The sequence below is a fragment of the Scardinius erythrophthalmus genome, assembly GCF_964197995.2.
Source record: "Scardinius erythrophthalmus genome assembly, chromosome: 10".
Taxonomy (NCBI): Eukaryota; Metazoa; Chordata; class Actinopteri; order Cypriniformes; family Leuciscidae; genus Scardinius; species Scardinius erythrophthalmus.
The window spans coordinates 15952232-16083717 of NC_138230.1; the positions used below are offsets into that span (position 1 = coordinate 15952232).

Consider the following 131486-nt stretch of genomic DNA (forward strand, 5'->3'; position numbering starts at 1 on the left):
GCGACTGCAAGGTATATATCCATGTAAACACACAACTGCCATTGTAGTGGTACTGTGGCACTCACCTGCACATAGTCATAGCGAAGGTTCTTGACTGCAACACTGTTCCTCTCAAATGGAACCTTGTAAAGTTGTTTCATGCTGACGTGGTGTTCCCGCAGGACCCGGGCGAGTGTCGTCGTACTGACACTGTGCACATTGTGGAAAATTGCCTGGTCTTCGAGGATGCGCTCACGCAATTGGCGCAGGGGGATGGTGTTGTTTGCCACCACAAGGTTGACAACGGCCAGTTCCTGGGCATGGTTGAACACTCGTTGCCTCCCTCCCACGGCAGGTCGCCTGGCAGTTCTGCAAACAATGCATGATTAGTGTCGATGGTTAGGTTCTGTTCCCCATCCCGTACTGTCATACTGTACGTGGTGAAATACTGTATTACCAGATTCAGCCAGAACGCTGATGCACAGCAAATTTGAAAACGCAAATTTAACACTCTCAGAGTTACAGTCAAATTATGTAACACTCCCCCAGGGTTTATATGTAAACCACTGTAAAAGTGTTAAATTACTGTAACACTGGAAAATCTACACTAACACTAGACAATTTGCTGTGTGGGTACTGTGCAGTCCTTTGGCGTTAATTCAGGACATACCTGTTTTCTTGTCGGTATGTCCGAATGATGCTGGCTACCGTGAAGCGGCTGAGGTTGGGCCGGACCCTCTGCCCGGCCTCCCTCATAGTCAGGCCAAGGTTGATGACATGGTCCACCACAGTGGCCCTGATGTCGTCAGTGATAGTTGTGCGTCTGCCTGGTTCCCGTTCAGGTTGGTGCCATTCTCCTCTCCCTCTTCCCACGTCTCTTCCTCGTTCTCCTCTCCCTCTTCCCCCATCTCGTTCTCCTCTCCCTCTTCCCCCATCTCGTTCTCCTCTCCCTCTTCCTCCATCTCTTCCTCGTTCTCCTCTCCCTCTTCCCCTGTCTCTTCCTCGTTCTCCTCTCCCTCTTCCCCCATCTCGTTCTCCTCTCCCTCTTCCCCCATCTCGTTCTCCTCTCCCTCTTCCTCCATCTCTTCCTCGTTCTCATCTGCCTCTTCCCCTGTCTCTTCCTCGTTCTCCTCTCCCTCTTCCTCCATCTCTTCCTCGTTCTCCTCTCCCTCTTCCCCCGTCTCTTCCTCGTCTTCTCCTTCCCCTTGGTCCTTCGGCCTCCATATTCGCAATTGTATCACGACAGGTGCGCATACCTGAGTTCTATTTATAGTGCTACAGCTGTGACTGATTGGTGTTCAATTACCGGTTAAGTGTTTTACTGTGTGTGCGGGGGTGTTGCTATTGTCGCATGTGTTTTTATTATTGAATGGATGTGCTGTATGCAAAGTGTTTCCTCATTTTCCAACGTGTGTAACATACAACACTGTGTGTGTAGTGTTTTGCACCGTGTGTTGCACAATTGTTTGCAGTGCAATGCCTACAATGTGTTTATTCATTTGGTGCCTGTGTGTAAGACATGCATGCAAACGGTACGGTTTTGACGCTTTGATCTGGGCATTCACTTTTTGTGTTTTAGCAATTGGGAAAAACTGTAAACATTTAATTTAAAATAAAATAATGTCATTAAAGACAATACGTTTTCCAATATATTTTAATCAGAATTAATGCACCACTTCAAGGACAAGGAAATGGTTTAAGAAAGTGGATGAAATGCTAAAATTAGTTAAAACTAAAAATAAATATTGTAATCATTTTGATATAATTTAACTGTATTTTTTTATTTTCCTATTGTGGACACACTGGGTGGATATCTGCATTCACTGAGGCTTAAAATAGCATGGTATGTTTATTCAGATCTGCACTGATCTTCTTTTGTTTCCTGAAGGATAACAATTAATGAATTGTAATGAAAGTACTTACAAATACGCAAAATCATGTGGCATGAATAATAAGAAAAACTCCTTAATCCTTGATAAATAATTACAAATAAATAAACTTTTAGTTTAAAATAAAATAACTTTATTTAAAGTTATTATTTGGCTGATTGGAGTATGACAGAGTATTCAAACCTGTTCTGTATGAAAAGCAGTACAATGAGAATAAAGAGCGTCAGGACTTTTGTCAAACGCAGGCACTGCCTCAAAAGAGACCGATTGTACACACACTGGTTTGAAGGTTAAAAGGCTAAATGTTTTCTCGGTGCTAAGAACGTCTGACATTTGCATCCAAATACACACATGTAAATCTTTATTTTGGACTCATCAGGAACAAACAAAATAATGAAAAGGCTAAATAAAATATTGTGATTACTGAGCAATGTATTGTGATACCCAGACATTTCAGTTGAAACTCCCATTTGAACTGCGAGGAAGATCATATGGGTCTTTGATTTTGTGATCATCAAGATATACTGTATATGAAACCTTACTTTTTGCATTAATTTTTAGTTTTGTAAACGGATTTGCCCTGCCCACTTTAACAAACTACAATATCAGTTGATTTATGACAGTTGTTACTGTGGCAATAGTTTAAATAGCTGATTGTTGAAACAGCTGATATTAAATCTTGCTATTCTGTTTGTAGACTTACCCATGACACCTTACTGTACCATCAAAAAGTTCAGGGAGAAGTACATTTTTAATCTCAAAACAAATTTCATATTTTTCCGTCATTGTCTTTTGATGAACGAAAACGTTCTATCAGCTCAAAATTGATCAGAAATTACTCTGCTTTGCTCTTTGCAATTTTTTTGTTGTTGTTCTTCCTCCTCCTTGTACCCATATTTTTACAGTACTGTACCCTGCATCTCACAAACTTGTCCTTTGTCTCTGTGATACTGTAATCCTTGTTCTTTGTTGATATGAATCTGCAACCAGTCAAAGTCTATTGAGCAGTCAGTACTGTTAACAAATGGAGAGCACAATGTTCAGGGCCATACAATGTGTTCATTGTACAGTATACAGCCTACAATGCACTGTACTACAGTATACAATACTAAAATCAAAGGACTAAACATGTGATCAATGTGCTTCTTGTCTTTGGGCATCATTTGAAACAGGTTAAATCAATTTTGAGTGGTTGTGTTCAATCAGTGACGTGTGTTCTCTATTTGTATCTGATCGTTGCCACTTGTGTGTACCAGTATGGATGATGTGCATTAGAGTGCAGAATGTGTTTTGAGAATGAGAATGTGTTTAGAGTTTTGCTGAAAAGTCTACGTGAGATCTGCAAATTGTGTTTTACCATGTGAAATGGTTTAAGGTATTGACAACAGACTGCACAATTAGCTAAATGAGTTCAGGCAACTGAGAACTTTATTCAGCCAATGGGTTTTAGTGTTTTAGCAATTGAGAAAAACTGTAAAGCACAGGTGTGACCACTTGAACACAGCAACTCAAAATTGATCACACTTGTGGCTAATGATGTGAGGGAACATATACAGTAAGCCAGTTCAGAGAGCACTGGTTTGTGAGGCCCTACAATGGATAGAAATCTGAGAGGAAGAGTTCGTGTGAGAGGAGGTCGAGGTGGTCGAGGTGGTCAGCGAAGACAAAGAACAGTAATATATGATGAAATCAGAGCTACTGTGATTGACCATGTTCTTGTCCATGGTATGAGCATGAGGGAGGCTGGACAAAGGGTACAACCAAACATCAGTAGATTCACTGTGTCCACCATAATCCGAAGATTTAGAGAAGAGAACAGGTAATTACCTTTTTTTGACATTATAGTACAGTATGTAAATGTTGACAGCAATTACTGTATGACATACTATATACTGTACCACAGTATACTGTAAGTAAATGTTTCAGTACATCACTGTACCAATGTACTGTAGTATTGTAATGGAGGGTTGGTCTAACTGTTTGTAGGCCTATATTCCATGTATATTTTTTGTAACTCCATGTTCTCTTTTTGTAGAATTGAAAGACTGCCACATGGGGGTGGGAGGACAGGTATGTTCTCCCCACACCAAGAGACCCTAATTGTTGATATGGTCCGTGAGAACAATGCCATTAAGCTGAGTGAAATTCAGCAGAAGATCATTGAGGACCGTGTAAATTTTGAGGGTATCAACCTCTCTACTGTTGATCGTGTCCTCAAGCGCAACAGACTGCGCATGAAACAGCTATACAGAGTGCCCTTTGATCGCAACTCAGACAGAGTCAAAGAGCAAAGATTCCAGTATGTACAGGTTGGCATATATCCAGACACATTCAATGTTGATTACTCTAAGTAGTGATTTACTGTAGTGGCCTAAATCACTTTTTCCGTATCACTTACAAAACTATATCTATTTCTACAGAGGGTTTTTCAACTGGATGCAATGGAAAGACCCCATGAATACATCTACATGGATGAAGCTGGGTTTAATCTCACCAAAAGGAGAAGGAGAGGCCGTAATGTGATTGGCCATCGGGCCATTGTTGGTGTTCCTGGGCAGCGTGGTGGCAATGTCACATTATGTGCTGCCATCAGCAATCATGGGGTTGTCCACCATCATGCCAACCTGGGGCCCTACAACACTCACCAGCTCCTCATTTTCCTCAATCACATGCGAGATGCTCTGTTAGGGCAGCAGGATGAGCATCCCATCTATGTTGTTGTTTGGAACAATGTAAGTTTTCACAGAGCCCTCCAGGTTAGAGAGTGGTTCAATATGAAACAAGGTTTTATCAATCTTTGCCTTCCACCGTACTCCCCTTTCCTAAACCCCATTGAGGAATTCTTCTCCTCATGGCGGTGGAAGGTATATGAACGCCAACCTTACACCAGGGTAAATCTCCTGCAAGCCATGGGACTTGCCTGTGGTGACATAGGTGTGGAGGCATGCCAAGCCTGGATACGGCATGCCAGGGTTTTTTTCCCCGTTGCCTGGCCAGACAAAATGTGGCCTGTGATGTGGATGAAGTCCTGTGGCCTGACCCAGTACGGAGACATGATGCTGTGGCTGAGTAATGCACTTATTTGTATATTTTTGTACTTTATTTTTACATGGGCTTACTGTACACAAGTGTCAAACGCATAAGATTTCTGTTTGTTTTTACAAGTGCTACGTGTAAATGCACAAGATTTCTGTTTTGTCTTTTTGTATAAGTGCTAAATGCACAGGTTTTTTTTGTTTAGCAACATGCATTTAGCCTACAGTGAACAAACATATTTCTCCAGCTTCATGTCCTGAGCATTGTGTTTTCTATTTTTCTACGTAGTGTTTAGTGACTGTTCAGTAGTGTTTTTAATTTTGATTGACTCGGGGCACGATTTGACAACATAGTTCAGTTTTGAGCACAGATTGAGGTGAAAGAGTCTGAGGTTTTGTGAATGTAGCTTGAAAATTGGGTTTTGTGTTCACAGTTTAGAGAAAAGGAGAGCAGCTTTCAAGAAATGTGTCTTAGCAATCAAGAAAAACTGTAACAGTTTTTCACTGTAGCACTTTTACTGTTAAAATCACGATCATTTTTTACAGTGTATAGATATCTTTCGAGAACTATATGTTTTAAACAATGTGTTTTCTAGTTTTTGGTGTATTGTTTACTGACTGCTTGATAGTGTATATCATTTTGTTTTTAGGCGAAAGCTTCATTTTGCAAGAGGAGTCAGAGGTTTTGTAAATAGTGCTTGAAGATGAGGTTTTGTGTTTAATGTTTTCAGAAAAAGGAGCAAGGTTTCAGAAATTGTGTTTTAGCAATTGAGAAAAACTGTAATCACATCTGTATTTTAAATAAAATGTAAGTTGCTTTGGATAAAAGTAACAGATAATTAAATGCATGTAATGTGAATACAACATGAAATCTACATCATACGTCTATTGGATATTTTGTAGCCTATTAAATGTCATACATGTTTTTTGTCTATAAATACCCTAATAGCAATTAGTTCTAAACGCTGTTGAACATTCTTGTCTTTTACACTTCAGTCTCCAGTGAAGCCATCAGCACGTTCCTGGCATCATCAGCGATGTCATTCAGAGCTCTCTTCAGCATTCTAGAGACAGTCAGATAAGACAGTCCTCCTGCCACCAAACTGCCAATAATAGGAATAAAGCTCACAAGTAACTCAACAGTATCTTCTGATATAAGAACAGATGCAGCACCCAGCAAGGTTAATATTGAATTTGTGTCTATCCCTTGATGCAGAGGAGACTTCATCAGACTCTTCAATTCCTCTACGGATTTCCCAGATCTTTCACAAAGCTTCTGAAGGGATGGATCATCCAGACCAAACGCACTGTAGTACTTTCTCAGCTCATCTGCTATGATGGCTATATCTGCAGTGATCGAAAGACCAGGAAGAGGAATAACAGCTATACAAGCAGACAGGAAAGCAACTTTTCCAATGTTTTCCTCTAGAGCTTTCTTCTTTTTCTCATTAATATTGTGTGTAATATTTGGCACAGCCAACATCAGCACACGTCTCTTATGCTGTGGAAGCTCTTCCTCCATCCTCTCCTGCAGCTGATTTAAATCATACTTGCCGAGCTCCCAACCAGAGATCAGGAACACGACAGGATCCTCTATACCGATCTTTCTCAGACCTAGACAGAAACAGGAAATATTTAAAAAATAAAGGATTATTACATATTTTATAATCATAAATTAATAAATAATATAGGCTAATAAATTATTATCAGTGTAATTAAAATTATCATTGTTTTTACATGAGAAAAACATATTGGTTTAATACATTAATCGTAAAGATAAATCTCTTAGATAAATCTAAATCTCTTAGATAAATCTCTTTGTTGCTCAAAACATGGGAACTGAATAAACTAACCATTTACACAATCCTTTCGGATGGTATCCAGTGTCTTTTTCTTGTCAAAGCTTTTCTTCCTCTTTTCAGCATCAATGCTTGAGTCAATCTTAGAACAAACAAAATAAAATGTTTTCCCCATTCTCATGATCTCTTTGGCCAGCTGAGTGTGGCATTCTCTGAACCGATCTGAAGCAATGATGATGAAAAAATCATAGCGTTCAAACGGAACCAGTTTAAGATACTCGCCGGCTTTGAAGTTTGGTGTTCCAATGCCAGGAAGATCCCACACTTTCACATTTTTGTATTTAGGGTGAAGGTAAACCTCTGGTTCTGTAGTGGTTTCCACTACCTGTTTTGGCAGAGCCCTCTTCTTCATCCCCTAGACCCCTGAATGCATTGACAAATGTGGACTTTCCAGAACCTGACTCTCCCGTCACACCAATGTTAAGTTCTACAAGATCTTGCTTTTTGAGGTATTCTTTGATTGTGTTTATCGCTGATAGGAGATCCTGAGTAGATATGGAATCTTTAATATTCTCCGGTTCCTGGTGAGTTATTATACAGCGATCTTCAGACATAGCCATCCTAAAAAAGATCTGTCAACAGTGTTATAAAAAAATGCTTTAGGAAATATGTACAAACAACAGCTTATGCCATGATATTTAAATGTCTGAAGTCCCTTTCCATGCTGGAACTCAAGAGTCCTTTATTTTGCTTATCATAGTTGGTCCTATAAAGAAAATCAAGATCAGTTTCTCAATCTCATATTATGTTTCAAAGCACAAAAGATGCAAGAAGTGCTGTCGTTTCCTTCACAAATGTGAAATTCACTGTTGTAAGAATTCATTACTAATAATGCAAGGTTCATCTGCCATTTTAAATGTTGTATTTGATTGCTAAAATAAAGCACACAACAGTATTGCTAGACACATACATAGCCTACTTGATAAATGTTTGTATTTTGCTGCCTCACACTGGTCATGTATTTTTGACTTTCAGTTTACAACATTAAAGGAGAACTCCGGTCAATTTTAACATCAATTTGTCATTACGCATAGGTTTAGTTACCTATGATCACGCGCATGAACTCGGCAATCGACTACTTTGGACTTCAACCGAAAACAGGATGTAAACACAGGTATTTGCGCTGGCTTAAATAACATAATTTTTATACATATCTTTCACATCTACTGCAGTCAGATTCACTCGTGTTCACTCTGAAGGAATCACTCACATTTTCTGTGCACTTGTAATGACACATCAAGGATGTTAAGAGGCTAAAAGCAGGTTTAGTACTTGCCCCATTGAAGTCAACAGGGTGCAAATTTTAAAAATAGAATAACTCGGTGTAGGCAACACCGATTTTTGTCGTTGTTCTCTGTATTGACAGCACTCCAAATGTACAAAAAAATGAGCTCAATGTTAAAATTGACCGGAGTTCTCCTTTAACGTGATTGCTGTCAAAACATCTGGATGTGCAGTGAAACAGTAAGAATTCATTACAATGGCGACCGTAGAGACCTTACCCAAATGTTCGGTGCAATTCACACAGCAACAACTTGAACCCTTTGTTTGAACTTGAACTTTTCCACTGCAATACTGTCACTTTCACTGCAGCTGAAACAGGCAGAGACTTGTAAATACTTGTCAGATAGCCTATATATAAATAGTCTATATATGGCCAAAATAGATTCTATTGGTTAATATCTACGCATAAACACCACGATAGACCTAACGCGACACGATATGATACAAATAACAGCCAATCAGAAGTGTGTGCAGTTCTCACTCGCAACACGCTGCACAGATGAAGTGCGTAAAACTAAAAACACAACTTGCACATACACGATTTTCGCGATGCGTCTCCATATTATGGTAGGCTATTACTTGTGGAACTTCAGGGATTTGTCATATAATAATCAATGTTTCTCAACTTACAGTTTCATCATGCCTCTAGACGTCTTGAATATTCCAAAATGTTCCACCAGAGGTCTCTGTCGCATTAGGGTTTTACATGATAAACGGTCTCAAACACTTCTTCAGATGTGCTTTCCCCCCCAGAGATGTCTGAGGTTGTGCGCGCGCATCATAGGCTCAGGTGGTATTCTATGCATTTACAGCAAAGATGACACAATGACCTTTACTGAAAAGCTTCTGTTAAATGGAAAGTCTGTTAATAAATTAGTGTGAGGGAGGCGAAATGGGGTCATAGCCTGTGACTACCTTGTTGAAAGATAATTGTGGAACAGATGTGACTGTTTTATTGCAAGATAAACATCATTGTGAGATCTGGATCTATTCGCACAACATATAGGCCTATTTGCTGCTTGCTTTTCTATGCAATGCCCTCAGAAGATAACGTAGAAGCTTAAGAAACCAGGTTACATGAAAGGGCTTGACCAGGCACTACAATAAACTATATGGTTAACTTGTACAAAAATGACTGTCTTCAAGTTAACATAAACCCCCAAAAAGTATGCTGATGTTAACATAACAATGTAACACTGTGACAACCAGTTCATTTTGCTTATAACATCTACATAGTTTCCTGAAAGATAGTTCAGATATATATATATGTTTGATTCATGAATACAAACAAACACATCTTTATTTCTATCTTTTTACCTCTCAGGGAGATGTTTTCCTTATTGGTTACTGTATTACAACCATCTTTCCTTGCTGTTGATGGTGTGATGCTCTTCAGATCATGAGAACAACAAGAAGAGAAACGAGGAAATTATAATCAGTGTAGCTTCGTCAGCAATGTCCTTATCTGGCGTTTCTGTTTACTGAACCTCTGTCCACCCATTATTTTCCCCACAGTTGAGATTTGAATGTTTGTGTGCCCGAATCAACGTGAAGACTGTTATGTTTTATTTTGAAAACTACATTTTTTTGTCTAGAGGGAGTGTTAAGGGATAGTTGAGGTTAGATATCTCACTAAAACAACTTTGAAAGTCTATCGCTCTCACTCACACACACAACCATACACACACACACAAACTCACACGTTTGTACACTGTGTTCCAAGACATGTCTAGCTCTTTAGAATGTTCTGTCCTGCCTCAGCACTATTTATCAACTCCCCACACTGTGTGACACACGTAACATGAAATCTTATACATCTCAGAAAGATCAGTTACATATGCTGCAGCTGCTGCAATGTACACACCAATACAAATACACAATGTATTTGCAGGTGGATAATAATAGATATAACACTAACACATGTTGGGTTTCCATGTTTAAGGGACATTCCCCATAGACATAATGACTTTTATAGGTCTACTGTACTATGTATTCTATCCTCTATATAACACAACCCTCACAAAAAAAAAAAAAAAATGTTGTTTTAATTTTTACATTTTCAAAAAATAAATAAAGATAAGCTGTTTTCATCATGGGGACCAAGATGTCCTTAAAACATAGGAAATACCAGAACCACACACACACACACACACACACACACGTTTGTTTCACTCTATTTGTGAGGACATTGCACAGACTTCCATCGATTTTATATCAGTTTAATGATATTTTCGCCTAACCCAACCCCCAGACTTAACCATTACAGAAACATATGCAAAACACTACATTTAAATGAATATTGGCCCATTAAAACTGTTTAACTAGTGAGAACTTAAAAGTATACTTAGGTGTTCTACATACTTTATATTGACTGATTGGGGAGATACTATTGCTTGTCCTACCCTAAACACTGTGTTTATTCTGTTTGTTTTGAACTGGAATTTCATATAGGAATTTACTTCAAATCTACTAAAAAAAAAGTATATGTATATTTCAGGTATAACAATTAATTCCTAAATAGGAACATTGTAGTGTAAAGTGCAAAATAATATATAAATACTAAATTATAAGTTTAGAATAAAAAAAAATACAAGTACACTTGCAGTATAAAACTGCTAAATTAGTAGTTAACAAAGCATAATTCAAAGTGTACTTTCATAAACTACAAAATGTGCTACAAGAATCAGTATACCTATAAGTTCCCTTGTATTATAATTGCAGTACAAAAAGTTTAGGCCTACTACTGTTACACTTAAAGTATACTTAAAAGTATACTATTATACACTAAAAAGAGGGTCAATTTAGTCCCAAGTATAGTACACTTACAGGTATACTACTAGTACATTGATAATTACTACATCACAGCTGCATCTGAAAACGTAGGCAGCTGACTTGTTGCCTCGCTGCCCTATCAGGCAATGACCTATGGCAATGACTTTGTAGGCAGCATTAGCGCACAAAGGTTCCTCACAAAACTGATTTCAGACAGACTTCTGAGGCAGCGTAACGGTTTAATGATCTACAGCAAAACAGAACGAGCTTTGGTGAAAACTAAGTGAATATTTAAGGACTACAATAGTGATTTATCGCTAGAAATGACATCATAAGTGGAAAACATTGATAAAAAATTTACATTTACAGACAAACTGACGACCAGCCGCAACTTTCAGATGGCATCTTTATTTTTCTAGCTCAACTGTCACAGAATGGAAAGCACAGGATTGTGGGATATCAAAGGCAGGGAAGGATACATCTATGCAGCATTCAAAAAATCGATCAGATGAAGGTATCTCAGGAGACAGCAAGTGAAACTAGCACTGCATTCAGACGCCTTGATGCCTTCCGACCTTGGATTGTGTCTTCCAAAGGCAGCATTTATCAGTTTTCGGACGCAGCCAAAGTATAATAAATACTGCATACTTGAACTTTACTTAAAGGGATAGTTAACTTTGAAATAAAATTTTGGTATGTTTTAGCTTACCTCAAGGGCATCCAAGATGTAGGTGTCTTTTTTCCGCAGTAGTTTCAATTTTGATATTTTTAGGCATCTTACCCATCGTAAGTACACATTGATGGCCTAAGACACGAAACGAGTGGTTTGTGTGAGAAAACGAACAGTATTTATATCGTTGTTACCTCTTGAACACAGCCGCGTCCAAGTGATCTGAGGGCGCGGGCAGGTATAGATATATACACTAGATGTCGCCTTGGCTACTGCAGTTCATTGGAACGAAACTGTAGCCAAGGCGACATATATATCTATACCCGCCCGCACCCTCAGATCACTTGGACGCGGCTGTGTTCAAGAGGTAACAACGATATAAATACTGTTCGTTTTCTCACACAAACCACTCGTTTCGTGTCTTAGGCCATCAATGTTTACTTACGATGGGGAATTGTTTAATTTGGACGATGTGGAATTGTTTTAATTTGGACTCTGTGCTTGCTCTTTGAGACAGTGACCGTATACCTGCATTATATGACTGACAGACAAGAACGGTTTGGCCTAAAAATATCAAAATTGAAACTACTGCGGAAAAAAAGACACCTACATCTTGGATGCCCTTGAGGTAAGCTAAAACATACCAAAATTTTATTTCAAAGTGAACTATCCCTTTAAGTATACTTAAAATGAAGTATACTTATACTTGAAATAGGCGATACTTATTTTTTTGTATATGTCTTCTATCAACCCGATCTCATGAAATGCGTCTCTGCATTGTATTTATAGTGCAATTTATATGCGAAGATGAGTTTTTACATGTGAAGTAGCTCATTGTGTGCGTGCAGCTTGTGAACGAGCAGCACACTCTGTACTGCAGCCAGGAAAGGACCATTTATAACCATCTATCCAAAACATTATTAAAAAAAAGCAGTATCAAAATACAGGGAAACGTTTTTGTTGGGGGATGGGGGTCTGAAAGGCTACAACAGAACTTTATTGACTCATAGTGTTTCAGTATTATTAATAAGAGTTGTTTATCTGACCATCTGACCTCCCTTTCAGTTTTCTCATGAAAGTGAGCAAGATAATGTTTGGAAATTGTATTTATTGTCATTTAAATAAGGCTAAAAAATGCCTGCATTTGACCATAGAGAGGCGCTATTGCAGTCCATACTCAAAGGTCTGTTGTAAAAATCCCAGCTAAAGTCTTAATTAACATATAGGTTTGAAGCATTCTTTAAAAAATGTTTTGAAAGTCAGATACAGGTCCTGCGCAAGTTTGTGTTTTTGACGTGTGCTCATCGAATGATGTGGCATGCAGGATGTGTCAGAGTTGGTCTGCACACCGGGCCAAAGGATCAGGCACAGAAAGAGCTGCTGGAGAACAAGGAAATAACAGGCGATAACCTTCTATCCTGTTCTTATGTGAATGACGTTAGAGAGTTCATGCAAAGGCACACTCATTTACTTGCCCGATAACCTCTGAGTGAGCTGTGAGGAAAAGACGGGAAATCCTCTGTGTGAACTTACCAGCTGAAGAGTTTCTGCAAAAGGAGTATGACGTCTGTTTGTCACAGATATAACCAACTCAGACATCTAGGTAACACAATCTATAAACAAAGTCTCTGCCAAATTAGGTCTTTACTCAATCTCTGGGTAGGCCTACAATTTTACATTTGCCTTCAGTTAAAATACTGTCATAAGCCTAATAGTAAATCTTTTGGTGGATTTTTAACAAGTGATTTTCTTTATTGTTGCTTTTCAGCAAGTGCATTGCATTTATTGTTTTTCAATTTAGTATAAATAGCATTATTGCATATTAAATGTGCATACTTTGGACCTGTCATAATTTTATGGTTTAATGAATGATTTAAATAATATTAATAATAATAATCAATCCATCCAATTTATAAATCCAAACCAATTTGGGATGCTGGAGCCTATCTCGGCATCTCTGGAAGAACATAAATAAATAATAATAAACAATTATGATAATATTACTTATATCACACACAAATTATGCACAATTTTTAAATAAAAATAAATAAAATATTCATCAAGACATTTAGCATAACAAGACAAAAAAACTTGTAAAATTAAATATATTTCATATTATTTCCATAAGCATAATAAAAATATATACTGTGGAAGAGTATCTCAATGATCTAAAAAAAAAAAATAATATATTAAATATTCTTAGCTAGTAGCTACAGTTCATGATAAATTATGTTTGTCCTATGATAAATATAATTACTTGGCTTGGATTAAACGTCTAAAATAACAGCCAGAATTCCAACAAAGCCTGCCATAAATCCTCATTGTAAAACTTGATGGATAATATGTCACCAGCAAAAAAAAAAAAAAAAATTAGTCTTGGAGACCGTAATACATTCCTGAGCTGATTATTACACAAGTCTTTTTTATGGCATCTTTTTCAGCCGTGTTGTGAAATGACTTGCAGGTGCAAGAGAAGGTGCGTTGTGTTTTACGGTCCTGTCAGAAAAACACTGATGGTGTTCTTGTGTTTCTCAGTACTCTATTCTTAAAAGCCCGGTTTAGCCAGATGGCAGGCAGGGTGGTGCAGTGTCTCCCTCTCATGAGCCAAGTCAAACACTGGCCTCGGCCGTATAGCTCTCCATTTCTGCGGGCCTTGTGCCCCGAGCACGAGAACAATGTGGGTTTGAAGCCTCCTGAGTTTTCCTCTGCCAGACACCAACAGGAATGAGAAGAATTCCAAGTTATTAGAGAGAGAAAGATCATGTTCTGTGGATTAGCAGAACGGCTAAAAATACTTTGATCTCCTAACAGACTCCACGTAGTCTTGTATCTTGGAGGAAACACAGTATGCCGCACATTTTTAAGCCCATAAACTTTAGTGGAGGTGGAAGAATTTTGGAGAGCGATCAGTCTGGAGCTGGGTGGCCATAAGCAGATAGAAATCTCTTTGTGTGTCAGCACACACTGATATGGGATTTTATGATGCAGCACAGTTAGCGTTACTCACTTACTTACGTCCAAGTCCTCCTGACTTCAAATGTCTAATTAAAACTTGAACAAAGAGATTATATTAGGCCCTTAAAGATTAGTTTCTTGATTAAAGGCAGTGGTGCATGTTTGCATTGCCTTTTGATTGTAGGCACTCCCGAATCTTTACAGCTAATCACCTTTATGCTTGAGTTTAGTGGTGGATAATCAAATGGTGCGTTCAAATGACTTTGGTCGGAGCAAGATGGTGATGTGCCTTTTCTACATACCGCAAGATTTTTTGAACTCTACTTCTACAAAATGATGGATTAAGAATGCACTTCAGGTGTGTTTTTGTTTAATGTTTCTATTTAATTTATGAGACACTGTAAACTGAATTATTGTATAATTGTACAATACTTTTATATTTTGTACATGCAACATAGCTCATTTAAATGTATATAAAAATGAATAATTTCATTAATTTCAACAAATTTACCATGAATACAGATGCATCGTCCATCATATTTTCTCACTGACATGCCTTCAATTTGGAAACTCTGGGCTAAAAGTACTGGTGTATTCAAGTCTTGTATTTTTGAGTTGAATGCACAGGAACACCGCATAATTTCAAATACACAAATGTAATGTAATTACAAGTGGAACTTTCTTTAACCCCAGAGTTTCTGAGTTGGGGGCGTGTCAGTGAGAAAATATGGCGGACGCAACAGGAGATGCAAAGTGTATTGATGGTAAATTATATATTTTTTCATTTTTAAGTCACTTATTCAAAATATGATAGTATTCTATAATTATGATAGCCATAAATAACGATTAAATACAATGATGAAATTGTAAACATATACTGATGTGCAAAAATCTTTTTTTAGAATTGGTACATTGCCATCTTGCGCCAACCTAAGTGTGTCAATTATGACTTCCCAACTCATAAATACGAACTTCCCAGAAGGACTTGAACACACCAAAAAAAGAGTTTCCCTATGCACTTACTGTATGGCATTCAGGTGTGATCAACTCAACGTAAATAATTTCTTTCCTACATGATTTGGACACACCAAAAGTTTTTAAAAGTGTTGATAGCACATTGAAATGATTGTTTGAAAAGCTTTAACTGAGATGTCATTAAATCCATAGAAGAACACTTCACCAGCACACCAATATTTGACTGAAGGCTAGCCTTTAGTAACAGCTGTTGCAAGTAACGCATAGCAACACATTACTGTGTTTCATTCTATAAAATGTGCATGGAGCATACCTCAACGTTTTGTAGATGCTGACACATATCCCTGTGGGTCACCGATCACCCCAAATAACTTGAATAGCTCTGGTAATGCACTGCCCTTTGTGGCTTACCCGTCAACGTACTTGAGAAAGAAGTAAAACAAGAAATGTTTTCTTGTCAGCCCCTTAAGCATGGCTAATGTGTAATTTGTGTTTATAGGGGAGGTTAAGACTGTGGCTCTCCTCTGTGGTAACACTGAAAGTCACTCACTTAAGATTTTCTCTGATTCCCGTGGAGGGGAAAAAGAGAAACAGGGTCCACAAAACATCTATCCTCCATTTGTCAAAGTAACCAGTGGAATTTTTACATAACATGGCTTCCCAATGTAGGAAATGAGTGTGTTTATGTGGTTAAACTATTTTCATTGGAGATTTTCAGTGGGAAATTTCAGTTCGGAGAACCTTCAATGACTTTTTATGTTAGGGATGAGTGAAACCACATTTTATTTTCAACCCAATTCCAAGGCCATTTGTTTGTTTTATTGATACCTCTATTCAATCATTTTTTCCCCTGTAATATCCAAGGATAAAATGGATAAAGCCATTATTATAGCATTTAACAGCCATTTTAACAAAGGCCTAGACTGTGCGTTTGTGTGTGTGTGTGTGTGTGTGTGTGTGTGTTCCATTTATTAACCCTTTAAAGCCTGACATATGAAATGATAGTCAGAAAAGTCAATTTTTCTTTTTAAATGGAACAGTGTATTGAGCCTTTAGACCAGGGGCCGGTTTCACAAAGATAGACTTTGACTATGGCTTAGATATAGTAGATAGTCAGACTTCAGATAGACATCTAAATCAGACCGTTGCACAAAGCACTTAAGACTCTGACTATCTTAAAGGGATAGTTCACTTTGAAATTAATTTTTGATATGTTTTAGCTTACCTCAAGGGCATCCAAGATGTAGGTGTCTTTGTTTCCGCAGTAGTTTCAATTTTGATATTTTTAGGTCAAACCGTTCTTGTCTGTCAGTCATACAATGCAGGTCGATGGTCACTGTATCAAAACACAAGCACAGTCCAAATTAAAACAATTCCCCATCGTCCAAATTAAACAATTCCCCATCGTAAGTACACATTGATGGCCTAAGACACGAAACGAGCGGTTTGTGTGAGAAAACGAACAGTATTTATATCGTTGTTATCTCTTGAAAACAGCACACGTCTAAATGATCTGACGGCGCGGGCGGGTATAGATATATACATAGATGTCGCCTTGGCTACTGCAGTTCATTGGAACGAAACCGTAGCCAAGCGACATCTAGTGTATATATCTATACCCGCCCGCGAGCGGGTGTAGATGTATACACTAGATGTCGCCTTTGCTACTGCAGTTCATTGGAACGAAACCGTAGCCAAGGCGACATCTATGTATATATCTATACCCGCCCGCGCCGTCAGATCATTTAGACGTGTGCTGTTTTCAAGAGATAACAACGATATAAATACTGTTCATTTTCTCACACAAACCGCTCGTTTCGTGTCTTAGGCCATCAATGTGTACTTACGATGGGGAATTGTTTAATTTGGACGATGGGGAATTGTTTTAATTTGGACTCTGTGCTTGTGTTTTGATACAGTGACCATCGACCTGCATTATATGACTGACAGACAAGAACGGTTTGACCTAAAAATATCCAAATTGAAACTACTGCGGAAAAAAAGACACCTACATCTTGGATGCCCTTGAGGTAAGCTAAAACATACCAAAATTTATTCATATAAAGCGAGCGTTTGAAGCGAAATAGACGGGCATTCAGAACTATGACTTCACTATGGCTCTACTACCCCCTGTTTGAGCAGTCACGGTGTATTGCATTTGACGCATCGCCCGTGACGCTTGCGTATGAAAGGAAGCGCGTCGATCGTTGCTCGCGTTGGCTATGTTACAAGGACATTTTACTTGGGAATGTAGTAACAAGAAGAAATGTTTAACCCTTTCATGCATGAATTATGATAACCTCAGTCAGGATTTTTTTTCCTATGTGTTTTTATTGCTCTTAGGGCATGAAAAACAAGAATTGATTTTTATTTTATTTTTTTACAAATTTTTCAAAGAGATCTTCAGATGTCCACTTGAGTGGACAGCATGCGGTTGGTTTAAACTGAAGATATACTGTATTAAATATAAGACAATAATCAAACAGATAAAGTATGTGAATTTAACAAACTAATCAATGCAATTATATCAAATCATGTGAAAACTATAAAATATACACAAAAAATATAAATGCAAAATATTGCAATGGCTTCATACAACTTCATACAAGTTGCACTTCGCATATCTATGATATCAGAACATGAGGACGTGATTCCATCAGAATTTTCTACAGCCTGTCAAGGTACAACTGTGGAAACCACTCAGATGCTCCCTCCAGTGCACCAGAGTATGGAGATTTACCCTTATTAGCTGATAATTCTGATTATGTTCAAGATGGACATGCACATTTCTATCATAGCCCTCCTCTGAGAAAACCTAGCGATGCGTTTTTTCAATCTCATCTGAAATGATCAGTGTTGGGGGTAATGCATTACAAGTAACATGCATAACCCATTCAGATTACTTTTTTGATGTTACAAGCAAAGTAATGTGTTACAAGTAACATGCATTACCTAATCAGATTACTTTTTGATCTAACAAGTAATTAATTACAAGTAATGTGCATTACCTAATCAGATTACTTTTTGATGTAACGAGTAAAGAAACGCATTACAAGTAACATGCATTACGTAATCAGATTACTTTTTGATGTTATGAGTAAAAAAACGCATTACAATAACGCACATTACATAATCAGATTACTTTTTGATGTTATGAGAAAGGAAACGCATTACAAGTAACATGCATTATGTAATCAGATTACTTTTTGATGTTATGAGTAAAGAAACGCATTAAAAGTAACATGCATTACGTAATCAGATTACTTTTTGATGTTATTAGTAAAAAAACGCATTACAATAACATGCATTATAAAATCAGATTACTTTTTGATCTAACAAGTAAAGTAATGCATTACAAGTGTCATACATTATGTAATCACATGACTTTTTTCGATGTCAATGAAAATTACATTCTAATAATACAAATACATTTATTTACAGTAGAAAAAGTCAATGCATATTAAGTTTTAAATTTCAAAAACAATATTCACATTATAATTATGAATTGTAGCTGAAATAGAGCCATTGCATGCATGACGTCCACTACAGTGGACATGTGATTAATCAGAGTTTTCTCTCAATCTAAAATCAAAACTTGGAAAATTTTACTGTGATATGACTCATTAGATATTGCTTGATGCTGCAATATTTTTTTTTACCTACAAGAGTCTCCTAGGATAGAAGGAATGGGTGGATATTCTGGAGCAACTCGGCATGTCTGACTGACCCTTGGCCATCTTGGTTTGGAGGGGGGAAAAATCGAAACACAACAGCTTGCCACTTGGTTGCAATTTATAGGATGATGCACCAGGGTCCAATGAAGAAATTGATGTGCAACTTTGCCATAAAAACCCGCGCAAATTCAAGAAAATGCTTTTTTAATAGCTGTCCACTGTAGTGACCACTATGCGTGAAATGAGCCATTTTCCCTTTTCTTTTGGCAGTTTGAAATGTAACTGATTGTTACTGCTGGTTGCCAAGGTAACATAGAGTCTTAGACCTAAGTTAGCCTGGGGGTAAGGTGTCTATTTTTTTTGGTCTAAATTAAGTCAGTCTTTATTTTTGTGAAACAGTCTAACTTGCATTAGACTAGTCTATGAGCAAATTTTAGACTTGTCTAACACTATAGACCGGTCTAAAATAGCTTTGTGAAACCGGCCCCAGGGGTGTCCAATCCTGCCAATGGCACCTGTCAATGTGTGGGATATATTCTTGAATGTCATGTGTGGAAAGCAGGAAAAATGGGGAAGCAAAAAGATCTGAGCGACTTTTTCAAGGACCAAATAATGACGGCTAGATGACTGGGTCAGAACATCTTCAAAACGTCAAGTCTTGTGGGGTTGTTCCCAGTATGCAGTATTTTGTTAGTAGCCTACCTAACAAAAGTGGCTCAAGGAAGGACAACCGAACAGGCATCAGGGTCATGGATGACTCTAGATGCACATGGGGAGCGAATGCTAGAATGTCAAATGAAAAAAGTAATGCTGCCCATGATAGAAAGGTGTGAGAACACACAGTGCTTCGTATGGGGCTGCATAGCTGAGAGTCAGATCTGGACCATGAAGCAGAGAAAGAAGGTTACCTGGTTTGATAAATCACCTTTTCGGTTTTTAGATCAGGTGTGCGTCGTTTATTAGTCAGGCCAGCAGAGGCAGTGTTATGCGGATTATGTGGATATTACTTTGACACACACCACCTACCTAAAGATTGCTGCAGACCACATACACCCCTTCATGGCAACGATGACAGTGGCCTCTTTCAGCAGGATAATGCACCCTGCCACACTGCAAAAATTGATCGGAATGGTTTGATGAAAATTTGAGCTCAAGGAGTTGCCTTGGCCTCTAAATTTTCAAGATCTCAATGCGATTGAGCAGCACCAACAAATTCAATCCATGGAGGCCCCACCTCGCAACTTGCAAGACTTAAAGGATCTGCTGCTAATGTCTTGGTGCTAGATACCACAGGACGCCTTCAGAGGTCTTGTGGAATCCATGCCTTGACGCATCAGAGCGGTTTTGGCACGATGGCACCATGTGGACATACACAATAGTAGGCAGGTGGTTTTAATGTTGTGGCTGATCAGTTTATACTTCAGGATTTTATGGCCCCTATATTGAGGATATAGAACACATGCTTGAGGAAGAAAAAAAACTTTTTTATTCAGAGGCCATGTGCAATTGGTTATTTATATGTTCAAAAAGTAATATGAAATTCTGATAGCTTGTAATGTAAATCAGTGAGATTTATACAAATAAGCACAGTGATAGTCTCTTGGTTAAATATTTTAGTACATGCAGATGTGCTTGTGCTTTTGATAACTATCTTGTAAATATGAAACATTTATGATGTAAATAATAATTATTACATTATATATTTCTCTATATACTGTGTTTGTGTTTATTTTGCATTAGTAAATATATCTGTAATATATTACACATGCAGTACCATATCTGATCACATATACATCTATATATTATGAAGTGTATTACTGAATATAAAATTACATACATTATGATATATTAGTAAATATATTGTCACATATTTTTCAGTATATGAAAAGTGTTCAATGTTCGACGTGTTGTGCGTTCAGAGATACTCTTCTGTATGCCTCAGTTGTAATGAGTGTTATTAGAGTTACTGTTGCCTTTCTATCAGCTGGAACCAGTCTGGACATTCTCTTCTGACCTCTGGCATCAACAAGGCATTTTCGCCCACAGGACTGTCACTCACTTGATATTTTCTCTTTTTCAGACCTTTCTCTGTAAACCCTAGAGATGGTTGTGTGTAAAAATCCCAGTAGATCAGCAGATACTGAAATGCTCAGACCAGCCAGTCTGGCACTAACAACCATGCCACATTTCTTCCCCATTATGATGCTCAGTCTGAACTTCAGCAGATTGTCTAGACCACCTACATGCCTAAATGCATTGAGTTGCTGCCATGTGATTGGATTAGATATTTGCGTTTGAAGGCACACTATGCAGTTTCCGTTTTTCTCAAACAGCGACCCCTAGAGTTGCTGTGGAGTACTTGTATTTAACATTACTGTTGTAAATACCACTCACGCAGAGTTGTCTCTGCACTCTTCCAACCACGCTTTCTTCGTCGACTCATGCATGCTAGTGTCTTCCAAAGAGGCTGCTTCATATGTTGTTGATGTATGTGACGTCGTGCCGTAAAGCAAGTCGTGATTCTTGCGAGATTTGTCGGGGCGCCACCTCTCAAACTTGCATTGCTGGTTTTGGCAGCGGCGTCCCCCCCCCCCCCCCCCCCCCCCACACACACACACATCTGCTTTGCTATCGGGATGGTTCACCCTACTACGAGTTAATTTACCATCAAAATGATTTCGAAGCTGTTATATTAAGGTACAAATCTTGCATAGTGTGCTTTTAACAAGCAGTTGAACAGGTGTACTTAATAAAGGGGCCAGTGAGTGTATATTTCAAGATTGAGCCACCCATCTTGACTCTGTCACTCAAGAAGATTCTAAGACTGATGTCACTGCACCCCTTCCCCCCAAAAAAAATATCTCCAAGAAAACATCTTTAAATACCTTGCCTATAAATGAGGCTTCAACTGGCAGATGAGATGCTGTCTCCATATGAATTGTGTAATCCCAGTGTTGAGTATCAGTCCCATAGGAGCATCTTATAACCACTTCTCCAGAAATTCTAGAGGCGTGTCCCACCAGGTTTGGCTGAAGGCCACATTTCATGAGATGGCTGTGTAATCCAAGCAAACCCGCCCTGATCCTGTCAACACCCAGTGTCCAACGCTCCTGGAACTACTGTCTCAGTCTCCAGTGTGTGACGTGTCAACTTCTGGAAGCGATGCACTCCTCAGATGGATTGCTGTATTGTGTTGTGTAGCAGATTCAGAGATAGATGGTAGATGCTTAAGATGTAACCTGATTACCAAGTGTAGATCTTGTGCGCTGTAATGGACAGAAGGTACTGGTGGTGGTGATGGGAATGTGATGGGAATTTCAGTTCAAAGAGAGGAGAACATGAGACCATATCACTTACACACTGCATGTGTTCTGTGTACAGTGTTGTGGTTCACCCACAAGATAATTGGCTGGGAAGAAGTTTGTCCTAAATAAATGTTAACAAACAGAAAATGTGGTAACATATTTCATTCCTTTATTAATGTAAGAGTCATTTTATGACTCATCCATTTGTATGAGAATCTGACTATTCTGGTCGTGTTGTGTGTTTTTTTATTTGTTAGAACTCATAAGAGTTTGAGAATCAGACTAGATTGGTTATGCTGTAAATTTAGTGGTAGTGCGCCGTCACTGTGTAAAAATGCCACAGTCTTTCAGAGTATTTTAGTATGCTGAAGAATGCATGTGCAAAGAAAAAAAAAGTTAATGGAACTGAACATCACTGAAACATTTATGAATAAAGGCCTGTACACACCAAGGACTATAACTATAGCTATACAGTTTTAATAATCGTTTTAATTCTTTAGGGAAGTCCACACCACTATAGCCAAATGAAAGCACACAAAGGAACAATATACACTGCGTCAGTATACACTTCCCTACTATGTAGTACACCAAAAACAGTACACCAAAAAGTAGTACTGTATGTCTGAATACATATGCTGAATTCGGAACCGCATACTAGCATATACTCTTACTATTTCTGCCATAAAAAGATGTGGTAAAAGTAGTAAGAGTAGTACGCTATATGTGCTTCTGAATTCAGCAGCTGTATTCGAAAAACAGTAGATGAAAAGTCCCTGGATGACCTACTACTTCCGCCGAGATTCTGGCTGCGTCCGAAACCGCATACTCACTGAGTACTAGGTACTTAATTTCATAAGTACTTACTAAACTAGCGCTAAAAGAGTAGGTACTTTATAGCCTGATCTCGTTATGTATGAATGCGAGCCGTACATCATCCGCCATGTTAACGTTATCATGTGACCTACGATGTTATCACAAGCACAACAACTTAAAAGATATGAGCGACAGGTTTAACTCATGTAAATATCTTGTAATGCCTATACAAAGGAGACGGGCAGCTGTGCGAAGATCTCGCCTTTGCAGAAAAGTTGATTTCATTCTGGGAAAATGTAAGCATCACTCCTTAAAAATTAAGATTACCTTAAAATGAATTCCATTGCTAGCCCACACTTATGCACAATAATAATGATAAAAGCTGACCAAGACTTAATATTACCCCTTTTTTGTTTTACTGAAAATTATATATTTTAGTAAAACAAGCTAAATGTAATTTGTTTTGTCATATGCATTGCCATAGCTATGCATGACTACACTAGATAATTGCAGTGAATACATCTCAATTTTCAGTGAAGCTATGAATTAATGCATTATTTAATTTAATTAATTATATTTTATTTACTGACAACAATAGGAAACAAGAATAAATGAGTGAAAGATTTAAAAAAGTAACCATCACAATAAATATATATATATATATATATATATATATATATATACACAAGTCAACAACACATGAAACAGCTTTATTCATAATTATTGTTCTAACAATCACAGGCGGTGACACCTACATCCTACTGCCATCTCAACACAGCGGTTCTCATTCTGCGGCTTTATTCTGATGAATCAGCTGACCACCGTTCCTACCTTCACCTGTCTCTGCTGTCCATCATGTCCCTCATTGCTGCAGTCATACTGGAATCTGATCATGGAAAGGGACATCGGGGCTATCTTTGCCTGAGTGCACCGTCTCCCTCATCACCTCATACAGAGAGCCTGTACAGAACCCTGTGAGACTCGTCTCCACAGCAAACACTCCCGTGAGAGAAGCATAGTAGAGCGAGCCTTTAACATGCTGAAAACAAGCTCTATTTTCTTCATGGCCAGGGGTGAGCCATGCCTTTGTACCTAAGGTTGGCAATAAGGGCCGGTGGAGTGATGGAGGGTCTCGTAAGGGCCGGTGGATTGATGGAGGGTCTCATCCATGGTACCATTTCCAGGATTCAACTCTGGTCTCCCCATCCTCAGTGATGATGATATACCAGTCTGCAGAAATTTCAGAATCCTGCTACCCTGGTAATCCAGAGTTCTCGCGAGAGCACAAGTTGAATTTGCTCAGTGAGTTACTCTGGTGTCGAGTAATGATGCTCATTAAATATGCCCCTCGATCTGAGCTGCACCAATCACATCGGGTTATCTGATATAGGCGGGCCAGAGGCGAGCTAAACAGATGACGACAGTGCTGTGACGTCGAAGTCATTAGTAAACATTGCAAGATGGCTATGGATGAATAACAGTTGTTTGAAATGGCTTTGGCCGCTACAATGAACGAGTTAGACTTGGCTTTTTATCTAAAACAGGAACAGAAGACGCCGCTCGAATCGTTCCTTTGCAAGAAGGACGTTTTTGCTGTTTTGCCGACTGGATACGGTAAGAGTATAATCTACCAGTTAGCTCCGCTGGTAGCTAAGCGTATGGGGTTTATTGTTGTGATTGGTCATAGTGTTATTCAGTTGCGTGCAGTGAGATTTTCAAATGCATGCTTGGTGCCGCCCCTCGAGCTGGGCGATTTTCATTAGTCGACGCCTGACCATTAATCTTTTAGATTTAGGTCTGGATTTCCAGGCTACAAAAATGCACAAAACCTAATAAAAAACAGAAATGTTAACAGCACAATGTCATTTATTTCTGTATAACAAAATGATCTTTTTATTTTTATTTCAGGTTTACCTTTTATCCCCCCATAAATGCCACCATCACCCTGCCTTGCATCCACTGCTCCACCACAAAAGCTCTGCAGCAAATGCGCAGAAATCAAGAATCAGAAAGTGCTGTAATAACTCTGTGTGAAATTACAATCATTAAAATAAACTACAATTTAAGATTTAAATAGATTTTTTCATTCATTTCTGTAGTATACTCACTCAAAGCCTTCATGAGCTACTCTCCACCAGACAAACGCACACGTGTTCATCTGTCCCTGTAACATCCAGACAAGATTCACCTTACCTCTGTGATTCATGAGCTCAATAAACACACATGTTCATATGTCCCTGTAACATCTAGATAAGATTCGCATTACCTCTGTGATTTATGAGCTCAATTAACATTTACATGTTGAGGTTGATACTGATGTGTTAACTCACTTTTTATGCAACATAAATGTTCCTCAATTTATCAACAATACCAATGGACAAAGAAAATAGATAACATAGGCTATGTTTAGTTACTTTATGTGGATTTGTTTATCATGTAATATAAGCAATGTTGACAACAGTAAATTCTCCTTCACAATGTCACTCAGATGTCTATTTCATGTTGTGATGTCGACGATTTTCCTGTCAGATGTTAATAGACATTTAAAATAAGCGTCTTTAAGATGTATATGGTTTATGTAAATCCAATTAAGAGATGTAAGTGTGCTTACTGGAGCTCCTCTGTTAGCTATACACAATAAAACGTGTTTTTACAGCAAATTCACAAGTATACTATACTGTCTAATGTCTTTACACCTTCAACAGTTCAACTGTTTACAGTAGTTCAACACATGCCGTGGCCTGCTGGGATAGAAAAGTATCGATCTATGAGCTCTTCAGAATCTGGGCTGAAGCAGTAGGCCATCCGGGAACTTCTCGCCTACTCTTTTATAAGTAGCCTACTGATGTTTTGGACATACTACTCCTTTCACGTGTACTGTTTTCTCCTAGTAGGAAAGTAGGAATATTTGGAAGCTCTATTAGTATACGCACATCTGAATCTCGTGAGGATTAGTACGTCACCCAGGTAATTCTCGCCTACTCTTTTATGGATACTAAGGATTCGGACATACTTATTCGCTCACCTACTGCTTTTTCCCTACTATATAGTAGGGAAGTATACGGTTTCGGACGCAGCCTCTGCAGTGCGCATTCGACGGACATAGTGCACACACGGGAGGGGATTTATGAATGGAAGTGAAGCGATGGAACTGACACTGATAAGTCATGTGACCATAACATCATGGCAGATGTAGTACGTCCAACTTTTATTCATACTACCCATATTCATACTATACTGTAGAGCGTACTTTTTTAACGGTAAATTGAAATAGTAACAGTCAGTACGTGATTTTGGATGCAGGGATGATCCATGTTGCTCAACGATATGAACATTGACGGCCAATCAGAATGCATATGACTTTAAAGAGCTCAGATGGGATAGAGTGCACGCTTAGAATAAACATAATGTTATCTTTTAGTTATCTTTATCATATACCACTCTTGGTGTGAACCTTAAAGTCAGCATGAAGTGGAAGTTGCAATATTTTCTTCCCAACTGTGACGTATAGTGAATTCGGGTTAATTGGGACACCCCAGTCATACCAATGTTAAAAAGTTTACCAATTAACCTATTCGAAAACGGCTTATCTACAAAAAAAACTAATTTAGGGTGGTACTTGATTGTGATTGGATCCTTGTCATTTGCTATTGTGATCTCATGTGAGTGACAGGTTGTCCCGCCCTCGTGCTGGTAAACACGTCATTAGAAAAGAGATGTCATTGCAAGAGGGAGGGGAAGCTATTTTAATTCAAAATGTTGAGGGTACATGAATTTTACAAAATAATAATGTACACTCATTAATGATTTTTAATAAACACAATATTCCATAAAATTTAAGAATTGTCAATTTTGATTTCATGGTGACTAGGTTTTTACATTGTACTGGAAGGTTGAAATTCTTCCTGATTGTAAGCTCCTTTTCTTATTTAGAAGATGTGCTATTCCTCATGATGTGCTGCTCATCCTATACCCAGAGGGCAAAGGGGGTTTAGCAGACATGGGCTGCTGTAAAAGGTTGTCATATAAAAATGAAATCTATGATGTCTGAGGATCACAACCTGGGTGGCCAACCCAGTCAACAAGCTGCTGGAAACTTGTAATTAGGGTCAAAACAATGTTACCTCAAATTCGGCTTTAACTCCCAGAATCACCCAAACATGCTAAAACGGTTTAATTATATTCATGAATCGTGAGCCATATCTCCCTGATACTTTATGCTAGAAACAAACTGAGCACACCTTTAGAAAGAGTGGAAGATAAGCTTTTATCTGATGCCTTGATTGTACATGTAATTAGAATGTAAGAGTTAACAATGCCTCTTAATTCATAGGTAGGCAAAAAAAAAAAAAAAAAAATATTGAACATTCCATTTGTAATCGGTAGCATTCTTTTCCCTTTGTTGTTGTTACAATAAACAAATTACCATGTAAAGTTAACTTTTACTGGATGAAATCATATTTTGATTTTTTTTTACTAACCAGACAGTCCTCATGGCCCATAACACATTTAGAGGGAATTCAATTTCAAGCCTATAATAGCCTGTCAATTCAAACAAGATCCAAGAAAGAAGTTTACCATTAACTGGTGTTAATTTTATACTGCTCTGTTTCTGTATGTACAGTATATCGTTTGCATATTTATGCAATATCAATTATTTGTATTGCAATGTCTATTTCTAATATTCTTTCACAAGTGGGATAGCTTTATTTATTCTATTAAAATAAAAAAAAGGGATTTGAGGATTTTGGGTTAGGCTGGTTAGTGTTCAATCCTGGTGTTTGGAGTGTGAGACAAAGGTACTGACAACTAAATGCTGAAAGACTAAAACACACAGGAGTCATGTGTGGAGTAGGTTTAAAAGTATTTACTGATTAAAACTGTTACATTAAGTAGCAATTTGTACCAAAAAACAAAACAAAAAAACGAAACAGACAAACAGATTACAATTCAGGGTGATAACTAATTTCTGTAATAATGTTTATACAATTTGTTTAGCTGTTTCGGAATCACCGCTGCTGTCGCTGCTCTCTAGTGTTTCAGCATGCTGTGTCCTGCTACATTTGGTTGCCAACCCCTAGCAACGGCATCCTATGTAGCATGGAGCAGTTCTTCTGACAACCTTTAACCAGAGATGGGCACAAATACATCAAAAAGTATTTAATGAAAATACAAGTAATTTGTAATTTGAAAATACAAAAATATATTTTTTACAGTCTTCTGTAGTGTAAGTGTGGCGTTAGGTACATGTAAGAGTCTAGAATATTGCAATATTATTGTTTAGTGCAGAAGATGCGCTTTTAACGTACATGTTGCCACATACTGTCATAATAAAATATAATTACGCATATAACACTATATTTGTATTATTTACACAAAAACTAGTTAACGCTGCTGTGAGGGTGTTTCTAATAGCGCGGCTGTGACAAAGTTGACAACTTTCTTTCTTCCGACTGCCATTATCTATTTTTTTACTCTTTTTGAAAGTTGTGAAAACACTGTTGTGGCCTTTTTCTTTTGCTATTTGAGCAAATTGGAACACAAAAATATATATTTAATGTAGTCTTTCATTCACTGCTATAGAAGTTAACCCAACTATGATGCCTTACACTTCTGAGAAACCCAGAAATGTGAACAGGGTCAATAGGATGTGTCACATCACGTGATTTACTTGCCAAAAACTGTGATAGGCAATTTGGTAGTCCTATTTGTATTTTAGGTCTATGGTCCTAGGGATAGTTCACCCAAAAAGGAAAATTAGCCCATGATTTACTCACCCTGACGTCATCCTAGGTGTATATTACTTTCTTCTTTCACAAGAATACAATCAGAGTTATATTAAAAAGTGTCGTGGCTCTTCCAAGCTTTATAATGACAGTCAATGGGTATATTTTTCATCAAAGTGCATCTATCCATCATAAAAGCATATCTATCCATCATAAAAGTGCATCTATCCATCATAAAAGTGCATCTATCCATCATAAAAGTGCACGTGTCAATCATAAAAGTGCATCTATCCATCATAAAAGTGCATCTATCCATCATAAAAGTACATCTATCCATCATAAAAGTACATCTATCCATCATAAAAGTGCATCTATCCATCATAAAAGTGCATCTGTCCATCATAAAAGTGCGTCTATCCATCATAAAAGTGCATCTATCCATCATAAAAGTGCATCTATCCATCATAAAAGTGCATCTGTCCATCATAAAAGTGCATCTGTCCATCATAAAAGCATATCTATCCATCATAAAAGTACATCTATCCATCATAAAAGTACATCTATCCATCATAAAAGTGCATCTATCCATCATAAAAGTGCATGTGTCAATCAGAAAAGTGCGTCTATCCATCATAAAAGTGCATCTATCCATCATAAAAGTGCCTCTGTCCATCATAAAAGTGCATCTATCCATCATAAAAGTGCATCTATCCATCATAAAAGTACATCTATCCATCATAAAAGTGCATCTGTCCATCATAAAAGTGCATCTATCCATCATAAAAGTGCATCTATCCATCATAAATGTGCATGTGTCAATCATAAAAGTGCATCTATCCATCATAAAAGTGCATCTGTCCATCATAAAGGTGCATCTATCCATCATAAAAGTACATCTATCCATCATAAAAGTGCATGTGTCAATCATAAAAGTGCGTCTATCCATCATAAAAGTGCATCTATCCATCATAAAAGTACATCTATCCATCATAAAAGTGCATCTATCCATCATAAAAGTGCATGTGTCAATCATAAAAGTGCATCTATCCATCATAAAAGTGCATGTGTCCATGATAAAAGTGCATTAATCCATCATAAAAGTGCGTCTATCCATCATAAAAGTACATCTATCCATCATAAAAGTGCATCTATCCATCATAAAAGTGCATCTATCCATCATAAAAGTGCATGTGTCAATCATAAAAGTGCGTCTATCCATCATAAAAGTGCATCTATCCATGCATAAAAGTACATCTATGATGGATAGACACACTTTTATGATAGATAGATGCACTTTTATGATGGACACATGCACTTTTATGATGGATAGATATGCTTTTATGATGGACAGATGCACTTTTATGATGGATAGATGCACTTTTATGATGGATAGATGCACTTTTATGATGGATAGACGCACTTTTATGATGGACAGATGCACTTTTATGATTGACACGTGCACTTTTATGATGGATAGATGCGCTTTTATGATGGATAGATGCACTTTTATGATGGATAGATGCACTTTTATGATGGGTAGACGCACTTTTATGATTGACACATGCACTTTTATGATGGATAGATGCACTTTTATGATGGATAGATGCACTTTTGTGATGGATAGATGCACTTTTATGATGGATAGGTGCACTTTTATGATGGACAGATGCACTTTTATAATGGATAGACGCACTTTTATGATGGATAGATGCACTTTTATGATTGACACGTGCACTTTTATGATGGATAGATGCACATTTATGATGGATAGATGCACTTTTATGATGGATAGATGTACTTTTATGATGGATAGATATGCTTTTATGATGGATAGATGTACTTTTATGATGGATAGATATGCTTTTATGATGGACAGATGCACTTTTATGATGGACAGATGCACTTTTATGATGGATAGATGTACTTTTATGATGGATAGATGCACTTTTATGATGGACAGATGCAGTTTTATGATGGATAGATGTACTTTTATGATGGATAGATACGCTTTTATGATGGACAGATGCACTTTTATGATGGATAGATACGCTTTTATGATGGACAGATGCACTTTTATGATGGATAGATGCACTTTGATGAAAAATATACCCATTGACTGTCATTATAAAGCTTGGAAGAGCCACGACACACTCTGATTGTATTCTTGTGAAAGAAGAAAGTAATATACACCTAGGATGACGTCAGGGTGAGTAAATCATGGGCTAATTTTCCTTTTTGGGTGAACTATCCCTAGGACCATAGACATAAAATACAAATAGGACTACCAAATTGCCTATCACAGTTTTTGGCAAGTAAATCACGTGATGTGACACATCCTATTGACCCTATTCACATTTCTGGGTTTCTCAGAAGTGTAAGGCATCATAGTTGGGTTAACTTCTATAGCAGTGAATGAAAGACTACATTAAATATATATTTTTGTGTTCCAATTTGCTCAAATAGCAAAAGAAAAAGGCCACAACAGTGTTTTCACAACTTTCAAAAAGAGTAAAAAAATAGATAATGGCAGTCGGAAGAAAGAAAGTTGTCAACTTTGTCACAGCCGCGCTATTAGAAACACCCTCACAGCAGCGTTAACTAGTTTTTGTGTAAATAATACAAATATAGTGTTATATGCGTAATTATATTTTATTATGACAGTATGTGGCAACATGTACGTTAAAAGCGCATCTTCTGCACTAAACAATAATATTGCAATATTCTAGACTCTTACATGTACCTAACGCCACACTTACACTACAGAAGACTGTAAAAAATATATTTTTGTATTTTCAAATTACAAATTACTTGTATTTTCATTAAATACTTTTTGATGTATTTGTGCCCATCTCTGGTTAAAGGTTGTCAGAAGAACTGCTCCATGCTACATAGGATGCCGTTGCTAGGGGTTGGCAACCAAATGTAGCAGGACACAGCATGCTGAAACACTAGAGAGCAGCGACAGCAGCGGTGATTCCGAAACAGCTAAACAAATTGTATAAACATTATTACAGAAATTAGTTATCACCCTGAATTGTAATCTGTTTATCTGTTTCGTTTTTTTTTTTTTTTTTTTTTTTGGTACAAATTGCTACTTAATGTAACAGTTTTAATCAGTAAATACTTTTAAACCTACTCCACACATGACTCCTGTGTGTTTTAGTCTTTCAGCATTTAGTTGTCAGTACCTTTGTCTCACACTCCAAACACCAGGATTGAACACTAACCAGCCTAACCCAAAATCCTCAAATCCCTTTTTTTATTTTAATAGAATAAATAAAGCTATCCCACTTGTGAAAGAATATTAGAAATAGACATTGCAATACAAATAATTGATATTGCATAAATATGCAAACGATATACTGTACATACAGAAACAGAGCAGTATAAAATTAACACCAGTTAATGGTAAACTTCTTTCTTGGATCTTGTTTGAATTGACAGGCTATTATAGGCTTGAAATTGAATTCCCTCTAAATGTGTTATGGGCCATGAGGACTGTCTGGTTAGTAAAAAAAAATCAAAATATGATTTCATCCAGTAAAAGTTAACTTTACATGGTAATTTGTTTATTGTAACAACAACAAAGGGAAAAGAATGCTACCGATTACAAATGGAATGTTCAATATTTTTTTTCTCAGCTTTTCACTGGCATGAAGTTGGTTTGACGTTGGACGTTCGATATTCGCATATTAAGGGACCGTCTCAAAATTACATGCGACATTGGTATAAACGTTTCTAACTTCAATAGCATTTGAAGACAATGACTTACAGTCATAAAACCAACTGTACATTGTTCACCCAGGTCTCATGTATGATGCACACCTTTTAGATTTTTGATATTTATGACAATAAACTGTTAAATCATATGCAAATATTATTATGTATTTCACTACTGTATGGGGTCATACACAAAATATGACAATATTTAAAGCTCAATAGCATTTGAAGACAACGACTTACAGTCATAAAACCAACTGTACATTGTTCACCCAGGTCTCATGTAGGATGCACACCTTTTAGATTTTTGATATTTATGACAATAAACTGTTAAATCATATGCAAATATTATTATGTATTTCACTACTGTATGGGGTCATACACAAAATATGACAATATTTAAAGCTCAATAGCATTTGAAGACAACGACTTACAGTCATAAAACCAACTGTACATTGTTCACCCAGGTCTCATGTATGATGCACACCTTTTAGATTTTTGATATTTATGATAATAAACTGTTCAATCATATGCAAATATTGTTATGTATTTCACTACTGTATGGGGTCATACACAAAATATGACAATATTTAAAGCTCAATAGCATTTGAAGACAACGACTTACAGTCATCAAACCAACTGTACATTGTTCACCCAGGTCTTATGTATGATGCACACCTTTTAGATTTTTGATATTTATGACAATAAACTGTTAAATCATATGCAAATATTATTATGTATTTCACTACTGTATGGGGTCATACACAAAATATGACAATATTTAAAGCTCAATAGCATTTGAAGACAACGACTTACAGTCATAAAACCAACTGTACATTGTTCACCCAGGTCTCATGTATGATGCACACCTTTTAGATTTTTGATATTTATGACAATAAACTGTTAAATCATATGCAAATATTATTATGTATTTCACTACTGTATGGGGTCATACACAAAATATGACAATATTTAAAGCTCAATAGCATTTGAAGACAACGACTTACAGTCATCAAACCAACTGTACATTGTTCACCCAGGTCTTATGTATGATGCACACCTTTTAGATTTTTGATATTTATGACAATAAACTGTTAAATCATATGCAAATATTGTTATGTATTTCACTACTGTATGGGATCATACACAAAATATGACAATATTTAAAGCTCAATAGCATTTGAAGACAACGACTTACAGTCATAAAACCAACTGTACATTGTTCACCCAGGTCTTATGTATGATGCACACCTTTTAGATTTTTGATATTTATGATAATAAACTGTTAAATCATATGCAAATATTATTATGTATTTCACTACTGTATGGGGTCATACATAAAATATGACAATATTTAAAGCTCAATAGCATTTGAAGACAACAACTTACAGTCATCAAACCAACTGTATATTGTTCACCCAGGTCTTATGTATGATGCACACCTTTTAGATTTTTGATAAATATGACAATATTTAAAGCTCAATAGCATTTGAAGACAACGACTATTGAGCTTTAAATATTGTCATATTTTGTGTATGATCCCATACAGTAGTGAAATACATAACAATATTTGCATATGATTTAGCAGTTTATTGTCATAAATATCAAAAATCTAAAAGGTGTGCATCATACCTGACACCTAGATGAACAATGTACAGTTGGTTTTATGACTGTAAGTCATTGTCTTCAAATGCTATTGAGCTTTAAATATTGTCATATTTTGTGTATGACCCCATACAGTAGTGAAATACATAACAATATTTGCATATGATTTAACAGTTTATTGTCATAAATATCAAAAATCTAAAAGGTGTGCATCATACATAAGACCTGGGTGAACAATGTAGAGTTGGTTTTATGACTGTAAGTCATTGTCTTCAAATGCTATTGAGCTTTAAATATTGTCATATTTTGTGTATGACCCCATACAGTAGTGAAATACATAACAATATTTGCATATGATTTAACAGTTTATTGTCATAAATATCAAAAATCTAAAAGGTGTGCATCATACCTGACACCTAGATGAACAATGTACAGTTGGTTTTATGACTGTAAGTCATTGTCTTCAAATGCTATTGAGCTTTAAATATTGTCATATTTTGTGTATGACCCCATACAGTAGTGAAATACATAACAATATTTGCATATGATTTAACAGTTTATTGTCATAAATATCAAAAATCTAAAAGGTGTGCATCATACATGAGACCTGGGTGAACAATGTACAGTTGGTTTTATGACTGTAAGTCATTGTCTTCAAATGCTATTGAGCTTTAAATATTGTCATATTTTGTGTATGACCCCATACAGTAGTGAAATACATAATAATATTTGCATATGATTTAACAGTTTATTGTCATAAATATCAAAAATCTAAAAGGTGTGCATCATACATGAGACCTGGGTGAACAATGTACAGTTTGTTTTATGACTGTAAGTCATTGTCTTCAAATGCTATTGAGCTTTAAATATTGTCATATTTTGTGTATGATCCCATACAGTAGTGAAATACATAACAATATTTGCATATGATTTAACAGTTTATTGTCATAAATATCAAAAATCTAAAAGGTGTGCATCATACATGAGACCTGGGTGAACAATGTACAGTTGGTTTTATGACTGTAAGTCATTGTCTTCAAATGCTATTGAGCTTTAAATATTGTCATATTTTGTGTATGACCCCATACAGTAGTGAAATACATAACAATATTTGCATATGATTTAACAGTTTATTGTCATAAATATCAAAAATCTAAAAGGTGTGCATCATACCTGACACCTAGATGAACAATGTACAGTTGGTTTTATGACTGTAAGTCATTGTCTTCAAATGCTATTGAAGTTAGAAACGTTTATACCAATGTCGCATGTAATTTTGAGACGGTCCCTAAATATGCGAATATCGAACGTCCAACGTCAAACCAACTTCATGCCAGCTTTTTTTTCGCCTACCTATGAATTAAGAGGCATTGTTAACTCTTACATTCTAATTACATGTACAATCAAGGCATCAGATAAAAGCTTATCTTCCACTCTTTCTAAAGGTGTGCTCAGTTTGTTTCTTGCATAAAGTATCAGGGAGATATGGCTCACGATTCATGAATATAATTAAACCGTTTTAGCATGTTTGGGTGATTCTGGGAGTTAAAGCCGAATTTGAGGTAACATTGTTTTGACCCTAATTACAAGTTTCCAGCAGCTTGTTGACCGGGTTGGCCACCCAGGTTGTGATCCTCAGACATCATAGATTTCATTTTTATATGACAACCTTTTACAGCAGCCCATGTCTGATTTCCTAAAAAACAGGTGTTTTGCCCCCTGGGTACTAGCACAGATTAAACAACCAGTCATAGATAATCCTAAAGGTCTACCCTTGAATTTTAGAACAATGGGTTAAAGTAGGCGGGTTGTAACATAGGAGGGGTGTCTTGTGCTAAGAGGGGGCGGGGCTGGAAGAGTTCGTCACCCTCGTGTGTTTGAAGCAGTCAGCTGAGCACAACTTGTGCGGACGCGGCTCTAACCTCGTACAACATGCGGGATCACAAGGTTTACGTTTAACTGTGCACAGTTTGTCATTCCAACGTGTACAGAAAACAATCCAATTTAACACCCTCCCTTTAATTCAACTTCTCCGTTCTTTTCCCGTGAAGATTGCCAGTTTGGAGGTGAGTATACCAGACTGTTTGGATGGATGTGTTGAGAACATATGGTTTCGTGCTCATGCTATATCTAGAGATATCATATGGGGATATAATTTAGGAACATGGATTTATAGTGTTTTGTATGGAATTTACATTAAAACATACCCGTCAACAAATGAGTAGCTTACATTTGCAATTTGGTCGACTTGAAGTAAACTTGCACAGATAGGCTAACGTTATAGGTTATGTGAGTGAAAAGGTCTCGAATAGAGTCGGGTCTAATAAACCGGTAAACTTTGCGCAGGCGTGTTTACAAACAACTTCAAGAGTCGATGTATTTTTAGATCGTATTTATAGATTGTATTTATAGATGCACTTCTAGGTCTTGCTGTGAAGTTATTTTTTTAGGGTTGGGATTTGAGAACCGGATATATTTTAAAACATATTACTGGAACCGAATGATTGTCATGATGTGATTTTCATGTTTGGTTAACGGTTATCGGACGTGCATTCTTCCGCCGATGCGGATATTGGCCGTTTTAACGCGCAATTTAGCACCTCTACAGCGAAGACATCGCGAAACACCAGGGTAGTCCGTGCGAATGGCTTTCTTTGTATTGAGATAAAAACATAAGAGAGCAACCAATGTAGTCCAGCTCGCCAAATGAATGACTCCTGTGAGCCGGTTCTTTTAGGATCAGAAACATTCAAGCACGACTGGGTAACTTCAGTCCTGGAGGGAAACTTTAGCGCCAACACTGATGAAAACTCACCTGTAGGCTAAATTTCAATCCTGAAGACATTGACTAGCTTGTTCATATGTGTTTGATTAGAGTTGGAGCTAAACTCTGCAGGAGAGTGGCCCTCCAGGACCTTATTGCCCATCTCTCATATTCACGAACCAATGACTCTCGTGAGCCAGTTCTTTCTTTCTTTCTTTCTTTCTTTCTTTCTTTCTTTCTTTCTTTCTTTCTTTCTTTCTTTCTTTCTTTCTTTCTTTCTTTCTTTCTTTCTTTCTTTCTTTCTTTCTTTCTTTCTTTCTTTCTTTCTTTCTTTTTAGCGAATCATAGGGGCGTCATTGGTCATTGCCATTAGTCAGAGCGAATGACTCCTTATGAGCCGGTTTTTGTACTGATTCAAAAGTGGTAATGAATCGTTTGGTTATTGAATTAATCTGAATATTACTTGCTGAACAGTTGTTACTTTCGTCGGTCTCGTAAGTAAGCGAGAAAAGTTACTGTGTTATTGCGGGGACGTGCGAGAAGGTTAATCACTGACTAGTTGTTATGACCACTTGTAGTTAAAGGTAGGCTATAGCCTACATTGATTTTTATTGTAGGCTTATCAGTTCTAGTTTATAATGAATGAATGTAACGTTTCCACGTTTGTTTAGTATTTTTATGTTTAATGTATTGGGACAATTATTGGATTGCATTTATGCCAATTTTTAAATAGCACACCTTGAATGATTGCATCCCTTTTATTTTGTGTTTGATTTATGTTGAAGTCCTATGATTCCCATTCTAAATTGATGCAGAAATTGCACATTTGGTCATTTTTTTTCACCTTAAAAAAAAAAAAAAGTTGTGTTTCTGACTTTTAGATTTGGTTTTAAGATAACAGTTCTAATAATCTCATATGAGAGGAGTCTCAGGCTTATGGAAGCTTGTTTTCCACCACAGAATAAAACATTTTAAAAGATAATTGTGACTTTTTATCTCACAATTGCGAGTTTACATTTAGCAATTCTGACTTTTTTTCTCATAATTGAAAGATATAAACTCATTTTATAAACTATTGCATGTTTTAAAATCAGAATTGCGAGATTTAAACTCTATTGCATGTTATAAAGTCAGAATTGCAAGATATAAACTCGCAATTCTGACTTTTTTTTCTCCCAATTGCGAGTTTATATCTCGCAGTTCTGACTTCTTTTCTCCGAACTGTGAGATAAAACTCACAATTGCGACTAGAGTTATAAATTCCAATTCTGAGGATGATTGTCGCAATTTTTGTCTCGTAGTTGCGACTTTATATCATGCAATTCTGAGATGATCAGAATTGGAAGATTTCTCTCGCAATTACCTTTTTTATGTTGTATTCTTTGGCGAAAACAAGCTTCCATACATGCTTGACATTGTTCTACAGTCAAAGTCCCTATAAGAAGTCTGTATATAAAAGTCTTTGCAACAGTGTGCTATTAGACCATCAACTACATCATTATCTTACATTATGGGATTGTGCAAATGTTTGATTTGCATGTGTCACAAAAGCAAATGAGCTGTTTTTCATTTCAAACAATTGCTTAAAGATATTGTCCAGAAAAGTTATGTAATATTCTTGTGCGAGAACTCTCTCTTTCTCTCTCACACGCGCTAACACAAAGGAGGTGTATCTTTTTTCTTTTGTCAAGGAAGGAAGGGAAGTTGTTCGGTGGTTCTCTAACAATAGACTGGCCGAGTGCAGGGGTTGGATTTTAAAAGGCATGTTCAGGCACACATATATATGAGTTTGTCATTCTCTCTCTCTCTCTCTCTCTCTCTCTCTCTCTCTCTCTCTCTCTCTCTCTCTCTCTCTCTCTCTCTCTCTCTCTCTCTCTCTCTTTCTCTCTCTCTCTCTCTCTCTCTTTCTCTCTCTCTTCACTCACTCACTCACACACACACACACACACACACACACACACACACACACACACACACACACACACACACACACACACACACACACACACACACACACACACACACACACACACACACACACACACACACACACACACACACACACCTCAACTAGAAATGTGTGGGTTTTATTTGGCAGAGATTCTGCAGAATGAAATGAAGCAAGACGACAACTCCAAATTGCCGCCTCCAGGGCTAGAGAGTTCAATTTAATGTCATTTTAGTTAACAAATTCATATACCTAGTGCTCACTAAGGAGAATCTTGATAACATCAAGCAAGTCAACATATTCTTGTTCAGATGGCACAGATTACCGTACTTCACTTATCCCCATATTTTTGGGCACTAGTTTTGTCTTCAAGCCAAGGTGACGTTAGTATTGTTAGTAGTCATAAAATGTGTTATATAGTTAGGTGTTTGAGATATACAGTATCTTAATGTGAAGGTTATTTACACTGACAGTGATTTGCGGCATGCAAAACAAGTCGTTTTCATCTTTATTTAAAATGTTTGTGGATGAAAGGATAGCAGTTTACTCCTTTTTCTTCTTTATATCTCTCTTTATCCTCCAGTCTCTCTGATGTTGTCTCCCACCATCCTACTTTATTTGGCTACGTTCCCTCAATCTTTAGCACCAAATGTAAGTGTTCAATTTCATCCTAAAAATAAAACAAATCAGAATGTACTCTGCAGTCCTGTGAAACAGCAGTTAGCTTGCTAAGAAAAAAAAAACGATAAATGGAGAGAGAAAAAGTAGTTTATGCACTATTATTAAGAGAATAAGCAAAAGTGCAAAGGTTTAGAAAGGGAGAGTAGTTTTACATGTGCTCTTAATTTAACCATTGGTGACTGATCCAGACCCATTGTGTTTGTTTTGGTCAGAGTTGCTGAAGTCTATACAAAAGTGGTTTCGGTCAATCCAAAGCCGGTTTATTTAGAGCAAGAGTGCACTAAAACTACACATGGACTGTCATCCAACCCATCAAACGCCACTGGCTCGCATGGACAGTTAGTGGGAACTTGTGTCGGTTTGCATTGCGCTTCAGTCTGTCTCCAGTCTGATTTTTCTTTTTCTCGCTAGCTCTTTTGTTTGTGTGTGGTCACACGGGTGGTCCATGTTAGAAAGATTCTGACCTGATTTTGGAGTCTTGGAACACACACATACCCAGCTGCCTCCGATGGACCGCCACTCCGTCACAGGGCAGTAGCTCTTTTGATCCCCCCACCGTGCCATTGCTGGCTTCCAAAGCCTAAAGATCTTCCAAGCAAGCCAATACGACACAATGCACTACTCTAACTTTTTCCCCTTTAACAGCCAAACCTTAACCTTTTTTGTTTAACATCTATTTTTTTCAATCAATTCATGTTGACCTTTAACCCAGATCACCTTATTAGGCAGGATTATTGTTATAAATGTTGAAAACAATTAAATATCCAGTTTACAACAATATATATTTAGTATTGGTCAATAACAGATAAAAAAAAATGCCATATATCGGCCAAAAACAAACATAGCTTGATGTGTTAGAAAATGTGTCTTGTCTTCAGGCAACATTCCTTCAAGGTTTGGGGTGGAGTGAGAGACACTTCGAAGGTTCAAGACATTTCTGTCTGTCAGACTAAACTATAAGAAGTTGTACTGGTATTTTTACTTGGATGTGGTTTAAGGTCTTCAGAGAGTGGCCGTAGTCTCTCAGAAATTTGTGATGTATCGAAATGATTTTTTTTTACGGAACACTACAGCGGATATTAACTTATTTAGTCAAGAAATGAAAATAAACTATCTGTTAATAAATTCTTATAACTGAACTCGATATTTCAGCCTAACAAATTTTACATGGTTATACTCTATAGTAGGGCTGCAGCTATCGATTCTTTTTGTAATCGATTAATCTAGCACTTAATCGATCGATTAATCGAGTAATCGGATAAAAAAATTTAGTGTGTTTTTAAACAACCAAAACAAATAATGCATAACGAAAATGATGTGGCTGTAAAATGATCAAGCATTTGGCTTTTATTTCTCAAAAAACCCACAAAAAAACAGAGGTATTTATTCCAACTCCAACATTTGTCTCCAAAACTAAGCCTATTTATTGTAAATTTTACCCATTTAGTGTTTATAAGTGCCATTGCCAACAATTATATAACAATACAGTTAAGTCAACTTTATACTGTAAAACATGTATAACATGTAAAACTATGAATACAAACTTAAATAGTAAAGGCCATTTGGCCTTAGTTTTGTCTTCTTAATACAACATTACAAAAAAGGATTGCACCTTCCGCAAATTACCCACCGGAGAACAAAAAATAATGAAATGAATATAAAATATCAAGCCATACAGGTACACAGTGTATACAATTTATAAAAAAAATAAGTGTAGCTTTGAAAAGGAATGTTTTATTGCAAATATGCATTTTATTAAATAGAAAAAGAACAGCATTTTGTTTTTCATTTAGGCTAGTTGATGTAGCCTATATTAGCACGTTTTGTAGTATTATATTTTTTTGTTAACTGAAAATGTTCTATGCTCAATTGCTTTGGTAGCCGATTATGTCTTCCCCAAAAGTACGAGTGGATTTGGAGAAGCAGGCTGGGGAGTTTCATTTTTTTTTTTTTTGTCTGTAACTATTTGTCAGACGTGACATAGTCTACAAACAAGGTCTCGCAAAGACTGCAATACAATATTTGTTTCTCCATTACGTCCCGGTGTATACAGTGAATGCATGCTGAAGTTATTGTTGCGTGGCTTCAGTGGCGTACCGCACATCTCTGAGGCCCCCCCGCAAAGAAGGCGACGGGGCCCCTCCCACCAGCAGTGATGCTATGCCTATCAGTGATGCGCGGGTCAATGTAGGGCCTATAAACAACCCAACGCTATGGCTCACCCGCACCCGACCGACGTTTTAAACTAACCCGCCCGCAACTCGGACCGCAAAAAAAAGAAAAAGAAAATATTGTACCCGACCCGCTTCCTGACCCGCATTTTTTAAAAGTAGTAAATGCTCTTCGTTGCGTCGTTGGGAAAAAAAAGAATATAGCCTAGGCTATTCTAATTTTGTCAAGAATTATAAAAAATCGTCAATAAGCTCGTAATTTGTAAGTAGTTTAAATGTTTAGTTTTAACAACAATTTTAAAAAGCTGGCTATGTCTATTTTGATGTTTCTGTGCAAGTTCAGCAGACAGTGAGGTTCGGGTTTGTTCCGAGCTCGTGAGCGGAGAGCTGAACCTATTCCGCTCCGCTCACTCATTCCGCAGGGTCGCTCGCTCAACCCAGAATGGCCTGCTGGTTCGAACATGTGGAATAAGGGCTACCTCCGACTAATCTAATTTTTTTTCTAGTCGACTAGTAGTTGTTCATTTAAGCCATTCGTGGACAAATCGCCCCTTTATATTAATTTAATTAGGGGGGGGGGGGGGGGGTAAACGATGACGATTCTCGGGGCCCATGACTAAGAGGGGGCCCAGAGAAGCCCCCAATAAAATTGTGGTGCTAAAAAAAAATATTTGATAGTAAAAATTATTAACTTTAAATTATTCTATTTGCTGTTTCCTGGTGTCAAATTTTTTATTTGTTTAGGAAACACAAACGTCCGTGGGCCCCTCTCCCCCTCTCGATTATCATAAAATGGTTCAGTCCGCCCAAATTGTAGCCAGGCAACACAAATAAATATCAACTTGACGGAAGAGGAAGTGAAAATGCCTCAAATGCGCGTTGCGCGTGGCAAGCGCTCTCATGTAAGAGACGCTGCCACGACCACAACATTGTCCAACATCAAATGTGCAAACGTAATGTAAGCGGTACGAAACTGGGCTACTCGTTATTGTGTGGTTGAAGGACCGCTTATCAGTTTGGACCAGTGCAGCGCGAGCGATCTTGATCAAGCGACACTGTTACACAGCGGTAATAAGAGATCCAGTAAATAAATCATTTGAATTCGCCACAGAAGCAATAACATCGCTGCGAGATCTAGTGAGAAACATTCTCCGTTTTTAACGGATCAAACAGCGCGTGGAAGCCAGGAAGAAACATTGTGCCATGAATGAACTATGGAACTATGAACATTCACCATGGATTTACTGTAGTAACACTAACTGCAACCATGGAAGTTTGGCAGGAATAGTAGGCTATAATGCTTTCAAGTAACGTTACGTTGGTTTTATTTTGACATTATGAATACAATTGCTGCCCTCAAATGTTAATCTGAACTAAAAATAGACCTTTATTTATAACTACTACAATATTAGGTTACATTTCATTTTTTTCCAAGGAGCTGTTTTGTTTATGCTCCTAAGAAGAGTCTATTATAGCTCCATCATTGGTCAAAGTGTGTTAGTTTTAATAAATAAAATAATAATAATAAAAAAAAATTCTCTGGCATTTATTTCTTTTTGCTGTATCGAAAACGTACCAAACCGTGACACAAGTGTATCGTATTGAACCGAACCGTGAATTTTGTGAACCGTTACACCCCTACTATCTATATCTCTCTTACCTATCTGTCTACCCCTCTGAAGCAATGGTTGAAGCAATTTGAATGCTGAGAAACTTTACTAAGACGATTTGAAAAGTTAGTTTATCTGTTTATTGTTATGAATGTTTGATATTTACCAAAAACATCACTTTGCAGTGTGTTGTTGAATGAGTTTTTTTTATAATAAATGTATTTTTAATTAAAACATTTGTTAGTAATAGTCATTATTGGGATTTGATCTGGTGTTTTACGACTGCATAATGGATGCGATGTAGGTCTTAATTTTCATTAAAGTGGTCTTAAAAAAGTCTTAAATTTGGGGTGATCAAACCTGGGGAAACCCTGGAAAGAGGCAAAGGGTCGACAGTATGTTACCCAATATTTCACAAGAAAAGGTGGGTTTGTAAGTAGGCCTAAATTGTTAGTGGACCGCCCGTGACAATGATCATAGCCTACGGCACTTTTCTGTGCATACGCACGCTTTGTACATGAGGCCCCAGGTCTCTACAGTAGCATTTTTCGACAAGTTAGCACGTTTCGATAGAGCAGGGTGCAGCGGGTGCACGGCTTTGCCTCACATACATACAAATATAAATATATGTGAATACACTATATGACACATGTACAGCTATGCACAGTATATAGCCTACATTATACAGTACTGAAGTAGTGCAGTATTACAGAGGACAAATTACGGGTGTGGACATGGGATGGAGTTCAATTGTCTGATTGACTTAAATATATGAGAATGATAGTCAAAATACCATAAACCATGATTTTATGTAAATTAATATGAAAAAAGTCTCAGCTGTGTTGGGGGCCCTGTCAAGATTCTTTTCATGGGGCCCAAAATCCTTAGCAGCGCCCCTGGCTATAGCCTATGGATAATAAGCGTTATGACCGCACGCATAAAGCTTGCCACAAAGAACCGGTTAAAGTAATGATTATGAATGTGTCTAAATTAGCAAGGAGACATTTAATTGTTTAGTAATAAACTGGTGTTTTCTGTGTCGCTGCAAAGATGAAGTTGACAATTCGGACTCGCCATGAACGCCAGAGAGAAATGCACATTTCATTTGGATTACATAATCAGAGAGTAGCCTATTTATTTTGGTTTGAATATTTTCGTTTAAAAGTAGACAATTGATAGATAAAAGAGTTTTCAATAAAACAAAACGTCGTCAAAATCATGTTTTACCAAAAACAGCGCCGTTGCTAGGAGGGCGCCAGCGCCTCTGTCGCTCAGCAGCTCTGCCTCGCGAGTGGATGATATAGCCCTGAAGACGCCTAGCAATGATAGCCTATACATTAGTGGTAGTATACCTTTAGTTAAGTTATACCTTAAGAGTCTTCGTAGCGCGCTAATAGACAATATTTTCGGAAAATGCAGCCCAGGTATGATGCGTAATGGAGATTCCAAAGCGCTCTTCTTTGGTCAGAACCATGGAGAGCGATCGCGGATAGGTCCATCCTATGCACCGAAACTTTTAACAATGCAACAAAATATTTAAAGAGCATCAAGCTATTAAAATCTATATTATGTATACGCACGCACAGATAATAACAGCTATGTTAGTCAATATATATTTTTTTTAAGTTAAGCAGTGATTGGATAACGTTTTTTATTTTTTTAATTTAACGTTTTTAATTTAAGGCCCACCCACAATTGGTCTGGCTTATCCAAAACTGAAATCCTGGCGCCGTGCCTGGTTGGTCGAGGCTATCATTTGACATTTGGCTATCAAATGTGTAAATAGCATCGCAAGAAGTACACATGACAAAACCAGCACTTTGGTCATCATCTTTCATTATTTCGGCAAATGTCTCCCACACTCCCACAGCTTCCACTCCCCAGTCTTCACCTTTTCTCTTGCCGCCTCCATCTCTACCTGCAGACTGAGCTCGTGCGTCATCGTATTCTTGCCAGTTATTCAGCCAATAAAGTGTAGACCTATGTATTTCATTGAAAATATTGTCTAGTAATATATAAATTACAAAGGTTTAATTGGCATCTTTATTTCAAACGACCCGACCGACCGCGACCCGAATATCATTAGGCTACAAATATTTTTGGATGACTCGTAACCGCGGGTGACCGCAGGCACCCGCTCATTTCGGATCAACCCGCGCATCACTGTAGGCTATAGTGTTAATGACAAGTCAAATGTAAGAGAAAATAGATTTTCCCTGATTGCTGTTTTAGAAAATTATTTAGCATTATTAAGAGTTTTTCACGTACTTTTTCAATCATTGCACTACCTTCACGCTTTGCGTGCCGTTTGTTTTTTAAAGCAAAAACACGTTCTATCCTATGTGGTGTGTGAACGCCTTTTAGAAGGGCCTGGGCGGGGCCCTCCAAAGAGGCGGGGCCCCCACGCACCGCGGGGGCTGCGGGGGTGTCCGGTACGCCACTGCGTGGCTACATAAATGTTTAAGCATATGTGATGCATTGCCGCAATTGGTCTGACTGGCGCGTTAGAGAGACGAGGGTGCGTGTGTGTGTGTGTGTGTGTGTGAAGGGGTTCTTTTTAGCGCAATTTTCCACCGGACAAATTGCGATTGTTAACTCATGATTTCTGTTCTGTGCGTCTGTGCGCACCAATCTTGCACTTCTATCTACTCCTCAACCAGACCACCTAGAGACTTCGGGTTTTCGGCATTATGTTAAGGAAGGTCTAATCTCGGGAACGCACAAAAAAAATCCAGGAAAAGATTTACTATCTCTTAGTGTTGTGATCCCATGAGGTGAGAAAATTGCGCTAAAACACTCACCGAGTTTTTATTACTTGTTTTAGGCTATAGCTACTCTCTTGCAATTGAACGTGAATACGTTTACTACTTAAAAACATCAAAGCTAAACATCATATCTAGTCAAACCGCATCACGACATCACTACAAATACAGTATGGGATTAAAATCAGCGAACGTCAATGCTTAGGCACGGGCAGAAAATATTGGCGCTGGGTCAAAAAAAAAAAAAAATGCGGGGGACAGTATCGTTACCTTGTTTCAGCGACGCTGAAAGGAAGCGATCCCAAACTTTAGACATTCTCTGCCGTTTCTCCGCCATCGCGCCAACTAAATTCAAAATGTATCACGCGCTATGGTGTGCTTCCTGAACATTGAACAACGGTCCGTGTGAAACAATCAGATCCCTGCGCGTATAGTGCGCGTCATAGGAATTTAACGAGGCTTCGAGGCAGAGTTTTTGCCTCGAGGAATTTTTGTAATCGAGTAACTCGATGAATCGTTTCAGCCCTACTCTATAGCATAATTTTTGGTCACAGTGAAGTGCGTCGATATGTTTACCTGTTGTACCTTATCCACGTTGGCTACATGAAATGTAGGCTACATGAAATAGCTGCTGATATGGTCAAAATGCATCATCAGAGAAGTTAAATATTCATCACTAATTAAATACTTTTTTATTTCGGCCAAAATTTTTCCTGTTTTTTGCCAAAAATTTTCAGTTGCTGAAGTTTATTTTATCTGTTAGTATCAACCAGTACAGTTTTATTATACAATCTTGGCTAAGAATGTACGATAGATTACCCTTATGGCTGGGGGATATGACAATATATAGTGTGGTGATGATGATAAGTGTCTATCGTTAGAGATTTTACTATTTTGTTTATATTTTAATATATCCTTGTATCACAGTACTACTTATAGTTAGTTATTAACTCTTTGGAGTGATGAAACGCATTACGCATATGAAGAGCAAAATAAAGAGCAGGACATGCATGATGTTAAAAAGAGTTAATTGCAATAAGCCATGAAAAAACAAATCATATTGACTGACTGACACACACACCCAGTGTGTTTCGTGTGTGCAGAATACAGCCTCAGACGGCATGTGATACTGAATTCAGTTCTTTTTCGCATGTCAAATTGTAAAAAATCCACATTTTTATGGAGTTTTCATGTAAACATACTGATTTCTTAAGTTAAAGTAAACCGTAAAAACCTGATGTGTGTCAGTATATTAGATCTGTGCATTCTGTTTTAATGTGCATAGAAATAGTCTAATATACTTACTGCTGTCTGCCATCAATGTTAATCAAACAACAAAAGACAAAGAGAAAACCACTCAGTGCTCTTGACGGAATAACTTTTGTAGGCCTATGTTTAATAAGAATAACATTTACATTTAATTCATACAGTGTAATCTTATTTTTACATTTGATAATTCAGATTTTTACATTGATTATACATTTGCTAAACTTTAATTTGTATATTTGCTCTGTTGTATTTGTTCTATTGTTTGTAATTTGCTACTTTGTGTACTTTTACAGTACATGACAACGATATGCTTAAAACGGAGAAGTTTTTCCTTTGAGTTTTCCGCGTACAGATGCCACCATTATCAAAACGATCCCCATTCAAACAGATCCACTGTATTCTGCTGCCAGGCCGTTAGATTGGCGACAGCCAAAACACAAAAAAAGTTTGACGTTTTTAGTTGAAAACGGTGTTGTGTAAACAGAAAACATCTTTAGTTCCTATTTTTAATGACAAAAAATACACATATTATCGTGAAATAAATGATCTTCTATTGTGAAATAATATTTTGGTCATATATTTCCTTTAAAAAACAAGAATAATTAAATAACACTTTTAAATATAATATATTTATCGAATATCCATTTTGTCTTACTACTAATATCTTTATGCTTTGAAATTCACCTGTAGCATTTAACCTGTACCTGTAGCATATTTTAGTTTTAGTGTTTTATTTTTAATTTATTTAGACATAATACTGGCCATATATCAGTTACTGGCTACTGGTCTATTACTCATTGGACTTTACATAACTAGAGCTAAAAGACTTGCATGTTTCTTTCTGAGGCATTATCAACCACATGGATATTGAAGTCACAGAATTCTACACATATGTACCATTTTTCACGCCATCCTATTGATTAGCCCAGCTGTAACCCCGTACAACTACGATGTAAAGAGGAGATGGATGAGGCATCCTGGCATTTCCCAGCATACGTTACAGCACTTGTTTGCATTTAGAATAGCCAATGTTGCTGTAGACATAAAGCTCAAAGTATCTTTATCTTGTTTTTTTTTGGATCCATTTGACCTGGTTGACATTGCGAAGGGCAATGTTCATAATGCCTGTCCTTTCTCTACAGGATTTGATGGTGGTGGTGGGTGACTCTTGATGTAAGAAAAGAAAGTAGGTTTCAGACTGACTGGTTTTCTTGTTCTCCTAATTGAGCAGTCCAGAAAGAATGGTGCAACTCTTCTCTATTATAAAGGAAAGAGGGCCACTTGACCTGTGTTTATGTGCATACTCTAGGCCTTGAAATTCCTCAGAAAACATGAGAGGCGATGGTGGGATACATTCACCCGGCCTCTTAATTTGCCTCTCTGATAAGACCGTGGCACATCAAGCATTTCACCCATCTCTAAACAGTGAAATTCCCACGTAACAGCTTTGTGTATATTTCTCATTATCGAGTCTGGTTGTGCTTTGCTCTAAACACAGCGGTTCTTGTTGGTTCTTGTGCAGAGCTGTACCCAAAATACTGGTGGACCATATCGGTATGTGGCAGCTTTATATAGTGTCTGATATCTTGACAATAACAGGTTGGGTTACGTAACTGAAACAATAGAGCCTCTGTCAATCAGCACTCAGAACTATGGGAGGTGAAGATAAATGAACTGGAGCCATTTGAACTTGGAAAGTCATTTTTCTTTTTCTTTTTGCAATGGATTTCAACATCAAGTTTAGGCCTCTGTCTCTTTTCATTCTTCCAATCACCAGATGATGCAGAGAATGAACCTTTGTGAACTTAAAAAGCACAGAGGCAGTTATGGAAAGTCAATTTGTCATGCATCTGGATTTCACACAAGCTTTAAAACCTCAACCATGGCGATTTCACAAGTTTCATCAGTTTGCTGTTAAAAATGACTTCATTATTGTTGTGGTTTTCTGGTTATGAAATGAGGTTTAGTGTCCAGAAGTTTTAAACGCATGCAAGTCTTCTTTTCTAGTAGCAATGGTACTTGTACTACTACAATGGTACAACTACAGCCAAACACATTCAAATCATCTTTGAATTGTCTACCACCGTTTTTTGCATCCCACCATAAGTGTTATAATAAGATGTTTAATAGTCTGCTTTTGAACACAAGAACTGCATAATTTGCCTAATAAGCCCACTTTTATGGGCTTCCTCAAGATTAGCCAACTAGTCTTTTCAGGGAAACCTACTAGTCATTTTTAAAAAATTTACTTGATTTTCATGTACCTGATTGAACTTTGCTGGCCTAATAGAGACAACCTAAGAGTGTGGTCTCAATCATCAGCCAGCGTCTCTGTGTGAATGTGCGTGGTGAATGTTTGTCGCTTTTCTTCTCTGTCAGTATAATGAGCTTGGCCACTGATGCGTAGCGGCCCTGAACGGTCTTTCAGTGCTGTTAATTTGAGGTTTCGGTGCCGTGATCATGCTGTTCAGCTGCTCCAGAGTTGAGCCTTGGGTCCAGCTTTCAGCACCACATGTTTGGGCTTACTGCTCCTCAGTTTGGACTTTCATTCAATGCTAAAATACCCTGTCAAAAAGTGCTTCTGTGCTTCCAAGCATGTTGGATCAATATATCCGGGATTGAAATCCAAACACCATTTCACTCTTTCTCTTTCTTCAGATCTTTCTTTCATTTTTTTTCCAATCCATTTTCTTCCTGCTTCACTTTTTTAAGCTGTACTACTACAGCACAGTCCCCATCTCTCAGTCTCTCTCCAGATAAGATTGAAATGGTGAAGTGCTATTTTAAGTAGTAGATTCTGTCTTGTAGTATGCTGTGTCAAACAAGCTGGCTGTCAAAGTGCTACAGCAGACAAAGTATTACAGTCTCTCACAAACTGCCCATATCCTTATCAGCAGCAGCATATTAAATTTTACCACATACCACATGATTAGATCTATAGTAATATAAAGTGGTCAACCGTTATATCGCCAAGGCTGAAATACAGCATTTTTTAACTATCCGCATCGGCCGATACGTTTATCTGTTTGGCTGATGTGTCGGAACGGGGACTTTTATTTTGACAGCTCTGAGAACGCTAGGACCTGAGCACACAGTGCTTCCATTCTCTGTCTTCATTAGTTTACTGTCTTTTTTTAACAGTTCTGTCTAATACTTCTTTAGAAAGAACTGTTAAACAAAAAAGTATTATAGTCTTTGCTTTTCTGTTATTAGTAACAGAATGTTTAAGTCACCTTAAAGTCCCTTTCTCGTCTACCGTCAGCATTCAGCAAATGCGCATTTATATAATTTAAACAAGTCTTTGAATATCTAATAAACAATTAATTTCGCAAACCTTTCAGGCTTTGTCGAATCCAGCTGTGAGATCTTTTGAAGTGTGCATTTGTAGCCTGCTTGAATGTGTGTACTCTGTGCGTAACGGTCGGTCCGGTCCGTGCAAATTGAGGTGTTAGTGAGGCCAGCAGGGGTTGCTCACTCTGTGGTCTGTGTGGGTCCTAACGCCCTACTATAGTGATGGAGACACTATGTCAAAAAGCACCGTCCTTCGGATGAGACGTTAAACCGAGGTCTTGACATAAAAAAATCCCAGGATGTTCTTTAAAAAGAGTAAGGGTTTAACCCCAGCATCCTGGCCAAATTTGCCCATTAGTTTCTATTCATCATCGTGGCCTCCTAATCATCCCCTTGTACTGACTGGCTTCATCACACTGTCTCCTCTCCACCAATGAGGTGGTGTGTGGTGGGCGTTCTGGCGCAATATGGCTGGCGTCGCATCATCCAGGCGGATGCTGCACAATAATGGTGGTTGAGGAGATTCAATTCACATTTATGTATAGCTCTGCTCTTTTCACAACACACATCATTTCAAGGCAGCTTAACAGAAAATGCATGTGTCTACATTACAATTTAGTGTGATTTGTTTTCAGTGGTGACTGTGTCCAAGTAATGTATTTCAGCAGTGCACATATACAAATCACGCAGTTAGCTAACAATGTATAATTTAAGGCAGAAAAAATGAGCTCATTAAAGTAGTTACTATGAGTTGTCAACATAATGATTACAATATATAGAAATCTTGCATTGGAACATGTTGATTCAGAGTTTGTGTCATGTGAAGTCCTTGCAGGAGTTGGAAATATCTCTTTACGGGTGTTGGGTCATCTGAAGTATTCGTAAGAGTCTGGATCCAAATCGGAATTGACATACTCTAGTTATCTCGGGATGGGCAATTTGAAAATAATTAGCGTAGCTGCTGTTCATAACATAGGCAAAGATAATAATGTGTGTTTGATCTGATGTAACTGGAGTACAAGCTTATGAGATGCATTAAATGCTTGGCTAAAGGGATGCGTCTTTAATTTAAACTGGGGGAGTGAGTCTGAGCCTCGAACATTATTAGGAAGGCTATTCCAGACTTTAGTGGATTCTTTAGTGGACTTTGATATCCTAGGTACTGCCAGACGCCCAGAGTTTTGTGATCTTAAAGAGCATGATGGATTGTAGGGTTATAGAAGGTCCAGTACTTTGTAATCGATATGGAACGTAATAGGTAACCAGTGTAGTGATTATAACATTGGTGTTATATGGTTGTATTTTCTTGACCTAGTAAGAACTCTAGGAGCTGCATTTTGGACTAATAGTAGCATGCTTATTGAGGATGCTGGACAACCAGCTAGTAATGCATTACAGTAATCCAGTGTAGAGGTCATGAATGCATGAACTAACTTTTTTGCATCAGAGACCGATTCCCCCCTTCCATATGTAAAGCGCTATATAAATGTAACAAATTATTGAATGCAGACAGGAGAGTACAGCTGTCACTGAGATGCATGATCGACAAACTTTAAACCCTTGATTTATTATTATTATTTATTATTATATAATTATGCTGTGCTATATCCATCATGTCATTTTCATTGTGTGCTGTATGTAAAATTAGTATTACCTTGTATTTATAAAAAAAAAAAAAAGATTCCCTCTGGTTCCAGTGTTAATGTTTTATTCATAAAAAAAAAATCTTTATTTGTGAAACATAGGCTACTATAGTAGGTTTACTGAATCAAGAAATTGCCATCTTAACTATAAGCCTGTTTATTTTACAGATAATTTTTTTTTATCAAGTTGAATTTTTTTCATTTAAAGGGATGGTTCGGAGTAAAATCAACCTAGGGTCCTTTGCACCATGACCTCTAGCCAAACACAGTGCAGTGCAGGCACTAATGGAACCTAGGCTGCATCTCGTAAATTACCCCACTAATAATGCCCGGAATGGTACCAAACTTCTACAGAAGTACAAATAGGTTCTGTACTCATAAAACGAGGCATTGGAAAGTTTGTAAGTGCATCAGGAGTTTATTTAAATAACACTTGCCTGATGGCCAATGCTACCGCTTACCCACACGTCGAGGTCACGTCAGTGATTTGGGAAAAGCCCGTAAAAGTCCTGGTCGACCACTACTATTAGGTGCCTTGCGGGAGCATAGGAACGAGTTGAAAAGCAAATTTTGTGCAGTTTTATTGCTTCCATTAGAGCACAAAAAAATTCTTTGGATCATGCTGAATAACATGATCATCTGGTTTTACAGAAACTTGTGGAGATCTGTTTGAGATTTGCTGTCATTAACATTAAAGAAGACATACCAAATACTAAGAATTAATGAGGTTTATATAATTTTACCCATGTATATTTATTGAAAGGGGAATATTTGCCTTTATGCAATTTTTGGTAAGTCTTTATAGTCTAAGACTATAAAGCTTATTTTATTGGAATGTCCTGCTTTAAATTATATTAGGCAACATTCTTATTCAGAAAGTACACTAACAGACATTTTTAAGAAGGTTTCTCCTGACATCAAATCATTCACTCAACTGAGTTGTTCATTAATGGCTCACTGATTCAGTTTCCAGTAAATGAAATATTTCTTTACAACTTGAATGTTCTTAACTTGTGCTAAAAAAAAAAACACTGATTTGTGAATGAACACAACACCATTTTTAACATAAATGTTGCAAAGTGGTTGTCACTGTTTTTATTTTTAGTGCTGATCCCAACTGAGATACAAGATATTTTCGATATGAACCAATTCTCTCTCTGTCTTTCTCTCAGGGATTTTGGAGGTGCATGTGACGGCTCACATCACTTGCGGCGATTGCGATCATGGCCTTAGCTGGATGCCCAGACTACTTCCTCCACCATCCAAACTACCAGGTATACTCTAATGTAGTTGTAATGCTCTGGAGTCTACAGAGCTTTCAAGTTCAGCAGGGCACTGTGTCAGTGTTTCTTGACCGTGCTGTAATATCTCTTCAAGCAGAATATGCATGTAAAACCCGAATGCTCACACGCACATGCACAAATCCTCCTGAACCAGCATAGAGGGACTCATCTATTCAGCGCAGCGGTTCCCAAGGGTTCTGTGGCATGTCCGCATGCCTTTCGTCGCCATGGCGTTGCCATGGTGCCACACAGCTGACATGCTGACATGCAAAGTGTTGCTATTTATACCAGGGCTGCACAGTCAGGCCTCTCTCTATATTTGACTCTCCTTATCTTCTCACTCTTTCTAATATCATTCCTTTCGTTTTACCTTATAAACTACCCATCCCTTCCACAAACTATTTCTTTCTCAGACCCTCCGCCCTTTTTCCTGCCCCACCCCCACCCAGGTCTCCTATAAAGTGGCTGGTGTTTGTGAACCTGGCAGAGCATCAGTGTATACAGTGAAGGCAGGGGTGCGGGCTGCCCTCACTGCAGGGGGTTTCTCAGAGCCACAGGCACCTGGCCCGAATCTTCCCTAGCTCGGGGACAGCACAGCCCAAATATTCACTTTAAGCAAACACAACCCAGGCACCCTGGCTTGCACTGTGCTCCTGCTTTTTGTCTTTTAAATGAAAGCATTAAAGCATTCTGCTTTAGCTTTTATTTCCACTCACTCACTCAGTCGCTCACTCAGTCACTCTATCCCTATGACTTTTTCTTTTCTTCCTTTCTTGTCTTTCTCAATATTTATTCTTATCTGAAGTGTACCTCTTAGTTTTAATCTTTAATCTTGAGTATTTTTGCTGCAAATTGTGTTCAGTCTCATCTGTTATGTCTGTGTTATTCTTCTTTAGTTAAGGTTAGGGAAGTTATGTGGAGAGTTGCAAGTCTTAAGTTGCTTGTAGTTAATGAGGATGAAGATTAGGGTCAGAGGTCATAGGTCAAATGGAGACTTGGTATTGTGTTTCAGGTTTATAGCAGGGTGTCTGCTCACCAAGAGCCAAATGGGAAAGTTGAGTAGTTGTTTATGTTTGTCAATGCGTTTGTATATCACAGCAGCGCCTAGAATGGCCAAGTTGTAGCTTTCGAGGTCAGAGGTCAACTCCTAAATGCTTTGGGTTTCTAACCACTCTTTGTTAATAGCCTAGGCTCTGCAAGGGTCACATGACCTGCCTTTCTAGGAAATTCACTGCCTTTGTTGCCCTGTGGAATCAGCTGGGGGGTTAAGGTTTACATAACGGACACAAGGCCTGGAGCCTGTCCAAGTACAACACACACATATACACACACACCCTCTCGCATTCCTCTGTCATCCCCTGCTACAGATCCTGGTACATTCCACTTTTGTGCTTCCTTGAAGAGAGTAAAAAGTATGCAAAACGCTTTAAAGTTTGAATTTGAAATAATATGGCCAAGATTAAACCCCACTTAAATGAGAGGATATAAACTGGACACTTTCTGTTGGTGTCGGTGAGCTGCATTTAATGACTTTTTTTGGTCTTTTAACACTGTGCAAGATTAACAGTATGCTGGCTAAAGCATTAGAGAAGCTTTCTCAGAGCAGTAAATTTCCCTTCCTGTTTTTATAGATGTTTTTCTCTTTTCTGAGAGCTGGCTGGCTTGGTGCAGCGTGAAGAGAGAGCAGAAGAGAGAAATAGAAAGAAGGCAGGGAGAGAAGAGAGCATGGGGACCTCTGGCAGAGGCTAGTTCCTGGAAACTCGGCTTCCATGTTCTTAGGTTTCCTAGAAAACTGGAAATTGAAAATGTGGCTTTATTTTTTCTTTCTTGGACTACTGCTTCTAGCTTTGTGCATTATGCTTTGAATTATATGGTGTGAGATTGTGTGTGGTTTAAGAGCACTCGAGCCATTGCTGTGTGCATAGTTTGCCTTTTTTGCTCTTAGTTTTACAAATATGTGCATGTAATTACTACTGCCAAAGACATATGTATATTTTTCCCCACATTGTTTCTGTTTTGGTATTCAGTACCCATCTCCACATGCAGTATAAGATATGCTGTATTTGTCCATTGGCATCAGTTTGTTTAAGGTTATACACGTTATTTGACTTTTTCCAATAAATAACCTATTTGATGTATTATTTCAGATCAGGTTTACATTGCAGTATTTGACTTTTTTCCAAGTTATAACTGGGATGTAAACTAGAACATTAAAGGAATAGATCACCCAATAGTCCATCCATCCGACCATCCATCCGCCCGTCCGTAGAACTATGCACTTGCTGTAAAGCTGCCTTGAAACAATACTTATTATGAAAAGCTCTATGCTAATAAACATGAATTGAATTGAAAATGTAAAATAAACAGATTTCATAAATAACAGTATTCAGGTATGAAATACTATAGTGTATAAATTAAATATAGGTTAATTATATTAAAGCTAAAGATGTTATTTAGTCAAGAGCAGATTTCAGCAGTTTTTTTTATTTGTTTTGTACTTTATTTACATTAACGACACAGCATATTAAAAGATTAGTTCACCCAAAAATGGAAATGATCCCATAATTTACTCGCCCTCAAGCCATCCTAGGTGTGTATGACTTTCTTCTTTCAGCCAAACACAATCAGAGTTGAATTAAATAATATCCTGGCTCTTCCCAGCGTTGAAATGGCATTGAATAGTGCCTGAGTTTTTGAAGCTCCAAAAAGCGCATCCATCCATCATAAAAGTAATCTATAACTCCAGTGGGTTAATAAATGCCTTCTCGAGAAGCGATGGGTTTTTGTAAGAAAAATATCCATATTTAAAACTTTATACACTATAATCACTGGCTTCCGGCAATGGCCGTACACACGTTCACGAGAGAGTTGAGTTCCGGCAGAAGGGTGACCTCTGACCCCGATGTATTTAGGACGTAACTCTTTCGTGTAAACTCTTATGACCGTTAAACTTTCTGACCTCTTCCTCCCTTTCTTTTTCTTCAGGACAACGTTGACCGGACCCCGTCTCACAGACCGTCCAATATCATTGGTTCAAGCTTCCAGCAGTCCTCCAATCTGAACTCTCCTAATCACCCAGGTAGGTTATTAAAGGGTCCTTCGGTACAGAAAAGTTCCCTTGTTTTTTTTTCTGTACATTCATTTACTTTTAATATTAAATGTAATATTATGAATGACAACATTTAATTGCATTGCACAAGCAGCATTGTCCTCAGTGGCATTGTGCAGGTCAAAGGGTTCTGTAAGGTCACAGAGGTTACTGGCGACCCCTCCTGTAGCTGCAGCGATTCTGTGCACTTAAGGTTGTATATCCTCCACAAGCTGTGCAAGCCAGGGTCTTCCCCGAATCTCTAACCGTTTTATAGCTGTGAGCAAGGCTGTTGGCCACAGATCTACAGTAGTTGTGTACATGAGTGTGTGTGTGTGTGTGTGTGTGTCCTGCTCTGCTCTCCAGATGCTGCCTTGCTTTAACGTGTCACTACCCTGAAGAATATAGATTTTTCAGAAAACCACAGTAGGCTTTTGTGTGTAGACATGTATACATTGTGGTCTGGGCACATTGGCAAGGGTTGTAAGAAATACTGACTTTTACTCAGTCCGAGCGCTATTGTCCGAATTTGCGATTCCAAATGAGAGCCTTCCCAAATTCAGATCAAAAGGAGGGTTAGTCATAGTTAACTAACTTCTGGGGATGGATTTGTATAGCTCAGTAAACACTGTCATGATGGGGACTTTTCATTAACTTTTACTGTTTATATTCTGTTATATAACTGATAATGATGTTTTCTTTCCTCTACTCTTAATCCTCACACAAACTTTTCTGCATTTTTAGATGTTTAATAAGACATTATTTAGTCTGTTTATTAAGCCGTTTTCCTCGTGGGGACCGTAGAGGCCGTATCCCTTATATACACACACACACACACACACACACACACACACACACACACACACACACACACACACACACACACACACACACACACACACACACACACACACACACACACACACACACACACACACACACACACACACACACACACACACACACACACACACACACACACACACACAGAGCATGAAAGCCCATAAATCTTTCTTGTGTATTTTCTTTTTTTCTGGTCATCTGTGTCCAGCCATTGGGTGTGTGTGTGTGTGTGTGTGTGTGTGTGTGTGTGTGCAAATGCGCGCATGCTTGCACTTACATGCCTGTTTGCACTCTATAAGTTGAGGCTAGAGTTATATGAGGTGACCTATATTCAGTACACACAAAGAGAGAGAGAGAGTGATGGAAAGAGTTGGGCACATGAGGTTGGACCATCTTCTGACACAGAGTTCCACAGTGAGGAAAGAGAGCTGAAAGAAAAACAACAGGAAAGAGACCGTGTGTCTGTATTAGTCTGAAGAGATCTCTGTATCCTCTTTATAAATTCACTGCTGGCTGGGAATCTTCCATATAGATTTCTGATGAATATTTAACATTTGTTCTTTAACTAACTGGCCATTTATTTGAACTGTCTTGTTGGTTGTTTGGCCAGGTCTGAAGTTCATCATCAAGGTACTGTTTCCCTCATACAATACCAGCATAAACCTGACTGATTTTGGAACGTTTGTCAGACTTAGTCAAGTCAAGTCAAGTCAAGTCAACTTTATTTATATAGCGCTTTTCACAATACAGATTGTATCAAAGCAGCTTCACAGTATTAAATAAAATAGTACATCAGTGTTTGTTTCTAGTGTAAAACGTCCACGTTTGGTAATGCTCATCAATAGTATTGTTGATTGATTAATTAAATTAAGTATCCCCAACTGAGCAAGCCAAAGGCAACAGTGGCAAGGAACCGACTTAGCCACTGAATTAGACACACTCCTCCTTCCCTAGTGTGTGATTTGAAACAGAATTTTTTTCCACAATACTATGTACAAAAACATGGTACTAGTTCTAAAAAGCCTGGCATCAACATGAAAACATGTCCAGTGTCACCATTGTGCCATGTCAAAAATTTTACCATGGTAGTAGCATGTTCTGATACGTCACAAGATAATGCCTTGGTTTTTGACATAAATGTGGTTCGGTACCACCTTGGTACCATTTACAAAAAAACATGGAATTATCATGGTAACATACAAAAAGAATCTATGGCATCACCATATACTTTAACACATTCTTTTACATGTAGCATGGTAATGCCACTGTTTTTGAAGTAAACATAATAAAACATGGATTTACTTTTAAACCGTGTTCTAAAAAAATGGTTTTACCTTGGTGCCATCTTTAAAAACCATGGTAATAACATAGTACTTAATGGTAATGTTAGTGTTTGTTAGTATTGTGGCTTTGTCAAGTCACCTTCGTTTATATAGCGCTTTTAACAATGTAGATTGTTTCAAAGCAGCTTTACAGTGGTAATAGGAAATTAAAGTAACAGAGATTGTTTTGGCTTTACAGCAGCTCAAGAATAAAGTTATTGTCCAGCTAAAGTTAGTTATGATTGATTCACTTCCGTTGCACAGATCATTAGTTATTAACTTAGGGGCTGCTTGCACAACATCATTCTAACAGAAAACCCATAATGCGCTCCGGCCCGCTCATTTGCACAACAGCAGTGCCTGGTGGCTCGAGAACGTAGACCTTGAAACAGGTTCCAAGATGCAAACGTCAAAACGTTGTTATCTCTGAGTAAATTTCAAAAACGCAAATCTGTGAAAACGGTGACGGCGTGCACATGCGTATTACATGTTTAGTCTATAGGTATGCACGTTTAAATATATATGTGCGCAGGCGTGTAGTCTTTCTTTACAAATTGACCCCACCAAATTACTTGCCTGGTCTTAAAAATTAATAATACTGAATTTTTTGTCGCTTCCGCGTATCTATGTGAACCAGAATTATTTTGACAACGTTTTATCTGTACAGAGGTAAAGGGAAGGGAATGAGGCCTTCACAGGGGAGAGACTAGTTGACACTTGAGGACTGCGTTGTCGTCGTGACTCGTGTCCAGGTGCAGGTCCTTCATCAGAACGGGATACGGCTTGGATCCGGCGGACTGTGGTAAACCTCGGGATAAACAGAGAGACTAATATTAGCGTAGATGACATTCTTCTTATGATGTAATGAGTACATCAGGATTGATGGGAAGTGTTCCCGGTTCTGGCTGACCTAATCTATGCAGCCTAAAATTGAATTATAGAAGTGTGTCTGCTTCCCGGACAATGTTAGGAAGACTGTTCCAAAGTTTAGGTACTAAATAGGAAAAGGATCTTCCGCCAGTAGTCAATTTTGATATTCGAGGTATTATCAACTGGCTGGAATTTTGAGATCGCAATAGACGTGAAGGACTATAATGCGTTAAGAGCTCGCTCAAGTACTGGGGAGCTAAACCGTGTAGTTTAAAGAGATGTGAAATGAATGAGAAGTCAGGAAGGGAGTGTTTGGAAAGGCATATTTGGACCACATAGCGCTGAGAGCAGTAAATGGAAATGCTCTTTGACACTCACTTGTACTGGTTGTACCTCTTAAAGATCTTGTACTCATTGTACTTCATTGTTTTAACAGTCCTATTCATTGTATGTTCTTGTTTGTGTGTTTGCTTTTTAAAAGACATCTCTTACACATAGGACACTTGCCGAGCTCTCTTGTTACATACACAAACTTGCGCTCGGACACATGCGGAAGTGTGTGGGTCTGGGGTATGTACGGAATGCACAGTTTGGATGCTGCTGGTATTCTAGTGGAAGTCTGAAGCAGGTCTTTTAGACCTGATTTAGCCTTGTAAATATTAGCTACCAGTACCTAGCTAAGTTAAAGTCGGCATGAAATGAGAATTTTCCAAATGCATGTTATAGATTTTAATCTTATTGTAAACAATTTATCCATGGATATGTTTCATTTAAAAAAACAATTTAATTCAAGATTGTAACTACAGGTGACTTATGCAGGACTCCTATCATTTAGTCCACTTAAAGGAGAACTCCGGTCAATTTTAACATTGAGCTAATTTTTTTGTAAATTTGGAGTGCTGTCAATACAGAGAACAACGACAAAAATCAGTGTTGCCTACACCGCATTATCCTCTTTTTAAAATTTGCACCCTGTTGACTTCAATGGGGCAAGTTTTAAACCTGCTTTTAGCCTCTTAACATCCTTGATGTGTCATTTCAAGTGCCCAGCCATGTGAGTGATTCCTTTAGAGAGTTAACACGGGTGAATCTGACTGCAGTATATGTGAAAGATTCAGCCAGCGCTCATACCTGTATTTTCTTCCTGTTTTCGGTTGAAGTCCACAGTAGTCGATTGTCGAGTTAATGCGCGTGATAACCTATGCGCGTGTACTCGACAATCGACTACTGTGGACTTCGACTGAAAACAGGAAGAAAATACAGGTATGAGCGCTGGCTGAATCTTTCACATCTAATGCAGTCAGATTCACCCGTGTTAACTCTCTAAAGGAATCACTCACATTGGCTGGGCACTTGAAATGACACATCAAAGATGTTAAGAGGCTAAAAGCAGGTTTAAAACTTGCCCCATTGAAGTCAACAGGGTGCAGATTTTAAAAAGACGATAATGCGGTGTAGGCAACACCGATTTTTGTCGTTGTTCTCTGTACTGACAGCACTCCAAATGTACAAAATAATGAGCTCAATGTTAAAATTGACCGGAGTTCTCCTTTAAGGCCGTGAGACACCAAGCCGAGATAAAATAACTAGCGGCGACAGACTACAAAAGGACTACAGGTGGCTGTCAACTAGCATGTGCATTCTGTGTAAGGAAATAACTGTCTACATCAGCAGGTATTAAGTCTATATTTGTCATTCAAAAATAGAAACTAGGACTGCAGATATACAAACCCTAATCAAAGCAGCGCTTGCTTACCATTTTGAATATCAATCATGCAGATCTCATTCTAAGAGAGGATTTGTAACGCACACTAAAGTTCTGTTTATTACAAGCCACGTGCTGCAGTCATGCCGTCTGATGTTTTAAATGCTCGAACTCTAAAGTTGGGTGGATGCTGATTAGCTGTTAATGTTTTTATCATTCATCAGCTGGAAAAAATCGTTTTGAAAGTGATTCTGATTATATTGTTCCTGTGCCATTATCAGTGTGGACTTTCCTATTCTCATAGAATGATTATTAAAACGTTAAATTTATAGTTATCGTCATACAGTAGTTGCCAGTGAGTTAGCTTAGCTAAATGTCATTTTTGGATGGTCTACAAATAGTCTACTGATAGCATGGTCATCTCGCTGCCTTCTTTACTAGCCTGGATCGATACAGATGTCACATTTCATCAATGATAACTGTTTGACCTGATGAGGGAAAAGCACTTTGGTGGCCCACATTGCATTAGCATTACATTTTAGCATGATTTGCTAACCTTTTAAACGCACCAGTTGTTAGAAGAAATCACTCTAGGGCCTTAAAAGCTTGGTTTTTATGGGTCTTCATTGCACAGAGTGCTTCTCAGCTGACGGGTCATGACCCAAAATTGTGTCTCAGGGCTGTTTTAATAAGGTTCCGGATGGGCAGATGAAAAACAATGCTAAATGCTAATTATAAAACGCAGTACTATGTTTTTTCTTCGGGACCTCAAGTGGTGAACCTCAGTTGAATCAATAGGTAAAGCATTCCAGTCATCAAGTTAGTGAAAATACACATGGCAACTATTTGAACCTGTCTTTCTTGCTTCATTTAACAGGCATGTAGCGTCACATGCGGCCGTTATTACAGAGTAATCCCACAAACCACCTGCTGTTCCTCCCACAGCACAGAATACATTCATGGTGACCTGTTTTCTGTGTGAGAAAGATTAGTGGAATATTTGGTTTTGGAAATGTCAGTGTAGTGTTGAGGGGTCATATCTCGATAATATCTATGTGAGTGTGACTTGACATGATCAGGTCAGGGAACACTGGGAAATGTGACCAAAGGGCTGGCCTGGCCATTTGAGTGTTTATTCATTTAACTTGATACTGCCATCTTGTGGCAATGTATTGCTAGTTGCACGATATATTGTTTTCATGATTAATGCTAATACTGTTCAAATCAGACTATTAAAATCTTTTGATTACTGTCCCAGATCTTTAACCACTACACCACAGCATCTCAAGATGCAAACGTATTTATGTAAACAATCCATACTCAAAATAAAATTACTTGAAACACAAGGGACTAACATTTTTGATATCCCCTTTTGCTGAGGACATTTCTGAAATTCTGGGACACCACTGAACCATAATGCATATGGAGAACAAGTGGACATGGTAGTGCATGTTCTGTGGCCAATCTGTCATAGTGTGTCCAAAGGATCAGCCTAAAATCATCCAGGAAGCCACAGAGGATCTTAAAAAACTCTTCCAAAGAAATGTGGGCTGAGAGAGGAGCAATGTTGAAACCAATGCTAACCAAAAACATAAACTCTCATCTCTCATCTGCCAAAAGAGCACCTGGCTGATCCCCAAGACTTTTGGAAGAATGTTCTACGAGTCAAAAATGGAACATTTTGGATGACATGTGACCCATTATGTCTGGCATGAAGTGAAAACGGCATTCCAGAATCTAAGAACATCTTACCAATAGTCAAACATGGTGGTGCCAGTGTGAGGATGCCTTGTTGCTTCAGAACTCGCCATGATCAAATTGATAGTTAAATGAAGTTGTGCTTTATCAAAACTAATAAATATAAATCCCCTAATATAATATTTATGTGGTGATGTGTAACATTGTGTGACGTGTTCAGTGTAACATGACTTTATCAACATTTTATTTTCGAATTTATAAGATTTTTTTTTTTTTTTAATTCACAGTCACACACAAATAAAGAAAGAAATACACGCACACTAAAATTCAGAAGTTTGGGGTTGGTAAGATTTTTTTGTTTTGTTTTGTTTTTGAAAGTAGTCTCTTATAGTATTGTGTAATAATACTATTTAAAATGACTTTTTCTATTTTAATATATTTTAAAGTGTAATTTATTCCTGTCATGGCAGAGCTGAATTTCCAGTTCTCAATGTTACATGATCCTTCAGAAATCATTCTAATATGATTTTGGTGCTCAAGAAACATTTCTTATTATTTTCAGTGTTAAACACAATTATGCTGCTGTAATGTATTTTTCTTTGCATAGATTATTATTTATGTTTTTGTAGCATTTATTGGAAATAGAAAATGTTTTGTAACATTATTAATGTTTTTACTGTCACTCAGTTTAATGTATACTTGGTGAATAAAAGTATTATTTTTGTCATAATTTTTAAATATCTTTTTTGCCTATTTGTATTTTTAATAAATTGCTTCTGCAGCATGACAATTCAAAAACAGTACAAATTTTACACAGTCTCTTAAGTAATATGCATAATAATCAATTATTAATTACTGTGTCCTATGTGAATTGAATAAATTTGTTAGGCTGCTCTTAGTATCAGGGCTGCTGCTGATACACTTTTGTTGCTTGTGAATGATGTAAGATTCAATCTCTCTCTCTCTCTTTCTCTCTCCATGCATGCTTTGTTTTGCTGCAGAGGATGATGTAGATCTGGAGGCCCTGGTGAATGACATGGCCTCTCTTTCATCCTATGAGAGCATCTATGCAACCTGTGGGACCCAGCATTCGGACTCCGCCCCCCTCTTGCACCGCACCGATGGCAGTGGGCTCCATGGCAACAGAGCGGCCCCACAGCTACGGGCCCCTAGTAATAAAGTCCCCGCCCCCCACTCTCCAGCCCAAAAGCTCCGGCGATCTCAACCAATGCACATACAGGCTGTCAGGTAATGTACATGCACAGTGCACACAAAGAAAATGTATGGAAGTAAAATAATGTCAAATGTTTTTGAAATAAAATCCTGTTGAATTGCAGTACTTGAAAAAAAAATAGGCACTGCATTAACCATGCTAGCATTTTAATGCATTGTATTTTTAGGGCTTGCATTTTTATGGGCTGAAATTCAACATGGTTGAATATTTAAGCTGTGAATATTTCAATTAAAAACATTTCAAACACATTTTCATTATTAAAAATTCAATAATCCATTTTCACCTTTCATATTTCACTTCCAAAATATTCAAACTGTTTAAAAATACAACCTATAATATTCAACAGGCAATTTTCGGTCCATTTTATTTCGCTTTGCAAATTCGCTTCCACAAATTCAGTGTTTCAAATTCGACAGTAAATTCAACGGAACTGCAGGAAAAGCAATAGACTACCGAGATACTCTCCATCTGCTGTTAGTCGACCTCACCAGCAGGTGGTGCAAAAGCGCATGTTGTTGACGAAGACAGAGCAACAGTTAGAGCAAGCCATTCATTCATAAAACTCATTTAACAGCAATGTAAGTGTATTTGTGATTATTATGACGGCGGTTTTATGTTTAATTCAGTGTCTTCACGGTTACTTTCCCTGTGTAGCCTACAAGCATCTTTCTCTACCGTGAACAAGATTATAATGTTATTCCCCGATGCGGATATACAGATCCAATATTACATTTTTGAGGTTGACATATATTTCTCTTGGTTGTTTAGTTGCCTTAACTTTATATTGTGGCGATGTGCTGCATGCAAGCTATTAGGGTTTCCCTCAATACTTAAGGATTCCCCAGCTGGACATATAAAACGCTTAACGTAGCTTAATGGACTAATTACAGTGATATAAAAGACCAAACTCGCAGGGGCATGCAGATTGACTCAGAATAACGCGCAAAGTTTAATGCTGAGCGTTTCCCAGTGACTGGCATAAAGTTGGCTTGACGTTGGACATTCGCACATTTAGGGACCGTCTCTAAAGTGTATACGACTTTGGTATACACGTTTCTAACTTCAATAGCATTTGAATAGAACGACTTACAGTCATAAAACCAACTGTAAAGTGTTCATGTAGTGTCAGGCATAATGCGCACCCTTTGGATTTTTTATATTTATTCAAATAAATTAAAGTTTGCTATTGAAGTTAGAAACGTGTATGCCAATGTTGTATGCAACTTTTGAGACGGTCCCTAAATGTGCGAATGTCCAATGTCAAGACAATTTTACATTTATTAGGCTAAATTTAGTCATTTATTTAGCAGACGCTTTTATCCAAAGCAATTTACAGTTAAACTAACAATAGGAGGACAACAATATGCAAGTGCTATGACTCTTAGAGAGAGAAAAGAGAAGAGAAAGTGTTAGTATTTGATCAAGTGTTGATTTTATGCCAGTATATCACGAAACGCACTGCATGAAACTTTGCGCGTTACGTTCATATTCTTAGTCCATCTAGCCTATATAGTAGCCCACAGCCTATATCCCCAATAAGGTGCGAGTTTGGTCTTTTATATCTCTGTATTAGTCCATAAACTACGTTAAGCGTTTTGTCCCGACAGAAGGGGAATCCTTGAGTATGAGGTATTGAGGGAAACCGATTATAGTCCTGTTCATGTAGAAAACCTGATGACATGTAGGCTACACAGGGAAAGTAACAATGAAGTTATTGAATGAAACATAAACACAGCTTTTGTGTCATATATACTGACACAGATAATGATTTTCATTTTATGAATGAATGGCTTGCTCTAACTGTTGCTCTGTCTTCGTCAACAACATGCGCTTTTGCACCACCTGCTGGTGAGGTCGACTAACAGCAGATGGAGAGTATCTCGGTAATCTACTGCTTTTCCTGCAGTTCCGTTGAATTTACTGTCGAATTTGAAACACTGAATTTGTGGAAGCGAATTTGCAAAGCGAAATAAAATGGACCGAAAATTGCCTGTTGAATATTATAGGATGTATTTTTAAACAGTTTGAATATTTTGGAAGTGAAATATGAAAGGTGAATATGGATTATTGCATTTTTAATAATGAAAATGTGTTTGAAATGTTTTTAATTGAAATATTCACAGCTTAAATATTCAACCATGTTGAATTTCAGCCCATAAAAATGCAAGCCCGAAAAATACAATGCATGAAAATGCAAGCATGGTTAATGCAGTGCCTATTTTTTATTTTCAAGTAGTGCAATTCAACAGGCTTTTTGTTTCAAAAACATTTGACATTATTTTACTTCCATACAAATGGGAAGTTCTGATTTCAAGTTCTGGAAAATCATGCAAAATTTCATTTCAAAGTCATTTTTCTACACTTGACAAAATACAGAGAAAACAGTAATATTGAATAATTACAAAAACATTATCACAATTCAAATTAAATTTATTCCTGTGATGGCGAAGCAAAATTTTCAGCAGCCATTACTTAGTCTTCAGTGTTCATTACATGATCCTTCAGAAATCATTCTAATGTGCTGATTTGGTGATCAGTGTTAAACGGTTGTGCTGCTAAACAGTATTCTTTGATGAATAGAAAGTTCAAAAGAACAGCATCTATTTCAAATTAATTTTTTTGTTAATGCAAAAATCTTTTCTGCCATTTGTGATAAATTTAAAGCAATTGGATCCTTGTTGAATAAAGGTATTAATGTCTTTTACAAAATATTACTGACCCAAAACTCTTGAACGATATTGTAATTGTGCTTCATTATGCTTTAATATTTCATCATTTTGAACTTGATTTTTGTCAGGGTAGTTTTTATCAAATTATTTTTATTTAAATTATTTAGCTTTATTTAAATTATTTAGTCTATAGCTGTTGGAACCCTGCAGAAATCCATGTCCAGACATTTATTATGACTAGTTCTGTGCATGTAATTTTGTGTGATTTTAATAATAATAAAAAAATTGTTATTATTACTAAAATATTACCACAGTTATACCACAGTATTCTTAAAAAGGTATATATATATACACACACGCACACACACGCGCACACACGCGCACACACACCCACACACACGCGCACACACACACACACACACACACACGTGTATATATGTATGTGTATATATATGTGTGTGTGTGTGTGTGTGTGTGTGTGTATGTATGTATGTATTTTATGTATGTATGCATGCACACGTGTGTGTGTGTGTGTGTGTGTCAATTTATTTTTACATATTAATCATTGGGCTAATTAGCAATTTGTTGTTTTGGATCTAACAAACAGTATTCATACCCTTCCGTAAGTCGCTACTGATTGCATGTTATGCATGCGTGTTACTTTTCAAGTCATCTTCTCAAAGTCATAATCTTTTCTCTTTCCGAAATCCTCTCCGAGTGCTTGTTCTAATCAGCTCTTTTACACCTCACCTTTCTGCAGGGCTCCTGTGTCGTTCGCTGTCTTTCATCCGCTCTTCTCTGATCTCCGTGGCAGCGGGGTGTAGTTTCACACACATACACACATCGAGATGGGTTCACCCAGAGGTTTCCGTCTCTACACACTCACACAGACACACGGTCTTCTTTTCGTTCTGACTCGGCCATGAACCCTGAACGTTCCACCCCCTGCTACGGTTCGGATTTTAAAAATTCCCTCAGTTATTATGGTCGCTCAAACTGCACTGAGGCAGTCATGTATTATTCTCGGTCTTATTGATGTAGATCAAAGACCCGAAGATGAGTTTTAAAATCTGAAGTCTATGTGTCTGTCTGCTGAACTCTGCCGCACACTATGAGAGTTCATGAACCGATTCTCGGTTGGCTAAGTGGGTTTCAAATCTCTCGCTTTCATTCATATATTCTGTAGTAGAATAGTAATGCAGCGGTGAGAATGTCATGTGGATTCTTCTGATTTATTTTTCATTAGCCTATCACTTTACAGCACTGAAGTTTTCAGGGAACTTCAGGGCTTTAATTCCCTGCTCTATTTCATATTGATTAAAGTACACATATCGGGAATACTGCATGGTTAATGAAGCAATGAGACCTTAATGAGATGAGATGAAAATAACAAGGTTCGGTTTGATGTTTTAGTCCTGGGCATTTTAGCCTCAGGAACGGTTAGTATATTTGAATCATTTTAAAGATGAGTTCACTACAAAAGTACAACTTTTTTTTTCTATTTTTTTTTTCTATTTGTCACCCCTTGTAGGCGACTTCAAGAAGAAGAGTTCCAAGTTCGTCCTGCGTCCTTGCCCGCTATTCCAAACCCTTTCCCTGAGCTCTGCAGCCCCTCGGGATCTCCTGTGCTGAGTCCTGGATCTCTGCCACAGCCATCAGAATCACATGTAAGAGTTGAAAACAGACACTGCGACTCTTAGCCTTGTAGCTATTATCTATCTGATACACATTGATGTTACATGAGTGATTTATTGCAGGTATGAGACTTGAACCTCACTTCCTGGTACAAAAAAAAACTGATGGAGGTACAGTGAGGTTAAGAGAAACTCGCATGAATAGAGGTTAATGAGGTCTCGGCAGGTTTTGTTGTATTTCCTGGAAAACTAGTTCTGCCCAACCTTGCATCATAGAAATGCCACATTGGTTGTTTTAGAAATTAGTGAGCTGCCTATGTATGCAGTATTTTAGGCATCAGAGGTGCATAAGCAAAGACTGTACTCTTGTAATTGGTAGCAAAGTTATGGTACCTATATATATATATATATATATATATAGATATTTTGTTTCCTCAAGTCATGAAGATGAGGGAAAATCAATTCCTGATTGGAGAGGCCATTCTACTCTGATATACATCACAATAGGGAAGAAAAGACTATCACAACTTCCATTTCATGTCCCATTATTTCACTCAGTATTTCTGTGAGCTCTATGTATTTTTTCACTTAGAGCTGCGAACGTCAGCCTCTGAGTGAGTTACGCAAACACTTAAAGTGCATCACCTGATTTTCAACCCGCTTTGTATTGTTATAATGTCTGTCTGTTATATTGTAAGTAGGTTTATCACTGGAAATGTTATCATAGGTTGTCTACTCTTTAAACAGCATTATGGTAAAAAGGGAACACTATGGCAACATATTTTTTACCTGTACGCGACAGTGTTTAGCTTTGGGTGGTTGGGCGGAACTGACATAACGGTTGTGCTTTTTAGTTTTTGGCCTAAAACACTTTGTCCATTTGAAATGTGGACTACAAACACAGTTTTTCAGTTTTTTCGTCATGTGTTCTCTCCATATTTAAGATTCTTTGCAGCCTTTACCTGCTGCCTACAACATGCTGGATCCTTCACTGGACCGACACTGAAAGTAACTCACTCACGTTAAACGTTTACTCTTTTGAATCCTTGCACCTGGGAACAATACAAGTCGACACCATTGTGATAAAGTTGCTAAGAAGTATTTCTTACTAAAGCAAGGTGGTATTTGACTCTGGATAAGCGTATCCACACCAGACTGGGAGTGGCCTTGGATTGCAACATGCCCAGTGCATTATGGGTGTTGAAGTTTTCCTATTTGGCAAGACAACAGCCTTTTTTTTTCTCTGTTTTCTCTGGTCAGGTAGCACAGATAAAAAAATGTTTCACCTCTCTACTGCATAGTTTTATTGAAAGCCCTTTTTGCCAGTGGTGAATAAGCCTTTAAGCTCAAAGTATACATCAGTTTTGACATGAATGCTTAAGGCGAGACACAGCAGGCAAAAACATCGATTTTCCATGCAGTGGTCAGTTTTGAGATTTTGGGCTAGTTTACTCCTTCAATATGTGTTCTTTGAAGCTGCTATAAAGAAAAAGTTGAAAATATACATTAAGATTTTTATTTTATTACATTTTGTTTACTTGCGGCAGTAAGTTTCTCCCGAATTTACCAAGAAGTAAGCATTACAACGCGACACGCCGAGCTCCGTCTGTTTACTGAAGTCTGCCATGACCGGTATCGTTGTAAAGCTCTGAGTCTCCTGCACAATGCTATGTAACCCAAATATGGGCATTTCCTTTCTATCAGTAACCAAGGGGGATTTAAAGCTAATGATAATCTCATTTAGAGCTATTTAAATCTTTAAATGCCATTTTCTCAAAATGAGTTTTGTCATTCTCCAGTACAAACATCTCAGCCTATGTAGCACTTATGTACACCAAACTTTCCAGTTATACACTTAGCAGTATTCTGAAAATATTTTCAGAGGGATTTGTTAATAAATCATTCCTCATTCAAGCATATATCCTGAAATCCCTCTGAATTTTTTTTTCATCTTGTGTGTAAACAAAATGAAAAAAGCACCTGGCTTTATCATTATGTTCAGATCTATCTACCGAAAATATATGCAAAATCTCCCATATTTAATGAGATGATGCCTAATTTGCATAATTAAACATAAATTTCAAAAACTTGTAATACATTTTTTTTATATACTTGTGTAAGTAATCAACTGATGAAGTTTAATGGTGATATCTGTTATTTTTAAATTTGACCCTATTCACCGGTAGTGTCTCGCCTTGTATATCTGAACTGAGTATATCTGAGCGCTTGGCATACATGTACATCAGAAGGCATAGCCTTTAAAAGTAAATACTCCATTTGATAACGTGTGCGAACACAGGGGCTTAACACTCACAAATAAGCCGCGTTTCCATCACAAATTTGCGCAAAACTTTTGCAATATTTTCTAAATGTCTAAAAGTTTCCATTAACCGATGTTATGCGACTGAAGGGTTTTTTTTTTCCTCTCACGATAATTCCAACAATTATGGCAATGGATGTTGGTAGGTTAACATATATCCCAGCCACCGCACTGGCCATTATTTTTAATCGAAGGAGACGTAGGCATGTTATCCAAGTATTAATGTCAAGGAAAACTTTTTATACCCTCATCTGCTTCGAGGTCTTGATTGTGGCATTTCTTAGTGGTTTAGAATCCAGTATTCCTGTAATTCTTTTGTCTTTTATGAGTTTAATAAACAATTCTGTCCCGTCTTCTGTCCAAACATACCGTGCCATCTACGTCAGGTGACCTGTACATGCGTAAAAACGGTTTCCATTGCAGTTTTGTGAAATATTCCTTTTTCGCACTGCATGAAAAATCACCTCATGCGAGCGTAAAAGCTTTTTTGCGATATAGGGGACTTTTTGACGTTGAAATTGACGTGTTTCCATTGGGCGTATTTTGAAATCCCAATTTCAATTTGCGCAATTTGAAGGGTAATGGAAACGCGGTTTAATCTTAAAAAGTTTAATCTGTCTGTGCTATATCTCTAAATAAGTTGTGCTTGATAAAAATGTCTTTGTGCTAGAGTCGCAGGTATCTCTGAACCCCCTCTCACAGAAGTGCCCGTCAACGTGGCCGTCTATTGTTGTTGCAGTCTCTAGTGGTTTCTTGTTCCGTCTCTTCCGTTTCTTTTTTGTCTGTGAAACAACAGCCTGGGTCAGTGTTGCCACTCTGTGGACCAACTAATTGGTGCAAAAAGAGTCAAGACGTATTCACGATTAGAAAAATCAGTCTGCTAGTGTGCATTATGCAAGTACTATGCTGATGATAAAATTTACGTTGCACGCACTAGACGCATGCCCTAGCGTATATATAAAATCAAAGTATTCTTGGCCGTTAAACAAGCCATGACTGAAAACTGAAACCCCCTCCCCTGAGACAACACTGTGAATGCAGTAATGTATGTAGCGTTATGAACTGCGGTCTGAAAGATGCAGGGCCGTAACCACCATACAGGGGCAATCCCACAATAATTGGATATGGCCAAAAATGTCAGTGTTTTGAATTGAAAATCATTTACGTGATTTGAGTAATGTAATTTGTAATTTAACGTGAGAGATAATTACCTTTAACAGAGCTATTTTAGGCATACGATTAAGAGTGAATGTGCTTATTTGGAAATACAATTATTATTTGCGAATAATTCGAATGCGCATTTTTTTCCGTCCCCCTCCCCAATGTTCAAGACATGATTACGGCCTTGTTCTGTAATGCTACCATCTATGTAGCTAGAATTGTTTGTTTTAGGCTTTACTATGTGCTAATTGAGGAGCACTATTTTTAAATCAGTCACTAATGAGGTTACAATTCAACTAGGATGCTGCCTTAGAAGGTAACAGCCAACTTGCTGAGTTTTAGTACAGAACTAATGACTCAAAGCTTATCAGGTTGCCGTTGCACGGGACGTTTCCTCTTTAATCTCCGGTACACTCTTTGGACTTCACCGGGTCAGTCTGAGGGATTGTTCGTAAAGCTTTTACTTTCCAAGTACGCACTATTGTTGTGTAACAAGTGCCCTACGAGATAATATGTGCATTCGTCAAGCATTGTCACAAGTGTGAGATCCTGAAGGGAAAAATGTCAGTCTCCTTTTTTGGCCTTCAACTCCCATTATATCTTTCCTTAGCATCTTCTGAGCGGAGGCTTTTTTTCTTGGAGATGAGAGTTGCTTTCCTTTCACACGCCGCTTGCGTTTCCACTTGCGAGTGTGCATGGGTGTTTGTCCAGATCTGTGCCAGCAGTCAAAGCCCTTCCTTCCTCCTTCCTATCCTCTCTGTCCTTTCCCACAATGCCCTTAAGCTCCCCTTTAAAAGGAAAAGGATTTTTTTATTTATTTATTTATATACATTGGCATGCACACACACATTAGAGATCTCATGTTTTGTACGTGAAGGCTTTGAGAAGTTAAGTGTCATTATGGGATGGCCCCGTGTTTCCAGTGACCTCACCTCGGGTGGGTGGGGGGAAGGGGGGCGGCATCTTGTGATGTCCTGTATGTGCTGCCTGACTCTATTTCTGTCTTTTCAAGTGAATGATCATTTTGTTCTTGTCAACACCCTGAGGACAGTCTATCCATCACTCCTTTGTCCAGTTTCTCTCTATTCTGTCGTTTGAGTCCAATCACCTACAGCCCCATCTGCTGTTATAGACTACTTTATTCCCTACTACATTTCTACATTTATTTTGTTCTGTCTTCCTTTTCTCCGTGCTTTAGTTCATTCTTTTTGTCATACGCTCTTTCCTTCTTTTGCTTGTTCTGTTGTTTTCTTTTTTTTTTTTTCTTTTTTTTCTTTCTTGTTCATTCATTATCTTTGATTTGTTTGTTCTATCTTTTGTTCATTCATTCTTTGATTTGTTTAATTATTTTTCTTTCTTTCATTAATGAGTTCGTTCTTACATGTTTTTCCTTTCTTTGATATATTTTTGTTCGTTCTTTCTTTGATTTGTTTGTTCTTTCATTAGTTCGTTCTTTTTTCATTCTTTGATTTGTTTGTTCTTTCATTAGTTCTTTTGTTCTTTTTGTTAATTCTTTTTTCATTCTTACGTGCGTTTTTCATTCTTTGATTTGTTTGCTTTTTGCTCTGCTCGTTCTTTTTCTTTTGTTCTTTCATTGTTACGTTCATACTTTTTCATTATTTCTCTCTTTGTTCTTTCTTTTGTTCGTTCTTCGCTATGGCACAAGAAACTGAATTTTGAAAGATAAAGCTGAACGTTTAGTTCTTTTGAACAATACAGCTGGAAGAGATTCTTCATCTAGACTAGGGGTCAGAAGATTGTTTTAAATGTCTAAACATGGTCTTCCTCTCCTTTTGTGCTTTTGCCCTTGAGTGAGTCTAGAACAACCAAAGATATCTGAAAACAGGATGTGACTGTAGCTTTGAGGTTGACCCAAAGGCACTCTGCTGAGGTATGCGTTCCATGGTCAAGACGTATGGGGCATCCTGAGTGCTCATGTTGATTTTGGTTCCACAAATAAGTGATTCCAATAAGTGAACAAGATGTCAGTTGTTGAGTGTTCTTGGTTTTGCCTTTAAGTATTGGTGTATTCTTTTTATTAGAAAATCAGATATTGTTAATGTGAATATGATACTATATACTAACATTTCAAATACATTAAATAGTAATATTGTGAAATATAACAATGTACAACTTTCTTTTTTAAATATATAATTTAAAATGTATTTTTTTCCTATATTGGCAAAGATGAATTTTCAGCATCATTACTCAAGTCTTCAGTGTTACATGATCCTTCAGAAATCATTCTAATATGCTGATTTGGTATAAAACATTTTTTTTTTCAAAAGAACAGTATTTATATGAAATATAAATCTTTTGTAACATTATAAATGCTTACACTGTCACTTTTGATTAGTTTAGTGCATCTTTGCTGAAAGTAGTATTTTTGTATAATTTTTTTACTGATACGGACTCCAAACTTTTAAATGGTAGTGTTTATGGGTGTATATATAATACAAATAACTGGCTGATTTTTGTCACTCATAATACATCCTTCTCATAATGATTAATACATTTGTAGTAATATGATAGCATGTATACCACAAAATAGTTATTTTTTTCTCTAAATAAAAAAAAGGCAAAAAACAACAATATGGTACTGCCATTTTTTTTTTATATATATAATCCAGTGAATATTATGTGATTTATCTTATCTATATTTTATTTGGAACTTCAGGGACACAGACCAAAAGATAAGACCATTCATAATAAACGAATAAGTCTTGCATCGGTGCACAAACAGTTTCAAATTACCTGAGTGAGTAAAAACAGTAAATCTAATAATATAAACAGTGTCCAGACTCTAAATCCTGATTGGATTAGACATATAGCAAGTTAAACAGCCAATGTACGTCAGATGAATTCTACATTAATGTGACAAGTTGCAACATGGTTTTTCCTCATCTTGACTTTTTTTTTGGACACGTTCTGCTCTGTATTTTCAAATTTCTCCATTGCTGCGTCCCAATTCACCTATTTATACTATGCCCTATAAATGTACTGTTTTTGTGAAGAAAAAGTACATACATTTAAGTGTGTAGCAGAAGAGTAGGCAAGCTTTGCTGATCTCGATTTATTTTTCACCAAACCTTGTACCCCCAGAACACTTGGAATATACAGTTTTTGCATGGGATCATTCTGTGATACTTTTGTGTCTTTTTTTTTTTATTAAAAAGCTTGATGCCGATCACAATTTACTGCCATTATATGGATGTGCGCAAGTGGGACTTTTTTTATTTATTTATTTTTTTCTCCTTTTGCATACAGCATTAGAACAACACCAGGGTGAGTAAATGATGACTTAATTTTCATTTTAGGGTGAACTATGCCTTTAAACATTGGTCTCGCATATCCGCCATGTTTGTAGTTTTTAACACATTTTATTAGTGTTTGTAGTTCTGATCGAATCCTCGTCCAACACGCAATTGGCTGTGAGCAATATTAGCCATTAGAGTGTGCAAGGATCTGAACTTCAAATTCTAACCAGAAATAGTATACCAACCGGGTATCTGGAATACTAGTTTTAACTATGGTTTAGGACACTAATTCTAATGTTGAATACTATTTAGGGTGGATGGTATGCGAATTGGATTGCAGCATGTTTCTTCATCACTATAGCAACATTTTTAACTTCTGGCACATTTCTTTGAACTGACACGATACCTATATTTAATTTTTTTTTTTTATATCATGATTATCGTTAATACGGTAAATCGTGACACCCCTAGTTTCGGACCTTCGTTCTTACCAAGTGTGCCGCACACGTCCTGAAAAATGAAGCATTTCGATCGCCCCCTAATGGCTGGTTGCAGTATAGGTTATAAACCCTGCCCTCTCCAATGTAATCGTATGGAATGTGGCGTAATCGGCTTTGACCATTTCTAGGATCTTTTTTGGCTTAATTTTTCTACAACAGTGGAGATGTCTCATGCATGCATCTTTCTTTTTTTACAGTCTGTGGTTAATATTTTGTTCCTAGTAGTTCTGAATCAATTCATGTCAGTTATGTTGTTTTTTACGGAGCCCCTAAAATTATATGTTTGTGGGGGGGAAAAAATTAGAAGGGAGGAAAAATATATTTCCAAACTTTTGTGTTGCCCTGAGAAACTTTGCTTTCCCCAGAGAAACTTTGCATTCGCTTGCAAAGAACTCCAAAGTTTTGCGAGAAAACTGCAAGTTTCTCGGGGGAACACAAACATTTCCCGTTTCCATCACCAAGACCCTTAAGGAGCTCTGTAGTTTTTAAGAGTTTTTGAAGGTTACACTTCCAGTAAGCATGGCTGCAGATGGTTGGCAATACTGATTGGGTATTATTTTGAACATGATATTACTACTGAAGAATGCAGCAGATGGGTTATGCACACATATGGTTTCTTAATGATCTCATGAGGATTGTCTGACCCCATTGACCGGCGGGCATCAGACAGAACTGGCCAGGCATTGGCAGGCATGGCGTAGGCACATTATGCATTGCTCAATGTAGTTAGTAGTCTCTTGCTGAGCGTGGGAATGGAATAAATGCTGCTGCTGTGTTTGTGATACTGACAGTGCGTTAGTGTGATTATAATCAGGTGCTTGAGATCTCTGTCAATATGCGTCACAAAGATGGAATCTTTTGTAATTTCTTGTGCATGCTCCACAGAGGTCTTTCTGTATGTGTGTTTATCTGAGCGTCTTTGTATTTATACTGGCACTGCCCTCAGACTAGACAAGATAACACACTGCCTGCATCTGCAACTGAAATCATACACTCCGTCTTGCACAAATACATGCATAACAGATTGAATCTGAGTTTTTTGACTATACTATGATGTATGGATTTACAACTCTATTGTGGATTCTTAAAAAGTATTTAGACACGAAATTAAGCCACTCTTGTGTGTAACAATATATCAAACCAATATATTTTGAGAATTTTAACTTGAGCTATAAGAAGCTATAAAACTGAACTTGAGATCAGGGGCCGGTTTCACAAAGATAGACTTTGACTATGGCTTAGATATAGTAGATAGTCAGACTTCAGATAGACATCTAAATCAGACCGTTGCACAAAGCACTTAAGACTCTGACTATCTTAAGTAGGACTACACTGCAATGCATTCTGGGTAAAATAAGACACTTTTCAAAACAAAAAACATGGCGGATCAAGTAAGCGCATTCAACCGCTCAGTGCAGTTTACCCCAGCGGAAAATGTGTTTGTTGGAGGAGTATAAATGACGGAGTATGTTTTTGTTTCCACTGTTCGATCGCGCCCGTGCCTCTATCTCTCTGACACACACACACACACACACACACACACACACACACATTCCAGCATTGCAATCTTGACATCGCAGCCTGTTATTATGCAGCGTTCACACCAAACGCGAATAGAGCGTCAAATTCGCGTCTATCGCGTCTAGTTCGACGCTTGAACATTTTTAATCCATTTGCGCGTCCAAGGCGAATAGGACGCGCGTATAAAGCGAGCGTTTGAAGTGAAATAGACGGTTGAACAGTCACGGTGTATTGCATTTCACGCATGGCCCGTGACGCTTGCGTATGAAAGGGAGCGCGTCAATCGTTGCTCGCGTTGACTATGTAACGGCCCTAACAGTTACAAGGACATTTTACTTGGGAATGTAACGTTAGTAACAAGAAGAAATGTTTAAATTATGAGCCATTTTCCCTTTTCTTTGGGAATGTAACTGATTGTTACTGCTGGTTGCCAAGGTAACATAGAGTCTTAGACCTAAGTTAGCCTGGGGGTAAGGTGTCTTTATTTTTGTGAAACAGTCTAACTTGCATTAGTCTGTCTATGAGCAAATTTTAGACTTGTCTAACACTATAGACCGGTCTAAAATAGCTTTGTGAAACCGGCCCCAGATCACATTGAGATCAGTTGGTTACAAGAAATAGAGGAGTTAGGGTCCTATGTTTGAAAATGTCACTTAATTTGCTGTTTTGTCCTTTAATGCAATGACCATTTGTCTAAAGTGTCCAAATACTTTTTAGGGCCACTTTATATTGCCAGAGCTGTGGGGAGAAACCTTGTATGCCTTGACATGTTGTCTCTTTCCCAGTCCCAACTTTTCCCAAAGTTCACATAACTTACAGGGGTCATGACATGAGAAACCAAATTTGCCTTGATCTTTTGGTATATAAGAGGTCTTTGTACCATTAAAACTTCCTGCAAGTTTCATAGCTTAAGACGTCCTCCCCATTATAAACGAAGCATTTATTTAATCAAGCTCTGATTACAGCTCGTTCTGGATCCATGGTAAGAAGTGACGTCACGGTACGATGTGACGTCACGGTACGATGTGACGTCACGGTACGAAGTGACGTACCAGTCGTTTGCATATTACCGCCTTCAGCGCAATACAGCTACGCCTTATTTCGCATCATCACATCGTTGTCACCCCACAGGTGTTCAGTTGACGTGCAGCGAGTGGGTCTGTTAACAGAAGATTGTGATGACGCTGATGTGCTGTTCCTGACTGTGGACAAACAAAATGTTTGAATACGCTACCGAACGATCCAGACGTCAGGGAAAAATGGATGCAGTTTATTTTTTGCGGACGTCCCAGTCACGGCTGTGTTAATTTAAGCGTGTGTTCTCTACATTTCAAGGATGACTGTTTTGAGAACAAATTGCAGTATGATGCTGTCTTTGCCAGAAAACCTTTGCTTAAAAATCAGGCCGTGCCGACTATTCAGGGTCCCAACTACGCCGCAAACTGTAAGTAATGTATTTCATCTTAAAACTACTTTTAGCCAATGGCGTTAGCCAATCATAACAGTGGGCGTTAACACTAAACTCTTAAAGGGAAAACACCCCCAAAACAGACTGTTTGAATCAGAGGATGAGAAACAGGGTGGGAAAAGGTCATAAATCACTACAATTTTAACGTTTTTTGTCCAAAAAACTATAATAATACTATAATTGCACTGAAGGAAACATAATACAACAAAAACAAAAACCATGTCATGACCCCTTTAATTTTTTCAACTATGCATAAAGTTTATTACTTAATAATTTTAAGACAACGGGTTTCCTCACTTTTTTTAAGTAATAAACTTGATGCGTAGTTGAAAAAATTAAGTTATCTGAACTTAACTTAATTTTTTCAATTAAGCATGGGTTTCCTAACTTTTTTTTTTTAAGGTAAGCCAACTGATCACTTTTTACAGAGCTGGCATATTTTAAAATAATTTCTCAGGTCCATTCGGTAAAAGTACATTTATTTAAAATGACCGTAGACCTGATGTTACAAATATCAGCCCTGGCCAGTGTCCAAGGCACCAATTTGGTTTCAGGGCAGATCTCAGGTTTTTTGGATCGAAGTGGACCTTTGAACATCTCAAATTTGAATGCCCTGTAGATTACTTTGGATAGAAGCATCTCCCAAATTCATAAACGGTAAGACCGTTAGGACCGCCCACAGTAAGACCATAAGGAAATAAATGGGGTCAATTCTGTTGCATGTCGACTTTTCCGAGTGGTGTGTGTGCTTGTTTAAAAATTGCACGAGCGCACAGGTCCGCAGCAGTGGGATTAATTAGGATTCGCTAGATTTTCTTATTTACTTCTTTATTTATGTGTCAGTTTTCCCATCATGCACATACAAAAATACGTAATTTCTGTGCATGAGTGATCCATCTCTGATGTAGTAACTCGAGTTTCAAGCACTGAACCTGCCGTGAACTCTGCTGGATTCTGCGAGCGAGTGATTAATGGCGGTGAGCCAGAGCGTGGAGCCGCAGGGGGTGCGTGTCTGTGAGTTTGTGTACAGTGCGAATAGACACCAGGCCCTGAAGATGCTCGTAAAAGTCAGACCAAAAAGTGACAAGTGATTGAGTGCTAGCAACACACAAAGTTAGTGTGTCAGCGACAGTGACACCTAATGTGTTTGTTGAAATAGTCGTCTTTGTTTTCAGTCTGTCTGGATTTTTGGAACATACACGTAGCAATAAATCAAAACAATGAACATGGCAAAACATGCCATACATCAGCTATTATATTTAAATTTAGGTATACATGCTCATGCAGAGAAAGAACCGAATGTTCAGGCTGTTGGCTTGGGTTATGATTTGAGAATGATTGTCACACTAGCCTATCTTTTTTTCTGAATGACATCATTAATATTGACTTACAAGGATGGAGAAATTTGCAGGCTTTGTGAAATATTTATATACTATTATAGTTTTTATTAAATATTATGAATTAGTTTTTGTTTTTATATTTTATTTTAATTAGTAGTAATTGCTCTTTTTTTGTTATTTTGTTATTTTATAAAAAAAAGTCTTTATTTCAGTTTTAGTTTATCTTAGTGCATTGTTAAACTAAATGAAAATGAAGGAATGTTGTAAAATACCGTTTTATTTTTTTGACTTTTTATTTAATTACATTTATTTTTTTAATACAAGATGTATTTCATTTCAAGTAACAAATATGTTTATGGTTTTAGTTAACTGTAATATTAATTTAGTTAACCTAGTTTTAGTTTAGTTGTGAAACATTTGGGCTGGTTATCAGGTTCAAACCCTTTAAGGTGTTGTAACAGTGCAAAAACTTTTTATTTTTTTTTATTTATTTTTTTTAGCTTATTGTAATTTAACCTGCAAAACTTCATGTTTTCTGAGAATTTTCTGACTCATCTCTCTCTCTCTCTCTCTCTCTCTCTCTCTCTCTCTCTCTCTCTCTCTCTCTCTCTCTCTCTCTCCCTCTCCCTCTCTCCCTCTCTCTTTCTCTGAAATAACAATAGCATACATTAGATCATATTTGAGATATTACATTGAGTTTTGTTCTTTGCCTTTTTGCTTCTGAAGAAGGCCACATCTAAGTTGTAAAAGAAACCTTTGTCTACCATGTCCTCACTTATAGTCTTTAAACAGCAGTTCTCAAACTAGCTTTGCTTTGATGATAGGGTGACATTTGTTAACTTATAACTGAGCTCAACTGCTTCGAGCAGCATGGGACAACTTTTTTTTTTAGTCTATCTGTCCTCGGGATGTTGCAGTCAGCTGACAAGACTTTGCACGAATGCTTTGCATGATTGGAAAAAATCGAATTTATTTCTCTGTCATCTTTCTTGCTCTTCGAATGGCTCTTTTCATTGTGTGTAAAGAGAGTGTAAGATAATGTACAATCCATAAGCTATCTCTGTCATATTAACTAACATGCACAGTGTGCATATACAATTGGATGATTGTTTCGGTTGTATTTTAGGTTTCCTCGCGTGTTTACCCAAAACATTTGTCTTGCGATCGGCTTGTTTGCGCTGTTCCATTTCACATCCGACACTCACATGAGATGGGAAGGATTCCTAAGAAGCTTGTTACAGATTCAAATTGTAAATTTCACATGTGAATATATGGGTGTTGTAGCTTCTATATTCTTCTTTACCTGATCTGAAACACATACAGTTGTTTTTACAGTATTTGAGGCTTGGTCAGTCACGCTTATGTGTTTAAGGTAAGGCTGCAAGTGGCAAAGGTCACGCAGTTCAATTCACATGCATTTATGTAGCATGTTTAACAATAGTGAATGTCGCAAATGAGCTTTTCTGGGTGTGTTGCCTAAAATCCTTGTGAGTCAGCACAAAGTAATTAGCACAGGAACATTTGTGAAATTGACGGTTTATGAATGTGGTATTGTCTGGCCATGAGAAGTTACATTTAAATCCTTTCTTTTATTTCAATAGGCAGATAAATGTTTATATATAGTTAAGTACACAGTATGTATCTTGTATATGTATGTATGTATATACATACATTCAATATATATATGTATATTGAATGTTAATGTATAATTATACTAATGCATTTTTTACATTTCTGGTTGTAAATTATTATTCATGTATCATGGACAAAGATGAATAAACAAGAGTATTGTTTATCATTAACAATAAACGGTAGTATATTTGTACATTTTAGGAAAATTTCAATTTGTTAATATTAGTTACTGCTTCTGCTGTCATGAACTAACAATGAACATATCACTTTTAAACTTTGTTAACTTTTAGAATTTTCAACTTCAGTGTTATTAGTATATATAGAAATTAACATTTAATGTGGATTGCTTGGTATTGCCAAGCAATCTTGCCAAAATATTGCATTTAAATAAACATTTTTTTAATTCAATCTAAAAACCATTATAAGGTCGATTTTGATCCGCTATTTGTAATAAGATCAAATATACAGGGAAATTTTACTGTGGTCTTGGTTATTATTGTGGAATAAATGTAAGAAAGCTTTAAAAGTTAACTAACTAACTTGAGAAATGTACTTCAGATTAATAAATAAGTAATTAATAAACATTAGTTACATTGTTAGTGTAACAATACAAAGTATAACTGTATTGGTGGTGGTGGTGGTGGTTGTTGTTTTCCTGAAATTGTAAGCAATATTTATTTAACCTGAACTGGAACATGAATTCATTTAAAACATTTAAAAAACAGTGATGACTCCTTTTAAGAAGGCCACTGGTAAAACCTTTCTAACCTACCATCTGAGTCATATTGATAAGTTTGATTTTACAGGAAAGACTTTGAATGTGTGTAGTAAAAAACAAAGTTTCATGTAGTCTTGTTTCATGTAGTTGATTTGAGTAGAGTGATGCACATGCTGAATTTAAACACTGTTTGGACCCATCACACCACTGACAATCCACATTTGTTTACCTGTCTCCTGAGTCACGCTGGTTGTGAGAACCACTTTTTATTCTTAGTTCACACAGTCAAACAAACTAATATGCCCCATTTAGCAGAAGCTTTGCCAAAAATCTCCTCCCAGGTGACCCAGTAAATGTTCGTGCTGTGAAATGAGACACCGTCACAGTGGAGTTTAATACGTCTCTGCGTGTGGATCCTGTCTCCACCCTAGTGTACACTCAACACCAGTTTGCTTCGATTTGTGTGCCAGAGCCTTAGGACACACTGCAAAACACGCACACACAGTCAGCTGACTGCAACACCAACCCTCGAGAGATGACATGACCCAACATTACTAAAAACATCAGCATGAGAAAATAATCCTCTCCTCAGACTACCCTTGTCCCACTTGAGTCTTTATTCTTCTTGACTGCTATCTTTATGTCTGGTGTTTTGTTGTCAGTTAATTGGAAACTTACATTTTAGGAGAATCAATGTACCAACTTATGATGTTTGCTGGAGTGATGTGGACACCGAGTCCTTGTGCCAGACACGAATATATAATATATCAGGGCCGGAATTTTGTTTTATTCTACAATAGAATAAAGATACAAATGAAATAAAGAGAAACTTTTTTTGGGTAGGTCTAACACTAGAATTCAGAAATACTACAGAAACTGAATAAAGTAATCAAATGTAAAATGACACTGGATAGTCTTTTAGTACTGTATAAATTAAATACATAGGCTATTAATCCCAATTCCTCACAATTAAAGCCATCTTTTGTGTTTTTTGTTGTTTTATCAACATTAATGACAGACACATATAAGGCTGCTGTCACTTTAAGAGCTAGTGCACGGATCCATTATACTGTTACGCATGGTTTTCTTTCTCAATTGTTTGTTTAAAACCTAACCGACTGTGTTTACAAGGATACTCGCCAAGACCTTAATGTTGACCTAATTGTGTGTGTTTTTGACCGTTTAAGTGCGATAATTGTACTTTTATATCCATTCATATATAATGTCTTTTGAGCATCTGGGTCATGACAAACAAATAAGTATTTGAAAACATGCATTGCATTCTCTGTAGCCTTTTGTTAAATATGCTTAAAAATGCCAAATTGGCTGGAAAATGCAAATGTGGATTAAAACTCAGTAATAGATCATTTGGGATACTGTTATATTATATACAGCATTTTATACCATGGTCTGGGTGAATACTCGATTCTGATTGGCTGCAGGGTGTCCATTAAAAAGTGATAATGTACACCTAGGAAAGGCGTCCCGTCAATTTGCCTGATGACAGTTCTAAATGATTGCGCTGGCTCAAACTCATTGATCAACTGCTGCGGTCGGGTCGCTGTGGCCACGTTGCTTGGCAACGCCTGTATACGGGAGATATTAAATAGTGCACTCGACTTAATAAATAAAAACCCTCACGATTTTTACTCTAAAACACATTAAAGTATTATTAATTGATTAAATATTTCTTTCTTTCGTAAGTGACCATGGTATAAGCGGTGCCGCTGCGCGTCGGACGGCTCACGCCTCGCCGTCGTCCATTAATACCTGATAATGGACACCTCGTCGGGCATTAACCCTTACATAATGTGCAGTAAAATTCAAAAGTCTGAAACCATAATAAGCTTAATCTATCTAACATTATACCTGGCTAACTAACTTCATATCATTTTTGCTGATAATATTATTTGTGATAAAAATCTTTGTATTAAATTAGAAACTAATGTAAAAACACTAACTAACTTTATAACTTTCTAATTAATTTGATATTTGTCTAACTAAATAACCAAATACTTGTCTTTCTAGCTAATGTTACTGTATATAAATCTAGAATTCTATTTATTTAAATTACGTTTTTAGGATTTCTTTCTTTAAGTTCTTAGCTTCTCAAAAATTGTTGCGTCGATAATATAATTTGTAATAAAAATCTTTGTATTACATTAGAAACTGATGTAAAACATGTTTTCACTAATGATCTCAGATTTTTTAAATCCCCTTACATCAGTATATATATATATATATGATTATACAGTATTTCTCATATATGGGTCTATATATGCTCCATGAGTCCTAGTGTTTGTATTTGGTTATAAAAATGTGGTAAATATTCACTCTCCAGTTGAAGATGGTTTCACTCTACTGTTTGATATGCAAATGTTGAACAGAAAATGCATCTTGCAGCAAAAGTATCCTGTTTATTTGTTTTTATTCTTTATTCATTCGGTTTCCACTTGCTGATAAACTGTCAAACATGTCAGGTTGCACAAACATCTCTCTCTCTCTCTTGCACACACTGACTGGCACCTCTCCTCTCCATGAAACCTGAAACTTCCAAAACTGTCACTAAAGTTTATCCCCTGAGATCTCTAAACAAAGGTGTGTGTGTGTGTATGAATGTCAGGGCAAGTTATATTTTTTTGCTTGTGTGAATGTGGATTTTTACAGTACGTTTGTGATGTCATTGAAAGGCAGGTTCACATAGAGTTCAGTTATCTGCGGGTTGTAATAATGCATGTGTTTGAGTGTACACGTGTGCTTCAGACGTGTGGGGTTGAAATTGAATTTGCTGTCTAGTTAGGTAATAAGAGTGAGGTGACTGATCGCAGCACACAGGTCTGTTCAGAAATAAACACATTTGGGCTGTTTTACTTGGCAGCCACAGGTCTCTTGCACTTCTTACAATTTTTTTTTACTCTAGCTTAGACAGGGTGAATTGTAAAATTCTTAGAACATTATTTCCTTTTAGAATATTTCAGTTGGCTGGAAAAAAAGCATAATTTTCACATGCCTTCTTACCTAAGCTAAGTATATACAGTATATCCTATATCCCAAACGTTTTTTAGTGTCGTACGCCCTGCGCCATTTTAACCCCCTCTCTTCCACTTAAACTGCAGTCTCACCTTTTCCATTTAAGGGCAATATTTGCCCCTTAAATTGATTTTACCCTATTAAATGCATGTGTCATGACTTATGTCAAATTCTTATTTCCATTAATATAATAAATAAAGCAATAATTTACTAATTTCAATCAAATGAAATGATTATCAACAAAAGCCACCATTGCACTGCAGTGAAGCTGCATTTAGATTTTCACACAGTTTAATCCTGCTCAGAGATGGCATGAATTCAATTACAATAGAACCAATCATATTTTAAATAAATGTTCAATAGAGTGTATATGAATAGAATAGAATGCATCATGAAATGATGGTAAAACAAAGTGATGGTTTTAAATATTAAACTAAAAGCACCAGTAGGTGGCGGCAAGTCACTGCTGTCTTAATAAACGAGTCATCAATTAATTAATTAATTTAGCAAGCAAGTGGCTGTATTTAATGGGTCATTGAATCATTGACTCTTCCCATTCGTTCACTAACGAAACCCCACTGTGTGTTGCACAACTGTTCTGCTGTGGCTTTTATTAGAACTATTATTTTGTTGCAAAATAGAGCAAACAATATTGACAATATTTAAAATTTAGGCTACATCACTTAATAATATTACCTTTTTGTTTGTTGAACTGTTGTTTAAAATCAGTCATGTGGATATTCTGGAAAAATTGCATTCTTGCTCGAATAATATATTGTCAACATAAAAAAAAAAAGAACTGGCACAAGGTGTTTTTTTTCTCAAAGAGTATTTGAGTCTTAACTCTTTCCCCGCCATTCACTGAATTTTCCGTCATTTATGAGACAACGCTTCCCTGCCAATGACGGAATTTTCTGGCTTTCCGTGTTTCCGTATGGGAGCGCTATTACACAAAGAGTACAGAATCTCTGGATCAAAACACAGGCGAAAAAGAAGCAGAAACAATTGATAGCATATGTAAGCAGATGCATATGTAAAATATAGGGATGTCCCGATCCGTTCCACGGCATCGGTATCGTGCCAATACTGGCCCAAAACGCTAGATCGGATATCGGAGGGGAGAAAAAAAAATCCGATACCTATGATCCGATACCCATTAGGGGTGGAACGGTACGTATTCGTGTGCATAGATTTACACAGAGAATACACGGTATAAAAATAAATAAATCTCGCGTGCACATTAATTAATGTAATACGGAACTAACGTTATGCGGGTTCTTTAGGGACACCTAATCTGTAGCCTGCCTTAGCTCTGAACGCGCGTCTATATCGCTTCAAACGCTCACTTTATCATTAGACGCGCGCGGCGCGTCCTACTCGCTTTGGACGCGCGAATGGATTCAAACTGTTCAAGCATCAAACTAGACGCGATAGATGCAAATTTGACGCTCTATTCACGTTTGGTGTGAACGCAGCAAAATGAACAGGCTGCGATGTCAAGATTGCAATGCTGAAATGTGTGTGTGTGTGTGTCAGAGAGAGAGAGAGAGAGGCACGGGCGCGATCGAACAGTGGAAACATAAAAACATACTCCGTCATTTTCATACAGGACATCATTAAAACTGCAAAAAGTGTTAAGCCTACTTATATTTGTGTAAAACACAACATTGTGCTTTTGTCAAACTGTAAACTCTTGTCAAACTATAACTGTCACCCAACCAAAATCACACACACACACACACACACACACACACACACACACACACACACACACACACACACACACACACACACACACACACACACGCTGTTTAAAAGCAAAAATGATCTCATCTTTTGGACATTCATCATTGCATTGGTTTTCATTTCTTGTCCTAAAACAGAGCACTAATCTGTTTATTTTTAAGTTACACATTCTACATTGAATAAAAAAGAAAATCAAATGTGTTTTTAAATGTAGTATTATTTTATACAGAAATAAATTATTTATAATTCAGATGAGAATAAAGTTAAAGTTAATTCAAATTTTAAGGAAACAAATATATTGATCTGAAATATAGCAAATTAATTTTAAATTCATTCAGGTTAGCAAACATATCTCAAGGTCTTTTGAATAAAGGCTGGCAGTCTTTCATTATCAACTGTTGTTGTGGACTATATACTGGAGAAGTATTTGTTCTCCATTTGAGTGAGATGTTTTTATGTGGCTAATTGAGCAAAGTGCTTCCATTATATTTTATTATTATTAGTATTAGTTCAAGAATAAAATAAAAATATCGGATTGATATCGGTATCGGCAAATAGCCAAAGCTGCGGCATCGGTATCGGTATCGGAAGTGAAAAAGTGGTATCGGGACATCCCTAAAATAACGCGATCATCAACATTAAACAGCATATAAATAAAAAATGTTAATGAATGAAATGCCAACCCAGGACGAGGTGTAGGACTGTACAAGTTTTGGAGGTGTTGATACACTCAATCTACTCCACCTGTGTTTTGGTGGTCATTCTGAATCCCATCCAGATATAGTCTTTGACAAAAATGCTATTTTCTCAGCTTTTTGCTCAAAATGTTGCTTTTTTATGAAACTTTCCCACATTCAGGTGTTGATAAAAGAATAATACATGAAACTAGTATAAAAGTGATTTTTTTTTTTTTTTTTTTTTTTTTTTCAGGGTCTGTTCTTTCATTTGATTGCATGTTCAGATATTCACACAACAAAATATTCTGGGGGCCATGAAACTTTTGTGAAAATGATCAAAAATGCTAGCGCTGGCTGGAAACTTTTTAAAAACGCTGGCTGGGAAGAGTTAAATTGATGTCTATGCACAGTCTATGTCTATTTTTTCTTCATGCTAGCAAGTGCTAAACCCCCTCTTTTACTCGAGTACAAATGTACATTGTCGAGAACGGCAGTAATGTAGCGCAATTTGCTAAAGCAACATACTCTGCACGCAAATTATCAGATGCACGCTTTTTGTGTCGATGCCGTCAGTTTTCACCGCAACGGGTAATTTGTTTGGATGTCATGTATTTGACCTTTTATGGCATGACCACTTTACTGTTTTTACACTAGAGGTGGCATTCTGCCTGTTATTTAGGTACACGTACTCCTTTTAATGTTATTTTAAGGTGGGGTAGAATTAAATGAACGGCAAAACTCAGCATTTTGTTTGCGTACCCCAGTTTGGGAACCACTGTTAGAATGGAAAAGGGGACATATATCATAATGAAAAGAGGTGACTAGTTAAGTTAGGTAGACCATTTCCGGTAACCAGTCTCTTATTCAGTTCTGATAGCTCACATTTCTTGTTACTGATGTCTTTGGTCTTCCACTGTGAAGGTCAGTCTTGCTACTGTGTTAGTGTGCTGTGGCCAGTCAATTTAATTGTTGTCTTATCCATGTGTTCATGTATGCATGTATGCATCTGTGTGCTTGTGATCATAGCCAGTGCTTAATTTGCTTTTCTAGTGTTGTATCCATACAAATACAATTTGTTCCTCTCTCTTTCATTTCGGTATGTTTGAAAGCTGTTTACGGAAGAGCTTCTATGCTCCAATTGGTCATTGTCACAGATGTGACAGAGACCGTCATGGAAGACCAAATATTAAATGGAAAAATATTAAATATGCTTTCTCTCGTGACCTTGTGTATCTATCTATTGATCTATCTGTCTGTCTATCACTCTATTGACACTCTATTGATCTGTCTGTCTATCACTCTATTTGCCGGCAGTAGAACATACATGCATACATACATACATACATACATACATACATACATACATACATACATACATACATACATACATACATACATACATACATACATACATTTTAATTTATACATACATGTTCTGTATATATGTTCTGTGATATATAATATAATATATAATAATATATATATATATATATATATTATATTATATATCACAGAACATATATACAGAACATGTATGTATAAATTAAAATGTATGCATGTATGTTCTGTGATTATATAATAAATATATATATATATATATATATATATATCACAGAACCTAATGTATCATAAGTATTGGCCATTTACTGTGACCTCCATTCTATTCTTGGATTATCTCTTCCCCCTTATACAAACTGTGAACAATGCTCGGACAACCCTCTATTAACTCCCAACAAACACTTTGTTGCCATGTGACCCTCAGAATGTTTGCAAAACCTTTATTTAACATTTAAAGATCCTCCCATGTGACCGGCAGAGGCGGGACAGAACAGTTCAGAGCAAACGTTTGCTCGGAGCCACATGACTATAAGGATGCGTTTAAACAACATTGGGTAAACGCTCTTAAAATCGTAAAGCTTGTAGAAAATAGCATTTACGGCAGTAGAATGGTGCATGTATAACTCAGCGTGAGCAATGAAACAATGCTCTGCAAACAGTTCCCACTGCTATAATGGTCTTGCCAATAACTCAACCCCCAACATCCTTTTCTTCATGGTGTCGAGTCAGATTACATGATACAGTTGTCTCCCGTCTGAGACGACAGAATGGTGTGTTTTAGAATTTGTTTTTATTCTTTAACACACTTAAAGTGAACGTGCATATTTCAAATAGTGAGAAAATGTAAGGTATTGAGTTTGTTTCGTATGAGAAAGAGAATCACTCATTTTAGTGAAGTGTTGTGGGAGGAGGGATTTTGCCGGGATTTGGCCTCTGTTGTGTGTGTTTAAGAAACACTCTCCAGTTGAGATATGCTGAGTTTTGAGAAAAAGAGAGGGAAAGGTTTTCTTTGGCTGTGGAGTTCAAAGACAAACTTCAGGGGGGAAATGGGAGTGAAAAAAAAGAATGAGAACAAAATCTCACTCTGTGTGTGTGTCGTGAGAGCTGGATGTGGAGCTCTGTCTCAAGGCTTTCTGAGAATTTGAAACTTTGACAGAAGCCAAGGCAAAGTTTGATGTGGGGGGGAAAGAGAGAGTTAGGTTGAGGGAAAAGAGAGAGGGAGAGACAAAGGAAGGGATGATGAAAGGTAAGGGGAAGAGGGAGATAAAAATGGAAGGAAAGAAAGAATTGTGGTTGTTGGATGTGCCTGATGCTTTAGTACATATGTAATATAATGACAAATGAAATGAACATAAATTATTCACTATTTATTTTGCTTTCTTGTACCGTATTATTCCATAAAATGTATGTATTTTTTATTACATTTAAAATATTAAATAATATTTTTTTAAATGCTTGTTTATATATTAAGCAAATATCAGTTGATCAAACAGTTAATTATCAATATCAGTTGATTAATCAGTAATCTTGCCTATGTTATTATTGTTGAAACTTGAAAGTTAAATACCAGTAATCAAGTTATTTTATTACTTTATTTATTTTCTTTTTACTTTATTATTGATATGTTATCATATCTTGATATGTGTTATTGTAAAGCATGTTTCATGTCTAAATAAACAAAATAATATTATCAGTCACATAATCCATGTTGTATATTTAAATGAGATGTGACTGCAAGACGGCCTCAGTCCCCATTCATTTTCCTTGTTGAGGTTGCTCTTTCCCATAATATAGCATATTTTTATTCCATGGTAGAATAAAAGTTATACATGTTTGGAAAAACTAAATGATGTAAGTGAAGAAACAATTTTCATTATTGGGTGAACGCTCTATTTAATACAGAGAAACCTAGTGTAGCAGTTTTATTAACAACAAATTGAAGCACTAGTCCTTTTCTCTCTCACCTATACTTTCTTTCTCGCAGCTTAATCCACTGGAGTATTGTAAGGCACAAGCTGCTTGTCAGCTGAGTGTCTCTCCCTTCTTTCTTTTCTCTCTCTCTCTCTCCCCCGCTCTTGTTTCAGCAACTCTCTTGGTCTCATCTCAACCCTGTGCCCATTCTCAACTCCTCTCATCCTCTCGCTTTCCTTCCCTCCTCCCCTTCTTTCCTCCCTTGCCCTCCCTCTTTCTCTTTCTTTTTCTCTCACTCACTCACTCTCTCTCGCTGCGTGAGTGAGCAGAGGTTGTCTCAGAGAGAAAATGCCATCGTGTTCGCCGGACTGTTGCTTGTATCAGGCAGTAGAGGTAAGACTGACAGTAACTACTTTTTCAGAAGAGAAGCGTCCTGCAGATGCCAGTCTACAAAAAAATCTCAAATTTAGTCATGCAGATAATTTTTGTGCATAAATTGCACGCTACTCTGTGGGCTTCTTCCATGATTTTAGATGGTTACAGTGTTTGTTGAAATGTTTGCTTTTGTGGATGCATGTGTATGTTTAGGTGTGCGTTTACATACGTTTAAGTTACTAGTCATTTCTGTGTTGTGTGCACGGTCACTGGAAGAATTGAAAGCATTTCTCTTTCTTTTCCCTTTATCTGGGCCGTTGGCTTTGGCATTCATGTGAATTCAGCCTCTTAATGGAGTATATCCTCTTGTGCGTGCGTGCATGTTCAAGTCAGTCACGCTTATGTGAGCCGGGCTCAACCTAAACGCTAAGTGCCACATAAACATTGAGACATGCATGGTATGCAAGAACAAATAAACTTTTTTTTTCTCCTCCATCAAGCATAATTTTTACCGAAAAGTTTGTATTTGAACATATTTGTTACTTTGGACGGGTCACGCAGGACGAGCACAAGGCTAAGTTGTCAAAGCACAAGCTATTGTAATTATCCCATCTGGAGCATTGTGTAAAAGTGTGTCTCTAATTTTGTTTGACAAATTAGACTCATTAAGAACATGGCCGTGAGGTCATATTAAGCAACGTGCGCATCTGTAATGGACATTCTGTGTATGTGTGTTGAACAGATCATCAAAGTTTTCAGCGAGGATGGTGTGGGAAAAGTTGTGGAGGTCCCTGCCGACATGACGGCCAGAGATGTGTGTCAGTTCCTGGTCTACAAGACCCACTGCCTGGATGACAACTGCTGGTCGCTAGTGGAGCATCATTCCCTGCTTGGTCTGGGTAAGCCAAGCCATCATATGTGTATGGTCTTTTTCTGCATCTGTATGATTTATTCGTGCGGCACACACCCAGTCTAGGAGGACACGCTGTTCTGTCCAGGGACACTGGGTTCCCAGTGCACTGCACTGTGTAACAGGAAATCACCTTTCAGCAAGCCCAGACTCAGAGTCTTATATACACATACTTGTTCCCCTATTAACACTTAAGCTCTTAAATACGACATTATACATCACGCACGGCTGCGCATTTTGCATGCGCAGCAGCTCATAAGAGCGTCTAACCTGGAGGAAAGGAAAAGCGTTCACAATGCAGATGCTTTTGAGAAAATGAGAGCAGAGAAGGCGAGGTCATGAAGAACTAGTGCTTAATCTCGCCGGCAATCAATAAGGCCACGTGTGGCTGTGTGTTTCTCTGGCAGATTACAGATTAACCCTTGCCCAAATCATACTAAACAGATTTAACTCTGCCTGACCTTTAGAGATGCAGTCATTGGTCTTGTAGGGTGTTGAAAATCCCTTTGAGATTCTGAAATAATTCGGACTGACACAATCAGCTCTTTATTCGAATGCGTCTACTTTAAAGCCATCAAGGAAAGTTTTTACTTGTGCTTAGGCGCTGATCGTGCGGGTCACGTAGTATGATGTCAAAATGTGACAGGGTGTGGTCTGTTTTGGTCAGCTGACATCTCTAGAGAGGCTGAGCATTATGTGGTGTAGTTGGATGTGTTTCCCTCATCACTTCTGGAGACATCAGCGTGCCAACGTTACGGAAACCTTCTAGAAACGTTGCTCTTACGTAAGCCATTAGCAGAGAGACTCTGCTGACTTTGCTGCCATCAACCCTCAGTGCAATCAAGCTAATACATGACCTCATCCCTCTGCAATGCCTCTCGCTTTCCCTCGCTTTCTCTTTCATACACAGTCATGCTCTCTCTCCTTCTCTTGTGCTCTTCTCGGAGGAGTGAATTAGCGGATGAGGGATCAGATACACAACAGATACATTAGATGGGGTTTGAGCCAGTGCTTTATTGTCTTTGACATATGAGTGAAAAAGCATCGACATTACAATATATAGTTATTTTGGAACATTTTCTCATTACAGGGCATCACATAGTGCTGGATACTGAAATATTTGTAACGTTTTGTTTGTGTTTGTTGTTTAACCGGTAGAGCATGCCGTTAGCAATGCCGAGGTCATGGGTTTGATTCCCAGGGAACAAGTCGTATACTAAAAAACATTATAGCTTGACTCCACTATAAGGCACTTTAGATAAAAGCTTCTGCCAAATGCAAGAATTTAAATGTAACATTTAAATGCTTAACAGGAAATTACTGTATACTTCTAAAATAATTGAATTATTAAATACAAATATTAGAGCATGAATATATAAATCTTATATTAAAAGCACTTTAATATTTGTATATGTATTATATATTTTATGTGAATCATTTATTTTGTCATTTTTAATAACTATACACACACACATATATATTTTAGACATTTTTCAAACAAATTATAATTATCTCACCTAAACGTTTGATCATGCAGTGCAGTTTTGTTTTTACAGTGGTGCAATTTTGTTGCATAACAGCACTCACGCTGTTTGTGAAATTACGCCTCACAGAAGTTTTGGAATTACTTTGTAATCTATTTAATAAAGAAATTTGAATTGCGTCTCACCTCCAGCATTATAATTATTTACATGCCAGAAAGATATTGAGACACAGCCGCTGCATGTCATGCCATATACCTCTCACAGCAGGCGTGCTTCTTTATGCGTCGTCAAATTGTCGATCCAATTATTAGAAGCGATTATCAGCCGATCGGTAGCCGATCAATCTGATAACCCCTATATTTAAACTCGCTGCTTTTTTCAGTGCCTTGTCGGTTATTGCCTTGTGTATTCTCCTGTTTTCATGAATAAAGTCAGTTTTGAATATATTCCTATTTCCATTACAATATATACATGTATAATTTCCCCCCCTCTTGGAGCTGTGGCTTAGTGGTTAGCAGAAAAAAAAAAAAAAGACAAAGAATAAACTTCCCCCTGACAGACATTTTAATATTCCCACGCTTCAGAGGTCATAACTCATTCCATATGCTCTGATTCAAAGTGATCATGTGAAAATCCATTACTGCATTAACGGCCACCATACCAGTAACTAACATAGTTTTGATGTCATCTGTGTTTGTTTGAATACAGAGAGGTGCCTGGAAGATCATGAACTGGTGGTTGCGGTGCAGGCCTGCATGTCTCCAGAGAGCAAGTTTCTCTTCAGGAAGAACTACGCCAAGTACGAGTTCTTCAGAAACCCGCTGGTGAGTTGTTGCCTAGAACAACCGCTCCCATTCAGCCCACCCATGTGTTTCCTTACCTCTCAAGACCACCACTTCAAGCTTAAATCCCTTGAAATTAAAGTCAGATTATCTTCAAAAATCGCACTAAGAATACTTGAAACATGACCTGCAAGCTATAAATCCCTTAAATATGTAAATATGTCAAACAAACCAACAAGTTTCCACATTCTTGTTTTCCATATGCGAGAAAAAACGTCCTTGTTAATCCATTTCCAGCCATTCAAGTACAGCTTGTACATGTTCCACCTCACTAAGCAAGTAACCTGCTTTTTTAATTTTATAAGCCTGTACTCGACACCTTTTAACTGATGGCATTCGACAAGTACATTTGAACGTGTGTCGTATAAGCACCTTACGGTGTGAACACTGTGAACCATTTTATCATTCTTTATAAGCCATGGACTTTTTGTACGCTTGAAAAAATAGGTTCACGCAAAGGCTTAATCTTATTTGAGCCTGTGCTTTAGTATGGTATGTACAGTATGTGTCAGTGCTTGAGGCGTCTTTGGCCCGGTTAGTCCAAGTCTATTTGACAGAGCACTTAACCTGCTCTTGGTAATCCCTGGCTTTGGCAAATGCTTAGTGCAACTCACCCAAATTAGCTTTAGATGAGTTTCAGCTTGTGCGTATGTGAATTTGTGCATGCTTCATACCATGTTCAACTGGCAAAGGGGTAACGCCTGGATTTACTGATTATTCAAATATTTAGTTGTTGATTTAGTGTCAATTTTGCACTCTTGATATTTTGATCTTCTTTGTTGTGCACTTTTTTGCTGCATCGTGGGTAATTTGTAGATTGTACACACAAAAATCATTTCCCATTCATTTCCTATTGCGCAAACAACACAAGTGCGACTTTTTTTTTTTATGACCATTTAGCTTTTTTGAATCAAGATTTTTTGTGTAGTCACATAGCAACTGCCGCAAAAGTCACAGAGTTTCGTACAATTCCGAAGACGTAGCGATTTTTTTACATTTAAAAATAAATAAATTTGGTCTAAATTGGCCGAACAACACCAGAGGGCTAAATATAATCACATATATGAATCTATGTAAGGAGAGAAGAAGATTCAGTTAAAACCTTGAAGTTGTACATTCAATCCTCAAAGTTTGTCCCATTCTTTTGCACTCTAGAAAGAATCATCTTATGTAATTACATATTTAGGAGAAAGGCATTTGATCTGGGTCAGGTGAACCTAAAAACAGCTTAATTAAATATGGGATATGGCTTCCAATTACTAATCATTCACACTAAAAGGTATTTTTAAACACTTACTTCTGAGTTGCTCTCATATGTTCAGTGCAGACGGTCTTTTCTTACCTCTCTTCCTTTATCTTCCTCTCATAGAACTTCTTTCCGGAGCAGATGGTTGCATGGTGTCAGGAATCTAATGGCTCTATCCCACAGTCCCAGCTCTTACAGGTGAGGAAGGCACGCAAATGGATCTGATACACAGCACAATCTGGATTAGCCTACATTATGAACATGTGCGTCACACTTACATGCCAGTGCAGCCGAATGAGCATTTTGGTGGATTCAAACAGCTTTTGAACTGCACACTCATGTCTTGTGATAGCAGAAAGACTGTGTTATTAAAGCATGGAAGGCATCCAGGTTTGAAGAACTCATTTTCCAGATGGTCCTCTGCTTTTTTTCCCCTCCTGCACAGAATTTCTTGAATTCCAGCAGCTGTCCAGAGATCCAGGGCTTCCTTTATTTGAAAGAGACGGGCCGAAAGTCCTGGAAAAAGCACTACATGTTCTTGCGGCGTTCTGGGTTGTACTGCTCTACTAAAGGAATGTCTAAGGCAAGCTTCTTTTTAAACTTTTTTTAATGTTATATTATTAATTCTAGTCTCTAAATATCACGTTTATGAGCATATCAAGGTTTTTACAACTTTTGTTGTTATACATCTATTATTCGTACGTTTTTCTGCAAATAAATACAGTGAGCTACAAAAGTCCACACTGAAACTCTGAGATTCATAATCTAACTTGCACCTGAAAATAAAGTTTTAGGATTTTGGAAAAACAAAGAAAAGTTTGGACATAAAATGAACATTAACATATTAATATCAACTGTTTTATACAGAGATGATTAAAATATGTTTTACCCAAAAATTACAATTTCTAATAAATATTTAATGAATATTTAATATAGTTGGTATTGTAATGTTGTAAGGAGCTTAATTGTATATTATTATTGTTATTATTATTATTTATCATGAATAAATAAAAATAGATGATAGATAAAATAATTTGTTAATCTGTTAATAAATAAATGTATGCTTATAATGCAAATTAGTGCATAAAAGTAGTTTAGAATAATCCTAATTGAAAAGAAGAATTTTTACTAGAGGTGAAATGCTAAATACTAGACATCTCAGATTTTTGGGCCGTGTTGTATTTTATTTTAATAAATGATTTCAGGATAACTGTTTCACTGTTCATACCACTTGTTATGTAGGACTGTCTTTGGGAGTTGTATGATTAAGTTTTAACTGGGTTGTTTAGGAGCCAAGGCACCTGCAGTTACTGTCAGACTTGGAGGAGAGTAATATTTTCACTGTGACGACGGGCAGAAAGATGCACAATGCACCCACAGACTTCCAATTCTGCATTAAGGTGAGCAGGACGACGGTCAGTGTTGTCATGCCTAAAATGAACGGAATCAGTGGCATTGAGAATAGAGGAAGTATGGATGGTACAATTTCAAAATCAATGATTTTCCCCTTTAAATAACTACCCATGCCTCACCTGGTACAGTGCATGCTTGTCCTTTTTAACTTGAGTGCCTTGATTTGACAGTAGATATCTTGCTTGATTGACAGCCCAGTAAGGGCAGGACTGAACTGAAGGAGTTGAAGATGCTGTGTGCCGAGGACGAGCAGAGCCGAACGTGCTGGATGACTGCTTTCAGACTGCTCAAGGTATACACGCAAATCACTCTATACACACTCTTAAAACCTGTGTACATTTAGAAGTGGGAACTGTTTTTCTATATTAAAATACACTACTGTTTAAAAGTTTGGGATGGGTAAGATTAGATTTTTTTAAGTAGTCTCAAAATTACAGTAAAAACAGTCAAATTATGGAATATTATTACAATTTAAAATAACTGTTTTCTGTTTTTAATACATTTTTAAATTGTAATTTATTCTTGTGATGGTAAAGCTGAATTTTAGGCAGCCATTACTTCAGTCTTCAGTGTCACATGATCCTTCAAAAATCATTCTAATATGGTGATTTGGTGCTCTAGACACATTTATCAGTGTTGGAAAAAAAAATTTTTTAATGGAAAACATGATACTTTTCAGGATTCTCTGATGAACAGAAATTCCCCAAAACAGCATTTTACATTATAAATGTGTCTGGCTGAAAAAAAAATATTAATTTACTTAAAAAAAAATCTGTGTGCTAGACAGCTACTGTATAAGTCAGCTATTTGTTTACTTATTTTCTCTCAAGCTTATTTTTTTATTTTATTTTTTTTAAGAGTTGTATTATAAAAAAAGTGAAATAATGATAATAATAGACTACTATAAGTGAGCCATTTGTTGTAACATGCATAATATTTCATTTTTATTTTACTTTTGTTTTTGTTTTTAGAGGCTTGGAAAATCTTAAATAATACAATTTATAATGATCATAATAATAACAACAACAGTAATAGGAAACTATTTGGGAACATTTTACATGCTTAAACTTTCATATTGTTTAGTCACAACAGACTTGGTGTGAACAAGCTTTTACTCCGATATCCCCTCACACTCTTGTCCATTCTTGTTAACTCGTTCATATGCACTCTATTCTTTCTAGTTTGGAATTCTGCTATATCAGAACTACAAGACCCCACACCAGAGAAAGACTGCCATATCAAACTTCACCACACCTGTGGTAAGAAACATGTTAATATGTTACTTAGTGCTGACTCTCTAGTGCAGTTGATGGGTTAAATGTGCTGCTTTCACGCTTCTGTGAGTTCACCTGGTATTATATGCACCTCGTGTCCTCATGAGGAACGCTCTTGCTGAGAGTTCACTTAATCTGCTCATAACAGTATGAACAGCGTGCTAATGAAGCGTGCGGCTATAGATTCCTTTACGCCGATTTGCATTGGGAACTTTCATGCTGGGGAAATGTACGAAACACAGTGCTTGCTGTAAGGATTCATTTAGAAGGTATTTAATAAGGCTTTAGTGGTTTAATCAGAGGGGTATAATGCCGATCATAATAGGTTGTTTTTGAGAACAACCTGTAGGTTTTGGTCATAGACTTTAGCTGCTTTTCCACTGTCGGGCCGAACGGTAAGAAACGGTTCCAGTTATATTTCCACTTGAGCCTGGTACGGCACGGCTCGATTTCAAACCGTTCTCGGCCTGATATTCTCAGCATGGTTGGTAATGCTGTTCTAAGTAATAGACAACTTAGAACTTAGCTGAGTTCTAAGTAATAGACAACTGATCAAGTGCTATACTGTTTTTACTATAGCGGAGTGTGTCAGAGAATTCGCTGGTCGCCATGGATTTCTCAGGAAGGACGGGTCGTGTGATTGACAACCCTGTGGAGGCTCAAAGCGCTGCCATGGAAGAGGGACACACTTGGAGAGTGAGTAGTTAGATACAAGTTTACTCAAGTTAAATCCTCTGTCAGTTTGTCAGTAATGAATTACGGGAAGGGGTGTCCAATCCTGCTCCAATCCAGGACACACTTGCTGAGTCCCAATTCGCATACTATCCGTCCTAAATAGTATGTGAAACTAGAATTAGTACGTCCCAAATCGTAGCATGTTGAAAAGAGTATTCCAAAGATACCCGGATGGTCTACTATTTCCGGTTAGAATTCGAAGTGCAGATCAATGCACACTCTAACGGCTAATATTGCCCACAACCCATTGCGTGCGGGAGGGAGGAGCTTTGCGGTGATGATGGTGATGTAAACCTGGCAGTCGGATGCAGCAACGGAGATGCGCCCTCAGTTTTTAAGTGTAAGAATTCAAATGTTTAACCCTAATTAAAGTTATATTTTATTGTCTCGTAATATTAATGGGTTTCTGTTGTGCCAAAAAAGTACCGTGTTTATCTTGTAGGGTCCGATGAAGATACCGAGCGCCTCATTGCAGGCTACAAAACAATAAATAAATAGGCTCTAGTACAGTGTCATGCAAGTGTCTTTTTTTATGTATTTCTTTTTATGTTTGTGTCTGACTTATTTGTAGTAATACTGTGGCTGTACATATGTTAACTTTATCAGTCCAACCAAAGAAACATGGTTACTACACTTTTACTATAGTAAAAGCATGGTTCATTTTCATCGGGGTATTTTTAAGTATTATACATAAGTATAAGATTAAGTATAAAATACGTTAAACAATAGTTACACTATAAACTTTAAATATTTTAACTCAGAAAATAAGTAGCGCTAGCTTTCGTTACACACATTTGCACATGAACGTCAGAACCAGCCGCCTCACAAACGACCTGCGTTTGGTTGATCTACGACGACGCCCTGCTTCACTCCTCAATTTGGTAAACACATTGTAAATGTATTGTGGAAAAAAAGATGGGAATAGTAAATAAAATTATATTGCATATATAAGAATGAATGAAATGTTAAATGTTTTGTTAACAGTCGCGGTGTGCGTAACTAGGCAACCACGTTCAAGTTCACGTTGCATGACGTCATCGAAGTTTGTCCCAGAACGTGCATACTTTTTTGCTACACACTCAAAAGTATGTACTTTTTCATCACAAAAAAAGTACATACTTTTAGGTCGTAGTATAAGTAGGCGAATTGGGACTCAGCCACTGTCCTGTCGAGTTCAGCTCCAACCCCAATTAAACACACCTGAACCAGTTAATCAAGGTCTTACTAGGCATACAAAGAAACTTCCAGGCAGGTGTGTTGAGCCAAGTTAGAGCTAAACTCTGCAGGACAGTGGCCATGCAGGACTGAGTTTGGACACCCCTGAATTCGGGTTTTTAGGTCATTCATAATAATTTTTTTAATCTCTGTACAGAAGCGAAGTCAGAGAATGAATGTTTTGGGAAGCCCCAGTCCTCTACATCCATCACCGTTAAGTTCAGGTGAGTACTTCAGTATTTACTTCAATGTTTAGCGACTACAATATCAGTTGATTTAAAGAGGATCTATTATGTCCTTTTACAATGACTTGGTTTTGTTTTTAGGGCCTACTAGAATGTGTGTTCATGCTCGAATGTTGAGAAAACACATTATTTTTCACATATTTTACTTTGTAGCAGCACCTCTCTTCCCAGTCTGTAAGTAACGCTCTGGGGTGCGTTTCCCAAAAGCATTGTTAGCCAACTATAGGCGCAAGTTCAATTGAACTCTATTGGTAACAGCTGAACTTGCGACCATGGTTGGCTTTGGGAAACCAGCCCTGTTTAGTTCCTCTCTCAATTAAGCCCTTTCTTCCGAAAAGCACAATGTGCTCTGATTCGTCGGCTGGACCAGTGTGTTGTGATTTGTCAACCGTTTTGAGCGCATTTCAGAAATGCCACGCCCCTTGTTTCAACACACTGCTGACACAACTCAACCAGGCCTCACCTTTTTTTGCGTATGCCTTGGGCGGGAATTTTGTGATGTACGTTCTTGGAAGGAAACTACAATTGAGGTGTTTCAGGGAATTCAGAAACAGTGCTTATTGATATAGAGAATTACTCCCTTTAGAGTAAACTTTGTGCTTTGTTTAACTTTGCAGACCTTTTTCATGCTCAAACAGCAACATTACACACTTAGAAGTTGAAAAGGTAGTAAAGCATAATAGATCCTCTTTACATGGTACTTTAATCTATATAACAATATTTCATGCCTGTAAATGTGCACTTTGCGCTCATGTCCCCAGTGATTCACAGGACGCAGTTATGGTTCCATGGCCGCATTATGAGAGAGGAATCCCACAGGATGATTATGCAGCAGGGCCAAGTTGATGGGTATGACATTTTCCATATTGATATGATAGGCAATATTATCTGCTGTTTTGAAAGAGGGCAGGCAAATTAATCATAGTCTTTTGCCTTGCAGGTTATTCCTATTGAGAGACAGCCAGAGCAATCCAAAAGCATTCGTTCTCACTTTGTGCCATCATCAGAAGATTAAACACTTCCAGATTTTACCTGTGAGTCCCTTATAAACATCGAATACATATTTCCTATTGCATGTATTAAAGGGATAGTTCACTTTGAAAATAAATTTTGGTATGTTTTAGCTTACCTCAAGGGCATCCAAGATGTAGGTGTCTTTGTTTCCGCAGTAGTTTCAATTTGGATATTTTTAGGTCAAACCGTTCTTGTCTGTCAGTCATATAATGCAGGTCTATGGACACTGTCTCAAAACACAAGCACAGAGTCCAAATTAAAACAATTCCCCATCGTCCAAATTAAACAATTCCCCATCGTAAGTACACATTGATGGCCTAAGACACGAAACGAGTGGTTTGTGTGAGAAAATGAACAGTATTTATATCGTTTTTACCTCTTGTAACACAGCACACGTCCAAATGATCTGACGGCGCGGGCGGGTATAGATGTATACATAGATGTCGCCTTGGCTACGGTTTCGTTCCAAAGAACTGCAGTAGCAAAGGCGACATCTAGTGTATACATCTATACCCGCTCGCGCCGTCATATCATTTAGACGTGTGCTGTTTTCAAGAGATAACAACGATATAAATACTGTTCATTTTCTCACACAAACCGCTCGTTTCGTGTCTTAGGCCGTCAATGTGTACTTACGATGGGGAATTGTTTAATTTGGACGACGGGGAATTGTTTTAATTTGGACTCTGTGCTTGTGTTTTGAGACAGTGTCCATAGACCTGCATTATATGACTGACAGACAAGAACGGTTTGACCTAAAAATATCCAAATTGAAACTACTGCGGAAACAAAGACACCTACATCTTGGATGCCCTTGAGGTAAGCTAAAACATATCAAAAATTAATTTCAAAGTGAACTATCCCTTTAATATTATGTATAATTGGGGAGAGCGGGGCAAACTGCAAATTTTTTCTTATACTTAACATTTTCAAAAGTTAATAAATTGTCCAGTCTGCACACACAAATAGCTCTGTTATATTCAATGATTTTCACATTCACAAGTGCAAGTACAAAAAGTAGGAAAACAAATCCCACTATATCCTGGTCTAATATTATATTTTGGGCATGTCAGTGAATTCCCACTGTTCAAAAACCATTTTTGTAGCTGAAAATAAGCCATGATTAATGAAAGGAAACACTATTAAACTTTTATCAATTGTCAAATATTGGTTATGTTAATTATAAATTAATGATAATTTGTAAATGTATGATTTGTTTATATTATTGTATTATATTATTTGTACTTAAATAGTGAATTATACATTTTTATTTTATTTAGTGTCATTTTTTTAATATTAGTATTTAGTAATGGGCACATACCCCTATCTCCTTTATACACTCACCTAAAGGATTATTAGGAACACCTGTTCAATTTCTCATTAATGCAATTATCTAAAATCAACCAATCACATGGCAGTTGCTTCAATGCATTTAGGGGTGTGGTCCTGGTCAAGACAATCTCCTGAACTCCAAACTGAATGTCAGAATGGGAAAGAAAGGTGATTTAAGCAATTTTGAGCGTGGCATGGTTGTTGGTGCCAGACGGGCCGGTCTGAGTATTTCACAATCTGCTCAGTTACTGGGATTTTCACGCACAACCATTTCTAGGGTTTACAAAGAATGGTGTGAAAAGGGAAAAACATCCAGTACGCGGCAGTCCTGTGGGCGAAAATGCCTTGTTGATGCTAGAGGTCAGAGGAGAATGGGCCGACTGATTCAAGCTGATAGAAGAGCAACTTTGACTGAAATAACCACTCGTTGCAACTGAAAGTATGCAGCAAAGCATTTGTGAAGCCACAACACGCACAACCTTGAGTCGGATGGGCTACAACAGCAGAAGACCCCACCGTGTACCACTCATCTCCACTAAAAATAGGAAAAAGAGGCTACAATTTGCACGAGCTCACCAAAATTGGACAGTTGAAGACTGGAAAAATGTTGCCTGGTCTGATGAGTCTCGATTTCTGTTGAGACATTCAGATGGTAGAGTCAGAATTTGGTGTAAATGAGAACATGGATCCATCATGCTTTGTTACCACTGTGCAGGCTGGTGGTGTAATGGTGTGGGGGATGTTTTCTTGGCACACTTTAGGCCCCTTAGTGCCAATTGGGCATCGTTTAAATACCACGGCCTACCTGAGCATTGTCCATCCCTTTATGACCACCATGTACCCATCCTCTGATGCCTACTTCCAGCAGGATAATGCACCATGTCACAAAGCTCGAATCATTTCAAATTGGTTTCTTGAACATGACAATGAGTTCACTGTACTAAAATGGCCCCCACAGTCACCAGATCTCAACCCAATAGAGCATCTTTGGGATGTGGTGGAACGGGAGCTCCGTGCCCTGGATGTGCATCCCACAAATCTCCATCAACTGCAAGATGCTATCCTATCAATATGGGCCAACATTTCTAAAGAATGCTTTCAGCACCTTGTTGAATCAATGCCACGTAGAATTAAGGCAGTTCTGAAGGCAAAAGGGGGTCAAACACAGTATTAGTATGGTGTTCCTAATAATCCTTTAGTTGAGTGTATTATGGAATAGCATTCCATTTTTTTATTGAGAGATTGGCTAATTTTAGGCTTTTGTTATCTTGTCAGGAGAGTTTAATAATTAAAAAAATGTATTCACTGATTTCTCTTCTCTTTTTCACCTTGCATTTCTTTTCACTCTCTGGCAGTTTGAGGAGGATGGCCAGGTCTTTTTTAGCCTTGATGACGGCTCTACCAAGTTCACAGACCTGATCCACCTGGTAGAGTTCTACCAGCTCAACAGGGGCGTCCTGCCCTGCAAACTCAAACACCCCTGCACCATGGTGGCCTTATGACCCCTTCCTGAACCTTACAAACAACACACACAAATGTAACGGAGAAACTGGATTTTTTTTTTTTTTTTTTATATATAATTTCCATTCATTTTCACAATAAGTTGACTCAACCCACGGGCATGAAAATGATCTCCATTTTTCTCACTGCTCTGGGATTAGCATAAAACGTTTGGGAATAATTATGGGACAAAATCAACTTTCCAGACACCCTGTCCTTTGGTTTTGATAAGGGTGCCCGAATGTTTTTATTTTTATTTTATTACAGTCTCTGTGGTGAACTTTCACTGAATTCAAGATTTTTTCTTCATTCAGGACATGACAGCAGACACACCCCCCATTAACTGATTGGATCGGGACGGTCGTTTCGTTTGGTGTGTCTGCGGGGACTTGCATTGCAAAAAGTTACTTGATGACAATTGATATGTATTATGTTATTTCCTACCTGAACGTTTTGCACTCTCAAGCTGAAAACAGGTGATCCACTTCATCCTGAGCTTACCGCAACAACTGTTACCCATTTGCCTTCCTCCTACCGTTCACCCTTTCTGTTGTTTGTCCTCTTCTAAACTCTTCCTGGGGATTCCCTGTGTAATGATGGGATAAGTGCAAAGGCAATGACAGTACTGACCATTTGAGGTTTGACATCCTCAGTGACAGCCAAATAACATAACCCGGTCTTTCATACCTCGCTATGTCTATGTCTGCAAGGAGGGACTAGCCTCAAGGGGTGGCAGACTAACACTTCAATAAATGATACTTGATTGCTATGCTTTACCAGCATAAGAATTAGTTACGTTTGGAGTTCTAATCAAGATTTGCCTTAAAGGAATGTTCTGGGTTAAATATAACTTAAGCTCCATCTACACTATCCGTCACATGCTGTTGATTACAACAGAAAATGTACTTTGAAAAACAAAAAGCGCGTCGGCAGTCACGTGGTTATAATTCAACTCTACTGGGTAACAAACAAACCCTCTTTTTTCCCTCAATACTTGTTTTTCAATTCCAAACTGTCAAACAAGTATTTGTCATAATTGGCATTATGCCACAGATGCGCACCATAGCTTAAAGGGACAGTTCACCCAAATAATGAAAATTGTAATGTCAAAATTGTCATCATGTCGTTCCAAACGTGTATGACAGACTTTCTTTAGTGGAACACAAAAGAAGATATTTTGAAGAATGTTTTTGTTCTTAGAATAAAAGTCAGTGGGGTCCAAAACAATTTTTTTGACACTACTGAATTTTTTTTAATTATTCGAAACTTAAATAATATATTAATGTATACGTTATAAATGTATTATATTAATATTTGAATATTCTAACATTTTCTTTTGTGTTTCACTGAAGAAAAAAATCTTTAGAACTACTTGAAGATGAGAGAATTATAGATTTTCTTTATTTGAGAAAACTGATTTAACGTAGGAATAGTGTTTCAAGAAGTGTTCATTAATATCTTTTAAGAATTATCCACATCATGTTAATCTGTTTAGGAAGATACATGGCCTGTTTGAGGCTCCTGGCATTGAAATGCCGAATCGATTGTTCGTAAATTATATTTGGAGCCATCAAAAACTTGACTCGGGTCTAGAGTGCCACTGAAACTTGACCCAGGCCTCGTATCCCACCCTGAGCACAATTCAAGAGGGTAATTATTAGTTTCCTACACTGACTCCAGGTCGTCTTACTTCGTGAACGTACCTAGCTGTTAGTATAGCCTGAAGCTTAACAACTGCCTTTTCAAATCACTGTGCTGTTCTTGAGCCAATGTTAAACCCCTAAAAGTGACAGGCCAGGCCCGGACTGAGCGCATGCAGGGATCGGACTTTGCGATCACGTCTCACAGGCGTGTCTGTAATCCTCCGGGGCTGTGTGACATAATGCAGTGAGGAGATTATCTCGCGTACCAGCTTTGCTACAAGGAGGTTACAGCAAAAGCTGGTGTACGGTTACCTGAGGCGCTTAGCTACTTCAGCAGTCTCCTGTCTGTCCCCGACGCCCACCTTGTTACCCTTCCAACACTGGCCCAGCAAGACTAAGCTATGTTTTTTTTTTTATATATATGCTAACTCTGACAGCTGACTGTTACTGCTGAGCTACAACCACACGCGCCTAGGACGAGAGTGTGTAGCCAGACAGCAATATAGTGTCGGCCCACATCCGGCCCATGCGTTTAACCCACCTGTACCAGATGTGGGCCGGATCTGGGCCGACACTGTTGCTGTCTGGTATGATGCACACTGCGATTGTGAAACACTTTATGATACCACACACAAGCACCTTTTTAATTTTCACATACGATTCACGCTGTTTAACGTGAAATGCTTTAAGGACGTTTATTTGTCTCATGTTTAAGCTACAACTCTGATCTGCCTTATGTTATCGCTTCCTTGCCGCTTCATACGTAAATCGAATTTGTAAGTTGTTAAGAAAAGTGGAAAGTACAAGAATTACGCTTTTGGTGTCTGGGATTGTGGTTGGCTATCATCACGTTGTTTAAATATAGTAATTTTGTCACAATTCCAGCCTGCACGAGCTGGACGCCTGAAAACATATTCTAACTGGAATACGCAAGTGTGAACTTTGATTCGTTTTGTCCAACTCGAGCTCAAAGTGTTTGGATGATGCATATTTTCGTTAGACCTGTGCTGTTGTGTGGCTCTCAATTATGAAATGCCAAACATGCATGTGAAATATTAACTTCCCCTACCTTGATTATGCCGTTATGGTATTGATTTGTTGAACACAGGTGATTTGAGCTTGTTTCACCTGTATGTATGGCTCATATGCTGCAGTCACACTCTTTTAAGTATGTGAAGCCTATGGAGAGGTAGTAGATCTAACACTGTATTAAAACACCATCTATTACTATATAAATGTGGTGCGCTCCAAAACAGAATGAAGATGTTGTGCATAAAGTGCAAATTATGCATATTCCCTCTCGACATGTACCAGTGTGAAATATTTTTAGCTTGTATCGTGTTTTCATTTTTGTCACAAATGTCTTTTTATAAAGAGTATATATTACAGTATTAAATTAAGATTGTCTTCTGTTGTCATTTTCCACTAATAAGAATGTCCAGAATTTTCCACACTGCACAAATAGCTCTTGATTACATTCAATGATTCGCACATGCATAAATGCAAGTAGGTTATAGCTACATCATGATATAGATAAGCTATGTACTTTATAATGATATAAATATATCAGTTTAAAAGTATGAAAACACATAAAAGTATTTTATTGTTGATTATTTTATAACAGTAAGGTAAAGAGAAACCCGTTGCAGGCCTACTTTAACACTAGCAGGCTATGTGGTTAATAGAAGGGCAGTTCCAAAAAAAAAAAAAATGAATATAGATGGGCTCGTCCGGGATTTGAACCCGGGCCGGGACCTCTCGCACCCTAAGCGAGAATCATACCCCTAGACCAACGAGCCATAAAATGTTTAGGTAGTATGGTGTGCCACGTTGCAGAAGCAACAGGACCATAGGACATTCGATGGAGTGAGTTTAGGATGTTTATTTTGATTTTGACGAATGGCGCCATCTGGTGGCATCAACCTGCAGTTACAGAGGTCGTTCAGTGGCCAGTTACATAGCCAAGCATTACATGGACACCGAGGCTGGATTAGCACTGATTGATAGTCTGCAGATAATTGAAAAGGTTAATGTGCATGTGTTCTGAAAACAAAATAATCTTAAATTGTCGTTTTAGGAGAAAACAGTCAGAATAAAGATTGGCCTTAAACCATTGAAGATTCAAGCATTTGACTTACTGTCTCCGTGCAGTAATTTAAAGTCACATCTAATCTGACTAGTCAACAAACAAAATTACATTTTGATTGTCTAGATTTTCGAGTCCATTTGAAGGTTGGGCAATGTTGTCAAGGCAAACTATAATTTATAAAAATCAATTGGACACTTAAATAAGTGTTGAAGCTAATAAAAATAAAAACAAACATTCAGCATGACACTGAAGTTGCGATCGTTCTTATCTTCCCTGTTGTGACATAATATATCCGAGTGAAATGACTTCTCGAACAAGAAAAAATGTGGGGCAGGTCTTGATTTTTGTCTATTGGGAATAGCTTGTTGGATCATTAGGGTTTGAGATGAGCAAAATCTGCGCAGAATCGATCACCGGTGATCAGCGCGAGATGCATGCCGATTAGAAATGTGTCCGAGTGCGGTCCGCCTTGCTCTGGTGTCATGCTGACGTATGTCAAAAAAACTCTCGCGACCGCAAGGCGCACGTGTCGGATTCTGCAGTCGAGCGCAGTTGCTCTCCACGGACTGCGCTGATCAAAAAGCATGATGGGAAACGACTTACTGACGACACAGCTTAATGTCCATTGGTTTAAACAACCGTTTAAAAAAGTGTTTGATTTTAAAACTATAAAACAAATATCATGTTTTATGTGTACGCTATATGTGAATATTCCCAAACTATCTGACTGTGCGATCTCTATGGGTTATGCAATGAATTTTTTATTTAAAAAAAAAACAACAACATCACATATCTGTATTAAAGAAAAAAAGATTGATAAACATGTATTTGGAATGGAATTAAATAAGTAGGCTACTTTGGGTGTCTTGTTCATTATATTTATTTTCATATAAAAGCAACAGAACTTAAATTCCATCCAGTTTATTAGCAACACTGTGCACGAGCGTGAATCCCGAGATATCCATCTTTGATCTCGCAGGTGTCAGATCCACTGCGAGAAGAGAGAACTGTCCGGCTTGCCTGCGCTTTTTTCACTCCTCCTCTCACTGCAGCCGCCTACTCTCGCTTACATTTCAGGCGAGGCAAGGCGCATCTCAAACAAGCCTAGGCTACTGTGGTTTGCTGTTGCTGTGATCTCGTGTGAGTGAGTTGTCCCTCCCTCGCGCCAGTAAACACGTCATCAGAGAAGAGAGGAGATGTCATTGCAAGAGGGAGGGAAGTTATTTTGATTAAACATGATTTTTTTAAAAAAATAATGATGTTAAATACTGCAATAGTCCATACATTTTAATTTCATGTTGACTAAACGTACAGTATGTAATTGTTTCGCCGCTATAGGGGTCGCTAACCTCTTTACAATAACAAAGGTGTAGTTAGATGACGCAACATTTGCTTAGAATTATGGATCTTGTCGTCAACGTAAAGTCGACCGATCTAATAATGTTTATGGATGACTGAATACATCGATGTTTTTATCATGACTGTGATATAAAGCAGTTCGGGATTGCTAAGAGACAGCTATCAGCTCCACACGCGACGCGAGTCCCGCGGATATAAAAGGAATATGGACATTTCATTCTACCGAACTACACGCAAGTGCAGAATTACAACTCACAGGTCAGTTTATTAGACAAATTAAACTTGTGAGGTAACGCAGCGCTGTTTCATTAGTCTAACATTAGCCTACACTAGCACACTAAACTGCATTTGAATGTGTTGAAATTGTGTTAGCCTAGTTTGTCTGTATGAGACTAGCAGTAAGCTAGATCAACATTAGAATAACATACAGATTATATTCATTCTAATTCATAATAATTCATATAATTCATATATTCATAACAGTGTATCATTTTTGAACTATATAACATTGATTAGTGTTATGTAAATGTGCTCACCTGTTTAATAAGTACATGTAGGAGCGGTCGAAGTCTCGGACGTGGAGCTCTCGTTTATATACTGTCTATGGGAGCTCTAGGCATCTTGAAAACACTGCGCTGATATCGATTCTCGTTTTAGTTCTCCTTTTTTATCCAAAGTCTGCTTGCCATGGTCCGTAATGTTTGAACGAAACAACAACAGCGTGCAAATAGACATTGCGAACTACACAGTTGTCCACGTATGTCACTTTGGTTACTATATCAGAGGGCTCTGGTTCATAGCTCTGGTTGCTATGGCAGTACGAGCGGAAACCAGGGACAACGCGGATATGACGCCATTGACGGCGACAAAACGGAAATAAAGAAATGGGACGTGTCTTCGAATTAAATTAAATTAAAATTAAATTCGAAATTACAAATTTCTCCTGGTTTGAAAGTTGTTGGAAACAGTCGGGATAATTTAAGTACACAACAAAAAAATATATAACATAGATAGGCTATAGTGATTTTTGCTATTTTTAAAGCAAAAAAGTTACATATTGTGCCTTTAAGAGAGGTTCAAGTCCTCAGAAAAAAACAAAACAAATATTATCATTATTGTAAGATAATTGTGAGATAATTATTTCTCTGTTGGAAAACACTGGACCGATTGTACAGCATGTAGAACTCAGTAGACAACCTTTGCATATAAATAGTTAATGTAAAGTTTTGTCAGTTCCAAGATTCTAAAGAAAAATAAAAAGATTGGGCTCGTCCGGGATTTGAACCCGGGACCTCTCGCACCCTAAGCGAGAATCATACCCCTAGACCAACGAGCCTTGAAAATGTGGAAGTATGACACGTTTCATACAGGAGATCCAGGCCCATTTTTGCCAACGTGGATGTGGGATGCTTGTTCTGCTGGATTTCTGGTGACATCAAGTGTCTAATGGCGACATCTAGTGGTGGACAAGCAGATGTAAAGCTCTTCAGTGGACGTGTCTTTTATTCAAAATAGATGCTGTAGTCATATTACTTTTTTAAATTTGAATTCGTTTTTAAAAGCGGCTGTTCGGTATAGAAGTAAAAAGTACCTTTAGTGCCTACAACACAACTGAACACAATTAATTGTACTTAATTGTAACTGTGTTGGATAGATCAATATAGGCCAATAGGCAACTGTGTGAATTTGAAATGTTTTCTTGTAAGATGTTTAATTTTTTTTTTTTTTTACAATTCACCTCACAGTCCGGGTCAGTTGTAACATACCCTGGGGTGAGATAAAATTATGATATCCACCGGGGTGTGATGTATAAGGAACAATAGGCTATTACATCACATCACTTGAATAATATAACGATATCATGACTCTTGACACTAGATGGTCTTATAGCTTTATATATGAACAGCAAATGAGCTGTTTCTCTGGATCCTAAAGTCAGTTTCTCTTCAGGGTGCATTATACACGTAGACATTATAAAATAATCTTTGGTTAAGTTTTGAGCATTTTTAGGTTTTTCTATGTGTACTGAAGCATTCCTCACATTCCATTAATTCCTAAGGGGGTCAAATTGACCCGTGAGGGAAGGATTTGTTACTTTTTTAAATTTCAACCACAAAACTCCTCGAATCCATTACTTTGTGTGTGTGTGTGTGTGTGTGTGTGTGTGTGTGTGTGTGTGTGTGTGTGTGTGTGTGTGTGTGTGTGTGTGTGTGTGTGTGTGTGTGTGTGTGTGTGTGTGTGTGTGTGTGTGTGTGTGTGTGTGTGTGTGTGTGTGTGTGTGTGTGTGTGTGTGTGTGTGTGTGGGCTATTCGTGGTTCAAGTGCGACAAAAGTCCTAGGGTCTTAGACCCCTCTGGTGAGCACTCAATTTTTAAAATGTTTTTTAAAAATGAGAGAGAGAGAGAGAGAGAGAGAGAGCAAGAGAGAGAGAGAGAGAGAGAGAGAGAGAGAGAGAGAGAGAGAGAGTTTCATTCTTCTTAAAAACAGCTCTATCAGTCTTTCACTTCCCTTTAAGAGATTCAGAGTTAATCAAGCAGATCTGAAGAGCAACAGCCCGTAAAAACACATTTTACTGAATCATATTATTCTGATTTTAGTCTAAACTGGAGTAATAACATTAATATATTCAGTAATAACATTGATATATTCAGTACTTATAAATATTACAAAAAAGATATATATATATCTAAAATTTGTATTTATTCTGATTTAAAAATATATTCAGAGTTTATTAAGAAAATTATTTTTTATTTTATAAAGCACACATTTATTTTATATATTTCTGTATTATCTTAAACATATAGGCTAAATATAGTCAAGATTAACAATATTATATAAATTAAATATATACTGTATATAAATTGAAACAGAAAGAGATTACAAAAACCTAAAACTGACACTGACAGAGTTACACTAACATCAACACTAACACTGACACTGACACTAAAACTGTATCTTAGTTTAGTTTCGCTCAGTCAGCTGAAAAAAGAAATACATTTTTAATGAATAAAATCTTGCAAAATGTATTTTGATTGTTTTTTGAGGTTCATTCCATGATGCATATGAAAGTGTTTTGCATATTAACTGAACACTGCGCTTAAAACTGATGATTATTAGTGTGTGACACCGACACACACACACACACACACACACATACAACAATGATGTCTCTTATTCTAATGCTGTGGACACTCGGTCTGCTCGCTCAAGGTTCAAAAATATGTTTTCTACATTATAATGATTTAAAAAAAATGTTTTATTTGTTAACATTTTTTGAATTTCTACTTTGTTTTATTTTCTATGCATTAATTTTTGAACTGTTGTATAGCGAATGCAAGCTTCTTTTGATTTGTTTTTGATCTCTCTCTCTCAGTGTCTCATCAAGAGGTCCAGACTCCTGAGTCTCTGTGTGTTACAGCAGGAGATTCAGTCTCTATAAGCTGCACTGGGACCAGTGGAGTTGGTGAGGACATGAGCTGGTATCTGCAGAAACCTGGAGAAGCTCCTAAACTCCTGATCTATACAACAAGTGAACTTGAATCTGGAGTCCCAGATCGGTTCAGTGGAAGTGGACATGAACCTGATTTTACACTGAACATACGTGGAGTCCAGCCTGAGGATGCAGGAGATTATTACTGTATGGGGGTTTATGATGGTCCAGTATTCACACAGTGAAACAACATCGTACAAAAACTTCCCTCAGTCAGACGCTACAGAGAACATGAGACTCAGGCTAGTTGCCCTGTTAACAGTTAACGCAACATTATTTTCGATTTTATTTTCAGTTATTTAATAATTTTTTCACTTTAATTTTCATTATTGATTTCAGAAGAAGTAAACATGTGGCATTTTGAAATTAGCATAATTGTGGACAGAAGCTTGTTTTTTTATCTTTAAAGACTGGAATTATAAGCTTTATTATATGCAGCATGAAATACATCACATTCTGACATCACATTATACTGTATATGAACATGTGAACTCATGCCATCTTAACATACTGAAACTATTCTCTTTTAAGTGACTTTCAATCTTAAAATATGATGTTAGTATTCATGTTACTTATATCACAAGTTACAGTAGGTTTTATTTAAAAAATGTATACTATATAAGTAATTAACAAACATGAAAATAATATATTTTACGTTCTAATTTTGCCATGTATACCAGAAACTTTGAATACATTTTTAAATACATAAAATGTATTCAAATTTGCTGGTACATGGCAAAATGAGAATGTATTTAAATGCCAATACATGTTCTTGAATCAGTTGGTCCTGGAACCTGAGTGTCAAAGAAATATCCTATAATTTCCTCAATCCAACACTTACCACAATATAAAACAAATCAGAGGGACATTATAGGCTGATAAAACTGCTGTGAAATTATAGGCAGATTACTAACATTATTAAGATCTTCTGATGCAGCTGCAAGTGGAATACACACAAGCACTAAGATAGCATATATAATTAATCATTTAACCCAATAATATATTTATTTAAATTTCCATTCCATTGTCCTGTAACATACAGCATTTCCATAATCAAGACTGATAAAAAAGATATATATATATGTGTATATATATATATTTGTATTGTTTGTTTATTATTGTGCTCTGTACAAGCTGAAAACTAACATATCTCAGGCTTCACTAAACAAAATTCACAAATGTTGTCTATTGGACCTTCCAATAACTGTCTATTTATTTTTTTAATCATTAAATTATTCATTGTAAATATATATATATATATATATATATATATATATATATATATATATATATATATATATATATATATATATATATATATATATATATATATATATATATATATATATAATGGGATTTAATTGCGTTTTAAATTAAATGTGATTTGTATAGAAAGTAAAGGAAAATATTTGTCTTCAAAATGGAGCTGACACACCATCAGTTGACTCTTTGTCTCCTATAATAAACATGATACAGCAGCAAAATTAGAAAAATGCCCATCCTACTATACATAGAAATGACTTTTTTATTGTTTAATCAGAATACTTATACTAAAAATAAAATTTAAAAATACAAGCAATACAATATTACTAATGAATAATGATATTGATAAATTCATGTACATCATTCAGTTCCTGTAGATTTATGTTTGAATGCATCATCATTTAGTTTATATTAATATTAAGGTAATTTGACCATTTACAGTCTTTTACAGGACATAATGAAATGATTATTTTCTAAAAATGATGACTGATTCTTTTCAGGTTGACATTTATAATTTGATTAACTGAGTATAATATTTAATTTCATTCTGCACTTACTTCCAACACTCAGTTTAGTTCCTCCACTGAAAGTCCACAGTGATTCTCATTCATTCAATGAACAAAAACCTCCAGAATATTTAAAGAGCAATAGAAGTCAGCAATAGAATCCTGCAAAAATGCATGTTTGATTGTTTTATCACATTCTGTAAATCCAGGAGGAAACTGAATGTGTGTTTGACAGGAGTCTGTTGAGTGGAGAGTGTTTTGCATGTTTACACTCACAAAACTCCTCATGATCAGTGTGTGTTCAGTCCCGCCAGAGTCACTCACACACCAAACAATAATGGCTCTTCTAATTCTGGCTACACTGACTCTGCTTGCTCACTGACACTGACGAAGGCAAAGAGCAGAAACTTATGTCAACTTTATCTCCTGTCTTTAATAAAAGATTTTTTACATTAAATTTTTACATTATAAACAGTTTATTACATTAATAATGTCATACCATAATACATTATGCTTTTTTATTACATTATGCATTATGAGTTGCTACACGTCTTTTATTCAGAATAGATGGTCAGAGCCGGATTTACTTCAGATTGTGAATTTGTGACAGGCAAAATAACTTTTTGACTACACTCTTCACCGCACCTCAAAAATACATAAAACATAAGCATTTATATAGTGTTTTAGTAAAGAAAACACTGCTGTACTTATTCAAAGAACCAGTTCTTTATTTACCCTTGAAAACAAGCAGAGACGGACCAAAATCACTGAGGTTTAGGCCTCAAAGGCCACCGTAAAGGGTGACAAATGATGATGTATGACGAAAATGAAATAGTTTAACTTAGCTGCACTGTTAAAAATTTATTGTAAAAATTACATCAATTGCTAACAGTGTGCACAATAACTCTACTCCGCAGTGTAACAGCAGAACAAGAGTAAAATCAGTTAAATTGATTATTAATTTTATTTGTCAGGAACTGAGATCATTAGACTTTTTAAGATGTTCAAGAAAAAAAAAAGATCTGTCTCTGTTTACCACCTGAAATATGTTTCTTGACAGTAAGAGCTTCTAGTTCTCAGAAAGGACATTTACATTGAAGACACTTTGCATATGAACTGCACGCTTCAGTGCACTGGAGGTCTTTATAGATATGAGAGTTTATGGTTTTATGACTGACAGCTCTTCTTCATGATAACAGATCCAAAAGCAAACATGACTTTAATAGCCGTCATTATTTGGACACTCACAACCTGCATATGGAGTAAGCATGTCCAAATTAATATAATTAGATTTAGATCAACAAAAAATCAACAAGTCCACAGATGCTCAGATCAAGATTTAGACTTCATTTTATGCATTTTATTCTCTCTCTTCAGGTTCTGTGGGACAAACTCTGACTCAATCTGAAGCTCAAACAGTGGAGCCTGGCCAGACTGTCTCTATTCTCTGTAATCATAAACCAGCAGTATATTGTATTAAACCAGACACCACCCTGTATTGTATGTACTGGTACCATCAGATTCCTGGAGAAGTTCCTAAACTCCTGATCTCTTCCACATCAGAGAGAGCTTCAGGTGTTTCTTCTAGATTCAGCGGCAGTGAAAGTGGAGACCACATGGATTTTACTCTGACTATCAGTGGAGTCCAGCCTGAAGATTCAGGAGTTTATTACTGTCAGAGTCAACATTTCATCAATTCAGACTCAGTGTTCACACAGTGTAAAAGTATCATACAAAAACCTCCTCGGCTGAGACTTCTGCAGATGTTGAAGTTGAAGATCATTATTCACTTCACTGACTTTACACACAAACACTCACAGACACAGACGGTTGATGAACTGTTGATGTTCATAGTCACACACTCATCAACACATTCTATTTTATATAAAAAAAAACATCAGGATGAACATGAATTACACATGAATTACAAATTATAATAACAATAAAATACACCCAAAATGAAAATGAAAGAAAGCTCACCGTGATCAATGCTTATGTAATGAAAATGAAGATTTGACATCAGTCCCTCATGAAATACCACATATTTCCCTATATAACATTATTAGTGGATTGACTGGGAAATTGTTAATATATCTTCAATCTTGTATTATCAAGCCTCTTAGTTAAAACTCATATTCTCATAATCATTTTACAGACCTGTTTAGAGGATCAGTGATCTTTTGCACCTTAAATAAATAAATAAATAACAAGCTGTCTGCAGTTCAACTGAATCTCTATTTGCTTTGTTCCATAAAAGAAAACATTTTTATCTAGTTTTCTGAAATTTTATGTTTAAATATACAAACAAGGCCTTTTCTAATTAAATATGCACTAATTTGCATTTATTTCCAGAACAGAAATCTGAACACTGGATAAAGCAGCTTCAAAAGTTTGTGTGTCAGATTTTATTGACATACTAGAGTCAAGAGTTTGTATGGAGTTTGAGGAGGACCCCTCTAGATTTTGGATTTATTTTTATCATTTAAAAAAATCTGAAAATATCATCAACAGCCAGGACAAAAAAGAAATCACCATATTTTTAGGAATAAAATGGAGTAGCCCATAAAATCAGGCATATGTGAACAAACCCCTCTGTAATATAGGGAATAAATCTGTAAAGTGTGTGCCTTACTGAAGTGGAGTTCCTCTGGCTCATCATGAGGAAAAATATATTTGGCCTTTAAAGATATTTTATAATCTAAACACACAAGTTCTACTGATTCTTTTAGTTTACATGTTATTATTCGTATGAATGTTAAACTTCAATGCCATGAAAATAAACTTTTTAAATATTTGATCTTAATAATCATACAGGAAAACTCACTGTGGTTGTTAACAGAGGAAGCAATGGACAAAAAAGGATTCAGGATCTAATTCAGACTAAAGTGGACTTGTCATAGAGCAATTAAACATGTCTGTTGAACACATGGTTTGTGATTCTTCATTCTTGTGATTCTTAAATCAACTGGGGAAGACTGATGAAATCTGTTAGATCTTTATTTATTTTTTACCCTATTCATCTCTCGAGCCTTGCCTTAATTTTTTCATTCATCCTTTTTAAATGCATAAATCTTTAAGGAGTCAGAATTTGTATAAAAGATTTCTCAAATACCATATTTTATATTTTATAATACATTTTTATAAATTAACTGTAGCTAAAATGTTTTATTTCATTAAATATATTATGAAGATGCCATGTTAACATACATATCTTTTTTTACTGTAATCAATATTTTCAATTTTAATGATTTTAATATTCATGCTGTTCATCACAATAATCACAATGGACACAAGTGCCAAAAAAAACAATAAAAAGTTGGATTTCATATTGTAGGTTGTTTTATAATACAGCAAGAAAGTCAACACCATATTTGAGTCAAAATGCTTTTATTTGGCAGCAATAAAACAACAAAGCATTGCTGTTACAACAGCTGAGAATATCTGAACATTATACTAACAGAACGAAAGATTCATTGTTGAGCACTGACTGATTTAGGACAGTCCTATGTAAGTTTGTGAGTTTGTGTGTGAATGAATGCATGCTATCTATATCTTTGTGTGTGTGTGTTTCACTGGTCATCATCACACTGCTGTGTGTTCAGGCTCTCGGTCACTGCTTTCTGGGATGTGTGTGTGGCGTCACAGCTGATGGTTGTTGCTCTGCTCCACTCACTCTCAGTGAGACTCAGGCTGCTGCTCCAGCTGTACAGTCCATCCTTCTGCAGAACACTGGGACTCAGATTCACAGCAGAGCTCCTGCTACTGCCATCCACCTTCCAGCTCAGCTTCCAGTCAGAGGGGAATCCCTTACTGCCCAAACACAGCACTGTAGCCTTACCCTGCTGCAGCTCGGCTCTGGAGGGGGGCAGGACCGTGAGGGTGGGGCGAGTGGCAGCTAGAGAGAGAGAGAGGAGAGAGAGAGAGAGAGAGAGAGAGAGAGGGGGAGAGAGAGGGAGAGGGGGGGAGAGAGAGAGAGAGAGAGAGAGAGAGAGAGAGAGGGAGAGAGTTTCATTCTTCTTAAAAACAGCTCTATCAGTCTTTCACTTCCCTTTAAGAGATTCAGAGTTAATCAAGCAGATCTGAAGAGAAACAGCCTCTAAAAACACATTTTACTGAATCATATTATTCTGATTTTAGTCTAAACTGGAGTAAAAAACAAACAAAATTCTTAGTAAGAATACTACAAATCCATTAACATATACTGACAAATTGCATGAAACTTATTATGCAGAATTATTATAATTAAACTTTATTTGGAGTACTTCTTTATTGCACAATGCACATTTCTTAATATTAAGCCTAAAATGTGTTTCACTAGTATTAAGGATAATGTATGATCTCTGTATAATATGATTATTTAAATTCAAGATATTTAAAGTCTACCTAAAATATTCTTGCAGTTCCACTTTAGCACAATCAAATATACTTAAGTAGCTTTAGTTGGAACTCAGCACTGGATAACTAAAGTGCAAAATTACTTCTTCCAATTTAGTACACTAAAAGTACAATTGCAAGATATTTATATTAAATAAATCAATATAAATGTATTTGTAATAGGCCCTATACTTAGCATAAAATAAATGTATTTCAAATACATTTTAGTATATTTATTTTTCACTATAGGGAATACGGGAATACACATTCAGAATTATAATCAAGTTTAATATATAACAATATGTTATTTATTTATTTTTTAAGTGCCCAGTTATACAGCATATAATAACAGTACAGTAATAATTAACAGCTGAAACAGAAGTTAGATATATTTCTGTATTATCTTAAACTTAAATATAGTCACAAATATTTATTAACAACTATAATTTATATATATATAAAACAGAGAGAGCTTTACTTACTTCCAACTGAGAGTCGTGTTCCTCCACCGAATGTGTACCACAGTGATACAAACCCAATGAGCGGCTGTACAAAAACCTCCTGCACTAAAACTGACACTGACAATAACCAGTTTGCTCTTTTATAACTAATAGCAAAATAAATAATAAAGATTAATTAAAATAAACAGATAAAGCTGCTAAATTAAATCTGTTTAATTTGGATAATTTCCCAAATTTACTAAGAAAAATAATAATTATTATTACTAATACAAACACTACTGAACTACTAATTAAGAACTAAATATTTAAGTCACTTTGTATTTATATTTTGAATCTCTTAAGCATTTAGTTCACTTAAAAATATATATATTTCAAATTTGTATAAAGATTTTTATTTTAAATGGCTTTCATTCTAATTTACAATCCAAAGCAGTATCAATGCAGTATGTAATAAAACAACAATAGTAATATCTAAATATGCTAACTGTTCAGATCCACATTTCATTGGTGTATACATCTTTTTATTTTATTCTGCACTTACTTTCAACATTCAGTTTGGTTCCAAAATCCTCTTCAGTAGTTTATTCTCATTGACTGGAAAAACCTCCAGAATATTAAGTTTTAATTTAACTAATTTATGATGTTAAACTCCATAATTAAATATATTACAATGCCTATAGTCATATGAGAGAGATGTTTCAGTTCAGAAAAGGGTTTTTGCACTGTAATGTAATTTTGCATTGGCAGCTCATGCTTCAGTGCTCTGAAGGGTTTATAGTCCTGTGAACGATTTAAACATGCAAGATTCTCTTCATTTGGGCATATATTACATATTATATAAATATAATATTAACTCAAATTCAAATCACATGAAACATGAAAAAAAAAATATATATATATATATATATATATATATATATATATATATATATATATATATATATATATTATATAATATTATATAATAAATATATATACATATATTTTTTTTCATGCATTATGTGATTTGAATTTGAGTTTTCTTTGTCTCACAGGCTCTTTGGGACAGGTCGTTGTGACTCAACCTGAGTTTAACTCAGTTCAGCTTGGTCAAACAGTCTCTATTGATTGTAAGTTCAACACTGTAGTTTATAGGCATCCAACTGGATCAATATCCAAAGATTACAACATCTTGTATACATTCAGAAGCCAGAGGAACCCCCTAAACTCATTACACAACAATGAAGCCCTCAAGTGCTCCATCTAGAATGAGCGGTGGAGGCAGTTTTCACTCTGGAGGAAACGGTCTTGATTTCAGTCTGACCATCAGTGATGCCCAGCTTGAAGATGCTGGTAAGTATCCGTAAGATAAGTGACGAATGGGTGTTCATGCTCATGTGTAATAGTACACGCCTGTATTCACCTGAAGTGACTCTGATTAACTCCAAATAAATCTCAGTTGGTCTTGTAAGATTTTTCTGACATCATCTTGGTTTCACACTACTATAAGAGACATGGGCCACAAAGAGCTCATGAAGCATCAACAGGATCTTATTGTTGAAAGGTATCACTAAAGTGAGGGGCGACAAAAACATTTCAAGGCATTCAATATACCACAGAAGACAGTGACAACAGTCATCAACAAGTGGAAAACGTATGACACAACAATGACAATGTCAAGAAAATTTGCCCTCCAAAATTGATGAGAAGACAAAGAGAAAACTGGTCGGGACTGTCAAGAGCCTACAGCAACATTAAAAGAGTTGCAGCACTTTCAACTATCTATAAACTATCTGTCTGGGCTTTGAGACACACATCTTTTCTGACTAAAAAATATCCAAGTTCGACTAAACTTTGCAAAAAACATATAAAGCATCAAGGAATCATGAATAGCTCCAACTACAGTTCCAGTTGATTTTGGCACCGATTTTTAAAGTGCCCCTATTGTGACATTTTTAAGGTTCCTAATATTCTTTTATAATAAAAGTCAGGGTCCAAAACAACATTTTTACACTACTGACTTTCATTTTATTGAGAGAAAAAACAACAACATGAGACATTTAAAAATATATTTTTTAATAAATATATTAATATAAATATATTAATTTATACATTAAAATTGTATTATATTACTATTTTTAATATTCTAATATTTTCTTTTGTGTTTCACTGAAAAGTCTTTAGAACTACTTGAAAGTGAGAGAATTATAGATTTTTTTTAGTAAACTAATTTAGGCTAACTCAAAACGTAGTTGTATTTAGGGTGCAAGGGTTGATGATCAGTAACCACGATGTGTTCATTAAAATATTTTGAGAATCATCCATATCATGTTAGCTAATCTGTTTAGGAACATACATGGCCTGTTTGATTATATGGAATTTGCTTTTTTGTCTGTCAGATTTCGCTTCTGGCAATGAAAATTGTTTGTAAATTATATTTGGAGCCATCAAAAACTTGACTCGGGTCTAGAGTGCCACTGAAACTTGACCCAGGCCTCGTATCCCACCCTGAGCACAATTCAAGAGGGTAATTATTCGTTTCCTAGACTGACTCCAGGTCGTCTTACTTCGTGAACGTACCTAGCTGTTAGTATAGCCTGAAGCTTAACAACTGCCTTTTCAAATCACTGTGCTGTTCTTGAGCCAATGTTAAACCCCTAAAAGTGACAGGCCAGGCCCGGACTGAGCGCATGCAGGGATCGGACTTTGCGATCACGTCTCACAGGCGTGTCTGTAATCCTCCGGGGCTGTGTCACACTCTTTTAAGTATGTGAAGCCTATGGAGAGGTAGTAGATCTAACACTGTATTAAAACACCATCTATTAGCCTACTATATAAATGTGGTGCGCTCCAAAACAGAATGAAGATGTTGTGCATAAAGTGCAAATTATGCCTATTCCCTCTCGACATGTACCAGTGTGAAATATTTTTAGCTTGTGTCGTGTTTTCATTTTTGTCACAAATGTCTTTTTATAAAGAGTATATATTACAGTATTAAATTAAGATTGTCTTCTGTTGTCATTTTCCACTAATGAGAACGTCCAGAACTTTCCAGACTGCACAAATAGCTCTAGATTACATTCAATGATCGCACATGCAAAAATTAAAGTAGGCTATCTACATCATTTGATAGATATGTACTCTATAATGATAGAAACATAACAGTTAATTTTGAACACACATAAAAGTAGGCCTATATTATTGTTTTTTTTTATTTATAACAGTAGCCTAAGTTCAAGAGAAACCCGTTTTAGGCCTATATGCCTACTTTAACACTATAGCCTATACACTCCAATACTGATTATGAATAATTGTAGTATTTCTCTGTAGTCTATATGTGGTTAATAGAAGGGCGGTTCCAAAAAAAAATGTATTAAAAAAAAATCTATGCAAAAATGGGCTCGTCCGGGATTTGAACCCGGGACCTCTCGCACCCAAAGCGAGAATCATACCCCTAGACCAACGAGCCACGAAATTATATTGGTATATGGTGTGCCACGTTGCATAGGGAGAAGCTCCAACGCTATTCAATGGAGTGAGTTTCAACATGATCTTATTTTGATTTTGACGAATGGCGCCATCTGGTGGCATCAACCTGCAGTTACAGAGGTCGTTCAGTGGCCAGTTACATAGCCAAGCATTACATGCGACACCGAGGCTGGATTAGCACTGATTGATAGTCTGCAGATAATTGAAAAGGTTAATGTCCATGTGTTCTGAAAACAGAATAATCTTAAAATAACTCTTAAGACTTACCATTTACAAAGGAATTAAGACATTAAACTAAACAATGTTGCTGAACATGGGCGAGGCTAGCCCCTTTTTAGGGGTGCTTCAGCACCCCTAAAAAGGAGCTCAGCACCCCTAAAACTTGGAGTAAGAAATGTTGTTATTCTAAAAATATATATATATATTTTTTTTGTCTTTGACAAGGTTAAATAATGTTCTTCATCTTCAGTCCGCAGCAGCGCCAAGCAGAGCGCAGGTCAGAAACAGAGGCGCGCGCGTGTGTGTGTGTTTGTTCATCTGAGCCTCATTGGTCTTTCACTTCTCGTCAATGTCAGAATATTTGAGATGACCAATCAAATCAAAGTAGGCGGGCTTTATGCTCACAGAAGCTGCTGAGCGCGAATTTTACATGGAATTTTAGCAGCACGACTGACGCTTCAGTTTACGGTCAAGTGCGAGTTAAGAAGATGTAAGTAGCTAAACTAAACATTTTATATTTGACAGTTTTTTAGGTCATAAATGTTAAACGAATGACAAAAATAATTAGAAAACTAATAAACTTTTGTCTAATTTCGCCATTTTGAGCTGAAAATAGGCCTATATAACGTGTAATTATGTCATTGTGAGGGGACAAGAAACATTAACAAAGCCGTTTTCATAGGCACAAGATTAATAATGCATGTGTACATGTTGAGAATTAATATAATACAATTTGTAGCCTTCAGTAAATTAAAAAAGTTCAGCTTTAGGAGGGGAAGAGACAGGGCAAGATCAGGAGACTGCAGAGAGAAAGACAGAGTGATGGAGATGAGGAGAGAGCAGGTTTTAAATCTATTTCTTATCCTTTTTTGGCCTTCAAACGTCTTGAAATACACATATCAGAGAAATAAAAATGTTTAACCCCATAACAACTTCAAATTTATTACCTCTTTGATTATAAAGCCCTGTCTACGGCCATGTATTAGGCCTAGATCAATAATGAATGTGTACATATTGTGAATGAATTTAATAAACTTAGTTACCTAGCTTTCCTGGTAGCTTTGTCTGAGAAAATGATTCATAAATCAACCTATCAGTAGACCCTATGTTTACTTTCTTCACTGACAGACAAAAATGAAAAGCCTATATCAGTCAAAGCTCAGCTTTAGGAGGGGAAAAGACAGAGCAAGATAAAAACAAAGAGAAAAAGAGTGTGATGCTGATGAGGAGAGAAAAATAAACAGCTGCCCGCACATGGTTTTAAAGCTGTTGTTATCCAATTTTTTTGGCCTTCAAAACATCTTAAAATGCACATATGTAGATCAGAGAAATCAAAATTTTCTCGGGGGAGCATGCCCCCGAACCCCCCTAAATACCTCGCATTCGGTACCTCAGTGATTATAAAACCCAGCCATATGCATGTTACTGGATGAATGAATGAAACTAGTTAATAATGCGCATTAGACCATAAACTAATTTTTTTTTTAAACCATACCCTCATTGGGGGCTGAGCCCCCCTAAAATGAAAATCCTAGAATCGCCCCTGTTGCTCAATAAAATATGATTTTCATAGTTGTACCAACATGGTAGAGGCCTCCTTTGTGTTTGTTTGGCTAGGTGTGATTTGAAAATCCCTCAATAAAACTTCTCAGTGGGAATCAGCGGTATAGAACACCAACTACCTTAAAAAGTGAGGACAATATTCGTAGGACTTTATCCTGACTTTATTTGCTTTCTCCTTACTGTCTCCGTGCAGTAACTTAAAGCCACATAATCTGACTAACAGACAAAACTCGCGCCAGTAAACACGTCATCAGAGAAGAGAGATGTCATTGCAAGAGGGAGGGAAGTTATTTTGATTAAATATTTTATTTTTTTAAATAATGATGTTAAATACTGCATTAATTCATACATTTTTATTTCATGTTGACTTTAAGAGAGGTTCATGTCCTCAGAAAATATATTATCATTATTGTAAGATAATTGTGAGATAATTATTTCGCCGTTGGAAAACACTGGACCGACTGTACAGCATGTAGAACTCAGTAGACAACCGTTGCATATAAATAGTTAATGTAAAGTTTTGTCAGTTCCAAGATTCTAAAGCCTTTAAAAAGATTGGGCTCGTCCGGGATTTGAACCCGCGACCTCTCGCACCCTAAGCGAGAATCATACCCCTAGACCAACGAGCCTTGATGATGTGGAAGTATGACACGTTTCATACAGGAGATCCAGGCCCATTTTTGCCAACGTGGATGTGGGATGGCTAGTGGAATGCTTGTTCTGTTGGATTTCTGGTGACATCAAGTGTCTAATGGCGACATCTAGTGGTGGACAAGCAGATGTAAAGCTCTTCAGTGGACGTGTCTTTTATTCAAAATAGATGCTGTAGTCATATTACATTTGTTCATTTTGATTCGTTTTTAAAAGAGGCTGTTCGGTATAGAAGTAAAAAGTACCTTTAGTGCCTACAACACAACTGAATACAATTAATTGTACTTAATTGTAATTGAGTGTTGGATAGATCAATATAGGTCAATAGGCAACTGTGTGAATTTTTTCTTGTAAGATGTGTTTACATTTTTTTTTTTACAATTCACCTCACAGTCCGGGTTAGTTGTAACATACCCTGGGGTGAGATAAAATTATGATATGGGCTGTGATGGGCTGTGATGTAACTTTATGAAATCATGTGTCAAATTTATGAAAGATGTAACTTTATGTAACTTTTATTTTTGATAATATTAATGCAATTTGTTATTTTTTTATTTATTTACCTTTAAATGACTAGATTTGATCAATAAATAATAAATAAATAGTAATTCAAGCACATTCCTCAAATTTTTTGAAGTTACAGTAATACCCTTTGAATTCAGCTTACTGTAATATGACGATATTTCATGACTCTTGACACTAGATGGTCTTATATCTCTATACATGAACAGTAAATGAGCTGTTTCGCTGGATCCTGAAGTCAGTTTCTCTCCAGGGTGCATTATACACATGTAGACATTATAAAATAATCTTTGGTTAAGTTTTAAAATTTTTAGTTTGAATTTTGATCATTTTTAGGTTTTTCGAGTGAAGCATTCCTCACATTCCATTAATTCATAAGAGGGTCAAATTGACCAGCAAGGGAAGGATTTGTTACTTTTTTTTAAATTTCAACCACAATACTCCTCGAATCTATTACTTTTGTGTGTGTGTGTGTGTGTGTGTGTGTGTGTGTGTGTGTGTGTGTGTGTGTGTGTGTGTGTGTGTGTGTGTGTGTGTGTGTGTGTGTGTGTGTGTGTGTGTGTGTGTGTGTGTGTGTGTGTGTGTGTGTGTGTGTGTGTGTGTGTGTGTGTGTGTGTGGGCTATTCGTGGTTCAAGTGCGACAAAAGTCCTAAGGTCTTAGACCCCTCTGAGGAACACTTAATTTTTTAAATGTTTTTTAAAATGAGTTTCGGGTCAAGTCTTTTACTTCCCTTTAAGAGACTCAGAGTTAATCAAGCAGATCTGAAGAGCAACAGCCCGTAAAAACACATTTTACTGAATCATATTACTCTGATTTTAGTCTAAACTGGAGTAATGTGTGTTTGACAGGAGTCTGTTGAGTGGAGAGTGTTTTGCATGTTTACACTCACAAAACTCCTCATGATCAGTGTGTGTTCAGTCCCGCCAGAGTCACTCACACACCAAACAATAATGGCTCTTCTAATTCTGGCTACACTGACTCTGCTTGCTCACTGACACTGACGAAGGCAAAGAGCAGAAACTTATGTCAACTTTATCTCCTGTCTTTAATAAAAGATTTTTATATTGCAGACCTTTCTTGCATTTTTGATTTGATACATAGCTCAGCACCTACAATTTTTACATTATAAACAGTTTATTACATTAATAATGTCATACCATAATACATTATGCTTTTATATTACATTATGCTTTGTTATTACATTATGAGTTGCTACACGTCTTTTATTCAGAATAGACAATCAGAGCCGGATTTACTTCAAATTGTGAATTTGTGACAGGCAAAATACATGTTTGACTACACTCTTCACCGCACCTCAAAAATACATAAAACATTAGCATTTATTGTTTTTTAGTAAAGAAAACACTGCTGTACTTATTCAAAGAACCAGTTCTTTATTTACCCTTGAAAACAAGCAGAGACGGACCAAATCATTGAGGTTTAGGCACAAACTCTTGTCAATACTTTTCATTTGTTGAATATTTGCAAAGCACAGACAACCGTAAAGTGTGACAAATGATGATGTATGACGAAAATGACAAATGACGAAATATGGAGCTTCTGCCAGACAGCAACAATATTATACATTTTATTATTTTATAAAGTAATTGTCGTACAGAGTTAATTAGCATTAGAGTGAAATAATAATGAAAAATCAAATTATTGCTCCTTATTGTTATTTAAACCATTTAAATAGTTTAACTCAGCTGCACAATAACTCTACACTGCTTATGCCCACAGTGAAACAGCAGAACAAGAGTAAAATCAGATAAATTGATTATTACTTTTATTTGTCAGCAACTGAGATCATTAGACTTTTTAAGATGTTCAAGAAAAAAAAAAAAGATCTGTCTCTGTTTACCTCCTGAAATATGTTTCTTGACAGTAAGAGCTTCTAGTTCTCAGAAAGGACATTTACATTGAAGACACTTTGCATATGAACTGCACGCTTCAGTGCACTGGAGGTCTTTATAGATATGTGAGTTTATGGTTTTATGACTGACAGCTCTTCTTCATGATAACAGATCCAAAAGCAAACATGACTTTAATAGCCGTCATTATTTGGACACTCACAACCTGCATATGGAGTAGAAATTAATATAATTAGATTCAGACCTAAAGCCAGAAATGAAGAAATAAACAAGTCCACAGATGCTCAGATCAAGATTTAGACTTCACTTTATGCATTTTATTCTCTCTCTTCAGGTTCTGTGGGACAAACTCTGACTCAATCTGAAGCACAAACAGTGAAGCCTGATCAGACTGTCTCTATTCTCTGTAATCATAAACCAGCAGTAAACTGTGTTAAACCCAGCGCCACCCTGTATTGTATGTCCTGGTACCATCAGATTCCTGGAGAAATTCCTAAACTCCTGATCTATTACACATCAGAGAGAGCTTCAGGTGTTTCTTCTAGATTCAGTGGCAGTGAAAGTGGAGACCACATGGATTTTACTCTGACTATCAGTGGAGTCCAGCCTGAAGATTCAGGAGTTTATTACTGTCAGAGTCAACTGAGTAGGACAGGAGACTCAAAGAACCCTGACTGGGTGTTCACACAGTGTAAAAGCATCATACAAAAACCTCCTTGACTGAGACTTCTGCAGATGTTGAAGTTGAAGATCATTATTCACTTCACTGACTTTACACACAAACACTCAGAGACACAGACGGTTTATGAACTGTTGATGTTCATAGTCACACACTCATCAACACATTATATTTTATATATAAAAAAACATCAGAATGTCTCAAACATGAATTACACATGAATTACAAATTATAATAACAATAAAATACACCCAAAATTAATGAAGGAAAGCTCACCATGATCAACACGTATGTAATGAAAATGAAGATTTCACATCAGTCCCTCATGAAATGCATTCCCTATAATAGCATTATTAGTGGATTGACTGGGAAATTGTTCATGTATCAATAATGTATCTTATATATCCAAGCCTCTTAGTCATATTATATCTATCTTATATATCCAAGCCTCCAAAACTCATATTCTCATAATCATTTTATAGACCTGTTTAGAGGATCAGTGATCTTTTGCAACTTAAATAAATAAATAAATAAATAAATAAATCAATAAATAAATAAATAAGAGTAAATATCTGCAGTTCAACTGAATTTCTATTTGCTTTATTCCAGAAAACCATGTGTTCATCCAGACATGCTTTACCTAGCTTTATGACGAGTCCACTTTAGTCTGAATTAGATCCTGAATCCTTTTTTGTCAATTGCTTCCTCTGTTAACAATCCCTGGTGTTTCGGTGTCCCTGGTATCGTTGACGAAAAATTCAGTAGATGACAAAAAAAAAAAAAAACTTTGACAATCCCTATATGACCGCTTTCGCTAGCTATTTTTTGGTATGTTGGTCTTAAGGGCCCACATCAACCTAGCCCATAATCGATTGTCAAAGTTTTTTTTTTTTTTTTTTGGTCATCTACTGAATTTTTCGTCAACGATACCAGGGACACCGAAACACCGGGGAACATGAAATTTGGTGGGCATGTAGCCCCACTAGACTTTTACGGAAAAATTTCGTTTGGTCCCCGGGGACCACTCCCCCCCCCCGCACTGGGCCCCCCCAAACCCAAAAAATGCAGTTTTTCCTAAATAACTACCTGAACCGTGGCACGGAGGATGAAGACATTTTTATGGTATGTTGCTCTTAAGGGCCCACATCAACCTAGCCCATAATCACTCATTTGTGATTTGCGCCCCTCCCATAAAAAATGAAAATGCAATATTATTCTGCTTTAATCGCCCCTATCTTCAGTTGAGATGTTCAGAACTGCACCATATTTCATGTGTATGATTAACTTGACATCCTCTGGGGGTATGCTAAGTTTCGTAGAATTTCATCCATGGGGGGGGGGGTATAAAATAAATTCATTTATGTGCACATTTAGTGACTGTACACTCATCGGCCTGTAGATGGTGCTGTTGAGCGAAGGGTTGCTGGTTTAGGATGATACTGTCACACACACATATGCAGGAATACAAACAAACGCAAGCATGCACACACACTGACATCCACACGCACAGACACACACCCATACACACACATACAAATCCACATGCACAGACACACACACACAAACACACACGCGCACACACATGTACGCACGCACACATACACGCACAGACACACACACACACAGACACACACATACACAAACACAAACACATACACACACACACAGACAGACATGCACATACTACTACTTTTTTTAGGTATCAGCCATATACCCGATTTACCAATACCCAATGTGTTATGCTTGGGCAGTATACTAATGACGTGGGTGGGACATGTTTCATGCCATGTTAGATCACATCCTGAGAGTCTACGCTTTCAGAAAATATATAGTTTATATAGTTGAATCAGTTTTCTCTTCATGGTACAGACCAATATGTATTATGTGTACACTTTCTTCACCTAAATCCATAAAATCCCATTAATTTCAATGGGACATTTACTTAAGTGTTCTACTAGGTACAGTGGGAATGAGTTTAATTTTGTTAACATTGTTTTTTTTTTTAAATCTGGGACCAGGGCTACAAGATAAAACCACTTTTTTGGGGAAAAAATGTTTTTTATTTCAGTAAAACACAACAAACCCATGCCAAAGTCAGATGACGTTTTCACATTATGGATGTTAAGTGTCTAAACTAATGACTTTTGATATAAAACTTAAATAGTAATGGCAAATAATTACAAAACTCTAAATTATCCATGATCCACAGGAATACTCCAGACAGTCTTTTAAAATATACAACTTATATAGATAAACACGCAATACAGCCAAATTGCTCCACGTCATTTATTTTTGTGGAAAGCCAGTGCAGGCCTGAGCGGCGGTCATATTTTGTACCGCCATGCGGTACATCAACCCGTTCTCATTCCCGGGGCGTA

The 131486-nt window shown here is 37.1% G+C and overlaps 2 protein-coding genes, 1 pseudogene and 1 gene segment (V, D, J or C); 2 read left to right on the top strand and 2 right to left on the bottom strand.

The window, feature by feature from the left end:
• Nucleotides 1–4969: 4969 nt before the first annotated feature.
• On the bottom strand, nt 4970–8360 carry LOC308697251 (interferon-inducible GTPase 5-like; annotated as a pseudogene). Its single transcript, XR_014032257.1, has 2 exons — nt 6757–8360; nt 4970–6517 (listed from the first exon to the last, which is right to left on the bottom strand). The product of XR_014032257.1 is annotated as an interferon-inducible GTPase 5-like (transcript).
• A 27774-nt stretch (nt 8361–36134) lies between these two features.
• On the top strand, nt 36135–107993 carry grb10a (growth factor receptor-bound protein 10a). 2 transcript variants are annotated; one of them, XM_081376034.1, is made up of 18 exons: nt 36135–36327; nt 39557–39624; nt 53573–53674; nt 56669–56762; nt 64211–64457; nt 68644–68779; nt 92483–92639; nt 94843–94958; nt 96346–96420; nt 96668–96805; nt 97512–97622; nt 97829–97927; nt 98817–98894; nt 99489–99605; nt 101017–101083; nt 101866–101953; nt 102045–102138; nt 104806–105860. In XM_081376034.1, exons 3-18 carry the CDS (start codon nt 53624–53626, stop codon nt 104950–104952), a joined length of 1815 nt encoding a protein of 604 aa, XP_081232160.1. In that variant the 5' UTR covers nt 36135–36327; nt 39557–39624; nt 53573–53623; the 3' UTR covers nt 104953–105860. The 2 variants fall into 2 exon arrangements, with proteins under 2 accessions (XP_081232160.1, XP_081232159.1); XM_081376033.1 differs by lacking the exon at nt 39557–39624 and having other exon boundaries at nt 36141–36327; nt 104806–107993.
• Nucleotides 107994–113204: 5211 nt separating this feature from the next.
• Nucleotides 113205–113715, top strand: LOC308697344 (immunoglobulin kappa variable 1-6-like). The segment is given in 2 exons: nt 113205–113250; nt 113414–113715.
• A 5068-nt stretch (nt 113716–118783) lies between these two features.
• On the bottom strand, nt 118784–121504 carry LOC308697345 (immunoglobulin kappa constant; the record flags this gene model as incomplete). The annotated part of the gene is made up of 3 exons (XM_081376528.1): nt 118784–119194; nt 120156–120251; nt 121438–121504. The coding sequence occupies 3 exons, from the start codon at nt 121502–121504 to the stop codon at nt 118869–118871; spliced, it is 489 nt and encodes a 162-aa protein (XP_081232654.1). The 3' UTR covers nt 118784–118868.
• Between the last annotated feature and the right edge of the window lie 9982 nt (nt 121505–131486).

Coding starts and splice junctions, on each gene's coding strand:
- grb10a (XM_081376034.1), top strand. CDS start 53,624: ATGGCCTTAGCTGGATGCCCAGACTACTTCCTCCACCATCCAAACTAC. Junction 68,780..92,482: donor CACAGCCATCAGAATCACAT/GTAAGAGTTGAA, acceptor TGTGTTGAACAG/ATCATCAAAGTTTTCAGCGA. Junction 94,959..96,345: donor AGTTCTTCAGAAACCCGCTG/GTGAGTTGTTGC, acceptor TTCCTCTCATAG/AACTTCTTTCCGGAGCAGAT.